Source organism: Oncorhynchus masou, chromosome 24, assembly GCF_036934945.1.
Source record: "Oncorhynchus masou masou isolate Uvic2021 chromosome 24, UVic_Omas_1.1, whole genome shotgun sequence".
Lineage (NCBI taxonomy): Eukaryota > Metazoa > Chordata > Actinopteri > Salmoniformes > Salmonidae > Oncorhynchus > Oncorhynchus masou.
This window is the reverse complement of record NC_088235.1, coordinates 52,043,076-52,187,254: the sequence shown is the minus strand read 5'-3', so window position 1 is coordinate 52,187,254 and position 144,179 is coordinate 52,043,076. Positions and strand designations below refer to the sequence as shown.

At 41.8% G+C, this 144,179-nt stretch overlaps 2 protein-coding genes across 11 annotated transcripts in view; one reads left to right on the top strand and one right to left on the bottom strand.

Annotated features, from left to right (window-relative positions):
- Window positions 1-4,736, bottom strand: part of LOC135512315 (serine/threonine-protein phosphatase 2A 55 kDa regulatory subunit B delta isoform-like) — a 5,527-nt gene extending 791 nt beyond the window's left edge. The window contains exons 1-10 of one of the 3 annotated variants that reach the window (XM_064934229.1): window positions 4,553-4,736; window positions 4,312-4,386; window positions 2,742-2,839; window positions 1,896-2,061; window positions 1,702-1,814; window positions 1,412-1,589; window positions 1,097-1,261; window positions 817-986; window positions 236-327; window positions 1-120 (exon numbers count right to left, since the gene is read on the bottom strand). The exon at window positions 1-120 is cut by the window's left edge and continues 791 nt beyond it. In XM_064934229.1, the coding sequence (XP_064790301.1) occupies window positions 1-120; window positions 236-327; window positions 817-986; window positions 1,097-1,261; window positions 1,412-1,589; window positions 1,702-1,814; window positions 1,896-2,061; window positions 2,742-2,839; window positions 4,312-4,386; window positions 4,553-4,559 (1,184 nt within the window). In that variant the 5' untranslated portion in view covers window positions 4,560-4,736. Of the gene's footprint in view, window positions 121-235; window positions 328-816; window positions 987-1,096; window positions 1,262-1,411; window positions 1,590-1,701; window positions 1,815-1,895; window positions 2,062-2,741; window positions 2,840-3,059; window positions 3,195-4,311; window positions 4,391-4,552 lie in introns of those variants that run through there. The other 2 variants (XM_064934230.1, XM_064934231.1) reach the window with 2 other exon arrangements.
- A 27,845-nt stretch (window positions 4,737-32,581) lies between these two features.
- On the top strand, window positions 32,582-106,565 carry LOC135512314 (transcription factor COE3). 8 transcript variants are annotated; one of them, XM_064934228.1, is made up of 16 exons: window positions 32,582-33,277; window positions 33,542-33,698; window positions 34,070-34,133; window positions 34,521-34,576; window positions 36,392-36,465; window positions 38,244-38,312; window positions 72,411-72,492; window positions 77,124-77,241; window positions 81,629-81,759; window positions 82,199-82,325; window positions 97,560-97,648; window positions 102,370-102,435; window positions 102,710-102,881; window positions 102,986-103,171; window positions 103,408-103,497; window positions 104,814-106,565. In XM_064934228.1, the coding sequence occupies exons 1-16, from the start codon at window positions 33,147-33,149 to the stop codon at window positions 104,843-104,845; spliced, it is 1,644 nt and encodes a 547-aa protein (XP_064790300.1). In that variant the 5' UTR covers window positions 32,582-33,146; the 3' UTR covers window positions 104,846-106,565. The 8 variants fall into 8 exon arrangements, with proteins under 8 accessions (XP_064790300.1, XP_064790295.1, XP_064790299.1 ...); XM_064934223.1 differs by having other exon boundaries at window positions 103,408-103,575; XM_064934227.1 differs by having other exon boundaries at window positions 81,626-81,759.
- The last annotated feature ends 37,614 nt before the right edge of the window (window positions 106,566-144,179 follow it).

The following is a 144,179-nucleotide window of genomic DNA, read 5'->3' as shown; positions in this document are numbered from 1 at the left end:
CGGGGTTTGAGTGTGCCACGTGGTTTGCTGCTCTCCCTGGATGCCTCCAGTGTAATGTCCTTCCTGGTGTTGCGGTCAAACATCCGGAAGAAGTTGTTGTAGGAGCCAGTCATGATTGCACTGAGAAATGAAAGAAACATTAATAATTAAAACTTACATATTGGCAGAAAAGTTGTCCAAAGAACAATGTAGTAGTTGCAGATTGCCTTAAACAGAGAAAGTGCTAGGTTCTCACCTGTCGCTACCGTTCCAGCAGCACTCAAACTTGTCAAAGATGCAGTCATTTTCATACAATGAACAGAGCTTGCTGCGAAGGTATTCGTGAACCTGGACGGGAGAACGTTGATTAGTGTATTTGGAAAAGAATTGCGTCTTTCTAACTATTTTTCTTATAACCAACTCGATAATTGTGGGTAAGCAAACCACACTGAAAATGATGTTAGTTGTAGTGTTATCACTAGGAAGAGCAAGCTAGGTACCTTACAGTGATTGGGGGGAAAAATGGATAGTTACATATCGTGATATAATTAATATTTTTTTTTTTACAATATCGCAATTTTATTTTTGCACTAGTTGGCTGTACCTGCACCAAAACTTCAGTATTTGTCCTTCGTAGCTTGTTCTTCATCTTATTTTTAAATAGGTAATTTATTTTTTATCTCTCATCTCTATGCAGCAGACGTATGGTGAGCAATATGTTTGGAACATCGAATTGCAATACATATAGAATTGTGAGAACTGCAATACATATCGTATTGGCACCTAAGTATAGCGATATTGTATTGTGAGGTCCCTGATAATTCCCAGCCCTAGTACCTGATATGTCTCGACTGGCCTGTTCTCCATGTTGAGGTCCCACACCTTGACGGAGAGGTAGTCCCGTGTCATCATGTAGCGCCCGCTGTGACTGAACTTCACGTCAGAAATGGACGAGATGATCTCAGAGAAGAACGACCTGCTGCTTGGATCCTCAGGCTCCTCAAAGACTACAATCACAAACATGGAGAGATACTCAAAATGACAGACAATCAAAGCTCATTTATCTCTCAATAAACATCATTTAGAATGCAGAGAACAAGGCTCTACGGATACTCACACTTAGTGTGCCTATCGCATAGTGCTGCCGCTCGCATGTCACAGAGGCGTATGGTGCCTTTGCTACTGCTGTACACAAATACATTGCATTGGTTTGGTTGGCACTCAGCAGCTGTGATCACCTCCGTCAGTTCCTCCATGTTGGCAGGCTTGATGTCTACAATGTCTGAGAACACACTGTTAAGGAAATTAACTGAAATGAGTCTAAAAGGCTCATATAGGCTAATACAGCGCAGTTCGGACAAAGCAAACATTTGCATCTAAAAGTCATGATGCTGAAGACTTCAGGACAGATAACTTTTCAGACAAAAGATACTAAAGCTTCTGTCAGTGATTTCCAAGTGCCATAGGTTAATTCTTAGGTCATCAGCGGAGAGGTACGTTTGATGATCGCTATTTACAGAAATGGAATTAATATGATATGTATGAGCGTTGGCAAACACCCTCCGAGGACTTGCTTCTACCATGAGATCCATGGGCATCAGCACTGGTACCTATAAACACAGGACAGATTTATTCAGAGGTGGAAGCGATAAGCATGCTGCGTGTGTTTGTTCTTGTACAGTGTTTGCTGAAATCTTAAAGGTTAAGCAACACTAAACCAACCCGCAGGGAGGTAATTCTAAAGGGATCCCTGAGACGTCCATCTTCGTCTTTCAAGTTGTAACCCTCAGCCCGCTTGTCTCGTTCACTGATCTTCCACAATTTGATAGTTTTATCTGTATGAAACAAAAACGTGTATGTTGAGGCTGAAGACAACCTAACCAAAAGCTTAGTAGGTTCAAGCAAAATGTTCTTACCATTTGTTGAGAGCAGAAAGTGAGCAGAGTTTTGTTGGGGTAACCATCTTATTTTGTTAATTTTTTCCTCAATTTCTAAACTTTTCAAGTAGTCAAATTCAGGTTCGTGACTCTGAAATGTGCTATAGACGTTGTATTCCCCTCGCAGGTGTGGTCTATTTTTACACTGAAAGAGAAAAGTAGATGTGCACTGCGTGTCAAACTTAGATATTAAACATATATGATAATTAGAATTTTCATAATTTCTTTCCATAACAACCTATCATAGCTGACTCCAACATGTATGTCAGTAACCAGATTTCCATCCAACCTTTTTAAGCGAGTAAAGAACGACGGATAAAAAAATTAAAATGCCATTACAGGTCTGATGAAACCAGCAAATTCGGCGGTCAATTTTCCAAACGTCAACAAAACAAAATACGCAAGACAAGGTGGGATCTTTGTGTCGGTAAAATGCAAGAAATGGAGGTGGAATCTTGCTCTTTTGTCAATAATAATCTCATGTAGCCTAGGCTATACCTGCACGGTATCTGCGAGCTGTAGAGTGCACGTGCCAATACCAGAGTGGGTGCATTCGCTATAAACGCAACTTTTTTTGTGACAAAACCATCAGTAGAGTTGAAAATGGGATGCAAACCTGTACATGGGAATTTAACCGCAAAAGTCATTTTTATGTGCACTACGTCATCACGCACAGCCTTTTAGCCGCAACAAGTCAATTTGATGGTATCATCTCTGTTGGGAAAATGCGAATTTAGAATATTTGCATGAAAATCTGTCGCCAATTGGATGGAAACTTAGCTAGTGTTTATGAAAATAAATGTAGTTGGTAATTACAAAATTCACCTCCTGTTCATGTTGAAATATGACAACTCTGCCTCCCTTGTCTCCAGTTGCTAGAAACTCTCCAGAATGGTTGAATTCAACCGTTGAGATGATATCCGCTGAAAGGAGGACATGTACCATTAAATCTGGATTCTGGAGCATGATAAGGGTATAAGGGTTATCCTTATACAATAGACACACATCAGCAAAATGACACCTGGTACAAAAAACAGTAATGGTGAAACTTTCATGGGTGCACACTATGCAATGTAGTCGACAGAGCAGTTTGTGCATTTCTACCTCTACATTGAAAGAATGAAACACACAAATGTGACTCACTCCCTATCAGAATGTATGCCGCGTTCAAAACAACTGGGAACCTGGGATAAAAAGTAGCTCCGACTGGGGAAATCATTCGGTCATCCAACTCAGAATTCCAAGTCGGAAACCTTTTTAGAGCCCCGACTTAAGGACCTGCAGATGACAGACGTAATGATTTGACCTTGTTTTTTCCCCATCTAGTTCACAGTTGTCATAAAAGCACCAGTACTTTATCATACAAATATGTGCTCACAAACAAAGTGAGGGAAACACTCTTTAAAGCAACTCATAGTATCAGTAAATATATTAGAAAATGTTTATGAGAAATTTGTATTTGTATTTCCAATGTGTGTATGTGACTACATTCTGGGTGGATCTTCAGCTGGATTTGGGTAAAATATTTGCTAGAGACATCCATCTGCAAGCTTGTGAGGTTATTTTAGTTTTTTGATAATAACAAAAAGTTAGAGATGTATTTGAATATAATTCTTGCGAAATATTACATCATAACATGTATTTAAAAATATATATATATATTTAAATTCACTATTTGTCAAAGTAGATTTAAATAATTACTTTACAACATTGAATACTATTCTCTGTAACAATATGAAGGCAATGAAATCAATTGATACACTAAGCTATTCAAATTTATTTGAATGTAAAAACCCTGTAAGTGTTTCTGTTCTTGTGTTTATCTGTTTGTGATGTTTTGTGTTAGAATTTTTAAGAAGGACGCATAGATTTTTGTAACACATTTGTATTCTTCAAAATGTATAGAAATGCAATTTAAAAAACGGTATACTTGCCATGTTCGACGCAGACCTTTGACGTCATTGACAAATCGCACCCACACTAGCTAACTTAATAACTACGATAGCAAGATGACTCGTTAGATTACGACAGTATATTTATCTTACTAGCCTACAAAAAATACAATATCTAATACGTACTCTTGACTGCCTATATCGTATTATATAATACATAAATGTGCGGGACCTAAGTTACTGGGGACAGTTGTTTGGGTAGTTATACCGTTAGCTTGCTAATGCTAGCTGAACGTAAGCAAGAGAAGCCAGCTAAGATAACGTTAGTAGTTAGAAAAACAAACTCCGCGTTGCCCAGCAGTGCTCCTTATATACATGCAGTGCCATGACATCTTTGTTCTTGAAAAGACAGTCAGTCAAAGGCGTAGTTGGCGGAAGTTGGCTAACAGTATCACATTTGAGCTCAAAAGCTAACGTTTAGCTAGCTACCATTAGCTACTCACCTTCCGCAACATCCTCATCTATTGCCCCCTTCACTTGTGAGAAACACCACTGAAAGTCATTTCCACCGGTAACTCCTGCATAACAACAATATTGGAATAATTAGCGCCAGTTCACCAACCCATTTAGTCAAATGATGTGTTGTCATTTAACGCTAGCTAGCCAAGTTAAAACTTGCATTCAGGCCACACAGCAACGAGTGAGTGGTATGGGGACCCTTTCCTAGCTACAAAAGTAGCTTACCTGCCATTGTTTCATTTAGCAGAGTTGGCTATTACTGAACACTGCTTATTCAACCAATGTAACTTGCATGGGGTAAAAATAGTCAACATCCACAGGCAAGGTGAAGAGTCGGGATCAGATCACGGAAATCGTCTGTGATTTTTTTCCCCCATCCAAAATGGCGCACATTGCGTGACACAATGACGTTATTTCGACATGCCTCCAAGCATCTTTCAGGTATCTATCCAGACCCCCACCATCCATCAATCCATCTTCTTTGATGAGTTTTAACGGCGGTTGGCATCCAATAAATGTTGCATTACCGCCACCAACTAGACTGGAGTATATCTCCCTTTTACTTTGCTTATAAACCAACAAATACCCAACCATAGCCCTACACGCATTAAAACCCACCACCCTACTCCACTAAATCTATTGAGTCATACCTCAGGCCAACAGCCTGAAAGGATGGGACACCACCACTCAACATACCCTGTAACTCTTCATACTTCAAATCTCTTACACCCAAATACTTCTCTGCAGCTGCCAACACACCCTCAATTTTCTGCGATTTACTGTATGTTCCATCCCTGCAGTACAGTTGATAATCATTGCTATAAAACACAAGAAAAACCCACTCTTACTGAACCATATATCACTTGTTGGCCTATCCCTTTGCACTGGTACAGATCTACTACTCACACAATTCCTCTTAGGATCCCTCCTCCTTGACCCATCTTCCTCAACTTTATTCACTGCCTCAGCATGCCGTAACTTCTGCACTACTCTAACCCTGGTAACCTCAACCTGCCTCTCTTCACTGGACATTTTTGACTCCCAGGCCCATGGGCATCCCTACAATTAAAACATACTGCTTCTTACCCTAATGTTACACATACCTTTGTCTCATACCCTTCTGCATACTTCTCACACCTAGGAACCTCCCTCCTAAACACTGCTGCCACATGCCCATAAGCTTGACACCTTGTAACAACGTAATGTATTCTGTACAAAAGCTTGTACGGGATAACTGATATATCCTAACATCACTTTGTCAAGCAACGACTCAACATCAAACTAAAAAAAAACAGACAACGACTCTTCTGTTTCTTCATTCAGGACACCCTGTCTGCATCGCACCAAACAACGAGCAGCACAAACACAGAGAATCTTCCCCTCCAGTCCACTTTCACATATACCACCACCACCATTATTCTAACAAACCATCTCAATTTTTCCTAATTTTTTAACCAATTCAAGCTCACCCTCTTCCTCCGTCTATCTCTTCGACCTCCTCTGCCTCTCTTTTTCCCTCCATTCCTCCTCCGTAATCCAAATATGCGTCTTCTTATGATAATACTGCACTTCTCCTGATATACATCTCGTTCTTGCTGTCTCAAGGGACTCCATTTCCCACTCACTCAGTTCCATCCTCCCATCCAGCCATCCCTAACTGTAGACAGTTTTGTCTATGTTTGAGTCATTTAGGCTCGGCCCTACTCCTTGCAACTTCATTGAGACAACAGAAAAACTGGATTGATCCTCACCCTTAATAATGTTGATGACTGAATTGAAGTGCAATGTATGGTTGTACATTGAAATGGAACATAGGCCTACCTTTAAAAGTGTTTGTAATGCAATTCAATTTAAAAAGTGTTGGTAAAGGACATCACTGACAACCTGAAACTGTCCATCCGCACAGACAGTATAAAGAAGGCGCCCAGTACCCTGCCCTGAACTTTAGTGTCACTGTTACGAGCCGGCTACCACCCTGTACTTAACCCTGCTTTTTAGAGAATGCTGCCCTACAGTATGTACATAGTCATTGAACATTGGTCACAAGTCGGAAGTTTACATACACTTAGGTTGGAGTCATTAAAACTCATTTTTCAACCACTCCAAAAAATGATTGGAGAATTTTCTGACCTTGCCTTCTGGGTGATAGCGGGTAAAACAGGCAGTGGTTCGGGTGGTTGTGGTCCTTGATGATCTTTATGGCCTTCCTGTGACATCGGGTGGTGTAGGTGTCCTGGAGGGCAGGTAGTTTGCCCCTGGTGATGCGTTGTGCAGACCTCACAACCCTCTGGAGAGCCTTATGGTTGTGGGCGGAGCAGTTGCCGTACCAGGCGGTGATACAGCCCGACAGGATGCTCTCGATTGTGCATCTGTAGAAGTTTGTGAGTGCTTCTGGTGACAAGCCAAATTTCTTCAGCCTCCTGAGGTTGAAGAGGCGCTGCTGCGCCTTCTTCACGACGCTGCCTGTGTGGGTGGACCAATTCAGTTTGTCCGTGATGTGTACCCCGAGGAACTTAAAACTTACGACCCTCTCCACTACTGTCCCATCGATGTGGATAAGGGGGTGCTCCCTCTGCTGTTTCCTGAAGTCCACAATCATCTCCTTTGTTTTGTTGATGTTGAGTGTGAGGTTATTTTCCTGACACCACACTCCGAGGGCCCTCACCTCCTCCCTGTAGGCCGTCTCGTAGTTGTTGGTAATCAAGCCTACCACTGTAGTGTCGTCCGCAAACTTGATGATTGAGTTGGAGGCGTGCATGGCCACGCAGTCATGGGTGAACAGGGAGTACAGGAGAGGGCTCAGAACGCACCCTTGTGGGGACCCAGTGTTGAAGATCAGCGGGGTAGAGATGTTGTTATCTACCCTCACCACCTGGGGGCGGCCCATCAGGAAGTCCAGTACCCAGTTGCACAGGGCGGGGTCGAGACCCAGGGTCTCGAGCTTGATGACGAGTTTGGAGGGTACTATGGTGTTAAATGCTGAGCTGTAGTCGATGAACAGCATTCTCACATAGGTATTCCTCTTATCCAGATGGGTTAGGGCAGTGTGCAGTGTGGTGGAGATTGCGTCGTCTGTGGACCTATTTGGACTGTAAGCAAATTGGAGTGGGTCTAGGGTGTCAGGTAGGGTGGAGGTGATATGGTCCTTGACTAGTCTCTCAAAGCACTTCATGATGACGGAAGTGAGTGCTACGGGGCGGTAGTCATTTAGCTCAGTTACCTTAGCTTTCTTGGGATCAGGGACAATGGTGGCCCTCTTGAAGCATGTGGGAACAGCAGACTGGGATTGATTGAATATGTCCGAAAACACACCAGCCAAATGGTCTGCGCATGCTCTGAGGACGCGGCTGGGGATGACGTCTGGGCCTGCAGATGCTGGAGGAAACAGATGCAAAAGTATCTATAGCCACAGTAAAACAAGTTCTCTATCGACATAACCTGAAAGGCCGCTCAGCAAGGATGAAACCACTGCTCCAAAACTGCCATAGGAAAGCCAGACAATGGTTTGCAACTGCACATGGGGACAAAGATCGCACTTTTTGGAGAAATGTCCTCTGGTCTGATGAAACAAAAATAGAACTGTTTGTCCATAATGACCATCATTATGTTTGGAGGAAAAAGGGGGAGGCTTGCAAGCCGAAGAACACCATCCCAACCGTGAAGCACGGGGGAGGCAGCATCATGTTGTGGGGGTGCTTTGCTGCAGGAGGGACTGGTGCACTTTATAAAATATGTGGCATCATGAGGAAGGAAATTATGTGGATATATTGAAGCAACATATCAAGACATCAGTCAGGAAGTTAAAGCTTGGTCGCAAATGTGTCTTCCAAATGTAAAATGACCCCAAGCATACTTCCAAAGTTGTGGCAAAATGGCTTAAGGACAACAAAGTCAAGGTATTGGAGTGGCCATCACAAAGCCCTGACCTCAATCCTAGAAAAAATTTGACGGCAGAACTGAAAAAGCGTGTGCGTGTGAGCGAGCAAGGAGGCCTACAAACCTGACTCAGTTACACCAGCTCTGTCAGGATGAATGGGCCAAAATTCACCCAACTCATTGTGGGAAGCTTGTGGAAGGCTACTCGAAATGTTTGACCCAAGTTAAACCTTATTTACCTAATTTGGCTAAGGTCCATGTAAATTTCCGACTTCAACTGTATGCCGAGCACTTGTTGGCTGCTTATCCTTCACTCTACGGTCCAACTCATCCCAAACCATTTCAATTGGGTTGAGGTTGGGTGATTGTGGAGGACAGGTCATCTGAATCAGCACTCCATCACTCTTCTTCTTGGTCAAATAGCCCTTACACTGGCTTTAGGTGTGTTGGGTTATTGTCCTGTTGAAAAATGAATGTCCCAGTAAGCGCAGACCAGAGGGGATAGCGTATCGCTGCAGAATGCTGTGGTACCATGCTGGTTAAATGTGCCTTGAATTCTAAATAAATCACTGACAGTGTCACCAGCAAAGCACCCGCACACCATTACACCTCCTACTCCATGCTTCACGGTGGGAATCACATATGCGGAGATGATAAAAATGCACAAATAAAATGGTCAAATGTCTTTGTAAATAAAATTATATCAATGACTGAGCCTATGATTGATTTGAGAAGGCCAGCCAACCCTGGTATATAAAGTGCAGTGGTTCATAAGGGTTTTGTAGTTTAAAATAAATCTCAATGCTCCATGGTAAAAGGTGTCAATTGATCTCAAATGCTGAGCGGAAGCATTCATATATAAAATTCCCCATAGTCTAGTATAGGCATAAATGTCGCTGATACGAGCCTCCTTCTGGCTTCAAAAGAAAAACAGGCCTTATTTCTAAAGTAAAATCCCAACTTCAGCTAATGTTTTTTGTAAGTGTCACTCCTGCTCCCGCTCTCCCTCCCTGGCGCTGGAGAGTGCCAGGCTACCCCTCATCATATGCACCTGTTACCATCATTACGTGCAGCTGCGCTCATTGGACTCACCTGGACTCTCTCACTTTGTTTATTGCCCCTGCATGTATGTCTGCTCCTCTGTGTTGTTCCCTGTAGTAGCATTGTTTGTCGTGTCGTGTTTATGTCCAGATGCTGTCCTTGTTCCTTTGCATGTCCGTCTGTATTAAATGGTTCACTCCCTGTACCTGCTTCTCATCTGCTGCGTTGGGCCTTACAGAAAGCTACTACCATTACAAGAAGCATCAGGGAGTTTTTTAGGGTTTTGTTTTGTTCATGGTGACATCAGACTTGGGGGCCGTCACCGATGGAACCAGGGGTGCCTAAGCTGGCTCGTCGGGCTGTCATGCGCTAGCTGGCTCGAGAGGTTTCCTTGCCCCGATTGGCTCGGCAGTTTCAGACTTTGCCACACTTACAAGGAATTTAGTCTTTACATATATAGCCACACCCCCACCTTAAGTCGATCAGTGCGATACACATTGTAACCATTCATACAAATATCCTTATCAAGAACAGGCTTGCTGAGCCAGGTTTCAGAAAACACAATTACATCAGCATCAGTTGATTTAGCCCAAATCCTAACCCCATCAATTTTGGACAACAGGCTGCGTACATTTAAAATACCAAAACCAGAGTTAGATTTAAATTCAGAGTCGGTTTGGAGACATTGCATATCAGGGCCAGGGTTAGGTTGCATGTTACCTGATATCAACAAAAGAAGAATAACTAGGTACCTCGGTTTAATAACCTTGCACGGCTCTCTTTTTTAGGAGACCTGCTGCAAGCAAATTCTACAAGTGAGTCTCCAGACAATACAAAACAGTCATTTAAAACCATTCGACTTTGGTAGTGACACAGGTTCATACTGTTCACATGCTGCAACTGAGGACAGATGATTTTTACACGCTACGCGCTTCAGCACCTGACGGTCCCATTCTGTGAGCTTGTGTGGCCTACCACTCCGTGGCTGAGCCGTTGTTGCTTCGAGATGTATCCACTGCACAATAACAACAGTTGATCGTGGCAGCTCTAGCAGGGCAGAAATTTGATGAATTGATTTGTTGGAAAGGTGGCATCCTATGACCAACACAACTCAGGATAAAACCCAGATGCAGACACAGGAGGCAGACAGTTCAATTCTCAGATGTTTATTACAAAACAGGAGGCAGGCAAATGGCAGGTCCAGGGCAGGTAGGGGTCAGTAATCCAAGACAGCGTCAATATGGGACAGAACGGCAGGCAGGCTCAGAGCAGGTAGAATGGTCAGAACCGGGAGGACTAGAAAACAGAACCTAGATATACTGGAAAACACGCTGGTAAGACTTGACAAGACAAACTGGGAACAGATCAACAGAAAACACAGGTATAATTACACAGGGGAAAATGGGAGACACCTGGTGGGGTGTGGAGAGAAACACAAGAGACCCAATGGGCTGGACGAATCTCTTCTCACCACTCACCTTGAAAACAAATATGTATAGTACCAGTCAAAGGTTTGGACAGACCTACTCATTCAATGTTTTTTCTTTATTTTTACTATTTTCTACATTGTATAATAATAGTGAATACATCAAAACTATTAATACATATGGAATAATGTAGTAACCAAAAAAGTGTTAAATAAATCAAAATATATTTTATATTTGAGATTCTTCAATGTAGCCAATGTTTACCTTGATGACAGCTTTGCAAACTCTTGGCATTCTCTCAACCAGCTTCATGAGGTCGTCACCTAGAATGCATTTCAATTAACAGGTGTGCCTTGTTAAAAGTTAATTTGTAGAATTTATTTCCTTCTCAATGAGTTTGAGCCAATCAGTTGTGTTGTGACAAGGTAGGGTTGCTATACAGAAGATAGCCCTATTTGATAAAAGACCAAGTCCATATTATGGCAAGAACAGCTCAAATAAGCAAAGAGAGGACTCCTGTGGAGGGCCAGGTGCAGTGCACGCTAACCAGGTCGCCAGGTGCACGGTGTTTCCTCCGACTGGCTTCCGGTTTGGATGCGCGCTGTGTTAAAGAAGTAGTGCGGCTGGGTTGGGTTGTGTATCGGCGGACGCATGGCTTTCGACCTTCGTCTCTCCTGAGCCCGTACGGGAGTTGTAGCGATGAGACAAGATAGTAACTACTAACAATTGGATACCACGAAATTGGGGAGAAAAGGGGGTAAAATTCAAACAAACAAAAATAATAATAATAAATAAATGAAAAATAAGCAAAGAGAAATGACAGTCCATCATGACTTTAAGAAATGAAGGTCAAACAATCCGCAAAAGAACTTTGAATGGTTTGTTCAAGTGCAGTTGCAAGAACCATCAAGCGCTATGATGAAACTTGTTCTCATGAAGAGCGCCACAGGAAAGGATGACCCAGAGTTACCGCTGTTGCAGAGGATAAGTTCATTAGTATTAACTGCTCCTCAGATTACAGCCCAAATAAATGCTTCACAGAGTTCAAGTAACAGACACATCTCAAAATCAACTGTTCAGAGGAGACTGCGTAAATCAGGCTTCCATGTTTGAATTTCTGCAAAGAAACCACTACTAAAGGACACCAATAAGAAGAAGAGTATTGCTTGGGCCAAGAAACACGAGCAATGGACATTAGACTGGTGGAAACCTGTCCTTTGGTCTGATGAGTCCATATTTGAGATTTTTGGTTCCAACCGCCGTGTCTTTGTGAGATGCAGAGTAGCTGAACGGATGATCTCCACACGTGTGGTTCCCACCGTGAAGCTTGGAGGGGAGGTGTGATTTTGTCGAGGTGGTTTGCTGGTGACACTGTTGGGGATTTATTTAGATTTCAAGGCACACTTAACCATCATGGCTACCACAGCATTCTGCAGCGATACGACATCCCATCTTGTTTGCGCTTAGTAGGAATATCATTTCATTTCCAACAGGACAATGACCCAAAACACCTCCAGGGTGTGTAAGTGCTATTTGACCAAGAAGGAGAGTGATGGAGTGCTGCATTAAATGACCTGGCCTCCACAATCACCCCACCTCAACCCAATTGAGATGGTTTGGGATGAGTCAGACTGCAGAGTGAAGGGTAAGCAGCCAAGTGCACAGCATATGTGGGAACTCCTTCAAAACTGTTGGAAAAACATTCCTCATGAAGCTGGTTGAGAGAATGCCAAGATTGTGTATAGCTTATATCAAGGCAAAGGGTGGCTACTTTGAAGAATCTAAAATCTGAAATATATTTTGAATTGTTTAACACCTTTTTGATTACTACATGATTCCATATGTGTTATTTCATAGTTTTGATGTCTTCACTATTATTCTACAATGTAGAAAATAGTAAAAATAAAGAAAACACATTGAATGAGTAGTTGTGTCCACAACTTTTAACTGCTACTGTACATGCTTAGTTGAGGTCAAAAAAGGAATACAAGTCTGTCAGTGGTATAAATACTTGGTAGAACTACAATACAGAAACCAGCTTCCCTCTGAACGAACACATTGTGCTGTATTTATGCTTATTCTCTGAAAAATAGTTATTATAATAATTATAATAAATAGTTATACGGAAAATGTTATTTAAATACCAGATTTCCTATAATATCCTCCGATATTCTATATGTGCAAGTTGATATGGTATTTGGTTTGCTACAACATTTGCTTTGAAGTAACTTTGAAGATTTGCGCATGCATTTTGAAGCCTCCTGACATAGGCCCTACCACTCCCATTGTTTCACTAGCAGCAATGCTAATGTTGGTTTTAGGGTAACTAAATAAAGAAAACAAATCCATATTTTTGGTAATTCTCTTTCAGGATGAATGTCAATAAAATGAAGTATATTTAAAACTTTAGTGTACCGCCCCTTTAAATGACAGTCGTTTGTACCACATAAATAAGATAAAATGAATATTTACTTTAACATTCTAAAAATTAAACGATACTACAATCAAATGATGGTACATTTCACTGCATCTATCCGGTGTATGTGACAATAAAAATAAAACAATAATAATAATTTCCGCTCTTTAGTACTAGTATGGATCCTACTTTGGAAAAAATATGCACATTATTTAAAGAAAGCATTTCTATTTTAGTTTTACAGAATATGCAAGTTAACTCTATATTTGCAAAAACAACATTATGTTTTTGTTCTTTTTTTGATAACATTATTTACATGTCTAATGACGTTTTGATAAGAATTAAGTTTAGATTTGTCAATAATTGTTGCTTTTCCCATAGTTTTTTCTTGGGGTCAAAATGACCACAGTTGGTAATATAAAATAAATTAATAGAATGAGGGTTGACAGATTGATTATAAGCTTTTAAACATAAGATTTTAACTGAACAGTTACTTTAAGCCTATCAAAACAAAACATTTTATTAATTTGAGTCCCACTTTGGAGAGATATAGCCTACAGTGTTACATGGTGCACAAGGGACATTAGTGGACATTTGGATACATTATTCTAAGTTATTTTAATTTATTTCTTCACTCAAAAATCTCCACTCATTTGATGGGTCATAAATTAAACCAATTTCACATCTTCATACAAGGCAGCAATAATGTTTACCATAATAGTCCAGGGTTTCATTTTTCCAAAGCCTATGTGTCTGTGTGTGTTCATGTGCGTGTGTGTGCGTGCATATGTCTGCATGCATATGGGGTTCCTTCACCTCTGTAAGGTATAACGAGAGTTATTGACTTTTTTCCATGCCTCCATTAACTCTTTGATAGTTGACTTCGATAGTTCCCGATGCCTTTGGGAATTAATTATAGGAAAGCTGGAGGCTGCTTGAGGATGGTTACTCTGCTGTCTGTGTGTTAAATTGTTACTATGATGCAAGGCAAACATGTGGCATCGTGGCATTCTCTGGCTGTGGGCAACCTAGAGAGATTGATTGGTGAGCTTTCTGTTTTATCAAGGATCAGGGCCAGATTCAGTAGACATGGCGCCTCAGGAGAAGTTGCCATTTTCCCCTGAACAATATGCCTCATTACTGGCACACTCACAATAAAGGTGAGACATTGTTTTTCTCTTAGAACACAGCTTACTGTGTGTTCCTTAGGCCCCTCAGCAACAACATTGTCTCACTCCATAGCCGTCAGTGGGTATCTTTTCATACTACATGACTGCATACACATATGATTCCCTGAGGTAGATGTTTCTATTATCTATTAATGCAACCATGCCTCATAACATACTTTAATTTATTGACTAAACCATACAGTTGTGCAATTAGAAAAAAGCATGTGATCAGTATCAAGTCAAATTTAACCATCATGTTAAACCACCTTGGTATGCTTTAATGAGCCATTAAAATCTCAAGCTAGATGTGTATGAATGTTTGTCGAGAGAGACTAACGGAATACTTGTGGAGGCTAATGTATACACTATTCAGTGTTTTGTGCCCCAGTGAAGAAGCCTCTGGTCACTTGAGCAGCTAAGTGAAAACACACAATATAGTATCACAGAGATAAATTAAACTTTCTGGATTCACTGTATCCCATTCCTCCATTCCACCAACCCCTCCCCCTTGCTCCTGTTCAGTCTCAGACGCAAACGACTGGACCTGTCTGGTCAGCTCATGGGCATGAGCTCTGTCCAACCCTTGGTCTTCACATATAACAGCAAAGACAAACAGAATCAATTGTTCAGTACTGACTCTTGTTTGGCTTCTGTGCTTTTCATATTATTTCTCTATTGTTGTTTTTTTTGTACTCTCCTCTTGCAAGCAGAGAGGAGAAACTGAGAAATATATGAGGCATGAGGATTTGATATTGGTCTGGCTTGTTAAATTGGCCTTGACGGCAGAGTAAATATGTGTATTTCCTTCAAAACTGTCCTTACTGCAGATCTACTAAAGAGCCCTATGGGTCGCTATAACAGCTTATAAGATAATATTCTGTTTGTTTGTTTATTTATTTATTTGAAATGGTGGTCTTCTGTAGCTCAGTTGGTAGAGAAGGGCACTTGCTACATCAGGATATTGTGTTCAACTCCCATTAAAATTTACACTACAGTTCAAAAGTTTGGGGTCATTTAGAAATGTCCATGTTTTTGAAAGAAAAGCACATTTTTTGTCCATTAAAATAACATTGATCAGAAATACTGTGTAGACATTGTTAATGTTGTCAATGACTATTGCAGCTGGAAACTGTTGATTTTCAATGGAATATCTACATAGGTGTACAGAGGCCCATTATCAGCAACCATCACTCCTGTGTCCCAATGGTACGTTGTGTTAGCTCATCCAAGTTTATTATTTTGAAAGGCTAATTGATCATTTGAAAACACTTTTGCAGTTACGTATGTTAGCACAGCTGAAAACTGTTGTTCTGATTAAAGAAGCAATAGACTAGTTGAGTATCTGTAGCATCAATATTTGTGGGTTCGATTACAGGCTCAAAATGGCTAGAAACAAAGACCTTACTTCTGAAACTCGTCAGTCTATTGTTCTGAGAAATTAAGGCTATTCCATGCGAGAAATTGGCAAGAAACTGAAGATCTCGTACAACGCTGTCTACTACTCCCCTCACAGAACAGCACAAACTGGCTATAACCAGACTAGGAAGAGGAGTGGGAGGCCCTGGTGCACAACTGAGCAAGAGGACAAGTACATTAGAGTGTCTAGTTTGAGAAACCTCACAAGTCCTCACAAGTCCTCAACTGGCTGCTTCATTAAATAGTGCCCGCAAAACACCAGTCTCAATGTCAACAGTGAAGAGACAACTCCGGGATGCTGGCCTACTAGGCAGAGTTCCTCTGTCCAGTGTCTGTGTTCTTTTGCCTTTCTTAATCTTTTATTTTTATTGGCCAGTCTGAGATATGGCTTTTGCTTTGCAACTCTGCCTAGAAGGCCAGCATCCCGGAGTTGCCTCTTCACTGTTGACGTTGAGACTGGTGTTAGTTATTATTTTTTTTGTTTTATATATTACCCCTTTTTATCCCCAATTTTATGGTATCCAATTGGTAGTTACAGTCTTGTCTCATCGCTGCAGCTCCTGTACGGACTCAGTCTTTTCTCATCGCTGCAGCTCCTGTACGGACCCGTGCGTCCTTCGAAACACAACCCAACCAAACCGCACTGCGTCTTGACACAATGCCCACTTAACTTGGAAGCTAGTCACATTAATGTGTCGGAGGAAACACCGTACATCTGACGACCGTGTCAGCGTGCACTGAGCCCGGCCCACCGAAGGAGTCGCTAGGGCGCAATGGGACAAGGACATCCCTGCCGGCCAAACCCTCCCCTAACCCAGACAATGCTGGGCCAATTGCACGCTGCCCCATGGGTCTCCCAGTCGCGGCAGCCGGGACTTCGAACACAGAATCTCTAGTAGCACAGCTAGTGTACTGTAATGTACTTATCCTCTTACTCAGTTGTGCACCGGGGCCTCCCACTCCTCTTTCTATTCTGGTTAGAGCCAGTTTGCTCTGTTCTGTTATGGGAGTAGTACACAGCGTTGTATGAGATCTTCAGTTTCTTGACAATTTCTCGCATGGAATAGCCTTCATTTCTCAGAAAAATAATAGACTGATGAGTTTCTGTAACGGTCGTCGGTGGAAGAAGGTGAGCACCATAGTGCAGCGTGGTACTTGTTCATGTTATTTATTATATATAACTGAACAACATCTAACAAAGAAACAAAAACACAACCGAAACAGCTCTGTCAGGTGCAACACACACTAAACAGAAAGTATAATCACCCACAACTCAAGGGTGAAAACAGGCTGCCTAAGTACAGTTCTCAATCAGGGACAATGATTGACAGCTACCTCTGATGGATTACTTGTTGGTTATTACTGCATTGTCGGAACTAGAAGCACAAGCATTTCGCTACACTTGCATTAACATCTGCTAACCATGTGTATGTGACAAATAAAATTTTATTTGATTTGATTGAGAACCATACCAGGCCAAACACAGAAATACCAAATCATAGAAAAAAATAACAGAGACTGCCCACCCAACTCACGCCCTGACCATACTAAAACAAAGACATCACAAAGGAACTATGGTCAGAATGTGACAGTACCCCCCCCAAAGGTGCAGACTCCGGCCGCAAAACCTGAACCTATAGGGGAGGGTCTGGGAGGGCGTCTGTCCGCGGTGGCGGCTATGGTGCGGGACGTGGACCCCACTCCACCATAGTCTTTGTCCACCTCTTAACCCGTCTCCATGGCGCCTTTCGAGTGGCGACCCTCACTGCCAACCTCGGACTGGGGACCCTAGCAACAGGTCCTGAATGGACGGGAGATTCCGGCAGCACCAGACAGGCGGGAGACTCCGGCAGCTCCGGAGTGAAGAGCGATACCGGTAGCGCCGGAGTGACGGGCGATTCCGGCAGCTCGGGAGTGAAGGGCGATTCCGGCAGCTTCGGAGTAACGGACGGCTCTGGCAGCTCCTGACTGACCGGCGGCTCTGGCAGCTCCTGACTGGCGGGCGGCTCTGGCAGCTCCTGACTGGCGTGCGGCTCTGGCAGCTCCTGACTGGCGTGCGGCTCTGGCAGCTCCTGACTGGCGGGCGACTCTGGCAGCTCAGGACAGACGAGCGACTCTGGCAATTCAGGACAGACGGGCGACTCTGGCAGCTCAGGACAGACATGCGACTCTGGCAGCTCAGGACAGACATGCGACTCTGGCAGCTCAGGACAGACGGGCGACTCTGGCAGCTCAGGACTGACGGGCGACTCTGGCAGCTCAGGATTGACGGGCGACTCTGGCAGCTCAGGTCAGACGGGAGACTCTGGCAGCTCAGGACAGACAGGAGACTGGCAGCTCAGGACAGACGGGAGACTCTGGCAGCTCAGGACAGACGGGAGACTCTGGCAGCGCTGGACAGGCGGGAGCACCTGTAGGGAGGAGACGGAGAGACGGCCTGGTGCGGGGGGCTGCCACCGGAGGCCTGGTGCGTGGAGGAGGCACCGGATAGGCCGGACCGTGGAGGCACACTGGAGGTCTCGAGCACCGAGCCTGCACAACCCTACCTGGCTGGATACTCCCCTTAGCCAGGCCAGTGCTGCGAGGTGGAATAGACCGCACTGGGCTGTGCTGGCGAACCGGGGACACCATGCGTAGGGCTGGTGCCATGTACCCCGGCCCGAGGAGACGCACTGAAGACCAGATGCGCTGAGCCGGCTTCATGGCACCTGGCTCGATGCCCACTATAGCCCAGCCGATACGAGGCGCTGCGATGTAACGCTCCGAGCTATGCCTGTGCACCGGTGCGCCTCATGGCATAACACGGTGCCTGCCCGGTCCACCTCTCTCCACGGCAAGCACGGAGAGTTGGCTCAGGTCTCCTACCTGACTTAGCCGCACTCCCCATGTGCCCCCCCCCAAAGAAATGTTTGGGGCTGCCTCTCGTGCCTGTTGCGCTGCCGTGTACGTGTCGCCAACTCCATTCTCCTGTAACCCTCCTTGCACTGCTCCAGAGAATCCCAGGTGGGCTCCGGCACTCTCCCTGGGTCGACCCACCACCTTTCTATTTCGTCCCATGTTGTCACATAGTCCAGATCTCGCTGCTGCCCGATACCACGCTGCTTGGTCCTTGGTTGGTAGGGGATTCTGTAACGGTCGGTGGAAGAAGGTGAGGACCAAAGCGCAGCGTGGTACTTGTTCATGTTATTTATTTAAACTGAACAACATCTAACAAAGAAACAAAAAGAACAACCGAAACAGCTCCGTCAGGTGTAACACACACTAAACAGAAAGTATAATCACCCACAACTCAAGGGTGAAAACAAGCTGCCTAAGTATGGTTCTCAATCAGGGACAACAATTGACAGCTGCCTCTGATTGAGAACCATTCCAGGCCAAACACAGAAATACCAAATCATAGAAAAAAGAACAGAGACTGCCCACCCAACTCAAGCCCTGACCATACTAAAACAAAGACATCACAAAGGAACTAAGGTCAGAATGTGACAGTTTCAGAAGAAAGGACTTTGTTTCTGGCCATTTTGAGCCTGTAATCGAACCCACAAATGTTGATGCACCAGGTACTAAACTGGTCTAAAGAAGGCCAGTTTTATTGCTTCTTTAATCAGAACAACAGTTTCAGCTGTGCTAACATAATTGCAAAAGTGTTTTCTGATGATCAATTAGCCTTTTAAAATGATAAACTAGCTAACGCAACATGCCATTGGAACACAGGAGTGATGATTGCTGATAATGGGCCTCTGTACGCCGATGTAGATACTCCATTAAAAATCAGTCGTTTCCAGCTACAATAGTCATTTACAACATTAACAATGTCATCACTGTATTTCTGATCAATTTGATGTTATTTTAATGGTCAAAAATGTGCTTTTCTTTCAAAAACATGGACATTTCTAAGGAACCCCAAACTTTTGAACAGGAGTGTATGAACACATGACTTCCCTTTGAATAAAAGTGTCTGCTAAATGGCATATATTAGAATTGTTGGAAAAGGACCCCGTAAGTAAGCATTTCGCTGTTAGTCCATACCTGTTGCATGTGACAAATAACATTTGATTTCATATTACCTAACAAGATCAGTTGGTCACACAAGATGCGTAAGTACTACATAGACTATTGTGTAGGGTATATAATTACATCAACTATTGTGTAGGGTATATAATTACATAGACTATTGTGTAGGGTATATAATTACATAAACTATGTGTAGGGTATATAATTACATAGACTATTGTGTAGGGTATATAATTACATAGACTATTGTGTAGGGTATATAATTACATAGACTATGTGTAGGGTATATAATTACATAGACTATGTGTAGGGTATATAATTACATAGACTATGGGTAGGGTATATAATTACATAGACTATTGTGTAGGGTATATAATTACATAGACTATGTGTAGGGTATATAATTACATAGACTATGTGTAGGGTATATAATTACATAGACTATGTGTAGGGTATAAAATTACATAGACTATGTGTAGGGTATATAATTACATACACTATGTGTAGGGTATATAATTACATAGACTATGTGTAGGGTATATAATTACATAGACTATTGTGTAGGGTATATAATTACATAGACTATTGTGTAGGGTATATAATTACATCGACTATGTGTAGGGTATATAATTACATAGACTATGTGTAGGGTATATAATTACATAGACTATTGTGTAGGGTATATAATTACATAGACTATGTGTAGGGTATATAATTACATAGACTATGTGTATTCTTCTTCTGCTTTATTAAATCACACACAAGACATTGTGAAACTTGTAAAGCTCCATAATGGTACTGTATGTTCATGCTCTACTGTAGTTTCAACAAGATAGAAGAGACTATAATTCCCTTTAGCACATTGTATTCCACTAGATGGCGTTATGTCACTGACTATTCACAGTTATTGCAGCCTTATAGCCCTTTTATAGCATAAATGCCATTTGACAGATCAGTCTAAATCAATGTCAACAACTTACTGCCTTAAATTCATATGGGTCAGTATGTATGGTAAGAATCAACTGCTAGTGTACTTGACTCATTGATAAAACTTTGCAGAAACAGGGAGGACCAAACAAGACACTCTTTAAATACCATAATGTATATGTAATGTTCAGATGAACACCCATGCAATTGAGCAACCAATACATTTAGTTTCATCTCACCTACTTTTAAGACAATTTCTTACACGGAACATTTTAAGATGTTTCTAGTGCTAACAATTAATAAATAGGACTGTGACCTCTTTTTTTGTTTGACAATCAACATAAATGGTCACTATATCAGTGAAGATAAAGCAAATACTCAAGTCCTCAAAATATCTTTGTTTTAATTTTGAATTAACGGCACCCGAAAAAGGTCAATCCATCCCCTGGCCTATTGGAATCCTTCTGTTATAACAACAGATAAGAAAAAAGAGGGGTTAAATTGCACTTGGATCTTTTCTTCCTACCGCCATGACCTCACTCTGGGGAAATGGTGGAAATTGTGTGTACCCTGACTCTCAATAATGCTAGACAATGAAGTATTGGCTCGTAACATGCCACAATATAGGACAAGCATAAAGGGCTTAGTAGTTAATAACGTAGAAAGTCTTCAAATCCATGTCAAAAGATCAGGGGGCCACAGGGACCTTTCATAACACTTATATGTGCAGGTTCAATTGCAGTGAAATGGTTACACTTCCACATTGAACTGGTCCACCCTGATGAGTTCATGTACACCATAGACTTCAAGACCACATTTCTGACAAGATTTCAGGGAACAAGCACTCTTTTTGAATGGTTCTTTATTGAAGAAATGGAGCTTGATAAACCTGTGGCTTATCAGATGGTGTTTGTACTTAGTGTTGTACTCTGTCATTACTGTAATGTGTTTGGCAGCATACTGTAGCTACATGCTTTTCTGATGCTAATATATTTTTAAATGTTGCATAAAGTGCAATAAGTTGCACTGTTATTTTGTCACCAATTTACTTGAATAAATCATTTAAACAACACCAGTGTAAATGATGTCACAAATGTTACACAATGCTAATAATGTTGCTAATTGAATTAAGTAGCTTAAGGAGCACAAACACAGTCTGTCTCGGTAATTAAGTACAGTTTCTCCATCTGCGTTTCACAAACGAAGTCTCTCTTTCTCTCTGGTGAACGTATCCTTTACTCGAACACAGACACTCCTCCAGCATTTCCACCCACTTTGTGAGTCTTTGATCCACATTATTCCAGTTAAAGTTACACCCATGTGCTGCAAGTTGAAACTTTCCTCATTGTTGCTCAGGGAAACCTTATACCCGTGGCGCCTTCTTGCTTTTGTCCTTCCCTTTAGTGACAGAACTCTCTTATGGTGCGGGACAAAAGACTACTCACGACACCATTTTATGATCTCTGTGATGAAACCGTTTCTTCCTTCTTTCATGATACCTAAATATGTCCCTTTAATCCAAGATGTAATGTCACAGCAACAACATTCACATTCTTTGTATTGTGACATGAATTTTGAAAGTGGCATACGTTGGGCTAAAACAACTACAACTAACAGCCTGAGAAGTGCTTCATACAGTATGAATGTTATGATAGAAAAAGTCATCCAAAACCACCTGTCGGTATGTGTGTATGTTTGTGCGTGCGTGCGTGCGTGCTCGCATGTGTGTACGTGGTTTGCGAATGACAGATGCACCTGATAGGAACAGATGCAAAGAATTATTATTATTGTTATTTATTGTTTTACAAAGTTCACTGGATTTTATGGGTCTATTGTGTCTTTGTGTAGCCTTGAACAGGCATTAATGCAGTCTCTGCACCTTCTTGTTAATCAATGTGGACTGTTGACAAAGCTTAACCGCACACAGATTATCTCAAGTCAAACTGCCTGATTCAAACCCCTCATTAGACACTTTGAATGTTTGCATCCAAAGTATCCGAAAACTATAGTTTAGTAAACATTCAAAGTGTCTAATGAGTGGTTTAATGGACTCACATAAATGCACTGTTTCCCTCTAATGTTGCAGTTCCACTGTAAAGTTAGCTTGGTATGTTTACACAGGATTTCTGCATCTGTCTTTCATAGCCCCGTGGGCCAACTAAAATCGAGGGGAACTAAGATTATCATCCCGCTTCTCAAAGGAGCTTTTCCTTATGCACACCCTCACAGATGTCGACATTTGGTTAGACAGTGTACTGGGAGACGCAGATTAACAGAGTTTGGGCAAGTCTGTTTGTGAATTACAAGGATGGTTACTTTAGTGCAAATAGACAGTAGAACGTGTAAGCCTATTTCTGTATTCTGTATCCCAGATTTTTTGCACTTTTTCAGAATTGACCAGCATGAACAAGATGCTTAAGATTGATATCTATTATCAAATTGAAAGGACACTCTTAGTCAAATTCATAGGCTTTCATATGGAATAACAGATGGTGAGAATATGTCATAATACCATAACATCCAACAGGAATGAATCCATCCCACTGTTGGAGTCAGCTTGTTTAAGAATTCACATCATCTTTATGTACAGTACCAGTCAAATGTTTTGACACACTTACTCATTCAAGGGTTTTTCTTTATTTTTACTATTTTCTACATTGTAGAATAATAGTGAAGACATCAAAACTGCGAAATAACACATATGGAATCATGTAGTAACCAAAAAAGTGTTAAACTATTCTAAGTGAATTTTATATTTGAGATTCTTCAAAGTAGCCACTCTTTGCCTTGATGACATCTTCGCATAATCTAGGCATTCTCTCAACCAGCTTCATGAGGTAGTCACCTGGAATGCATTTCAATTAACAGGTAATCTCCACCCGGCACAACCAGGAGAGGACTGGCCACCCCTCAGAGCCTGGTTCCTCTCTAGATTTCTTCCTAGGTTCATGCCTTTCAAGGGAGTTTTTTCCGAGCCACCGTGCTTCTACTTCTTTATTACATGCTGTTTGGGGTTTTAGGCTGGGTTTCTGTGCAGTGCTTTGTGACATTGGCTGATGTAAAAAGGGCTTGATAAATACAGTTCATTGATTGATTGTTAAAAGTTAATTTGTGGAATTTCTTTCCTTCTTATTGCGTTTGAGACAATCAGTTGTGTTGTAACAAGGTAGGGGTGGTATACAGAAGAAAGTCCTATTTGGTAAAAGACCAAGTATATATTATGGCAAGAACAGCTCAAATAAGCAAAGAGAAATGACAGTCCATCGTGACTAAGACATGAAGGTCAGTCAATATGGAACATTTCAAGAACTTTGAAAGTTTCTTCAAGTGCAGTTGCAAAAACCATCAAGCGCTATGATGAAACTGGCTCTCATGAGGACCGCCACAGGAAAGGAAGACCCAGAGTTACCTCTGCTGCAGAGGATAAATTCATTAGCGTTACCAGCCTCAGAAATTTCAGCCCAAATAAATGCTTCACAGAGTTCAAGTAACAGACACATCTCAACATTACCTGTTCAGAGGAGACTGCGTGAATCAGGCCATCATGGTCGAATTGCTGTAAAGAAACCAATACTAAAGAACACCAATAAGAAGAAGAGACTTGCTTGGGCCAAGAAACACGAGCAATGGACATTAGACTGGTGGAAATCTGTCCCTTGGTCTGATAAGTCCAAATTTTAGATTTTGGTTCTAACTGCCATGTCTTTGTGAGACACGGAGTAGGTGAACGAATGATCTCCGCATGTGTGGTTCCCGCCGTGAAGCTTGGAGGAGGAGGTGTGATGGTGTTTGGGTGCTTTGCTAGTGACACTGTCTATGATTTATTTAGATTTCAAGGCACACTGAACCAGCATGGTTACCACAGCATTTTGCAATGATACGCCATCCAATCTGATTTGCGCTTCGTGGGACTATCTTTAATTTTCAACAGGACAATGACCCAACACACCTCCAGGTTGTGTAAGGGCTCCCGAATGGCGCAGCAATCTAAGGCATTGCATCTCAAAATGCGTCACTACAGTGCCCTGTTCGAATCCAGGCTATATCACATCCAGCCGTGATTGGGAGTCCCATATGGCGGCGCACAATTGGTCCAGGTTTGGCCGGGGTAGGCCATCATTGTAAACAAGATTTGTTCTTAACTGACTTGCCTAGTTAAATAAAGGTTAAAAATAAATACACATTTAAAAAGTGCTTTTTGACCAAGAAGAAGAGTGATGGAATGCTGCATCATATGACCTCGACAATCACCCAACCTATTCCAAATTGTGAGGGTTTGGGATGAGTTGTACCACAGTGAAGGAAAAGCAACCAACAAGTTCTCAGCATGTATGGGAAATCCTTCAAGATGGTTTGAAAAGCATTCCAGGTGTAGCAGGTTGAGAGAATACCAAGAGTGTGCAGAGCTGTCATCAAGGCAAAGGGTGGCTACTTTTAATAATTATTTCATAGTTTTGATGTCTTCACTATTATTCTACAATATAGAAAATAGTACAAATAAAGTAAAACCCTTGAATTAGTAGGTGTGTCCAAACTTTTGACTGGTGCTGTTTTTGTGATGTGTATAGACAGTATATACAGTGCCTTCAGAAAGTATTCACACCCCTAGACTTTTGTTGCGTTACAGCCTGATATTAACATTGATTACATTTAGATATTTTTTGGGGTCACTGGCCGACATAATGTCAAATTGGAATGATGTTTTCACATTTTTTACAAATTAATACAAAAAAATGAAAAGGTGAAATGTCTTGTGTCAATAAGTATTCAACCCCATTGTTATGGCAAGCCTAAATAAGTTAATAAGTAAAAATGTGCTTTACAAGTCACATAACAAGGTGCATGGACTGACTCTGTGCAATAATAGTGCTTAACATGATTTTGAATGACTACCTCATCTCTACACCACACATAATAAATAATCTGTAAGATTCAACCACAAAGACCAGGTAGGTTTTCCAATTCCTCGCAAAGAAGGGCACCTATTGGTAGATACAAATAAAAAAAGCTGGCATTGAATATTGCTTAGAGCATTGTGAAGTTAATAATTACAGTTTGGATGGTGTATTAATACACTCATTACTACACAGATACAGGCATCCTTCCTAACCCAGTTGCCAGAGAGGAAGGGAAACACTCAGGGATTTCACCATCAGGCCAATGGTGACTATAAAACAGTTAGAAAGTTTCATGTCTGTGATAGGAGAAAACTGAGTATGGATCAATAACATTGTAGTTACTCCACAGTACTAACCTAAATGACAGAGTGAAAATAAGGAAGCTTGTACAGAATAAAAATATCCCAAACATGCATTTTGTTTGCAACAAGGCACTAAAGTAATTCTTTAAAAAATATGGCAAAGCAATTAACTTTTTGTCCTGTTATTTTTGGGGCAAATACAATACAACACATTACTGAGTATCACTCTCAACATTTTCAAGCATAGTGGTAGCTGCATCATGTTATGGGTATGCTTATAATTGTTATGGGCTGAGTAGCTTTTCAGGATAAAAAAAGAAACGGAATGGAGCTAAGCACAGGAAAATCCTAGAGGAAAACCTGGTTCAGTCTGCTTTTCACCAGACACAGTGAGATGAATTCATGTTTCAGCAGGACAATAACTTAAAACACATGGCCAAATCTACACTGGAGTTGCTTACCAAGAAGCCAATGGTGTTCATGAGTGGCCGAGTTACATTTTTTACTTAAATCTACTTGAAAATGTATGGCAAGACATGAAAATGGATGTCTAGCAATGATGAACAACCAATTTGACAGCGCTTAAAGAATTTTGAAAACAATCATGGGAAAATGTTGCACAATTCAGGTGTTAAAAGCTCTTAGAGCAGTGGTTCTCAATCCTGGTCCTGAGGACCCAAAGGGTGCACATTTTTGTTTTTGCCCTAGCACTACACACCTGATTCAAATCATCAAAGCCTTTTGATGAGCTGATAATTTGAATCAGCTGTGTAGTGCTGGGGCAAAAATAAAAATGTGCACCCCGTTGGGCCCCCGGGACCAGGATTGAGAACCAGTGTCTTAGAGACTTACACAGGAAGACTCTGCAAAGTATTGACTCATGGGTGTGAATGCTTATGTAAATGATATATCTCTGTATTTCATTTTCAATACATTTGCAACAATTTCTAAAAACATGTTTTCACTATGTCATTATGGGGTATTGTGTGTAGATGGTAGATTTTAAAAAATGTCATCCATTTTTAATTCATTCTGTAACACAACAAAATGTGGAATAAGTCAAGGGGTATGCAGGCACTGTAATTTGAAGGCACTTTAATATGGGAAACAATTGTATGGACAGTAGTTGGCACATTAGGATGAGCTATGTTGAGAAAACAGGTATATGCATACACAGTGAGTAAACAATAGTATATAAACAAAATTTGAGGTGGCCAGTGTTCAATGACTATATACACGGGGTATGAAGTATTCTTCCCAGAGAGCTCATGAATGTTTTTCCTTCTCTTCCCACGTCCCTCTGCTGCTGCTGCTACTGCTGCTGCATGCCGTGGAAAGTAGGCCAAGTGAGCACCAGGGCGTTGCTTTTTTAAGATGATCAGTTTGTCAGTGTGTGTTTGTGTGTGTGCTCAGGATGGCTATTCATGTGGCTTGACTCTGTAGAACAAAGAGCAGCATTATACAATTTGCACCACATCCAATAGCAAGGGGAAAGGATAGGTTGGAAAATAGGGACTGAGTTCTTACACATAGATTGAAAAAAACTGGCTTGTGTTGTAATTTCATTTAACCTCCAACGTTTTACCCCTTTGTTGCAGCAGAAAAAGGTTCCTAGCCAGTAACACTCATCTGCACTCTGCAGGAGAATCCTGAAGGTGGGATTATTTTTAGTTTTGCTGTGCTGTTTTCACCTTGACTCCGTCTCTGTCTTCTGACATTATCATTATCATTCCTGCTCATAAAAACACTTCTATTTCAGCTTTCATTTGAGCTTTCTTGCGCTGTAGGTGTTTATCATTTGAGCTGTTTTGAATTGTATTATGGCTCTGATAAGAGTGAGACCTTTCCATTGGGTGTCTTTGTGTTTTTCTATTAAAGCTTTATTGAATTAAAGTTAATCTCACCATTTAACAAAAAGGTACAATCACAGAATTGAGTATCATGTGTGAAACAAACAGCTATTGATTAAATGGTGCTGTCCATGGTTGAGTATGAAAGACAAAGTGAATGCACCATTTGACAGAAGCTTCGATGTAGATTTAAGAAAACATCTAGGATTAATGGTTGAAGTTCTCATACGATTTTACTATTTCCCCCGATTTAATTAATCTAACAAGATGCCCATGACTATAAACTAACTGAAGATCAACCTGTGGATATCAGCTGAAGAACATTTGACTTCTTGCGAGCCATACTGTCACATCCTCTGCACACCCAGTACATTTCAAGTGTGGTTACTTTTTCCCAATTGAAATGACTGTAAGTGTTGTTCGGGTCTGTGTATATCTGTGGTGATAAGTGGTCTGGTGATACAGAGTACCCGAATAGCCTCATGTTATGAGCGTTCATAGAGTGCCTTGTGAATCTTCTCTGAAAACTGAACTCTAAATTCCTTCCTAAAATCTTTGAGAATTTTGCAGACTCCTGTAGGTGGGGCAATATCACCATAGAACAGCTAGTCAATCAAGTGGCTCAATGAGCAAAACAAGGATCTCTAGATTCTAAGAGGGAACCCTACCCAAAACATGGCAGCATCTCTTTGGCAAAAGGACTGTAAATGCGTTGTTGGCATGTACTGTATGTCTGAGTTCTCGATTGGCAATGGAAGTTATTATTTGAGTATGAGTTTTTCATTGTTTATTGCAGATGAGTAAAAACAGGTTTGAAGTTGCCTAGGACCTATACCATCTACACTATTGTTCATAAATACATCGAAATAACTGAAAGGACAACTTTGTTGTGTAACAATTTCAGATGTAGGGCCTACGCCTAATTCTAGTGATGGGAATTTTTCAAAATGGGATTTTAGAGTGGTGTAAATAGGGAATGGTCATGCTGTTTTTTGGGGCTCAATTTCCAATGGATATTTTAGATGTTAACAGCCCTAAAGTGGTCTCGGTTTCTTATTTAATTTCTCTTGCCTTTTTAAAATGTGAATCGCCCGCAGACTGCGCCGCGAGGCTTTAAACCGCACAGCAACTCTCTCATCATTTCCAGCAGAATGGAAATGCAAATCGTGCACGCGGCGAATGACAGAACTCACTATTGCACATAATTAACAAGACCACTCTCAACTAAAGTCGGTGAGGAAGATGTGACCTCGCTGTGTCAATGTAAAATGCTACATATAATAATAATAATAATAATAATAATAATAATAATAATAATAATAATAATAATAATAATAATAATAATAATAAAAATACATTTTACACTCAAATAGTCTCAATACATTTTTCAGATTTGAGATTCAATCGAACTGGCAGTGCACATTTTACGTTTTAACCCATGTTTTCGAGTAACAAAATAAAATTGTCATATGTTTTGGGGTGTTGTGTTGAAATAGACTCCTCTTTATAGATGCAGCCATTTTCTGTACTAAACAGGTGTGTACGAACAATAATTTGTAGGCCTATTCAAAGAAAGACAAACTATTACAATGAATTTAATCGAATCCATTCTCCTTTGCATAAAATTGTCCGGGATGATTCAAACTCTGCTCATTCTGTTGGCGTGAAAAATGAATATTCGATTAATTGCATCACTGAGGAGAACAGCTGCCCCCAATCGACACATGATCTCCACTGTAACCAACGAGGGGCGCTGTCTATTAATTCTGTCCTATGTTGCATCTCCCAGTCTTCCGATATCTTCATCTAATTTCTCTCTAAAATGCTGAACATTTTGTTAGGTTAAACTAATAAAAAAATGCGGGGAACGTGCTCAGAATTTGGTTTCCAGATGTCTGAAATGTGGGCCTAAATGTAGGCCATATGTGTTTTCGTTATGCCATTCAATGCATATTTTCTTATGAATTATTATTTAATTCTCAATCATAATATAGTACTTATGCCCAATGTTTTTATTAGGTTATCTGCATATGTTAGACCTACTCCTTTATGTCATATCATATTGACTTTTAAACAGATGGTCTACATGAAGTCTACAATGTAAGGCAAATAATTATGCTACAAGTGACATGTCTATAAAGAGTTTTCATATGTATTTAACCAATAAAGCAATGAAGGACATGCCGATGTAAATGTGAACTCCTTGCAATTTTGAAACGAATTTTCTATTTCAACTTTATAAACATAAAATTATTCAGTAAAATAAAAGAGCATATTATGCATAGGTTTTATCGGTTAGTCTATATTTCTATTTCTAAAGTAATTCATAGGTGGGATGTTTATTGGGCCTATATTTGACACTTTAGACTGTTTAACACAAACTAATGCATGGATTTTGTACATGTGTATTACAAGCATTTGTTATAATAAAAATGCTGAAAGTTCAGAAAGGTGGCTTATCCTTTAATCAATCAAGTTAAAACATGATGGCTAATCAATGCATGTGATTATAATAGTTGTCCTAAAGTCCATGCCGTTCAGGACAGCTGGGCAGTGGCCGTCTGACTTTGTCTTGACATCTGGGAAGCCCGCTGGCCTGTGGCACGTGCATCGGCTGATGTCGCCATTTACATGTAAATGTTCTGAGATCATGAGGGCCTCGCCCCGTAAATTCGTACCAAAAAAGAAGACGTCACCCTTGACACGGTCTTGGAAGTCAATGGAACAAAAGAGCCACGCGCCAATGATCTGAAGAAATTCAGCTTCATCACCATGTTAGCTTTTGGGGATTCATATCTTGGTCATCACATTGTTATAATGTGATCATTTCAATATGATCAGTTAAATAGGCCATATTCTCAATAATGTACGATGAAGATTTTTTTAAGGATTCTTGTCTTCAAGAATCTTGTCTTCACTTACCTTCAATGTGGTAGGCCTATATGCCACAATAAATGTTGTTCGAATATGCAGGAAATGGTTGTGGCCTATGTGACAAGTTGATTAAGACAAATTGATTGATAGAAATAATAGAGAAATAATACATATCAGATTCTTCATCCATAAACTTTACACATTGTTATAAAATAGGAGATCAAACACAGAACATTATTTTATTTGGAACGTGTGATTGTAATATTTTCCTAATGATGGCGAGCGCATTTTTCACGATTTAAGCCCATAGTGCAGATGATCCCGGAGAATGAGTCGAGACGGATTTAGGCTCCTCGCATGTGTGGAGCAGCTGACTGCCCCTCGCCACGTCCAGATGGCTTTTGAACACAGATTTGCATTCATTTTCCTTTAATGTCTTCTGAAATAGCGGGGCAGCTGCATTTGTTGTCAAATACGGTTTAAAGCCCCCTTTCAGGACATCATCGTTACCTACGTGACGGGTGTGGAGATCCATTTTCCCTCTCCAGTCAACAATATCAGATCTAAGAGGATTTGTCTCAAAGTCTCCTAATTTGATAATCTGATTTAAATCGCATTGGTGCGTGTAATTAGGGGTTAAGTTCTAATAAACGACTTGAAGCCATGTTAAAAAAACACACAGTATGGCTAGGCCATAGTTCTGTAAAGAAAGATAGGTTGACAATCTCAAATGAACAGACAAATTTGTCCCGTTCCGCTCCTCAGCCTGTTTTATATTTGTGTTCATGGAAGTGCCAAGTATTACAGCAAAAAAAACGTATTAATGGGGCATTTACCTTCATGCCTTCTAAAAATATGTGTTGTTTTGACGCACATATAAGGATATATCTTATTATACAGAGTGGCAATAAGGCAATAGATCTTGAAAAGAGGTGAAAGCAACAGATTATTATTCATTTATCTTTGGCAGCAGCCATTAACCCTCAGCACCAGATGGATAGATTGCTGAGGATATAGGCTACACCTCTTCCTCACTCCTCCCCCCATTTCCCCCTTCACCTATTTGCCCTCAATAATGTGAAGGGTTTTCTGAATACAAGGCTCGGACATTGCCTCTCCCCCAATCAATCAAACCATGACACTACATATGACTTCTACTGTCATGAGATGAAAATAAAGATACCTTATGGTCCGAGTATGTTTTATACAAGGCAATCCGGATCTTCATCACATTAGAGTTCAGGGAATATAAATTAAATTAAATTACACTCATTATGATTTCTTGATTAATCTTTTTTGGAACACACGTAAATGACTGGTGGTCAATTTCCAAAAAAAGCTAAAAACTTTTTCTCTGCATGGGAGTGAATGACATCCCGAGGCTTTGTCAGTATTTTAATATCTGCATAGCAGTGAAATACACTCAGTTTACCGATTAGACCTTATTTCTATCGAGATTCTTAGTTGATGTCGCTTTGATTAAACAATATAGGCTAAATGTGAGATTAAACAAAGATAAGACAATAATTTTAACATATTATTTTCTAAAACATGATTTATATAGGCATAACATATGCCTATTAAATGTTTTTTGTTAGCATAGCCCACATTAGTGAATTCACTGCCGGCCATATCAATCTTATGTGTCATAATACTCCCAATTAAATAACCTAATAAAATTATGAAAATGTCTAATTACAAATCTTCTAAAAAATATAGTGTCGGCCTACCATAAGCACGCGTTCACAATAGACAAATGACCATAACAGGAATAGGTTTTTAATGTAGTGAATGAATGTTGTGTGATGGTCACACCTCGTTGAATTCATATCATTGAAGAAAAAAAATCAACTCACCACATTGCAAGAGAAAAGTAGAGCGAGTGTTCTCAGGTTGCTTCTATAGGCTAATACTCGAACAGTCGAGCGCCACTGCTTGAGAGGAATCGTCAGAGCTCCATATATGGTAAAAGCCACGCCCCATGAGCGTCATTTTCTGACTGAGTCTCTCCCGTGGGTTTAGAGTTTTGGCTCCCGGGAAAGATTTCAGTCCTCGGGGAAAGAGGGCTTAGTTTTGCATGTTCCCTTCCATCCTGCAACGACGCGAAAGGCCCCTTATCCACCTCTCCTGTGTACCGGGAACACCTCCACGGTGACCAGCTTCTGCGTGTGCTTGTCTTTTGGAGAAGCAGCAACTTTCAATACCAGGAGTGGTTTATTCAAGTGTCCTGAAGGTTTTGGATGTGGTGCTTCAGGGATGTCGCTACTTTGAGAGCATCATCCACACACAAACAACAGCTATCGAATTTTTCTGTGAATAAGCACAACAAAAAGAAGGAACAATAGCCACTGAAAAAGCCTAGTCTGTTGAACAAGTCACTTTTCCAGTCTGTGGATTCCACACCAACTAAGTAGAGTACTTTGAGAATTGTTCACATCGCTGCAACCCAGGACGGATTGAAAAGGGAGGCGAGACCTGTGGACCTGGTTTTCCCCTTGCAAGGCTCAGACGGCATTTACGACTTATCCCGTAAACCCTCAAGGATAACACGTTTGGACGTTTATTTACCGAATTTCACAGGAGGCTCATTGTACGTAAAATTGTTCTAAATGTTTGGGATTCAGGAAACTATATCGCGGGGTGGGACAACGATGAAGGAGGAACCGCTGGGTGGGCTGAATTCTGTCCGCTCATGGATGCACACAGCTGGGGTGGTGGATGCGAACACAGCCGCCCAAAGGTACGCATGCCAAATCATCTGATTTTCTCACGCATTTCTCATATCGACCCTCAATCCCCTCAATACTCTGTATCAATTACGGTCTCCCAATGTCCCCCTTCGGCTCTCCCCTCTTTCATTACATCAGATTACCCTTATTGTGACAAATCAAGAAATCTCTCGTACTCAAACGTGCTTCCACATCTCCACTGTTTTCATTAGCTACATCATCTGTCTCCCGTGTCTGATACTTAACCGAGGTGGTCTCTTGTTTTCTTCCTGCAGTGGTGTTGGCTTGGCACGGGCACATTATGAAAAGCAGCCACCTTCCAACCTCAGAAAATCCAATTTTTTCCATTTCGTCCTGGCACTGTATGACAGACAGGGTCAACCCGTGGAGATCGAAAGGACAGCTTATGTGGACTTTGTGGAGAAAGATAAAGTAAGCGCTTCATGAGAATATCGTTTATTGAATTTCATAATCTTTACTTTGAATTGAACTTGACGTACTTAGAGATGGCTGTGGGTCAATAAAGCAGGTCACGTGCAATATCGATTTTTATCCCTCATTCGTCGATGATAGGAGCGTGGTTGTAAGTCTTATTTTTGACAAATTATACATTTAAAATGATGAAGTATCAGCTAGATAGATATATAGATATATGGATAGATATATAGATAGATCAATAGATAGATAGATAGATAGATAGATAGATAGATAGATAGATAGATAGATAGATAGATAGATAGATAGATAGATAGATGCTTTATTTTCAGCTGACCATCATCTATCTCAATGTTGGTTATTTTCAGGAACCAAACAGTGAAAAAACTAACAATGGGATACACTACAAACTACAATTGTTGTACAGCAATGGTGAGTGAAACAAATTATTTAGATAAATTCAATATTACCCAAAAGATAAAGCCTATAAATAATAGTAATAATAATAATAATGATGATGATGATGATGATGATGATGATTATTATTTTTGTAATCATCATCACCATCATCGTTATCATCCTTATTATCATTTACAATTAATTTATTTTCTAAATCATTGTTTAAATGTCCAGGTAAAAGAATGTATGATGCAGAATATAGATGTATAAATGTTCTGAGTTACAAAATAATACAATAAATAATATACATATATATATATATATACTTTATATGAATGATTTTTTATTTTATCATCAGCATTCATGTACATCTCACACAGCCCTACACCTTTGCCTAAGCTTGTCATATTCCTTCCCCAGGCGTCAGAACAGAACAGGATCTTTTCATACGGTTAATCGACTCCATGACGAAGCAGGTAAACTACCTTTACTCTTATATTCATACAGCTTGCTTACACGAGAAACATTGCTTCTTTCTATACATCACCTGCATTGTGCAAATCTCCACAACCTGTGCAATTCATTACACATGCGTAGTATAACTTATGAGATGGGTTTTCTTTATGCAATCGTGCATTGACTGAAATGGCTTTATATATAGATTGCGTGTTGGCCTATATCCTGTTTTTGCGCGACACATAAGTAAAATTAATCAAGCATCAAGTTACCATTAATTTAGCCTACAATTGTGTACCTATACAATATAAATTATGGTTGTTGGTTTGTAATGTCGTTACTTTCTTCCGATAATGATATAATGCATTTCTTTTTGCCTATTTATTTTTTTAAATATAAGATATGATAGGCTATTGTAAAATAAAGTAGGCCTGGGCTATTTTATTGATATGGAGTTACAAGTAGTCGTGTTGTCTTGTTGAGTCCCTTATTCTAATCTGTGATTTTTAGGCATGTTGCTAAACTTGACCCATGACCCATATTAAACACATTTTAATGTTTGGGAAGAGTTTTTGAAAAAGCTCACGTAGCTGAAACACTTTCACTCGTATAACAATTCACGAAATTAAACCCCAAATCTCATCACATGATGTTAACTCGGGAAAAAAGAAAAAGTTATTATTTTAGAGTTTTCCACCATGGTGGTTGTTATTACGACTAATTTACCGGGGGTTACAGCAGATCCATTTAAATAGAGCCGTTAAAGCTTCCACCACTCCGAGGGAAAATTCCTCTGCGAATGATCCGAGTCAATGACGCAGAACAAGCAGTTTATGGATTTCTCTGTTTCTGCAGCTGCAAATATCGACATAAATCAAACCAGTATATATAATCGCCCGGTGCTCATCAAACAAAAAACAAAGCCGTCAAAAAGTCAAGTGGGGTTCCATCCCAGAAAGAATAGGACGTCAACATTTCGGAGTGTAATTGTGTATTTTTTCTCCTTATCATATGCCACACATTCAAACTGTCTTCAATTGAATATAGAAGTGCGATAGGCCTACTGAAAACAAGGCAAGTTACAGTGCCGTATAACATGCGTCTTTGCGCTAGGTAGGCTAGTTCAATAAAGGGGAGCAAAGCGACTCTTCAGAATAGAGGGAGGGAGGAACCGAGGGAGGGAGAGCGGCACAACTGATAGCTGCACACCATCTGTTTCAGCCAATGCTCAAAAATTACTCAACCGCACCGCCAGACACCGCTTTTTATCCACAGAAAGATCATTGTTAGCAGCTCAAAAATAAACAACAGATTGCCCATTAACACTTTCCCCCAAATATCTGCAGATTATAACCATATTGATGACACGTCATTGGATCGTCCCTATTGAAAAACACCCCCTAAAAAGTATTCTTAATATAATGCTATAACAACAAAATATATACGTTGTTATATTATAATATTATACTTATTATTATACTTATTATTATTACTATTATTATTATTATTATCATCATCATCATCATCATTATCACCATCATCATCATCTGTTATTATCATTGGACCAACATTGTAACATGTTATTAATTTCGTAGTCTTAGGCCAACATCATGACACTTATTGAAAATGTATCACAGTGTTAGTTTTGCAGCAGTGACGACAATATTGATTTTTCACCAATAACAACAGTAGTTTAATTTTTGGAGGCACTTGTTTTTGACTATTCGGTTTTAAATGCCGTTTACATTTAGGCTACTGTAAAGATGATTATATACAGTTGCTCATTATATGTATTTAATATAGCCTACATATTCGTGTCTTTATTTTTCCCAAAGGCGATTATATACGAGGGTCAAGACAAAAACCCTGAAATGTGCAGAGTTCTTCTTACGCACGAAATTATGTGCAGGTAAGTTTTTTTTCTCTCCACCAACTCATCGTTGTTAAAGAAGTATACAGTGCATTTCTTTATTTTCTCCCCACACTTGTTTATCATATTGGCATATGCGGAGAAGGCCTACAAGTATTGGAGTACAAACAGACTGGTACCCAGGGTAGTTGTAGCCTACAGGGTCTCTTGTTGAATATATGAATATTAGTCTGATACCAGTGAGTCTGCGCCTCAAAACATGGAGTCAGGCCCTGGTTGATCCCACCTGTCATTGGTGATCAGCGAACTTTTTAGCGTCAGTTAACAACGTAAAAATCTCAAGCTCTCATGTTCTGCTGCTATTCAGTGGTGTCGTTGATAATAAAAGGAACACCGTTTTATGTTGTTTATTGTTGCGCTCATTGTGAGATTTGTGAGAATTGAATTCGGATACTGTCGGTTTAACCTTTCTTTTGTTGTACTGTCGCATTGTTCAAGTTGTTTGAGAGCAAGTGCATTAACCTGGAACTGAGAATGATTTGCCTTTTTAACAAGTCTACATAAACTCATCACTCATACAAAATTGTTGACATGCATCCATCACTTATTTGTGACACGTGGAATAGGGTTTGTCCATATATCATTAAATCGAATATGGTGATATTTGACATTGATTATATATCATGAAGAGGATATATCGTGATGTGCAAGACTAGCCCATACTCTATTTGAGTATAACCGGTGCAGTTGTATTAGTTAGGCTGTATCAATATGTTGAAAATTAAGTGTAAATGAATAAACAAAGCCTTATTTTTTTGCCATACTAAGATTATTTATTGACATATCATAAATAAGCACCAAAATTGCACAGTCTTGAATGATCTAGTCATTAAAGGCACAACATGTTGAAGAGGTCTCCCTAAATATTGCCCAAATCTAACATGGAATATGGTGCTTTCTAGAGGTAATCTGTACTGTCAATGTCAAAGAGAAATTTTATTCTGTAGAGGCATAAGAAGACTAACCTACTCACTGAGTGAAAGCTATAATCATTCAAGAAGGCATGAGGTAATGAGTATCCTAGGCCTACTCCATGAGAGTATTCTTCTGTTCTCTTTTGCTCTGGTAAAGCATTAAGTATATTTTTTCACTTCTATGCAGCATTATTGTAAAATCCACTCAAACTATCTCTTGTCTGCATGTTGTGAAAAATGCTTTGTCTTTCTTTCCTTGCCATATGGCATCAAATATCATTTAGACCTGCAGCCATTATACAAATATACATTTTCATTTCAAATGGGAAGCAGCAGTATAGTTGTGTTTAATTTCAGTTTGAATTAAAGCTCCAATCAAAGAACTGGAGGTATAGTGTAGGTTTAGAGAAAAGATGGTGGAAACGTGATGAAGGATAGATTAGTGCTTTTGAGGCCGTAATTGATAAATGCCCCGTAGAAATATTGGTTTGAGGGTGGCCTCTTGCATCTCCCCCAGAAATAGCAGCCTGGCAATTAGAGGTAAACAAAAGCTGAAGCTGTGAAAAGTGACTCCCCTGCCTCCTGGCCCAATCCCCCCTCCCATCCCTTCTACTTCCCTCCTCTCAAGCACTAAGGCAAACACTTTACCACAACATGTTGTGGTTCTATCAGCATCCATGAAAGGATAGATTTAGTGTATGTTATTTCTCTATTAATTTTTGATTCCTAATTGAACACAATGACGTTTTGCCAAAGAAAGCAATATACTTTTTTAAGGGTCTAACTTTCACTCTAAACAGTAACAGCCACTGTTGTGATCTCAAACGTTCTTTCTTCCCCTAGCCGGTGTTGTGACAAGAAGAGCTGCGGGAACAGGAACGAGACTCCGTCAGACCCTGTGATCATCGACAGGTAGGCTCTGCTCCATGTCTTCTCCATGCTGCTGTGATTGTGACCTGTGTTAGATTCAGCCTTATGCTCTGCTGGGAAGTGCGTGAGAACTCCGCAGTGTTGGGGTGCCCAGGTGGGTTGACTCCAACCTCCTGGTCCACTCTGTGGGAACTGTGGCTGATTGTTCTGTAAGCAGGTGAGGGGGGGGGGGGGGGCAGTCACCACCTTTCCCAGCTACCTGTGCTCAGAGGGGCAGTCACCACCTGGAGAGGGGTGTTCAATCACAGGTGCATTGGGCGGGGTATTCATCTAATTATCTAAGGGGTTTATGATGATATTTGTCTCTCATTTTCTCTTTGTCTATCGAAGTGGTCGTTCTCTAGTTTTTACTATTCTCTAAGGTTCGGCAATGCTAAGATTGTGTGTGAAGGTGGTTAGGGCTCTGTTGTGATAAGAGTTTGTGCCAAGGATTTTGCTTTGAACCTTTAGGTTACGGTATGTCACATAGATTACAGGATTTCGATATTCAGAGAACATAAACTGCATATTGGCTATTACATTCCTTCCACACAGTATAACTGTTATTCAGACTCCTCTATCTCACGGCTGAAAAATGAATGTGGGTGTGTTTGTGCGTGCCCACGAGTGTGTAGGAGGGAATATCTTCACCATAGAGCCTAACTAACTCTCACCATGGCATGGGGATAGACAGCAATGCTAATGTTTGACTAGCCAGAATCACTGTTTACTTAGTGGAGAATGCCTGGTATCTGACAGAGGGGACAACTCTCTTATTAGTAATCAAATAGGGCTGAACAGTTGTTGCCGCCACTCCAGCAGCTTCTCATGCATCAGGAAGTAGGGGCTGCCATGGATGCCTGCCTGGCTGGATTACCACAGCTACTGCTTCTCTAGATGCTTCTCTCTCTCTGTCTACTAGGAGAGCTGGTGTTCCTCTATTATGTAGGACTGGATGTAATATTATGTTATGGGTATTATGTATGTGATTTAAATTGAGCGGCCCAAGGAAACACTTTATCATTCAAATGAATGCACAAATGGCTCTCATCATGCCTTCTCATGAAGTTGATTATCTGATTTATTAGGCTAGTGTAGTTTTTGGATACATTGTTCACACTGAAACGAAGTATGAGAGATAAACATCTCACTGATTTCTGTTGCTTTTAAGTTTGATATGTTATGCCTCAGCGCCTTCATTGAGTTATGTTTCACACTCTATTGTTCCTCAATCTGTGGGACAAAACTGGGAACATAAGTACAATAGCCAAAATGAATGCAAAGCAGAAAAAAAGAGAAGCGGATGGATATTGTAAGCTCAACCAGCTCTGAAAAAAAGGCTCAGATTTTTATTGTGACGGGAGTGAATGGGAGTAGAGTATCGCTTTCCTTGCACAATGAGCAGGTCTGTTGAATCACAAAAGCATATGTTCCTCATTAGGCCCTCCCATTGTCTCCATGTCGTAACTATGAGCAGATCAGTTCACCCTCCCAGTCCCACACTACTTCCCATTGACTTCCCACTGACTAGAGGGGGTTGCAACAAGGCTAGTTGTGGAGTTTCGGGATTAACACAAAATAACTGACGTTTACTGTACTGCATACACATGTCACCCAGTTTACCATCCCGATACAGTAATTTTCAGTGAACATATGGGTGAGATTTTGTGAAGCCTCAATATGTTACACACTCTTCTGTCTGTTTCTCATACAAATTGTGAGTGGCACCTGTGCTGCGGTTGCTTCTGGCTAAAAGTGATTATTTTAAATTGAAGAGAGCTGAGCGTTGACTGTGTGAAAAAAATACTGATTGTTGAATCAGTCATGTCTTAGATAGCTGCCTACATTACAGTATAAAACATCTTCAGCTCTGCCACATTTCCTAGAGAAAGAGTAGCATAGCCCAACCTTTAAGAAACAGATTTGGAGTGAATCATTGATGGCATTTCCTCGCTGTAACATTTTCCCAGATGGTACAAGGGGAAAGCATACACAGCTAGCTGGCATCTATCAAGACATTAACTGGCGTTCCCATGGATCTGGCATATCCGACTAAGTTTGGGAAACCTATCATTCCAAATGTGTCCAATTTTCCTGTGGTCAAGCCAGACATCTGTTTACCCTATTTTCTCTCTGAGTTTGATGCAGATTTTCAGGAATTTTTTAAAGGGAAAGAATTCTTTAAAAAAAGTTTGTTAGATACAGTATAAGCCTAACAGCTGTCACAGAGTTTCAGGGCTGGAGGTGCTTTAAATATTTCACAAGTGACTTTTGATGTCATTACATTATTCATATTTGTTTTCTGGGGAAAGAAATTGATTATTTTATGTGTGTTTGTGTGTGTGTGTGTGTGTGTGTGTGTGTGTGTGTGTGTGTGTGTGTGTCTGCATGTGTGTGAGCTTGTGTGTGTGAAGGGACATTCTGTACTGCTGGGGAAAGGCTGACCCTATGTTCTGTGCTGATTGTAAAATTAAAGTCTATTACAGATGTATGATATTAATTTGAGGCAGTTTGCTACAGCAGGAAAATAATCATGCAGCAACAGGACATTTGAATTATTATGTGGATTATAATTAATTGACATTTTCTGTATAGGTTGTTCCATTTCTCCTAAGGGAAATCAAGTCTGAAACATCAGAAGCCTTTTTAAACCCAAAATACATTAAAGGTTTTACATTTCCTGCATTGCAGGAAAGTTTTAGTGCATCAGGGTGATCAAATTAAGATCCTACATCTGTATGTTCTGTCAGTCTTTGCATACATACACACATAACAATGAGGGTTCCTCAAGGTTTTTTTGGGGAAGGTGAGGGTTCTATGTACAACTATACTGACCAAAAGAAACCATTGAGCCCTTCAATTGTTCTTTGCCGTTCAAACAATTGATATTTCTTCTTAAATGGTTCTTTCCTCTTGATAATTCAAATTTAGGGTTGGTGGCTCATTCAACTATTTTGGGGTGTAGTTTGTGAAAACTCTTTTTGTGTTGACTAAGTGGTTGACTAAGTCAGTAGTTCTCACCCCCAGCCATTCCAGAGCTAGCACACCTGATTCAACTTGTTGAATGAACCAGAATAAAAAAACCTGTAATGGATCTACAAAGAACCATTGAGATTCAGAAAGGTTCTTTATAGAACATATAAAGCTTCTTTATAGAACCATCCATAGTGGTTCTATAAAGAATCATAAAAAATACATCTGTATAGACCCCAAAAGGGTTGCAACCATAACCAGAAACTTTTTGTTAATGGTTCTTTATAGAACCAGGTTCCATATGGCACCAAAAAGGGTTCTGCTTTGGTTACAAGCCAAATAACCTTTATTTGGCACTATACAAACTATTTGTTTTTAGTATGTATTTTTTACTCTTCTAATCAGGAATGTTGGAAACTATGTTGGCTCTTGCAGGAACAAAAAGACACTGATTGAATTTGGTCGGTAATTGTATCACTATTGCTATGACTACAGTACTTCACAGTTGGCTTTAATCATATCTTCCCATTATGAAGTCATTGTTGAAAGGGATGTCACGTCTTTAAGCTAGTGGCGCCTTAAAGTTAGTGGGGGTATGGGTATATACAGGCAGTAATTTGAGTCTCTATAGTTATAGAGATGAGGTGCCCAATATCTGATGAGGTGGTTTCCCCATTTACAGTATGTGTAGGGCAGTGTACGCCAAACATAATTCAATTTGTGATGACTCTTCCGCCCTGGTATCTATCTTCACTCTCCTGAATATTGATTTTGTCTTCTCCTGTGTGAAAGATTAGATACATGGTCCAGGCGTACACATTCATTTTGTAATACAAAATAAGAATATCCTGTTGGAAAAAAAAGAAAGAAAGAAAGCGACTCATTCTGGCTGCCAAAGTACAAAGGTTGCTTGTATCACAGAGGAGATGCAGCATATTAGGTGAGGATAGCACATGAGGGAATGTGTATTCAGAGCTCACGCTGCCCATACATGCATTTTGAATCTAATGTATGTTCACATGTCTTAACATCCATGTATATGTACACTCCCATTCAGAAAGGAGGACCGTGGACCAGACCAAAAGATGTCAGCTCCACTTATTCCAGTTTTAACCGCGTTCCCTTTCACTTCCTGTCACAAAGGTCAAAGAGCTTTGACCTCTGGAGGCCGCCCAGCTACTGAATAATTCATAACATTGACTTGTTTTTTTCCTTTAGATTTTTTTCAGTCATCAGCACACATGGCTGTGCTGTGGGAGGGTTTTTATTAATTTAGCTCATTTATAAAGGCCTCTCCGCACCTGTTCATGTGTTAATGCAATTCAGTTTTTGGCCTAATGCAAATTTTGCTTAGCTTTTCGTTATGTTGCTCATTAGTGTGCTGTATTTTCTAAATGACTGTGCGTTATCGTTCATTTGCGGAACATCTACTAGGTCATATCCCAGAGTGCAGTGGCTTGATGTCTGAGATGTTTGTCTGCAACAAAATAACTTTGCGTTGGACCACATATGCTTTCTCTTCCCTCTACGCAACAAATACAAAAATTGGTGTGTTGGTGTGTTCCCATCTGGTTTTTGCAAAAGTGTGATTAACTCCCAAGCTGAACAAATGCCAGTATTTATAAGGTCAGCTTTTTGCGTTGGAAATGCTATGTAAATGAGAATCAGCGAAAAGGGGACATTAAGCAAAATTTAATTCATTGTCTCCTTTAATGTCATTTAAAGCCCTGGACTGTCAAAAAGGATTTCAGACACCATTTTAATTACACACGGAAAAATATGTGTGTTTTGATAAACTGTGAAGAGAGTTCTGGTTTATTAACTACCTACTGTAAATGACATGTTTTCACAAAGGTGACAAAATTACACTGTATATGTCGTGTAATTCACCATCCACCCACAAGTGAGAATGAAACAATGCAGAGGTCAGAGCAATGCACAGGTTGTGCTGTTTTTATTTTTACTTTCACCTTTATTTTACTAGACAAGTCAGTTAAGAACAAATTCTTATTTACAATGATGGCCTACCCGGCCAAACCCGTACGACGCTGGGACAATTGTGTGCAGCCCTATGAGACTCCCAATCACGTCCGGATGTGATACAGCCTGGATTCAAACCAGGGACTGTAGTGATGCCTCTGGCACTGAGATGCAGTGCCTTAGACCGCTGCATCACTCGGGAGCCCTAATCCTGGAGGTGTAGCTCATGGATTCTTGCATCATACAGTACAGAAATTGTATTTGGCTCAGGATGGTGAGCATACAGTTTTGAAGTGCAGTCGATTAAAGTTGCTGCCTTTAGGGAAAAACATGCACGCACACGCACACACACACACACACACACACACACACACACACACACACACACACACACACACACACACACACACACACACACACACACACACACACACACACACACACACACACACACACACACACACACACAGTGCATGAACGCATGCAACCGTACATACATATACGCATGTACACACACATCCACATCCACAAACACTTTAACTTTTCATGTTCATGCCTCAATAATATTATTTCCTTCTTCGCGTTTTATTTATGGCTCTTTTCAATGTAATTCATATGACAGATGTGAGTTTTTGACACCCTGTGAGAAAGGAGAGAAGAAACTGGCCACCCCTGACTGGACTAGAGTGATGTTTGAGTGAAACCTGTCTCCTTTTGAGCCAGGGTAGGAAGAGCAGGAAGTGTTGAGAGCGAAAGCTGTACTTGGCAGCTCTCTGTTGGCTTGCACTTGGTGAAAAATGAAACCCAGACCCTCTCTGCAGCCTTGGAGCCAGAAACTCCTTCCCACTGTTCCAACATCCAGGATTGGGTAATACTGTTCACTAAGCAAAACATTACCTCAAATTATTCTGCTCTGTTTCTTATTCCCTCCTCCCTCATGTTGGTTTTATCGCAGTTTGTAAATGTCAAGACACTTACAAAGACGCACAGTATAAATTATATTTTCCAAATTATGCTCTCATGTTTGGGTTCACATGAGTGGCGTCTGAAGGTAACGTGGTGCCTGGTGTTCCCGCGGGAGACCCACCTCACTGGGATAGGATTCCCCAGGGGCATCAGCTAATGGCAAGACTTGACAACAGCACAGAAGACGAGGGTGTTGTGTTTTACTAGTGCTGAGCAGGGGTGATGACTTTAACATGTGTGCAAAGAGAGAAGGAGGTGTGTATGTGTGTGTGTTAGAGAGAGAGAGAGAGAGAGAGAGAGAGAGAGAGAGAGAGAGAGAGAGAGAGAGAGAGAGAGAGAGAGAGAGAGAGTGTGCTGTACAAGAATCTAGTCTGGACCAACAGAGCGACGGATTCGGCTCCAGCTTGACGGCAGTGAAAGACGAAACATGGTTCCACATGTGTTGAGAAAGAGCAGTCCATCTGTCCGCAGAGACAACCTCTCCCCCCTTTCCACCCCATACCTCTCTCTCCCTCTCCTCTCCCTTTCTCTTCCCTCATTCTACTCCCCTGGTTCGCTGTGCTGACAGAAACAAGGCCAGAGCTGGTGTAATGGAATGAAGGCTGGACAAAGCGCAACACTGGCCCTCACTCACGCGCACGCACGCACGCACGCACGCACGCACGCACGCACGCACACACACACACACACACACACACACACACACACACACACACACACACACACACACACACACACACACACACACACGCACACACACACACACACACACACACACACACACACACACACACACACACACACATTGGTACGCGCACACACACTCACACACACATTTCATTTGTAAAATTTGTGATATTTTTAAATAACAATTTTGATTGTTTGTGTTTTTCTGCTTCGATGAAGTTCCATTGTCTCCTATTACATCCAATAACTCTGTGGAATATCACGGTAACGCTCTACATTAAGCTGCCCTAAAATACCATTACAATCAAACATAAAACTTGAAAAATATTTATAGCGATGAATTCATTTGAAATGAATTTCCATGAAGCACAAGTGTAACACAGTACACAATGAATATTGTACATTATTGAAAACTAAACCTAAATAAAACATGTCGCTCTATCTCAAATATTTAACAGCTTTCCTTTATAATTAAACTCTGTAGCTGTTTAGAAGTCTTTGTTTGGCTTCTTAAAGATTTAATGGTGAAAAAGTTTTTTCAAACATCCCCGCATCCTATGAATCACATTTAGATCGGCCAGTGCACTGTTTTTACATGCTTTTCTTCCTTTTGAAAAAGGGTCTCCTTTCTTTCTTTCTTTCGATTCTTTCTTTCTTTTGGCATGTTCTCACTCCCATTCAACCCTTATTGGGTTCCCCCTAATTGTCAAACAAACTGTTGGGTCAACCTCAGTCGTATCTGGCCCTAAAACAGCACATTAGGCCCTGGTGAGGGATATACTTTATGCTGTATTTCATCGGAGACGGAGTAATGCTGGGGTTTTATGGTTAAGTACCAGTTCACGCCCATGCCATTTGTTCCGCATTAGGCTGGAGGTTTTGTAAATCCGATCAATATGTTCACCGTGATGTGATTCCTTGCCAGGATCTCCCGAGTCGTTCTTTCCTCCAGTACTTTTGTTATGGGATCGGTTGTCGATGCACACTCACGCCACTACCCCCTCCCTTTTCTCCATCCATCCATCCATCCATCCATTCCTCCCTCCCTCCATCTCCACCTCAATCTATTTCCATTTTCTGAATGTAGCAATTTGTAGTGTGACATGGCTGAGATTAAGATGGGAAGCAGTCGGAGGAGGATTGCATCGGACATGGTCTTGTTCCCATGGCGTGGGGTCACAGGACAAAGATGGGGAATTGTGGGATGGGGTCATCAGTTACCTCAAGGAAACGAGCAGGTCTTCTGGCCGCTCCGATGGCCCCAAGGGTTGCCTTGGATGGATCTGAGGGAAAAGCCCCAGAGAAAGAGTCCTGAACCAGTGTCATTTATTAAAAGTGACAAGTTATTTCTAAGTATAGCTCAGTTTTTTTGTTTCTTTACGATGCTGTCATTTGGAACAGTGGCCCGCTGTCCGCGAATCACATAGATATGATACATATAGGGATGACCCCCTCTTCCTACATATCTTCGATACAGTCTGGGAACATTTTGTATTCTGTTTTATGGAGCTATATTTTCTATTGTTTGAAATAAAACAATTCAGGAATTATTTGACCATAACTGTGAAAATATTTCAATATGCTATAAAATATTAATCTTTTAAAATGAAAACCACTTTATTGTATGCATCTGATGTTGTTCTCATCATATAATCTCTCCCAGAAGTCTTAGCAAACAGAACCATGTTGCATTTAAAACAAATGCTTCAACATCTATTTTGGTCGCATAGTCAGATTCTCATTATTTTAATATTTATGTAAACCGTAACATTAGATTGTTCTAACCAATACTATTGTATTCTAATATGAGCCTCCTTTCCATTGTGGATTGGTGGGGTCCTCTTGACCCCTCCCCCTTTATAACCTGTCTCAACTGTGTTAATGATATATGACAGAAATGTCCTTGTGCTGGTTCAGTGGCAAGAAAGGTCCTGGCTAGTCTATATCAATTCATCTGACTTATGTTCCTATGTCTTAAATTACCACTTTATGGAAACCTGTTGCTCGCTCCTCTTGCCAAATGAAATCAGATCTCCTCTACGGCCCAATGTGATATTGATCCATATTCAACACCCAGGCTGCCGATTGATCGCTATTGATTTACAATAAAAACACTCCTCTGCTTGTTCAGCACCACGTTCAATACGGTTGAAGAAAAAAATGATTTTGTCTTTACCATGCAGGGAACAGAGCCATATAAACATGTGAGAAGCTTTTTCATTCCAAGACAGGAAAAATTGTTCTTGTTCTGAACCAGGACAAAATGGTTAGTGTACACCATTGTGCTGCAACAGAAAAATGATCTACTCAAGTCATGTGAAACAAACTAATAGAAATGGGTTAATGGGATGGCACTTCTATTAGGAGGAATGCCTGCCCCGTTTCTGAATTTCTACATTGCAGTGGGGAGGTATAACTGCCATGTGCAGCTTGATTTCTGCACGTTAACACAATAAGACTTCCTGTGGCTTGATATGAATAGGCCTCTCTCTCTCTCTCTCTCTCTCTCTCTCTCTCTCTCTCTCTCTCGTTATCCCACCCTCACATACAGACATGCTCTCTCCCTCCCACTCCCTCACCATTAGAGCCCAGAGTATAGAGCAGCCCTTGCAGCGCCAGATTCTGGCATTACCGCGTCATGTCTTAGTCCTAATCTTTCTGACTTCCTCCCCCCCAGACCCTCTGTAAAACAACTGTTCCCATCCAGCTATTTCAAGTCCTGTTGCCGACCTAAGGACATCTGAAAGAAATGATCCCAAATCTCGGACATCCAGGAGTTTACAGTTATATAATGATAGTGAAAACCACATGAGGGAGCGCACATTTTTGGGATGCCTCCCCATCTGTTTGGAGCGATACTGAGGCCAGACCAACAGGACAGCACGGCACCTTTTACCAGCCCTGGTCCAGCCGGTGTGGAACTCATTACATTGTGTTATAAAGCAAATCCAATAGAGCTCCGTCCACAGTGATTGTGGCACCATCTCTACCCTGGTTGTCCCTGTGTAAGTGCTGGTTGTTTGTTTGTCCTGGAGAAGCTGACGGAGGGCTATGCAGAGACCGGGCCAGCCAGGTCGAAGGCGACGCTAAACCTGAGCTGCCTGGCATTGCTGTGCTCCTTCACCGCTGGCCTTGTTTGGACTGCAGCTCCAGTTTGCTTTCTTAGAGGGAAGCTGAGCCCTCATAATAACGGGCCCTTCCCCCGGGTGGGAAGCTTTGCATAGACAAGGGAGTGATGACATAGCCCGAGAGGCCTTTCCAGTACACCCTTGTGCTCTTAGCATATTTATTTTCTCTGGTCATTGTATGGTTTAAATCACACCGTATTATGTTCGGCCCCTATGCACGTGCCGATCACTCTGATGTGCTGAGGTATATGCTATAGACCTACGGGCTTTGTTTTCACAAATTATTCTGGAAATTACTGACTGGCTGACCCGATTGTAATCTTTATTAGTCTGTTAACCATATCCTCTGCTTTTGGGGCCTTCATAACTGACCTGATAAACCTTGACCATTTTCAGAGGATCCTAAACCTATTCAATATAAGAACAAGTGTTAATTTGTATACATTCATTGCTTCTCAAATCACTCCCACTCTCAAGAAAATATTTGGACAGTTTGAGACCTCCCTATGGTTTTCCCTATGGTTTCAGACTAACGAGAATGTTTTATTCAATGCCACTGTTGTTTTTTGTTATTGAAATGGCTTGTCGATTCGAATAGAGTCAACCTGGTCTGACAATACAATCTCATTGTATCCAGTGGAGAGTGAAAGCCATCTCAGCAGCGTAGCTTCACCAGAACACAGTGAGATTGGAGGAGGGGGGCAGAGTGAGTGGCTCCTCCAGATGGAGATCCAGGATAACAGAGAATGTCCGGGCCCTTTTCCAGAGATTCCATAATAGGAATCTACCATGGCTTGTCTATTAAGTTGTGCACACCACGAGGAATGAGGAGAGAGAGAGAGAGAGAGAGATGGGGAAAAGGAGATTGTTTAGACTGAGATGGACAACACACATGGCTTCACCTTTCTTGTGCAACTGTCAAATCGAGACTACCAGAAGTCTCAGGTCATGCGGTCTACGACAGTCAAAGAACTGCCTCGCTAGTGGGGAACTTCTTTCAGTCACAGAGGCGCATTACAAGATTTGTTTTTGTTTTCTGTTGGGAATGGGAAAGTACGACATGCAGGTCAGGAAGGTCAGCATTGGGGTTAAGAGGTCGCAACCTTTTTGGTACCTGAGCAACCTCATATGGCTAAGTCATTTCTCAGGCTCCCTAAAAAACGGGGTTGAAAGTAGTGTGTGTGTGTGTGAGTGTGTGTATGTGTGTGTGTGTGTGTGTGTGTGTGTGTTTGAGGGGGTTGAAGGGTAGGTTCTCCAGTGATCTATCAGCAACAGAAGCACATAGGATGGAAGCTACTGCAACTTAACAGCGTAAGACAGATTGGCAGGACTTTCTCAGTAAAGACACATAAAGCTGGAGAAGGAGTCAGAAAGACCTAGTACAGTGGATGTTGAACGTTGACCTCTCATCCAAATATAGAGTATGTAGAACAACTGTATACTCTTCCAATTAAAATTATTTTTTATAACCAAAGTGTTCCTTCTTCTCATACTTAAAAATTGGCAATCATTTTCCACGGTGTCAGTTCTAACCAAGCACCACGTAGTCCCCTAATATCTCTGAAGCTGCATTTGTCTCGAAGATAGTCTATTTGTGTACAGATTGGCCTGTCACTTTGTAAAATAACATTCATGATTTTTTATTGTTGCTCTGCCATCACCCTTTCCTCCTCTCTACAAAGTGGCTTTTGTCGTTTGAGGGAAGTAAACTTCATCAGGTCGACACCGAGGTGTGCTTCACATGTCACTCAGTGGAGCTCTCCTCTAATGAAATGCTGCATACAGATTTTTGCCTGCGGGCTCAAGGGGATAAGACTGTGGAAACAGAATGAAAAGAGCTCCTTTCTGCACACACATACGCGTGCGCACACACACACACACACACACACACACACACACACTTGCTCGAGTGCATCCATGTGAAGAGATCCAAATCTGCAATTTATTCAAATATTGATATTTCTACTTGTCAGGAGAAAGGTGCCTTGAAATTTACTCTGAGTACTCCTGTCAGAAAAAGAGCGAGAAATATGTCAGATCATTCATAAATAGAGTTCAGCCCTGTGAAGTCGGTTGGGAACAGCAAAAATATATATGATTGTCAATGAAGAATAGAAGCAATATTACAGACGAGCGCTTAGTCTTCCATCATGTCAAGCAAGCAGCCCTTGCTGGCCCGTAGTGTAAACTTGCATATCAGTGTGTGTTTGTGTGTGTATGTGTATAATTTCCTTATATGTGTACATGTGTATGTATATTTATCGAAATGTGAATGAGTGTGTGCAGGCCATGTTGTGACTCCTGCTTCTATTTGTTTGTCGACTTTTTCCATCGAGACGCAACATTTCTCATCCTGCAGCAGCCCGTGAGAGCGTGGCCCTTCTGGAGAGGTCCGTAACCGGACGCTGCCCTCCATGTGGTTTGAATTAGGGCCCCTGAAGCTGTGAAGGACACCTCAAATGACGTGAGGCACTCACACACAAATTCCAATCTGCTGAACGGTGGAAGAAAAGTGCTCTCCGGGAATCCTCCGAGATATTTTGGCTCAGTCCGGAGCGATTAAAATAGGGCGGAAACTAATAACTCAAGGAATCATGACTAAATATCCCATGAAATCTGCCTCGCTCAGTAACACCCACATGCACGTCCAAATCAGCCCTCTCAGAATAGAGCTTTTCAAACTAAACCAGAGAAAAGTCTTGTTCTGTACTCCCTTGGCTGAATGGAACTCTCAACACTTGGAGCAGATTAGACAGTCTTGTCTTTCGGCGAGCTACCTCAGACCTGACAGGCATAGGATTCAGATGATGCATAGGGCAGCGAGGCTCCATTGTGCCAAGGCGATACAGAAAAGGACCCAGTATCTCCGGTAGTCATGTGACGCTATAGTTCATAGCAGTTGACGAGGAGCGGTTTGGCACAGCTTGGGACCCATCTGGGTGGTGCAGATACCCATACTGAGGAGCTATTTTACAACTAGGCATCTGTGTGGCTGAAGAGCTATTTAGCATATGCTGCTATACGGGACAATATGTTTCAACATTGCCAGCCGTAGACTAGTGCTCATTTTCTAAAGCTCCATGCAGCATCGGATAGATGCAGAACAATCCAAAGTTTATAATAATGTTGTCATTTCTGTTGCTTAAGTAGAAAACACATCCTACTTTTTAATGACTCCACATAATGGCTGATGTTAAGGCTAGGACCATGGCAGCCAGTTGAGACATTGCCTGTCCATCTACCTGCATAACACACTTCATACCGTGTGTCCGTAGTGGGGACATACTCAGACGTTTGGGCTGCAACACAGATCAGTGCTCTGCTGACAGGGTGAGGGTTCATGTTTACCACCTCAATCCTCCAAACTCTGTGAAGGCATTTTGATCCCTTGTTAAAAATTGTGATATTGATTGGGTTTGTTTTAGAAAAGCAATGGCTTGTGTGTGTTTCGGAGTAGATAGTGATAGCGCTGACATCATCCACGTATTCCTGGAAAACCCCAGATGGTGCATGAAGCTGAGAGTATTTGAATTTGAAGCGTGCCACATTTTGAAGCGTGCCACATCGCTGAATGGGGCTAAATGGCGCCGAAAAAATCACAAAGGATCATGGTGAAAGTGGCATCGCTCGTTTGCTACGAGGTAGCCGACCAGCAGAACTTGTGACTTCACTCTCCAGACCGGTTACTGGGGCTGTCCATATGTGTATACAGTACAGGACATTTGTGTTTTTCATAAGACTAAACTCATCTTCCCACTATCAAACAGCGACATTTCCCTCAAACTATTTAAATGACAATATACAAAACTGGTGGTAACAACACTGTCTGATAACAACGTTATATATCCTTTTGGCATCCATATCTCTTTCCCCTTCTTTCCTCTCTCCGCAAGGGCCTCACATAGTTCTCTTCCACAGAGATCAGGAGGTCTTTCCCTATCCGTGGTGCTTTGCACGTAGCAGAGTAGCGTGGAACTCACCCAGAGCTGTTGAACAAACACGAGACCAGCACGTCAATAGCACCTCCGCAAACTAATTGCCTGTCAAATGACCCATCCCCAAAGCTGCCCACATATGCTTTGACTCAAAGCGCACCTTATTAGAAGACAAGAGATACGAGTGACACTCTTCTGCTTGACATCTTGTTTTATTTTTACAATTGTTGTAGCCATGCAAAGTGCAGTGACCGTGAGATTGCTTTTTAGTCATTCATAAAGGAAATGAAGTGTACAATTAGGTTGGTGTAATTTTCCTACACAGAGCAAAGGTTACGGTATGTAACAATTTATTTTTGTTTTTACACTCATTACATGGTCATAGACAGCACACTTTGCACCAACTGCTATTGTTGTGGGTTTTTTTCTGAAGTCATTAGACTGTAGTAGTGTAGTAGCCCATTGGCTTGTCTGTTAGCCTGTAGTAACAGTACAGTGAGATTTACACAGCTGGGGAGAGCAGCTTGAGGCTGCACGCTCAGGAATACACAGGGGGTGTTCAAAGCCCCTCTCTGAATCCTGATCAGAGAACTGCCCCGGCCAACTGATGGCCTATTAAATATACATGGGCAGGGGTCAGATCTGGAGGTCCCCGCTTCCTCCAAGCCATGTGCACTTAAGCGGAAAGGCTGGGCAACAATAAAAACCTCCTCTCGCTCCAGTGAGCTCTCCCCTGACACCTTCACCTCCAGTGTGTACGTCAAGTACAGCGCTCACCTAGCGCTACATTACAACCCTGCCTTTGTGAAAAGGACAAATTATGAATTCTTTACAAATGGTAATTATATATTTATATTCAATAACACCCAAGACCTGGCTGTGTCTCCTTCCTCTAGACGTGGACAGATACAGTTGATACAAAGAGAAAGAGTTTTAACTGTAGTTTTACTGTGGTGTGATGGTTTGACATGTGATTCCGTAGGCTAGGAAGCAGAGACAGAGAGGAATGCTGGAGTGGTCCTTCATGCCCAGGCGTGATTAACATATTCAGAGTGACAGTCACTCTGTGTTTTTCTTTAAGCCTGCTCTGTCGGCCTTAATGAAGTCGAACAGCAGTTGATCAATTAACCCAGTGGTGAGCCACTTGTGTCAGGGATAACCCAGTTACCAGGTGTCACAGTAATCATGTCGGTGCCCTTTCACCTCTAGCGAGTGTCCAATGAGACAGCGACTGTGACAACGAGAGCGGGACACACAAGATTTCATTGGGCGATTCACTAAACAGGATTGGTGTGTGTTGTTGTAATCCAATGAAAAGGCAGATAGATAGAAGAGAAAGGACGTTGACTAACTTGGAAAGAGGATCATGAAAAGGGTATGGACAAACTGGCTATGTGGTTGCTCAACATCTATAGAGCCAGCACAGTACATCATAACATACAACTTAGTGGCGTCTCCATCAACAATTCCCCCCTGCAACTACGTCACGTCCTCCCCCACTCTTCCTTCCCCCATCCCACGTTGCTTGCGTTCATTTAGACTGCGGTGACCTGGCTTACACACACATCAGCCCTTTCTCTCATGAGTAACTGTGATGGTCTCCTGGAGGATAATGTGGTTTAAACTCCACATTGCCTGTCTATTAGGAGAGACATGATGGCAACCACAAATAATAAAATACATGTATTTCTCTATATGTGACGCTAACTAGGCAACATATCAAGCGTGTGCTGCTGCTGCTGCTAATGGTCTCTGTGTCTGATATGGTACCCTCTATTCCATTCCCCAGGGGCCTCGCCTCCACATGTCTTCTGCTTCATTTTCCATGGGAGCCCAGTCAGAAATGCACACACACCTCATATATATTTGATAGTTAATATTTATCCTCGCCAGGGAAGTGCACTTTACATGTGGCAACATACGATTACCTGCGATCCGTATGGCAAAGAAACAAAATCGATATGGATATATAATTCATGACAGAGGGGCTATCAGTTTTTATGGCTCTCTATCCAAGCTCATTAAAGTTTTATCGTAATTGACTGGAAGTAGGAGTTTTTTAAAGCATGTTTCGTTCCCTCACTTTCTACCTTTAATAATTAAGTCAAGTTTAATTGGCTGTATTTTGAAGCACCTAGATGATAGGACTCGTCAAATTCTGAACCATGAATTATAGACGATGATATGATATGCTATGCATTAGTGTGTCAATTTATTTAGTCAGTAAGGCAGAGAAGGTATGCCATTGCCCATAAATCATAAGCCAAAAATCTATTCTCACCCCCTTAAAACCCCTTTTGGCTGTTTTATGTTATGATATGGCACAGTCACTCAAAACCCCCTCACCAACCATGAACCCTGAATCTACTCCACTGATTGGTGGTCAAGTTGCTCTCTTGACGGCTGATTGACAGAAGGAAAATTGCTCTTTCAAATTTCACCCTTCATTCGCTGCAGTTGTTCTTCCACACATCAACCCTCACCTCCGTGTCTGAGACAGACAGAGGCTTTATCCATTAGGCAGTAGCAGCGCGGACGACTGGACAGATTGAGGCGGGATGGAGGAGGCAGGGCTAGAAGACAATCCTACATTTGAAAATCAATCATGTCATCATAAGTGAGAAGTATGGATGCATTTCATCAGCTGGCTCCTGTCCTGTTCGTGCCACTGGCTCCCTGACTGGTCTGTCCTGCTTATTGGCTGCCTCAGCGAACCCTGGATTTGAGAAGGGGAGGATTCTGAGAGCTGTTGCAATAAGAGAGATGGGTCGGTAGTCTCCGTGCAGTTCTCTAGTGTGCTCAGTGAAGTACTGCTGGAAAACTCTGGTGGTTTTCCCTGACAACGTGATAATGGCTTAACCATGAGATTGGGAAAAAAAACAAAAATGGAATGATTTTGTAAGAGGGTGTTTCGCAACAATCCCCAGATATGATGAAGTGTTTTAAAGGGCACCAGAACTTTGTCTCTTGACATCTTTACCCCATCGTTTCACATATGAGCATTAAAAGCACTGTGGGTATAGGGTGTGGAACAATCAAACATTTATGAGAGTGATGACATGGAAAGCAGCGAGGAGAAATCGACAGCTAGTTTACAGCCTTGTTGTTGAATCGAGCGACAGAGAAAGAGAGTGAGAGAGAGATAAAGAGAGAAGGAGAGAGAGGGAGAGAGAGAGAAGGAGAGAGAGAGAGAAAGCGAGAGAGAGGGAGAGAGAGTCAGAGAAATTGAGCGAGCGTGAGAGAAGGGGTGGGTTAGAGTGGTGATAAATTTAATGGAAAAATCAAATACAAAACAAATTCATTCCTCTCCACTTGATGCTTGAGTCGTTCCTTTCTTGGCCTGTGCTAAGCCTTTAAAATAAACTGTCACTCCTCATCGATTGCATCTGAATTGTTACCGAGATTTCTGAAAAGTAGTCTTGACACACACCATGCAAATGGTAATCTTGGGAGATGAGAACATGCAGACTGAACAGCAAACACTTCAGACTTCAAATAAAAATGGCTTTTCTTCTCACCTTTCAAATATAACTTAATGCACTTTGTAGGATTGCACATTTCATTGATCAATGTGTTGTACATTGGTGTATATCAACGCCATTGCTAATAAGGTGTCAAGTTTAACCCTTGCTTGCTGTTAGACGGAAGGAAGCCATGCTCTCTGTCATTGGAATTTGTACTCAACAAAAACATTTAAAAAAGGACGTGCCGTAGTTTGTTTACCATTTGTGCCATATTTGTGATGGAGATGCCATGATGAAATTAACTAATAAGTTGTTTTAAGTGACTAGTTAAATGGACACTGTAAGTGACAGATAGTGAAATCACTATGTCTTGGTATGGTTCATTATGTGTACAGTATGGTGTATAAATTATATATAGAGAGCTCTATATTCAGCAGTGTAGCTGTGTGTCAGTGGGAGCTGGGAGAGAGAGAGAGCTCTGGTTGTTCCCAAGCTGACAGGCTTGCAGCAGTAGAAAAGGATTTCTCCGGATTGAGTGCCATTTTCTCTTCTTTAACAAGGAACTTAGTGTGTAAAGGAGATCTATCAGGATAAAGTGCAGCTTGACTGATGCCACCCTCCCTCCCTGTCTCTCTTGCACCCCTCCTCCTCTCTCTCTCTCTCTCTCTCTCTCTCTCTCGCTCTCTCGCTCTCTCTCTCTCTCTCTCTCTCTCTCTCTCTCTCTCTCTCTCTCTCTCTATAACTCAATAGCTCCCTCAGGGGATCTTCCTTGAGCATTAGCAGAACACATCCAATGTCCCAGCTACCTGATTTCTTGATATGATTTGTACCGGGGATTTACAATAATCCCCAAATAAAGTTGAAAGTGAATGACTCTCAGTAAGACACACAGACAAGCAAAACCAAACGTTTTCTTTATCTTTAAGAGCATGGAAAATGAATTGGCTTTGCGTTAGATCACAGCATTTTAGCAACAGATCGGGCATGTTGTTTTGTGTTTTATTCTCATAATTAATTCCTACACAGGAACCTCACTGAAATACATAATGCATCACACGCTCATTTAAATGTTCAGTACCTCTGTTTTTTGTAGTAACTTCTCATTACTCTTTACCTCTGTGTGTTTGGTAGAGTCTGCAACTCACTTGTAGTCAAAAATATCTGCTGGAGTTGCAGGATGTTATAAAATGACAATGCAATTATAGTTACTTCGCACCCCCCTCTCCACTCTCACCCTCCTTATGTTAATCCTTTACGCTCAGCATTAGAGACAGAGCTTACTTTTTACCTCAAGTGGACAGGGATGAGATTCACCCGCATGTTTTAATCAGTCTGCCAACTTCAGAGGTATGGGATAAAGAAGAAAAACAAATCCCAGGCTAATTTGAAATGTACTCTGCACCCATGATTGAAAACAGCCTCACAGGTAAGGAAGAGAGAGACATTTTGTGAATTTCCGCCAGAGAACGAGCTGTATACTAAAAAAACACTTGTCACTATTTCACCATCTGGCCCCTAGTGTGCAGGGAGCACCAGCTGAGGTCCCGTTTCAGCCGTCAATCACCTCCATCTCACTGTGGGGTATGTATCCCAGTGAAAGGGTCTAGCGCCAGTCATTAGCCAGCCCTGCCGAACTGTACTGAGAACTGCCCTGCGCCGCTCTCACGGCAGTTTAAATATCCCCAGCACTGTGACAGGATCAGTTTAGCGATCTGTTGGATTGATCTCCTCTTTAAAGTTTGGCCTGAGGCGACTCTAATTGGGAACGAGGCTGACTCCCACTTCCCTCTCTCCCTCAACTGTCAGTCAGTGCTTTGTTTACTGAGGACATGCCCAAACCTATTTACTGAATAATGAGGAAATGTGGTGGGGATGCTGCTGATCATCCCATGGCCCACAGCAGGATCTCACCACTCTGGGGAGGGAACTCCGTTTTGGACTTTTTCAGCTACTGACATTTAGCAGCTACAATAATCATTACACAGAGGACTAGTTTGTATTTTTCTCCTCTCTTTATCCTACGCACCCTTCATGGCATGGAGGGCAGACAAGGTGCTTGTATACTTCAGGGGAATTATTCTGGCGCCTTCCAACAGTTTGCAACATATGAGAGGATGTTTTCGAGGCAACAGAGAGGAGAAAATGTTTCACTTCCAGCATCTTACACACACTGCTTGTGGAAAATGAAAAACCCATTTGACAATCCTTCTGAGATAACTGGAGATTTCATGATACACAGCAGATTATTGTATTTGTTCAGCTTGCTGTAGTCCAGAAACCCTGAAATATTTAAGACTCTAAAACCTTATAACCAAACCAAGTGCAGGTGTCTTGCTTAATGCCCTCCAGTGGACCATTCTGGAGGAGAGTGCTTTCGCCTGATAGCCCACTTCCTAGTCTCTTTGAATGAATGCCTCCTCAGATTAATATTCTCATTTACGAGGTTTTCAGTGGCGGTGAATGACAGAGCCTTTGGTTGGTCTGGAGAGGCAGGTCCATTGATGCCCATAGGGATTTATGAATGATGAAGTGCAGGGCCAGCCACTATCAGAGGTACACAACACTGCTCTTAATAGAAAAGCATTTAACAGGGAGAAGGGAGGGGGTCAGTGGGGGGCTTTCTGACACTCTACTGATAAGAGGCAGCTCTTCAGAGGTGATGGTGGTTACAATGAAAGACGCTGATGGGGATACAATGACACACATGTTGCGTCTGACAGCCAGTGATTTAGACGTGGGGGAATAGCTGGACCGGGAACACAGTTTCTGTATGAGCCACCATTTAGCATAGCATAGCCATAGTATCACCGAAGCTTTAATGCAGATTCTACAGATATATTTGGAGGTATTATTAAACTCCGGACACAGACCAAAATGTGTGTTGTACCTACTGTACATTGTAGCTTAAGCATGCTGAGGTGGAGAAGAAGAGGGATAGAGAGGAGTGAGAGCAGAGATAGAGAAAAAAGAGATTTGTCAGTGTAAGGACTGAGCAGAATAAGACGAAGGGAGCTACTTGGCAGATGGGCAGAAGAAACCATGAGCGTACTTCTTAATTAAACATGTGAACAGCGAAAGCAGGCAGAGACAGAGACAAGGACAGTTAAATACACATTACACCACACTGAAATTACAGTACACTGAAAATGCCACAATTTTAAACTATATCTCCTCTCTCTATGCCTTCAAGATGAAGCTATTGGACTTGACCTGATGGCTTGTTTAGTTAACCCTGCCTTAGTTCCCCATCCTTATTTAGAAAGGTAATGAAACAGTTTAGAAAGGTAATTAATCAGGGCAGAAAACACAGTCTCCTACTGTAACAGACTTCTCTCGATGAAAAACTTAAAATCATGAATGAGAATCTCTGTTGACCTTCTAACATCTTTGTTGTTGTTGTTAGGTCTCTGAAACATTATTGATTCATTATGGACTCTCTTTCTATGACAGGTTTAATGCACTCAGAGTTGGAGCTCACTAGGTGATTTGAGATGTATTTGTAGGAGAGGGACATTTCATGAACATTCTGTCTGACTGTCCCTCTTTCTTTCTTTCTTTCTTTCTTTCTTTCTTTCTTTCTTTCTTTCTTTCTTTCTTTCTTTCTTTCTTTCTTTCTTTCTTTCTTTCTTTCTTTCTTTCTTTCTTTCTTTCTTTCTTTCTTATCTCTCTCTCTACGTTGAGTACATTTGTGGTAAAAATGAGGGCGAATATCCCCAGTTTGACATTCAGCGCAGATGCTATCGCATAGCCTTAGTATTTCGGAACACAGAGAAGACAGACATCTGTCAGTTGTTGTGTTTGAAGTGAATGTGAGTAGGCAGCTGAAACACACACTGGACACCAGCCCATTCAGACCACAACGTCTCAGGTGTTTACAAATGGAAGTGGGAGTGACGGCAGAAAACAGAGATGAATGGATGACTGGTGTTGATATCCGTCCTCATCCTGTGTGTTAAGTTATTCCTTAGCTGCTCCCCCAGTGGGGTGCAGGGGAACAGGGGGTTCTATCCCGGCAGCAGACAGGCACAGCCCCTGAACACTACAGTATGCATGGGAAATCTGGGCTTGTCACCCCCTATACATAACTTATGCCTCTCAATAGCAATATGAAGTAATAGGGAGTAAATGGGTGGCAATAATAACAGTAATTGCTAGTAATTGTTTTGCTAGTAATTGTTTTATAGTACAGTAATGGTAGTAGGAGTGACACTGTAGCTATAAAGTAATGGTGGTTATATAACAGTGTATTTTGATATCATTGTTATAGGAGTGGCCATAGTAATTTATCTTCTGTCAGCTCTCCTCAGACCTGTATCTATTTCAGGTGTCGTGTCAAGTGAGAGCAGCTATATCTGGCTGGCAATTAAACTGGCTCTGCCTCCCCTTGATGCTTGATTAGTCCGATTGATGGAGGAGGCCATATGTGGCAGTTTCAAAACTTGGCAGCCATGCTCCATCCTCTCAAATGAGATACTGGCTATAAAGAGGCAGGCTGCCCAGGGATGCTGCACATATGTGGGCCGCGATGTGGACCTCCTCTCTGGGGACTTTCTCTGGGAGTCTAATGGCCCCTGGACTCTCCGGCCAAGTTCCAATAGGGGCGAGAGGTGGCCACTGGCTGGGGGTGTCACTGTCACTAGATGTCGCCTCTGGGTTGCGAGCTGAAGGCTAGAGGGGGGTAGCGGGTTTGGTGGTGGGTGTGTGGAGAGGTGGAGCAAGTCGAAAGCCATGGCCTCCTTCCCAGTCTTACTCAGAGACAACAAAAAGGGAATGGTTGAGAAGGGGGAATCAGCGGGAGAAGAGCACAAAGACAAAGGCGTGGGCAAGGTCAGCCCAGCTAATGGGCCGGAGCTGTAGGCTGCCTGGGGCTAGGCACACTTCTGTTCTCTCTCCCACACCACATCGGGCCTTCAAACACCCCCAAGTCTACTCCTCTCCTCCTCTCCTTTCCTATCTCTCCACATCTTCAGGTGATGCAGTCCAGAGATCGCATGTTGGTTTCTGTTTCCAAAGACACAAAAACATCTAAATGCTATTGCTACAAAGATGTGTGGGTGTATTGACGATCACTACTCCCCTCTCCACAACCCCCAACCCATAGCATATCCTAGTCTCTTCCGTTTTCACCCTTATCTTTCTGTCAATCACCAAGGAGCTGAACTCTTCAGCTTTGTCTGCTATCCCCTATAGGGCCTATACTCTCAGTGAGTGCAGGCAGGCAGAGAGGCAGGCAGCCTGGCAGTGGGTGGAGTTGTTCAAGGAGGCACAGTGTTTTCAGGTTGGCTGCTGTTGCTTGGCTCCACTCACAGGCTGCTTTAATGTGCAGCGGAGTAGAATAAGTGAGTGGTTGTGGGCACCAGCTGAGCTCAGCCTCGTCTCTGCCTGGTCGCAGTGGGGCGAGCTGCTGCCACCTGACACTGGGCACCCCGCTCAGGGCTCCTCTTGGCAACGTGGCACAGCACACATGTCCCCTCATTTGGATGGAGATTCAGACGCACAGCACACAAAAGCTTTGCTCCATCCTCCCCTTGCCCCCTCTACCCCTCACTCCCTTTTTCTCTGTTTTTTCCCCCTTCTTTTGGCTTTGACGGCATCATAATAATCTGGGTATCTTCTTGATCTTGCCCCGTATTTTTCTTTCTTTTTCCCCCTTCTTTTATCCCTCATCTTCTCGGAGACGAGTTTGAAATTGCCAGCGTCAGGACTTTGCTAATTAAAGTCATACTTTCAAAAATACCATAATAACTGTTAATTAGCTTGATGCTATTTTCAGCATAATTTGCTAATTAGTGGAAAACCTGTACAGCGTTTCTCTCTAATTACAGTATGGCTCCGCACGGCGCATCTGTGCCTTGACTCCAAATGATACCATTACAAAGTCCCATATTACGCATTCTCTCAAAACAGATAATTGCCTCCACAGATATTGAGATACTTCAGTCAGCTGATTTGATGGTAATACATGGACAGGCACAGACACACGCCTCCCCTAGTTCATGTTTACTCAATAGGGAAAGGAAAACATCATCTGGAAGAGGTGAGTTGGGAGTAGAATGTATGGAACTGGTTTGAGTGATTTGGATTGGGTTGCTACAGCACATTTGACAGGAAACTACCAAAAGCACGTAATAGTTTCAACATTAATACAATAGTGAAACAAATTGCCTACCCATCAACCATCAGCCTAGTCTAGCAAGTAATGAATCGCTACATGATCGGAGGATGACTCACGAAGTGTAGGGAAGAGCATGATTGGCATGACCTGTGACCCCTCTTAGCTGTGCCCATCCTCCTCCATGCTCTGTGCCTGACAGCCACCAGCAGCCTGACAGGGTAGCATCGGCGTTAGCTAATTAATGCACCACTTCAGAGCCCCTTTCATATATGGCTTCTGAAAGGCATTATTAAATTAATTAAAGCACCAAGAGTTAGTCATTATGAAATCAGGAGGTTTACATGGATGACAGCGTTTATGAATTAAACATCCCAAAGTTCCTCACAGGAGATACCCGGGGATGAGAGTGGGTACCTAACGCGACAGATGTTTGCCCCCCCCCCTCCCTCGAGCTAACCTGTATCGCAGGCAATTTAGGACTCATTTGGGGGTTTCAAAACTGAGAAGGGAAGAGAGGAAGGTTCAGGGTAGCTAATGAGCAGAGAAAGAGAGGGGAAAATGAGGTCACAAGCTCGGTTCATCTGTAGATAGTACTGATGGTACTTTTTCATACAATGCAACAGAACCTCTCATACTATGCAACAATGATACACATTACTTTGTTGATCATGAAATAAATATATGTTCAACACTGACGCAAACAACAGTGGTTTCAGCTAGATCCTTATTAGATCATTATGGTCATGTGAGAAATGAGGTCCTTAAACTCTGTCTTAGCTGAAGTGCACAGAGCAGAGTTGAGTGTCTCATTTAAGAGCTTGGACGATACACTCATTTTCATCTGTCGACTGGTATTCATAGAGAATCTCAAGCGTCTCACTCTCTCTCTCCCTCTCCCTCTCTCTCTCTCTCTCTCTCTCTCCCTCTCTCTCTCTCTCTCCCCCCTCTCTCTCTCTCTCTCTTTCTCCCCCTCTCTCTCTCTCTCTCTCTCTCTCTAGCTCTCTCTCCCCCCCTCTCTCTCTCACTCTCTCATCCTTCTATTCAGGAAGTTTGCCAGCAAGTGTCTTTGTTTACAGTGCCAAGGGAAAATGTCAGAGACGTTGAAAAAATATTCTTACAATCTTTTCTTTTTTCCTTTTTCATCTTCCTAATCTAACAGTTTACTGAACTTGATAAGTGTCCTATCAACATGCTAATCAAATGACTTCGGAACCAAAATTGACAGTTTTCATTAATTATACAAGATTATTCTAATTGCAATTCAAATTTATTCATTCCGAACAGAAGGTATCCAGTAATATTTTAGAAAATTTGCATATTAAATGGAGGGAGTAGTGCATTATGCATGGTAATGTATGCACAGTTTCTTATTTTTAACTTCACGGCCATATGTGGTGTCGTTGTAGAAGCAGGTGAAAAGTGTAAGTGTGTTTAATTTGCTTGACAAACATTGGGCTGGAGCTTGTCAAGGGGAGTATTGTGAATGCCAGTCTTTACTCCCTCTTTATTGATTACCCCAAACTCTAAACATCTGGATGTAAATGTCACTGAGAGAGATGAAGTGAATCTTGGGATTAGTTCCCTTCATCGGCTCAATCACTATCAATTAATCTAATAGCATAATTCAAGTGTGCTGTATAAATAAATCTACCTGGTTTCATCTGGTTTTTTTGGCACATTTAAAATGGTTTGTAGAATTAAAGCAATATTTATTATAAGTAATGTAACATACAATGTAACCTTGATTTAACTAATATACTACTATCTCAAAGAAAATGTTTCCCTAATTTTTACATTATTATTTTAACAGCATTAGTTCAAATCCTCAAAGTGGGAGAAACATTATGTAAGAAAATAATCATTGGTTCCTTGTCAAAAACAACCATATTTATTTGGGACGCAAAACCTCCCAATTTGTTCCTTGTTACTGTTTCCTAGAGCAGACACTAAACTGCAAACAGCTTACTGAGATGGCAGTTTACTATATGAGGAGGGAGGTGTATATGTTATCTCCACAGGCAGAGGCTTGTACAGTAATGTAAGCGTAATAATTATCAAACAGCATTGGGGGCCATGGGTTTGACACTTGGAAAGCATGTTTGATGTGTAAAGGCAGCCTATAGTGCATCCATACAGGGTGACTAAATCTCACGGTTCAGGGAGCACATTAGTATGGCACTACATCCACCCGCGTTCTAAAGGTGATTTCCATTTAGACGCACATTTCCTCATGAAGATAAATATGACTTGAATCGTAATTTCCCTGAAGTAAATATAATACAAATACAACATAATACAGTGTCAGACCAAGCATCCTAATAGATTACTGTCATGTTTTCCATTTGTATGGTAAGTGGTGAACCTTGCGGTGGTCTAGCAAGTAACAAATTGAATGTTTAATCCATCTCAGGGCAGATTGAGAATATCAACAGACTGGTAGGTAGCTGGTGTGAGTTCTCCTGTGACTGCTGGTACATTTCAGGTCTTTAGGCGCTTCTGGAATGTATTGGTATAGCTAGAAGTGCAGCGTGGCAGATAAGTGTAATTTTTGATATTTTTTAAAGGCGTCTGTTATTTCTCAAATCGGCATTTTGATTTGACGTAGTTTCTAGTCACGCGTGACTCGCTGTCTAAATGTTGCTTAACAGCTGTTGGATACATGTTTGGTTGTTTAGTAAATCTTTGCCTTGGCACTCAGTGTAAACAAGATTAACTCCAACCCTCTCAACGTCTCTAATAAAATGTGGCACATTTATATTTTTTACATGGCTTAATCTGTTTACAATGATGTTTATATCACCAATTATCACAAACTAATGAAACAAATCACTTCGATGTAATTAGTCAGATAGGTTTCAGGAAGCTCATTAGTAGTAATTTGTGTGAAGAATAAGGCCTGTAGTGGTTGCTTCTAGACGGAAGCACCAGATCTGCGTTTTAGTTCCACATCAACCCTCATTGTTTGTTGTCTAAGTATGTCTGAAGCGGCCTGAGATGTTTTTAGTCATTGCCCCTAGAAGCAGCAGGTTGTCTGTCAACAGATTCCTCCCCTCAAGCAAGTCAACCTGTATGTGGAAGCAGAATAGCAGACACATGCTCTTGTGTACACAAGCCAGGAGAAGCGAGAGGCAAAACACTGTCTATTTATCTGTCAGTATTCCTGACAAAGAACTGAGCTGACAAGTCAGGGTTTCCCTCTGTGGAGTAGGTGGGAGGGGGGCTTCTGCACACTTACATGCCCACTCTATGCCCAGTTTCTTGTTATTTGCAAATCACACTCTTTGAAACTCACACAAACGGGTTAGACGTGGCACTCTTGGAGTTTGTCAGCTGCCTTCACAACAGCTAGCGATCAGTAACAGTGTGCGGTTCAGTAGGAAGCAGCTTTCTCTTAGCATTTGCTTCGCTGTCACTTTCTCAACACATGCGATGTGTGTTTTCATGCTGGGCTCAGCTAGCCTCCTGCTCTGGAGGGTATCTTTCTTCCCTCAGAGACTTCTCATCCCCCCCTTTGGACTGAAGGAATCAGCATCTTGCAATGACATAAACTCCCCGAAGAAATCATACTCCAAATGAGAGCTAAATTAATAATGAAGAAACATTCATGAAGAGAAATCCACATTTTATGATTAACCCTCTCACCATGCACTGAGGACAAATGGATGGAAAAAAGAAAATAACTGAATAAATGTCTGTTTATGCTCTATACCATTTTCCCACCATGGACAAAAAAATCCTCTCCTAAACATCCTGACAGAGAAGCACTTGTGCAGCGCTGATGTCACAGAGCTAGTTGGCCTCTTTCTCACAAAGGCTAAGGTATCATTAGCTTGCGACATACAATGGCCATTCAAGCAGCTCACTGCACTCTTCAGGACCCCTGAACAATGTTATTATTTGTCTCAGAATTATAAAGACAGAGTTTTGCAGGAAACCCGACAGGCAAACCCTTTAGAGGTAAATGCTTTTGGCGGCTTTTGGGGTTTAATCTTGTTCCATTAGCATTTAGCTTCTTTCTCTTGGACACAAAGACCATAATACAGATTTTGGGTCTCAGGAGCCAATGACTATGTGTATCAGTATAGTCACAAATGATTTTATTTCTTATTCAAGAGTCAATATTGCCCATAGTTGACTCCTCATTTTATTATCTGACATCTACACTAGGAGATGTGAAAAGAGGACTATAAAAAATGCCTACACTACTTTAATGTTGTACTAGGGAAGCTTATATTGTACCGAATGGTAAAAAAGAAACATATTTCAAGCATGACCTGAACCACCCTTAACCAAAGAATATTATAAATCACACATGTAAGCAGGAGCAAACATTTCCCCTTTATTATTTTCTGGGTTTGTACTCATTTTGTCAACAGTATAACAGCTGTGTGAAGGGTTCTTATGTACTACCTTTGTGTGTGTGTGTGTGTGTGTGTGTGTGTGTGTGTGTGTGTGTGTGTGTGTGTGTGTGTGTGTGTGTGTGTGCGTGTACGTGTACGTGTACTTGTGTGTGTGTGTCTGTGTCTGTGTGTGTGTGTGTGTGTGTGTGATTCATTCCAAGGCAGTTTTAGTCCTTATAAAATATTCATTTTGGTTGTGCAGGGCCCTGTAATTGCCATCTCTCACCCTGAATTATTTATACCTCGCACAGACTGACAAAGCTTTGCCATACGGCCCCAGATGAATCAGAAAGCAGCCATCTCTGCTGCCAACAGCACTGGGCTTTCACACAAATATGGCAGCCACGTCTCTCAGACTGGCCCCTGTTAATTTGACATTTTCTTTCCCTCCTGCCTTTGTCCTAGGAGCACATAAAGGTTACCTGTTAGCTTTAAGCACACCAACCTGCTCCTTCTCTCCCTCTCTTCCTCCATCTCTCTCTCTCTCTCTCTCTCTCTCTCTCTCTCTGCCTTGCCTAAATGACAGCCCACTGTGGCTGTGCTTTGAGACAGACTTAATGTGGCAGCAGTAGCAGAGTGGCTGCCTTTTGCTTTATGATGACTGACCAGTCCTGGCAGCCACTTTAGATACATGTATTATACATTAGTAATAAGAACATGTAGAAGTTTACACACACAAACATGCACAGGCACGCATGCACACACACACACACACACACACACACACACACACACACACACACACACACACACACACACACACACACACACACACACACACACACACACACACACACACACACACACACACACACACACACACACACTACCCCCAACAACGACCACCACCACTAGCCTCCTGGAAGCGATGCAGCTCTGCTGTCAGTGAACGGTCAAAGCCCCTACGCTGGGTGCACTGTACAGCTGCTGGGTTCAACTGTGTCTGTCTGCAGCCTGATCACTCCAAGGTGCCTGTGGAGGAGAGGGCATGGGTAGCCGGCTATGCATGGGTATCATTGTAGGCCGGTTCTGGGGCCTTCCAGGCACCCTTACAGTACGCCCAACAACTTAAATACTGCTATTCACTCCAGAATATGCTTATCTTCCATCTCACTAGTGCAGGGAGGTGCTGACTGATATTTCTTCAGGCTGCAAACACCGAATGCTAACCAGTAATGCACCATATTCCCCCTTGCAGAAAGAACCTAGAAATACCCTTTTTCACACTGCGAGACCAGCTGGCTAGCCGTTTACACTGAAATATGAACTGTACTGATGATGGATTGTTGTGCGGGATTATTTTAGAATGTCAGCACCATCATCACCTGTATTGCCGAGAAGCTGTGTAACAATAATGTATTCATAATATTTAAAGATTAGATAAATCAAACTGGAATATATCAACAATTCAGGAAGAGTAGAAATAGTATTGGTTGTTTCACTAAAACTATCTGTAGATTCATTTTCACGGTAAGGCCACACTAGACAAAAAGCAGAAGAATAATTAATGCTTTGTGCCTTATTTTCTTCAAAACCAGGGTACAGAGAACCCAGACTCACTGTAAAACAAAGAGCAGCAGGCCTACTATACAGCTTCAGTAGCTTGTAGTGTGGTAACGGTAGAGAGCTTGGGGCTCAACATGTAGTATGTGCTGGGTTAGACCTCAAGCACAGCCCTAGTCCACTGTTACCCAGTGATGGATAGTTAGCAGGGCCACTGAATCTATATCTAGCCTGCTACAGACCTGGACTGGAGACTAAAGTGAATCAGTTGAAGATGGGTAGGAGTGTGTTTGACGTGGGAGAGCGAGAGAGAATTCTCTGCTGTAATGAGTCCTGCAGCCATGAACTAAATTAAGAGGGATCCTCAAGTGAAATGTTGTCAATGCCACTCTGGCCATTAGAGAACAGTAGGATGGTGGAGGAAAGGGTATAGACTATAGAGGGCTGAATGGGGAGGTTTTTATTGTTTGTATGTCTCAATAGCCCACCTCCCAAGTTATGGGGAATACTAGATGTTGAACACAAAAACAACGATAGTGAAATGTTTTAGCAATAGCATTCTCAGAGGAGGTCACCGGCCCCAAGAGTGGAAATGGTTCATTTCCCCCAACCCAATAACATTGGATAGTAAGGCACTTGTTCCCTGATAAAGAAGTGATAGGATCTGCGGGGCTGGTCCCTGGGTGCTTGTACAGGGCTAGAGCAAATATTGTTAATGCGCTGTGGTTACTACGAGGAAGGGGAAGAAAAACAGCTGTAGTTGATGAGAGAAGACAGCAAGCAACCAGAGTATGACAGCAATGACCCCCTTGCTAAAAATCCCTCTGGAATTTTAGAGGTTCATTTCTTTAATCAGTGTGTAAATTATGATGTGTTAGTACAGAACAACCTACATAGACCAAAAAGCTTGCTCCTTGTTTATAATGGAATGTTATAAGAACAAACCAGTGTATTGGAGCCTGGCCTGTCAGAACAAGGACCTGAGTGATGTACAGTAGATGAAGTACAGTAGAGTACCTTACATCCTGGAGCTGGTGGGATGCAGAAGGCTTGACTTAAGACCCTGGCATTTTGGAAATCCAATATATTATTGACCTGTGTACTACTATCTCAGTGAGGAGATCTACTGTCAGCAGATCGTAGTGGTGTGTTGTGAGACGCTGGTTCCAGGTCTCCTCCAGCCTCACTGAGGCCCATGATGAGGCCCATACTTGGGTCTGATGGGCTATGGCTGGGTGGTGGTCGATACTCGCCGCCCTGCAATGATGACCTCACTGTCATGGCCGCCGGCTATGGACTCTTCATTACTGCTTGGGCAACAATCAGGAGCTAAGGACTGTCAATACCTGACACTCATGGATGTTTCAGTCGTGAACTTCTGAAATGGGTGGTGTACAAAACACAGTGAAATAAATGCAGTATGATACCCTGTTAGTATTGGTAGTACAGTAATAATACAATGGAGTCATTACTTCCCATTTTCCCCTTAATCAAAGGCAGAGATGTCAAGGAGTGGACGACATCTCCCCCTCCCAATTAGCTTAGCTCCTAAAATCAGGAAGCGTCTCCTCACTTCGTCTGTTTGTTTTCTCCGTTTCTATTCTATTTGATGATGGGAGAGGGGCGAGCTAGAATGAGGCTGACGGGTCTCCCTTTGAGTGTCAGCCTAAAATGATCAGAGTGGAGATAAGAGGGTCTAGCAGCCCTCAAATCAGTCAAAGTGCCAAAGTCTGCCTTTTTCTCCTCAATTACCAGGCGTGTGAAGCACACGGAGAGGAAACCGCCGAGCCCGCAGCATTACTAAAGAGAGAATCTATTTCCCCTTTGACCAGAGGGAGAGAAATCATTATTGCATGATTAGTAGCTAGCCTCAGCAGTGTGGCGAGCATGGAGGTACAGGCTACAGGAGAATCCTATTAATTGCTCTCGTCTCCGTTAGAAAGAGATTGTTTTAGCGTTGATTTGTGGGCCTGTAACTCGAGCTGTTGGAAGATAAAAGCTGATGTCAGGTCGTAGTTATACTGGCAGACTTCAGACAGGGAGAGGGTTGCGTCAAAAGGAGCATAGCTCTCCAGTACTGTAAGTCTATCTCTTTAGGCTTTCGCCTGTCTCCCTCTCGCTCTTTAGGCTTTCGCCTGTCTCCCTCTTTTGTCTTTCTTCACACTCCATAGATTCATCCTCCCCTCCCTCTCTCTCTTCTACTCTCACCCTTCTCTCTCTGCTACTCTCTCTCTCTACCACCCCCACTCTCTCTCCCCTCTCTCCCTCTCTCTGGTGAATTGCAGCCCTGCTCCAACTGATAGCTGTCTGGGCCGATTATTTCCTCTATGGCGGTCCACTGAGAGCCTCGCTCGTCTACTGGCTTTGGAGGAGTTGCTTTAATTAGCTATGTTAATATCCCCTTCATTGGCCTTAATATTTCTCTACACCTTCCTCCATCTCCACGGCCACGAGGGTCCTCCTGTCCTGTCACTAGCGCTGATTATTGAGAAGGATAGCTTTAATCAAACCTAATTGCAGTTCATTCTTTCTCTCGATCCCCCCTTTGCCCTCCGTTGCCAACATCTAATGGCGTCGTTGCCTTGATATCCCATTAAAAAACTATCAAACAATCTCGTTTTTGTCTCCAAGCAAAACACCAGCACAAAGTTCTCTAGATATTTAAGAAGTAAAAGAGAGAGGCATGTCTTAATTGCTTGCCTTTTCACCAAGGACCAATTTACAGTGCGCTCATGTAGAATGTTAACCAACTCTAATGTAATGATGCTTTACTGTTGCCGCTAACATGGACTACTGTTGAAACGAAGCTTATCTGTTAGCTGGGAATGTGGTTAATCGTCTTCATAACAGTAAACATAAATGAGTTCACAATAGAACGGCTGCTTTCTATTCCCAAGTTGTCCTTTTCTGTTTATTGCTCACTTTTTTGTTTTACTGCAGTTTTACACGTTGTAATCATATTACAGCGCAACAGAAAAAGGAACAGAAAAGCCCCGTGCTAAAAATAACATGTCGCTTCAGTAACGTTTACGTTTTGGCAACAAAATGATTATTTTTTCTTTTCTTTTCTTTTGCATATATTTCTTTTGTTGCGCAAGGTGAAAACATACAGAGCACATCAATCTTGGACACACACACAGGATCTTACCCCCACACACACACACACTAGTCTAATCCAATCTGTATGAGAGGCGACAGACAAATAAAAGTCGTATTTCAGGTCTGCTTTCCACAGATGTCTACTGCTCTGCCTTACGACTCTTTGGGGAAATAAAAACAAGGTTAGGGAATTAGAGTACATAATGGTCATTCTGATGATCGGCCAACAGCTGCAACCAAAAACACACTGAACACAATCAGTCGAAATGCACTAATGACAAGTCAGGTTTTTTTATGGCCTTGCCGCACACCAACAGGCAATCAGCACTTTGGCTTAAAACCTTTTATTGATTGCAGACCCAAAGCCCCATGGATGAGGAGTGAACATATTTTCTCACCTCTCATATGCTTCTTTGGTCTGGCAGTGGTGCTAAGGGTATTGGAGTCTTATTGGAGAACACTTCTAAATGACCACTGCATGTGTTAATGTGGCCAGGGTAAGAGGGGTCATTTCAAGGCACAGATGTATTGCATTGGCTCAGATCCCACTGTGGAGTAAGAAGTAGGAGGCTAGGTGTTGCGAAAGGGCCTTCTTAGGCAACAAGCTCTATGTTGAGCAAAGCAACATCAATTCAATCCATGGTAATGCAATAAGTTGTAACAGTGCCAATTTAGCTTTTCAATGGAAACCATGAAATTGTGCATTAAACCAATTAATTATGGTAAGTGTTTACATCAAACTTGAAGGGAGCCACAAAACATTAGTCCTAATGAGTCTGTAGCATATTTATACTGTACATGACAAGAAAGTCAATTAAAGTGTCTTGCAGTATGTTCTGCTGATATAATCATTGATCCCACTGTCAGGTTTAGGCCATATTGTTGTCATCACTTGCAGTGCTAATAGGGAAGACATTTGTAGTGGGAGACAGCAAGCCAAGACAGGGACTGTTAAGTCTCCTCCACCTGTCTCCTTTGTAATGTTATCTACTGGATCGCTGAAAGGTTATATTTAAAAGGAGAGCTCATGATAGAAGGCATTTTCAATAAAATCACAGTGATCTGACTTTCATTTGACGCTCACAGGCAAACACTTGTCAGCTGAAGCGAAGTGCAGCAAGAGGGAGACATAGAGAGAGAGAGACAGAAAGTGAGAAGCTCATAGACCAACCAACCACAGATCTGTCTCTCACGTGACATTTTTTTAGAGACGATTAGCCAGGTTGTAATTTGTGGCATAATTGCCTCACCCATCCACCAGTGTGTGTGTGTGTGTGTGTGTGTGTGTGTGTGTGTGTGTGTGTGTGTGTGTGTGTGTGTGTGTGTGTGTGTGTGCGTTTGTGCGTGTGTGTGTGTGTGGCGTGAAGCGAAGGTCCCAGGAGTGGCCGCCTAATTGTTTGACAGGACTATACGTTTTATGGCGCGCTCTCACCTTGTTAGGTCCTTTATCCCTGATGCTCTTCAAACAAGACCTGGTCACAGGTGGGCCTCATTTGCCTTCCTATTGAACAGCACAACTTTAATTGCACAGGGGGTGTTCTGGGATTAAATAGATGGGTGGAATATCAAGTGACTTCCTGCATGCTAGTAGCAGATGGGTCTGGGAACAGGCTGTGAACTCAGGTGAGAGGATGATATGACAAAGGGTTGCTGCTAAGGGGTATATAAAGCAACAGCAGATATCTGCATTATTTTAAACAGTTGATAGCATCTATCCGTTTGATGTTGGTGAAATAGATTTGTTGTTGACATGTTGAGTGGCATGGACCTGTTTTGATTTTATGGAATTCCATTCCATATGAATTCTTGAATGGCTCTATGCTTCAACTGGTGTTTTGTGCTCTCTTTCAGATTCTTCCTGAAGTTCTTCCTGAAGTGCAATCAGAACTGTCTGAAGAATGCAGGGAATCCCAGAGACATGCGCAGGTTCCAGGTAACTGAAAGTTACACAAAACCGCACACACACACACTGGTTTAAACTCACTCAGGTTCACACACACACACACACACACACACACACACACACACACACACACACACACACACACACACACACACACACACACACACACACACACACACACACACACACACACACACACACACACACACACACGTCTTCACTGTGCAGCCATCTGAGAGGTGTTTTCCATAACACTGTAGCCAGCAATGACATTATAGTATTACCAAAGAGACCTCTATCTGGAGGTCCGGAATTCTCCCATGTCTAAGAGGCTGCAGAAGCTAAGATACATTATCTATTAAATGTGGAGGGGTGCCATTGAAGTTAGTGATCTCCTTATCTGCCTACCCCAGACCCATATACCCCAAGTAGGAGGTCAGGCCTGAATAGAGTGGTGGTATCCTATCTGCTTGGCCACAAACTACAGGGGCCATCATTCACTGCCAATCATGGGCTACGACAAACACACCAACCTAGCCTCATCCAGCAAACCCTCAGACATGAAACAGACAGACTCTTTCTGATGTCACCACTAGACCTGCCTCGTCTCCTTTTCCCTGAGGGGGTAACTGGACTTAACAGAGTCAATCCCTTCACAGACAGCTCAGGTGTTCACTCTACCATCACATTACTCCTACAGTAGATTCACAAGAGACTGGAACATACTGCCCCAGCCATGACAGCTACTGAGTTATTTAAAAACACATATCTCCCTCAGGCATATGTAGCAGGAGGTGTATGAGTGAGTGTTGCATAAAACTTCTACCCCATTTGTATCTGTTTATCTTTAATAAAATCTAGATTTACCATATTTATAGGGAATCAACTGGCAGGACTTGACATTGACATTATTGTTGGAGTATTTGAGGGTGGGAGGTATTGTACGCCAAGGCTTGCAATATTGTTGGCTATCTTCTCCGGTCTCCATTCCAATGGCCAGAATTCAGTTTTTTCCAGATAGTTTTACCAGATGCTTCACTGTAGGTGTTACTCAGGCCAATGTTGTGTATTCTGCATGCCTTCCACTCCGCTTATTACCGCCCCCCCCCCCCCTCCCCCCAAACCAGCTGGAGGCCAGAGAGGACCACATCCATCATCCCCAGCTTGGCCCAGCTCTGAACCTGCGAGCAAGAATGGAGCTCTTTCACCTCCCCACTCAGCCCCCCTACCTCCATCCCAACCCCACACCCCCAACTAACAAAAAAAGCACCCCCCAAATTCCACGGCTACACCAAGGTCAATCACCGGCAAACAGAACCTGAGAGGGGCTCTCTCTTTCCGGCTCGGAAACACTTTCTCCATTCTTGGCCTAGTCCACTGTTTGGAGATGTGGTTGAGAGAAAAAACAACAATAAAAACAAGCACTATGATATACAGTGCCTTGCGAAAGTATTCGGCCCCCTTGAACTTTGCGACCTTTTGCCACATTTCAGGCTTCAAACATAAAGATATAAAACTGTATTTATTTGTGAAGAATCAACAACAAGTGGGACACAATCATGAAGTGGAACGACATTTATTGGATATTTCAAGCTTTTTTAACAAATCAAAAACTGAAAAATTGGGCGTGCAAAATTATTCAGCCCCTTTACTTTCAGTGCAGCAAACTCTCTCCAGAAGTTCAGTGAGGATCTCTGAATGATCCAATGTTGACCTAAATGACTAATGATGATAAATACAATCCACCTGTGTGTAATCAAGTCTCCGTATAAATGCACCTGCACTGTGATAGTCTCAGAGGTCCGTTAAAAGCGCAGAGAGCATCATGAAGAACAAGGAACACACCAGGCAGGTCCGAGATACTGTTGTGAAGAAGTTTAAAGCCGGATTTGGATACAAAAAGATTTCCCAAGCTTTAAACATCCCAAGGAGCACTGTGCAAGCGATAATATTGAAATGGAAGGAGTATCAGACCACTGCAAATCTACCAAGACCTGACCGTCCCTCTAAACTTTCAGCTCATACAAGGAGAAGACTGATCAGAGATGCAGCCAAGAGGCCCATGATCACTCTGGATGAACTGCAGAGATCTACAGCTGAGGTGGGAGACTCTGTTCATAGGACAACAATCAGTTGTATATTGCACAAATCTGGCCTTTATGGAAGAGTGGCAAGAAGAAAGCCATTTCTTAAAGATATCCATAAAACGTGTCGTTTAAAGTTTGCCACAAGCCACCTGGGAGACACACCAAACATGTGGAAGAAGGTGCTCTGGTCAGATGAAACCAAAATGTAACTTTTTGGCAACAATGCAAAACGTTATGTTTGGCATAAAAGCAACACAGCTCATCACGCTGAACACACCATCCCCACTGTCAAACATGGTGGTGGCAGCATCATGGTTTGGGCCTGCTTTTCTTCAGCAGGGACAGGGAAGATGGTTAAAACTGATAGAGACATACCCCAAGCGACTTACAGCTGTAATCGCAGCAAAAGGTGGCGCTACAAAGTATTAACTTAAGGGGGCTGAATAATTTTGCACGCCCAATTTTTCAGTTTTTGATTTGTTAAAAAAGTTTGAAATATCCAATAAATGTCGTTCCACTTCATGATTGTGTCCCACTTGTTGTTGATTCTTCACAAAAAAATACAGTTTTATATCTTTATGTTTGAAGCCTGAAATGTGGCAAAAGGTCGCAAAGTTCAAGGGGGCCGAATACTTTCGCAAGGCACTGTATTGAGGCCTGGATTCATTCCGATTGCGGGTTAAAGGCACTGCGGCTTTTAAAGGCAATTTTCGATTGAGACGACATACTGTATGTAGCGTTTACTGTGAATGGGATCTCCACGAACATGGGAACATTGCCTGCAAGAGCCGCTCTGCCTATAAACTGCAATCAGATTGAATCTCAGCCTGAGTGTGACTTGGAATTTGATCCAGGTGAAATGTTTGTTGAACCAAGAAGTGGATTGTTTTAGTTGTTGGTGAGTTTATCCAGTGGCTTCAGAAAGTATTTACACCCCTTGACTTTCTCACATTATGTTGTGTTACGGCTGACATTTGTGTCACTGGCCTACACACAACATCCCACAATGTCAAAGTTGAATGATGTTTGAAGAAATGTTCACAAATGAATTGAGCCAATAAGCATTCAACCCCTTTCTTATGGCAAGCCTATATAAATTCAGGAGTAAGAATGTGCTTAACAAGACACATAATAAGTTCCATGGACTCACTATGTGTGCAATAACAGTGTTTTTACATTATTTTTTAATGACTACCTCATCTTTGTACACCACACAAGCAATTAGCTGTAAGGTCCCTCGGTCGAGCGGTGAATTTCAAACACAGATTCAACCACAAAGACCAGGGAGGTTTTCCAATGCCTAGCAAAGAAGGGTAAAAAAAGCAGACACTGAATATCCCTTTGAGCATTGTGAAGTTACTAAATACACTTCGGATGGTGTATCAATATGCCCAGTCATTACAATGATACAGGCAACCTTCCTAACTCAGTTGCCGGAGAGGAAGGAAACTGGGGATTTCACCATGAGGCCAATGGTGACTTTAAAACAGATACAGAGTATAATAGCTGTGATAGGAGAAAACTGAGGATGGATCAACAACATTGTAGTTACTCCACAACACTAACCTAATTGATAGTGAAAATGCGGAAGCCTGTACAGAATAAAACTGTAAGAAAATTGGCAAAGAAATAAACGTTATGTCCTGAATACGAAGTGTTATGTTTAGGGCAAATCCAACACAATACATAACTGAGTACCGCTCTTTATTTTTTCAAGCATGGTGGTGGCTGCATCATGTTTTGGTTATGCTTGTCATCGGCAAGGACTAAGGAGTTAAAAAAAATAAAAAATAAAAATGGAATAAAACTAAGTACAGGCAATGTCCTAGAGGAAAACCTGTCTCAGTCTGCTTTCCAACAGACACTAGGGGACAAATCCACCTTTCAGCAGGTCAATAAACACAAGGCCAAATCTAAACTGTATATTTCTGAGTGGCCTAGTTATAGTTTTAAATCGGCTTGAAAATCAATGGCAAGACTTGAAAATAGCTGTCTTGCAACAACAACCTACTTGACAGAAATTGAATAGTTTTAAAAATAACAATGGGCAAATTTTGTACAATCCAGGTGTGCAAAGCACATAGAGACTTACCCAGAATGACTCACAGGTTGTAATCACTACCAAAGGTGATTATATCATGTATTGACTCAGGGGTGTGAATACTTATGTAAATGAGATATTTCTGTGCTTCATTTTCAATACATTCGATATCGTTTCTAAAAACCTGTTTTCACTTTGTCATAGAGGGGTTTTGTGTGTAGATGGTTGAGAAACCCCCCTCAATTTTATACATTTTGAATTCAGGCTGTAACACAATAATATATGGAATAAGTCAAGGGGTATGAATACTGTCTGAAGGCACTGTAGACGAGTCAATCAATGTCTTTTGTGAATCAATTACATCAACACAACATTTGTCAGAGTGGGTCAAAACAAGTGATTATAGAGAGAGCGAAAGGTTGTTCTTTAAATCTGAAAACAATAAAGCATGATTAAGCTGATGTTTTGTACATGATTGTGTCCCCTTCCTACAGATTGCTAAATGACACGGTCTACCTTCACTCTTGTTGCAGGTTGTCGTCTCGACGACAGTCAATGTGGACGGCCACGTCCTGGCTGTCTCAGACAACATGTTTGTCCACAACAACTCCAAACATGGGCGTAGGGCTCGCAGACTCGACCCTTCAGAAGGTACGCCTCCTTATCTGGAGAATGGTAGGCACCTTTTACATCATATTATTTGCTTTTCATCTTCCTTTCATTCATACATTTTTTCTCTCTCATTCTGTGTTGTAAATCTAAATATTAATATATATATAATATATCATGTAAATATTTGTAGTGGATTGGAAATAGTATACAATATCATGCATAGCGCGCTAATCATTTGAATAATGCTAGTAATTATTTACATTTTATGATGATGATAAAATGATATACTATTTCCAATCTTGACCAATTGTTAACGGCACATAAACATTTTTTTTACCTATTAGAAACATGATGAAATTGGCAAAGAATTCTGAGTTAGGTCAATTTCCTGTTGCTGGGTGCTGCAGTTTCAGTTGAGAGCAGAAATGAAGGGATGAAGGACAGGGCGGGAGGAGGGTCTAGGAGAAAAACAGAATTGACTGTTTTTCTTCCAACTGATTCTATATGATAGACTGATTGCCTGCATGGCCAACAGAGTGAGAAGCAGGGCCCCCAAACCATGGGAAATCCAAAAAGTAAACTGCACTAAACACAACCTTCTGACCCTTCCTAGCCTCCTCTCGCAGCTGGGAGCATAAACAGCTGAAAGATTATGGAAAAACCAGAGCAGGCCAATTGTGCAAATTGCTTATCTTCAGATTTCAAGGGGCAATTATGGCTCTGCAAACAGTTTATATACACACACACCACTGGTTGAAATGGCCTTCTCTCCAGTTTAATAACCATTAATGGTCATATCACCAAAAGCAAATGTAATGTTTAATACAAAAAGGGTTAAAAAAAATCCAGACAAGACAATTAATATATCTAGTGGAGGGAAAAGCTAATTTGTCTAAAAGCTATTTGTTTTTGTCTTTATTAATGACTCCACTACTGGAGAACAAAATCAAATAATTAAAGTCCTGCCCCGAGCATCGAAGTCATTATGCTCAGTGATGTTCTGTTTGTATCTGTGTCTCACGTTTATGACAGGGTAGGTGTGAATCGCCTAACAACCTTAGTCTTAATGAGGAGAGCAATTAAAGAGGTTGAGCCCTCTCCTCTACGTTCCCCCCATCCCACAGGACAGTGTGTGTGTGTATGTGTGTGTGTGTGTGTGTGTGTGTGTGTGTGTGTGTGTGTGTGCGCGCGCTAGTGTGCGTGTGTGTGTGTGTGTTCCAAGCAAATTTCCACTGCCCACCCCTATCTTCCCCTCCTCATTCTTCTTAGCACGGGAGCAGTAAGCTTGCCTTGTAAAACAAGCTCCTTCAATAACACAATTTAGCGTGGTGTCTGTGTGAGCTACACAGTTATTCATAAGGTGTACACAACAGTCCTGCTTTTGAGTGCCTAAATCACCTGGCAATTGTCAATTTAATTTAACTATAATATACTACATTTTCTTTCCAGTATATCTGCATTTATTTTCCATCCCAACCCAATGTAGCCGAGTGGAGACAACTAACACTTTGTGTATATTACCAATGTACCATAGTTCTTTAGTCAAAACTTTGCTTGTTTGCGTCTCCCACTCCAGACACTCATAGACATAACACATGAGAACAGGATACTCGGTCATAAAATGTAATCCCATCCATGCCGTTCATAGAGTTCTGACACCAGGCAGGCAGACAGAGTGTGCTTTAAATTAGCAACACATTCTTCACTGGGAGTTTGCTGGGTGAGAAGCCTCAGGTATGTGGCTGACTGACTGTCTGTCTGTGTGTCTGCGAAAGCAAGGCACACTCTCAGTTCATTGTCTCAGTGCTGGGGCTACAGTGTCAGCCTGCTCAAGAAGTGCTGCCCCCTATTGGTGAACAGGAATTTCTGTCAATGACACACAACTGAACCATGCAGGTTTGAGCTGTCACAAAAGCATTTAGACATGAATATACAGAAAATCCTTCACTAATACACACACACTTACACACTCGCGGCCTCATAAACACTCACACCTTGCATTCCTAAGCTACGTTTGACCTCCCCTGTAGGTACTTGGAGAGTATGGAAGCCTCAGCAATGAGCCTGCAGCGCCCCAGTCATTTGCACGCCAAGTTGCTGTAATACCGTTAGTGTTATTGCAATAAAGACAAGTGAATCCAGTCTGCTCCATCTGAGAGTCAGAGAGGGAGAGAAAGACAGAGATAGAGAGAGAGCGATAGAGAGAGGGAGAGATAGACAGAGAAAGAGAGAGAGAGAGAGAGAGAGAGAGAGAGAAAAAAGAGAGAGCGAGAAAGAGAGAGGGAGAAAGCCTGAGAGAGAGAAAGAGGGGGAGAGAGAGGGAAAGGGAGAGAGGGAAAGGGAGAGAGAAAGGGGTAACAGATGGCCCAGGGAGAGGTAAAAGGTATAATCCCATCAGCTGCACTATCAGCCGACCATCTGGACATCCCACAGCACAATTACAACACATTTCAGCAGGCAGAACAAAGGACGCCACAGCCACGGACACATCAGACCTGTTTGAGTGGCTCAGTAGGTCTACAAGCGCTTCAGACGGAAGTTGGCCCGAAGCTCAGATCGAGCATCAGTTTTCTCTACTCCAGTGCTAACCTGCCGCATTAGCATGTAAAGGAGCCAAAATTGATGTTGGATATGCGCTTAGGGACGTTTAGAAATAAAGGCTCACAAATAAACTAATATTGGTTTAAACAATTTAAAAGTATGAGTTTTGTGAGGCACAGTCAGGCCCTGTTTCAGCCATCCTCATTCCCTCCCTGCAATGTTTATCATCTGCTGCGGGGCATTGTGCGTGTCTATCCTCAGATCGCCTGCGCTGCCTGTGTAATCCACTTGGCCACGGTTCCCATTCAGCACATGCTCCCCTCTCTGTCTGTGCATTGAGACATATGCAAATTTTCAGGCAGAAGGGTGGACGGCTTAGGGCCCCTGGTCGCTCCCTCTCTATGGGTCCTTTCTGTGTACCGGAGGGGGACGTTGGGATTTCCAAGGCGGTGTGTGTATGTGTGTAGGGTTATGGCTGCAGCTGCCCCCCAATAACCCCCCCCCCTCTCTCTCTCTCTCTCTCTCTCTCTCTCTCTCGCTCTCTCTCCTGGCCCCAAAGTCAATTTGTTTACAGTAATTTTGAAGGGGGAATTATTTGCCGTAATCGGCAGCACTGATGAAGGTCAGCTCCTTTGAGGGGACGCAGCGATCCCACAGAGAGATGCTCTTCTTTCAGATGCTCTGCTTAGCAATTAAGGAAAGCAAATGTCACTCGTCCAGACCTCAGAGATGAAATTCTGTAAGGGCGATTAGCATGAAGTCAACAGCGCCTGTTAAAGCCAGATTTCCCATAGTGTGTGCGTGCGTGTGATTTCCCATAGTGTGTGCGTGCGTGTGATTTCCCTTAGTGTGTGTGTGCGTGCACATGTGCGTGCATGTGCGCTTTATGGGAAGAAAGCAAACATAACCTGAACAGCCCCAACAGCAAAGCAAACAAAGGGAGATGTCTTGTATGTAATGTTCATTACAATATACTGATATGGTGATTTATTGTATTTACTGAACTGGAGTGATAATAGTAGCACAGCAATGTGCTCATATGAAATACTTACAACTGACATAGTACAAAATGTTAAAAGAACAAGTGTGCGCAGTTCGCATTGTATTCACAAAATATTGATGTTAAAAGGCGACATTTAATTTTGCTGTTTTATGGTTAGCTGTCATGCTATGCCTGTTGTAAACATGGTGTCAGGGTGAACATCATATTAAGGCAATGTATCAAATGACAGAGAGAGTTTGGCATGAGCTCGCTCAAATTAGATTATAATAACACCCAGCATTCTGATTAATGGCACAGCTATGGAGCAGAAGTCATGGCTGATGAAAAGCATTGTAAGAAACAATGTGAAATGGATTGAATCGATCACAAAAGGCAAAAATTGAGCCTGAATAATTCATGAATTTATTAATGTTGTAAAACGTGAAACTGCATTCTCAACAACATGCCAGAACACAGGGAACAAAGACAATGGAATGACATGAAACCAACAACACAGCTTTGGCTTGTCATTTTCATTCAACAGCCTTATTCTTGACTCATTTGAGATGTGTTCAACTTTGAAATTCTACTGTACATGCAGGGCTACACCTAATCCATTTTGAGAGTTACATTTGCCCTGACACATAATGTGCTACATCAAATAATTTCCACTCACAAGTCCAGCGCTTAGCCTTTGTGAAGCAAACCATTTGAAGGTTCTGCTTAACTACATCACTCCAAGCTGCTGATGAATGATTTTATTCTCGTGCCTAAAATGACAAATCCATCATTCTTTCTCTCTCCAGGCTTATTTCCATGATATGTCTTTCTATTGGGTTAAAGACATCAGGCTATATAGAAGTGTAGGGACTGAATAGGCTCTTTTCTCTGTGTGTTAAGCAGCCACCCCGTGCATCAAGGCCATCAGCCCCAGTGAGGGATGGACTACAGGAGGGGCCACTGTCATCATCATTGGGGACAACTTCTTTGATGGCCTGCAGGTCGTGTTCGGGACCATGCTTGTCTGGAGTGAGGTACAATATGTTGTCTGACGACGATGCAAAAATGTTTTGTCACACCATTGATTTGATTGAACTTCAGCCTAGGTTTGAAGTGTTTTACTGTTTTTACAAAACATATCATTTTTTAAAACTGTTTCAAGCCTGTTTTTTTTATATTTGTTTTAATTCTTCTTCCCCTTTATTTTACTAGGCAAGTCAGTTAAGAACAAATTCTTATTTTCAATGACAGCCTAGGAACAGTGGGTTAACTGCCTGTTCAGGGGCAGAAGAACAGATTTGTACCTTGTCAGCTCGGGGATTCGAACTTGCAACCTTTAGGTTACCAGTCCAACACTCTAACCACTAGGCTACCCTACCATAACAACTACATAGCAATGATGTCCATTAGCTTGCTTAAGTAGACCTTAGTAGCCATGGTCAGACTCAATGGTTCCTGTGCCCTGTCTTCCAGCTCATCACCCCCCATGCCATCCGTGTCCAGACCCCTCCCAGGCACATCCCTGGTGTAGTGGAGGTCACGCTGTCCTATAAGTCCAAGCAGTTCTGCAAAGGGGCTCCTGGGAGATTTGTCTACACCGGTGAGTCAGGTTTAATGCCCGTTTTAGCCTCTCCTCCCTGGGTTTAGTGCCCTGACTAGCCATCCTCTCTGGATGGAACTCAAAGTCTGGTCATATACTTTGAAAATGTATACTTACTTCCTTTCTTCCTTGAAGTATTCGCTGATCTAATACATTTGGATGAACGACGAGGTTTCCCTGACATACATAGCTTTTACCTATTCAGTCAATTTAATCTGTGGCTAGGTTGGAAATAAGGATGCATTGTCTCAGTACTGGAACAGGGCCCCAGTGTCAAGGTAGTAATGATGGATTAACCAGGACCCTTCTCTTTGGGTCTGGAATATTCAATGTGTGAGAAGTGAGAACTGTATAACTTAAGGTGTTTGGTGGAAGGATTTGTATTATTTGTTTATTTTTGGTACTTTTTACCATTTTTTGATATCCAATTGGTAGTTACAGTCTTTTCCCATTGCTGCAACTTCCGTGCTGACTCGGGAGAGGCAAAAGTCGAGAGCCATGCATCCTCTGAAACGCGACCCCACCAAGCCGCACTGCTTCTTGACACACTGCTCGCTTATCCCGGAAGCCAGCCTTACCAATGTGTCGGAGGAAACACTGTACAGCTGGCGACTGAAGTCAGCGTGCATGTGCCCGGCCGCCACAAGGAGTCGCTAGAGCGCAATGGGACAAGGACATCCCTGCCGACCAAACCCTCCCCTAACCCAGACGACGCTGGGCCAATTGTGCACTGCCTCATAGGTCTCCCGGTACTGCCGCATAGGCCTGCTGTGACACAGCCCGGGATCGAACCCAGATTTGTAGTGACGCCTCTAGCACTGCAGTGCCTTAAACCGCTGCTCAACTCGGGAGGGCCCTGGTGGAAGGATTTATAGAAGTGCAACTTGATCTCACCCTGAACTGCAATTAGAAAGTGATGCTGCCTAGCTTTGTTAAATTCAATTTGTCAGGATAATTCACTCTGACAATTGTATTTTTTACTCACTTGTCAGATATGCATCTGCTAATTTGCAGATTTCTTATATACAGTACATGACAAAAAGTATGTGGATACCTGCTTGTCGAACATCTCATTCCAAAATCATGGGCATCAATATGGAGTTGGTCCCCCCCTTTGCTGCTATAACATCCTCCAAGCTTTTGGGAAGGCTTTCCACATTGCTGCAGACATTACTCATATTCAGCCACAGGAGCATTAGTCTGAGAATTAGGTCGGACACTGATATTGTGCGATTAGGCCTGGCTCGCATTTGACATTCCAATTAATCTCAAAGGTGTTGATGGGGTTGAGATCAGGGTTTTGTGCCGGCCAGTCAAGTTCTTCCACACCGATCTCGAGAAATAATTTATGTATGGGCCTCGCTCTATGCACGGGGGCGTTGTCATGCTGAAACAGGAATGGGCCTTCCCCAAACTGTTGCCACAAAGTTGGAAGCACAGAATTGTTTAACATGTCATGCTGTAGCATTAAGATTTCCCTTCACTTGAACTAAGGGGCCTAGCCCAAACCATGAAAAACAGCCCCGGACCATTATTCCTCCTCCACCAAACTTTACAGTGGGCACTATGCATTTGGGCAGGTAGCGTTCTCCTGGCATCTGCCAAACCCAGATTTGACCATTGGACTGCCAGATGGTGAAGCCTGATTCCTCACTCTAGAGAACACATTTCCAATTTGAGCGAGCTCATGCCAAACTCTCTCAGTCCAATGCCGGTGAGCTTCACAACACTCCAGCCAACGCTTGGCATTGTGCGTGGTGATGTTAGGCTTGTGTGCGGCTTGAATTTTCTTTCTTCCATGAAGCTCCTTACGAACAGTTCTGCTTCCAGAAGCAGTTTGGAACTCAGTAGTGGGTGCCGTAAACCGAGGACATACAATTTTTCATACGCTACGTGCTTCAGGTCCTGTTCTGTGAGCTTGTGTGGCCTACCACTTCACGGCTGAGCAGTTGTTGCTCTTAGATGTTTCCACTTCACAATAACAGCGCTTACAGTTGACCAGGGCAGCTCTAGTAGGGCAGAAATTTGACCAACTGACTTGTTGTAATAGTGGCATCCTATGACGGTATGACGGTGCCACGTTGAAAGTGACTGAGCTCTTCAGTAAGGCCATACTACTGTCATTGTTTGTCTATGGAGATTAGCATGGCTGTGTACTCAATGTTATATACCTGTCAGCAGTGGGTGTGGCTGAAATAGCCAGATCTGCTAATTTGAAGGGGTGTCCACATACTTTTGTATATATCATTTATATTGTCATTTGATTGAAACCTGAACGAGACTGAATTTGACTGAACTAGAGAGAAATTTAAGCATGCAGAGTTCAGGGTATTTGTGAGTGTGTGTAAGTGTCTTGTGTGAGAGTGTCACACCATAAGTAAAGGTGGATTATCTTGGCTAACAGAGGGAAGTGGTGGTATTATCTGTCATCATTGGTGAGAAGGCGGAGGTCATGGGGGTCAAGGCCTGTCTGACCTGGAAGCCTCATTCAGTTCTAAATCTGATGGTTAGAATGAGAAGGACGCGTCAAACCACTCTCACTCCCCTCTCACCCTACCTCAGCCCCTCAACACAGACCTGGCCTTGGGCACACAGCGGAACCACAAAAAAAGTTGAGGGCTGGGGGTGAAGGGTGGGTTGGACCCCTTAACCCCCCCCCCCTAGACCGCTTCCATTCCGGGGCAGCTGTTTCTCATCAACCCCCCTCCAACCATGTAGTCTGGCACTTCTGTGTTAACCTCCCTACCAGCAGAGCAGAGGCCAACAAGGCACCGGGATAATGAAACAAGAGTGCAGTGTGCTGAGTGTGTGAGTGTATGTGTGCATATGTGTGTGTTTGTGTGTGTGAAGCCTGGGAAGGTGTATAAGTTAAGACTTTAATGGCTTCTATAGCACCCTGGTGAAAGTGCCAGGTCCCTTAAGAACGGACCCCATTAGCCACACAGGATAAGCGGATTGGGATGATTACCATCCGGTTTTACTGGGGGAACATGTCCCCTTTCTGGATCTATGCTGATTTTCTTCCTTCTTCCTTCCCTGGTTCCTGCTCTGTTCCAGTTAGTAGAAAGATACAATTACCCTGAGAGGCAATGGCAGTACAATTGATTAGTTTGGTGAATTAAAAGAGAGAGACACCAATCAGACAAGTCTAGCTGCTCAGACTACTGCTATTCCCAGAGTGGATCACCCTGATGGTACCAGGGTTGACATGTGAGGAATGAAACTGTTAGGGGGCTCTGGGCACTTAACAGCAGAAGTAACAGGGACTGCATATGTACAGTAATTGCTAGTTGATAGAAGGACATTACCTTTCGGACAGTTAAGTACTACATGGACGGGCAACAAAAAGAGGACACGTAGTAACATAATTGCTTCATCTAAAGGGTACAGAATGTGCTCATGTCATTTCGGTGGTCGGGCAACATGTGCATTTCAAAGGTTCATTTATCAAAGCTGCAATTCAAGAGTGACTTTGCGGCGTGCCGTTGAGAGAAGAGCTTTTAGACCTTTTCATGTACTCTTCTCGCCCGACCGGCCCTAATTATGAAGATTTAACTCGCTCAATTTAAGAAATTATCACAAATTACCTACAGTCAACATAGAGTAGACTGCAGTCAATTCTAATGGCAGAGGGTGGGGTTTGTTGGGTTAGTATTCTGGACCACCTCCAAAACTAATAATTCACTCAGAGGATGTGAGTACCACGTAGTGTACGTCAATAATCCTGCATGCATCGAGTATGTTCAATCATGGAAACACCAGCTACAGAGACACATACTGCTACAAAACATCAGAGGATGCTTTATTAAGCTATGTAGCTAGCAGTGTGTTTATCACTGTGGCCATCATTGCTGTTTTTATCTCAATATCATTTAATTTCTGGATAACAATTAAGTACCTTACTGTGATTGTTTTAAATTAAAATGGTCAAAAATAAATAAAAATAGCTTCTTAGTGAAGAGTAATTTCTCAAGCAAGAATTTTGCTTGGACTGTCTGAGTGGTCTGAGCGGGGAGGGGGAAACTGAAAATGTGCTTTTATTGGCAGAGAGGTTTGGAACTCTCTTTCTTATTGGTGTATTAACTAATCACCTCACCAGGCAGGCCAAAACTCCATCCCACCAAAACAGGCTGAAATGTCAGGTGGTCCTTTCAAACTGCTCTTACACTAAAAAGGGCATTATCATAATTTTCCCAATTTCACAGTATTATTCCAACCTACATATACATATAAAACACAGAGAAATCAAATGTTTGATTGCAATGGGCCTTTAGTGTATCAAAGTTTACAGCATTACTCTACTTTAGGGTAAGGACATGGTGTATTATTGTCTCATGGAGGTGGTTTGTCCTGTAACCGATCCATGTATTGGTTATCCATTGGTCAGGGTGACCAGAGGATCAAACTGTCAGCAAGGTTGTAGAAAATCAAAGGGAGACAGGTCCAGCTGTCCTTAGGTCAATACTTCACACTTTATTAAGCACTGCATAAAGGATCTGTGTGTTTTCTTAAAGGGCTTTTATAAAGGGTCCTCTTGGTGACTTCAATTTAGTAAATCTATGTGATTGCTTTTTTACTTTAACGTTACAGTAGATGACACCCGTGCAAAAGAGTAAACTATCAGTAAAAACTATCAGTAACTTTGAAACTCTAATTGCATCAGTTTCTATCTTGACTTGATTTCTATGACAGTTAACCTCCCAGGACCCATATGGAGACCCTGAGTGATATGAAGTGGTAGCACTGCTGCTAACACACTCAGCTACTATTTATCCTAATCAGTGACATCCCTATACCCGGGATTGTGTTCAAATGAACCCCTACCTCGCCCCAGAAATCGCACATTTACCAGGACCCCATTTGTCATGGGTAAATTGAGGGTCACTACACTTCGCCTGTATCCTCTAGTGGGGATCCGGGACATGCATCATAATGTTAGGAGAGAATGACTGGCAAAGAGTAGCTGTCATACATTTGTCAGTGGGAAGGGAACATTATTTGCTAATTTCCCAAGCTGGGAAGTGACAGGGTGCTTCATCTTCAGACCTTTGGTGACCAGCTTGGTTTCTGGGCTATTAGTACAAGTCAAGTGTTTTATTTTTTTTCCTCCCTATAAGGCTGACTGTAACGAGAACCATTTATCCGACCTCACAGAGGGCTGCTATTTAACACACTGGGTCTGGGTGAAGGATTTTGGATGATGCTGCTGATGATGCCCCATACAGTGAGCGTCTCTTGCCAGATTTGGGTTGAGGCTAGACATCCTTGGAGGCTGATGAATCACAAAGTTTTCTTGTCAAGGTGACAGTATCGACTCCACTGCACCAGAATCGGACAACATGGGTATAAGGTAGTCATTCATCAACATAAGGACAAAGGGGTCATGGGGGATTCACTCAATACTGTTAGAGACCAAGAAATGTCAGTCTGGTAGTGGATGGAAACAGAAGGTGTTAATACTGTATATATTCTGCAAGTAGTAATGCTATCCTATACCACTTGCAAAACTCACGATTATGAACATTTCTTTTGAGGGTTAATATTTACTGTGAGGATCATCAAGATCCTATGCATTGTAAATGTAATGCTGTGCATATTGATGTGCACCTTGACTGAACACTTTATCCTCACTCAGCTGGGCAGAGATACAAAGAGATCTTCAAATCTCAAATGAAACCCTTTGCCCCACTGCAAGCAGAAATTCTTGGCTCTTGACAACAACAAGAAAATGCAGTTCAGTACAAATGGACTCCTTTATCAAAGCACATCAGTCCAGGCCTTGTGCTGTTCAGTCTGTGTATCGGGCCTAACCCTACAGCTCCCCTCCGCCCTTCAGCCGAGACGCTCTTTGAAGTTCCGGATTTGGCGCAGATCAGATACAGAGCTTCCTCACGATTTCCTCCCCTGCAGGGCAGGGTTTGGTAGCAGCTAGTCAGGGATGGGGTGTGGCCTAGACACACTATAAGATACGCTGTAATCAAGACATTCACAGAGGTATGTAAACAGATCTGTTTAAGAGGGTCTTTCAATGGGATCTCTTTTAGTGTAAGGGCGTAGTGCACCGTAATATAAATGTTCTATGAATAGCGACCTATAGCTCACGTCCCAGTACCTGTCTCCCAGTCTGTCTTTCTCATTACATGCCTGGTATTCAGCTCTAGCTCCTCCGGAGTGACTGAGACACTTGTCACCTACTTAGACAGGCTCAGGCAGAAAGCCTTTGTGAGCGTGTGCAGATAGCGTCAAGGATTGAGGAGGAAGGTCCTTTCGTCCAATTAGAGGGTTGACGTGACACACACTCTACCACTCCCCACTGTCAAGCAGTTTGTCAGGTAGACTTTGAGGAGTGCACCATGACATTATATATTTCACATAGTGGAATAATTAAGAGACCTGGGAAATCCAGCTATGGAAAATTGATTGAAATAAGTGACAGTTTTTTAGCCATTGCACAGTATCAGTGCAGGGGTGTTTCTCTATAAGAATGAAAGGACTATACATTTATTTGTATTTAATTGTATTTAATTGGCACCACTTGATGTTCAACTGTATTATTACGTGTGTTTGGTAATGGTACACCATAAGGGTAGTCCCCACTAAGGCACAGTATTATTCTGTGCAGCAAAAAAGATAGATGGGAAGGAAGGAGGCTCTTGAAAGATGAGGATCTCTCCTCCCTCCCCTCCGTGCCCCATTTTCACTATGTTCCACACCCAACGGCCTTTAAAAGAACTCCCATCCCCCTATTCCCCATCCCCTTTCTCCCCCCAGCCCTACCTCCACCGCCTGTGATTGAAATTCATCGGCAAGTTTATTGAGAAATGAATGAGAGAGGCTGCATGGTATTGACTTTGAGAGGAAAACACAACTCATCTTGAATGAGGGGGAAAATGCGGCCGTAATTTAGCTGTCATCGATTGGGCCCCGTCCATGTATTGATCTTCATTTTACAATATGAATTTGCGCCTGCAATCAGCTGTGAGGTGAGGCCATTTGATTTCAGTTGGACGGTAATGTGTGAAAGTCCCCCTCTACGTCCTTAGAGGAGTGGGACACTCACTTTAGATGTCATTGAAGGGAAGAGAAGAGGTGTTTTCACCCATTTCCAATACAGAGATAAAGTGAATTTCGAAGGTATGATAATTGTGAACTGATACAGTAAACCACTCCCATTTAACCTGTGTTAATTACATGTGATCTGTTGCAGAAGCAATATCTGGTGGAATTGTAACTTGTTTTTTTCCCGTTGTCTGTATCGGATCAAAGTTCATGAAATTTCAATGAACATTGATTTCTCTCTATTGATTAATCTTGTACTGAACTACAGATCTTTTGAAGTTTGAATTTTCTGATCAACCTGAGACTGGAGATGGAATCACTCAGCGATAGCTTGGATTGGATGGAAAGAACATGGTCAGTGGTAAATACACTGCTTTGGTTTGCGTGGGTTTGCCGTGAGTTACAATTGGTTGGTTTGGTCTGATGGTGGGTTCTGCCTGCATGCTTCTTTTAGATCTGTCTCCACAGCGGACATCGATATTGCTGAACATCATGACCTCTATATTGTCTCCCAGATTGCGTTCATGTTGTCCCTGCAGCTTCAATGTTGTCACCTGTTTCCATTCATCCATTTACTTTCAATAACCCCTGAGTGACACTGGCCTTTTTCCCTCCGTGTTTGACGCTATTGACGTCAGTGAGAGGATGTCATTTCCTGTGGTGATAACGATACTATGTGTGACCCATATCGGTGCTGCATTTTTAAGATGATCTCAGGTGCCCATGAGGCTTAAGTTGGACACTCTCACAAGTTCAAAATCACTGACACTTGAATGAACTTCACCCCGTTCTGTTTATCTGCTCCCTTTCCAACTCCCTCTCCACCGCAGTATAATTTGTGTTAGGGGAAAGGAAAAAATGCTCAATGGTGTAGGAGGAGTGGAGATAAGCTCCAAGCAGTTAAGTATAATTAGCGAAAGTAATAGCTGGCAAATGGCAACAAGGCTAGTTTTTATCTCCTGCTTGTTTTTATCTCCTGGAAAGATAGATTTATCATAATAACCAATAATGGCTGGCAGGAATGCTAGCACTCTGTGCACGCTTCCATTCAAGCCTTCAGACTTAAGAAGGAACCATTTCCCTTCACTTTACTGCTTTGCTCAAACATTTCCCTCTGCTACTGCCTGTTACTGCAGGCAAATACAGTACATGACTTCAGTACACTGCCACATACTGAGAGCATGCAGGCGTATTGTCATGTAAGCATTTTCATCTGCCAACGACCGCCATGTTACATTGTTCCTCTAGAGCGGTTACTCATGTCCTATTTCTAGAGGACACGGAGAAGGAGTAGTAGACCGTGCTCTGACGCCTGTTCGGCTGTCCACTCTGCATTTTAAGCAAAGACACTGGGCTTGGAGCCTTCTGGAGTGAATGTGTTAGGAGCATGAACGGATGTGTACATCCCAGGGAGAGGAATTCCATTGAAATCCTGCCGCAGATTGTGTGTGTGTGTGTGTGTGTGTGTGTGGTGCTTGAAATGAGAATTGATATGGCCACAGCTGCACACCAAGTCTAGGCATTCCCTTTTTTTGACCGTTCACTCAGTAGAGTGAGGAAATGACTGAGATATTCATAAAGTTTCCACTCATCTTGCATTCAAAGAATTGACTCTGCTGGTATTTAAAAACATGTTTTATCATGTGCATCCTATTCAAAAAGCAAAAATGCTGCTCCTTCAGCTGTCAGCTATACACCAAATAAAACTGTGAAATGATTGAGATTATTCTATTTGATTTATGTTGTTACATTCCAAACGTTTTATTCTAAATTCCAAACAATGATAGCGTCTCATAAGTGATGAGGAAATTATTAAGTTGGAGTATTTGAACTAAACAAGTCAAGCTGAATTACTTGTTCAGAAGAACAGAGGAGAACATGTTAGTAGTCTATATCATTCACTCTTTATTCCTGGTGAAGTATACAAATTCAATCATATTAAATTACTGAAATAAAGTTTCCAAACAGTTTGATTCCAATGAGTGAACTCTGCTGTGCATCTATTTTTTAATCATGTTCAAAGCTAAAGTGACCATAATTTTGCTCCTTCAGCTGTCAAATTAAAAATGATTAGCATTACTTTGTTTCATTATGTGGATTACATGATAAACATTTTGTTCTAAACAATTTACAAAACAATTATAGCTTCTCATAAGTGAGGAGAAAAATGTTATGTTTAAGTAATTGAGCTGAGCAAGTGAAATGTTTCAAGCTGAACTTCAAGTAGTTTAGAAGAGAAAATGCTGTTAGTCTATCATTCACTCTTTCTCCTCTCACTTTCTTTATTCTCTCTTTTTATTCCTGGCGAAATATTCAAATGCAGCCCCTGCCTTACCTCGCTGTGTCTCTTTCTCTCTAATTATCAATGAGGTCAGTAAGCAAAATGGGTAAGAAGCCAGAAGATCAATACAAATTATCCCTGAGCAAACCAGTGCTGACAGTTTGAATTGCAGCATATGTTTACCCAAAATCAGGCAATTTATCTTCATATCAGCCGAGTAATGCAGCAGGGGTGAGAGGTCAGACAATCTCTCCACCTCATAATTACCCGCCTCTAAAACAGGAAAGTGGTATTGATTGGCCGCGGGCCGGGAAGCGGGCGTGACTGGAACGTGCCAGTGCCTTCCCCCTCCCCAGCCAGACTCCCCACCCAGAACAGGATTTATGGGATGTGTGTGGAGGGTTTCATGTTTCCTCACTGTGGCTGAGAACCTTCACGGGGGGCCAGCTCCCCTTCCTACACTCCTCCCGCCCTTCTCTCCTCCTTAGCTACCTCTCACAACAGTGCACTGCGCTGCTAAAATATGGAGATGAAGCTCATGTTGGCATTTATGTTGACAGTCCAAGGGCATCGTAGAGTTCAGAGCTACAATATGAAAGGGTTAGAACAAGGTGGCGGGGAGAGATGAGGAAGTGAAGGTAGGATATCAAGTTTGGAGGTGTTTGAGGGAGTATAGTGACAAGTGTATGAGTGGTGTATAGTAACACTGTCCTCAAGTTTGATTGTTAAGCAAGGGGTGAGAGGTCAGACAATCTCTCCACCTCATGATTACCCGCCTCTACAGTTGTGTCCAGTTGTCCTTTGGGTGGTGGATTTTTTTTTATACACACAGGTTAACTGTTGAGAGTTAAAACCCCAGAAGCGTTGCAGTTGTTGACACAAACCGATGCGCCTGGCACCTACAACCATACCCTGGTTCAAAGGCACTTAAATCTTTTGTCTTGCCCATTCACCCTCTCAATGGCACACGTACACGATCCATGTCTCAATTGTCTCAAGGCTTAAGAATCCTTCTTTAACCGGTCTCCTTCATCTCCACTGATTGAAGTGGATTTAACAAGTGACAGCTATGATCCCTTATTGATTTCACCTGGATTCCCCTGGTCAGTCTATGTTATAGAAAGAGCAGGCTTTCATAATGTTTTGTACACTCAGTGTGCGTCATCATCAGCCCTTATAGGATTATTGACAGTGTCTGTGTCTGTCTCTGTGTGTACACGGTCCAACTACAGAACTGTCAACTCATCAACTGACAGCACCGTTTAGCACGAACGCAAGTCTCCATCAGCTGTCAACGTCATTTGCATGAAATCGATAGCAGATGGGGGTCTGTGCCACCAATTTCATTATGCAGGGTTGTTGCAAAGATCATCTCCATGATAGATGAGATGGTGACACGTCGACATGCACTTCTCATGGCCCAGAGTTGCACCCAATCACAGTACCATGAGACATGCTTTAATCCTCTTCTTAAAGAGCAAGAGAGAAAGAGACATCTTGTTTGCTATCTTTGGTATTTGATGCTCACTTTCTATGTCCCCTTTCCCCCTTACAAAGTCATTTTGTGTTTTCAACCAGACGTTATAGAGAATTAAAAAAATATGTTTAATGTGTATGCCATATCCAAATGCAAAAAACAAATGTGTGCAGTGCGTTGTTTTTCAAACTATTTCAGGCTGCGCTACTTCAGGATTATTGTAAATGTAAATACTTCCAAAATACACATCACATACTGCTGCTTTATTACCCGGGTCTTGTGGTGTAGCTTCTGTATCTATACCCAGCATGCCCGGCAGCGGTGTTGTGTGTAGTGTGTAGTTTGTAGTGTAGGACAGGAGAACGTGATGTATCACCCTGCGAGAGCCTTCTGACAGCCTGTGATGATGGATGGCCTGATTATGGAGTGCTTTTTACACATACACAATTTACATCACACTGAGCAGCGGGGTCTGGCAGGGCTACAACACACACACCTGAACGTGTCTTGCGGTGTGTAGTGTGTTGTGTATTGTGTGTGTGTTTGTGTAGTGTGTAGTTTGTAGTGTCTTGCGATGTGTACATATTGATGGGGAAAGGAAATAACAAAAGAAAGATGGCAAAATCATGACGTTCCCTCACGAAGAAAATGGCGTTCCCTCATGTTCTGAAGACGACCTTTGGTGTTCCGGGATGCATGATAAGATGTCAAATCAGATTTCCAGGAGTGTATGTTGTGTGTCATGTGGTGCGTTTGATTGTTGGAACTTCACTTTATGTCGATCAGCCTGAAAACGTCACCCTGGCATGTTTTTGCAAAACAATTAAATGTCACAGTAGCTGACGTTTTTCTCAATACATTGCAGTCAAAGGGAATATATGAGTGTCACAGTAGTTGACGTTTTTCCCAATACATTACAGTCAATGGGAAAAGATGAGTGTCACAGTGTTGACATTTTTCTCAGTACATTGCCGTCAATGTGAAATGATGAGTGTCACAGGGTTGACATTTTTTCGCAATACATTGCAGTCAATGGGAAAAGCTGAGTGTCACATGGTTGACATATTTCTCTGTACATTGCAGTCAATGGGAAAAGATGAGTGTCACAGGGGTGATGTTCATGTCAATACATAGAAACCAATGGGGAAAATTAAGCATCAACCAAGTGAATCTTATGCCAATAAATTGTAGTCGATGCAAAAGGATGAGTATCACAGGGTAGACGTTTATATCGATACAGTGCAGTCAATGGGAAAAGATGAGTGTCACAGGGGTGATGCCCAAGAGAATAAATTGCATTCAATGGGGGAAGATTAACATCACAATATGGACACATAGAGAAAGGCATCACAGACACTCCCTCCCTCCTTCTGTATCTTCTATCTCTTTCTCTGCACTCTCTACATATTATCTTTCTCTCGTTCCCCCTACCTCCATTCTATCTCATTCCTTCTTTCCCTCCTCCCTCTAATCGATTTCTCTCCCTCTACCTTCTGTCTCTCCCTCCTGTCTCTCCCACCTCCACTTTCCCAATTCCATAGACAGGATATTGAAGTATAGATATGTATTGGGGCATAACTCTGTACATCACATTCAAAACAAAACAGTTGGTGAAAGAGCTGCAATGGGAGAATTGGTGACAGACAGACAGACAGAGACAGACAGACAGACAGACAGACAGACAGACAGACAGACAGACAGACAGACAGACAGACAGACAGACAGACAGACAGACAGACAGATATCCACTCACAGACAGACGGACACAAACAGAGAGAGAGATATGTAAACTCCCAGACAGGCAGAGAAGGAGGCAGGCAGGCAGGCAGGCAAACTCTAAACTCAACCCTAAACTTAACCATAACCATAGCTTCATGACCACATCCCAGCTCAACCCTAACCATAGCCATAACTCCAACCCTAGACCTCTACATCTTGGCTCAGCTCTTGGAGTTGGGGTTGATTGACTTTGACAGAAGGGTTAGGTTTGAGGCTAGGTTTCAGGTTGAGCCAGGATATGGACCTGAAGCTAGAGTTAGAGTTACGGTTAGGGTTGGGGTTGACCTGGGAGTGAATATGAAGCTAGGGTTAGGGCCTAGACATAACCCTAACGTTAACTGGCAAGTGGGGGGGGGGGGGGTTACTCCTGATCTTATATCTCGCAGATATAGGACAGACACTTCAGAAAAAAGTTTTTCTGGGGGGGAATATCTGTTGTTCAATTGAATTAATCTGTTATTCAATGCCTTTGTATGGGCTAATAGCAGTGAAGCCTTTTCTTTTAATATATTTTGGGGGGAATACTTCAAGGTGTCTTCAAATTCTAAATCAAATAGCTAAATGATACTTGGTATGACCTTAAAACAATTCCATATATCTTAGGTAAATCCATCCCCCAAAAATGTTTTGATTGATTTGAAAGTTGAAACTGTCTATGCCTGTCTGTCTGTCTGTGTCTGCCTGTTTGTGGGAGAAAAGAGGGAGAGAGGAGGAAGAGGCAGAGAGAGAGGAGAGAGAGGAGGCGGATGTAGGGAAAGAAGGATTGAAAGAGATTGGAAGGGGGAGGAGAGAGAGTGAAGGGAGAGATTGAGGGAGGGGAGAGAGGGGAAGGGTGAAGGAGGGAGGGGGAGAACAAGGAAGGAGGGGAGAGAGAGTCAACAGACTGACAGAGGTGGGAGAGAGAGGTGGAGAAAGTGTGGAGAAGAGGGAGAAGCAGGGAAAGAGGAGGGAGAGAGAATGGAGGGGGGAGGGAAAGAGAGATGGGGAGAGTGAGGGAATGGGAGAGAGAGAGAAAGAGAAAGAGAAGGTGAAGGTGAAGGAAGGATAGGGAGAAAAATTTGAGAGAGAGATCCTGAAGAGCCATATCTCCTGAAGAGCCATATCTCCTGAAGAGCCATATCTCCTGAAGAGCCATATCTCCTGAAGAGCCATATCTCCTGAAGAGCCATATCTCCTGAAGAGCCATATCTCCTGAAGGGCCATATCTCCTGAAGAGCCATATCTCCTGAAGAGCCATATCTCCTGAAGAGCCATATCTCCTGAAGAGCCATATCTCCTGAAGAGCCATATCTCCTGAAGAGCCATATGGCTGAAGTGCCATAAGGGAAAGAAGGAGGCAGAGGTAATGGAAGGGGGAGAGGGAGAGGGAGGTGGGGGTGAAAGAAGGGGGAGGGAGAGATAAGAGAAATGGGGGGTAAATAGGAGGTGGAGAGTGAGAGAGAGACAAACATTAGATAAACAAGAAAAATTAAAATCCTGTGACACTCATCTTTTCCCATTGACTGCAATGTACTGAGAAAAACATCAACCCTGTGACACTCATTTTTTCCCATGGACGGCAATGTATTGAGAAAAACATCAGCTACTGTGACATTTGACCTTTTTGCAAAAACGTGCCAGAATGACATTTTCCTATGATATCATGTTGGTAGTGGACACTGCACAGCCCTGTACCATTGATCAGTAGCCTGTACTAGTGTGTGTGTGTGTGTCTGTCGGCGCCAGTGCCTTCCTGGTCTGTGTGTCAGTGGTGCTGGCTGTACGTGTGGCGTTAGCCTTCATGTTCTCTCGTGTTCAGCAGGTTGAGCAAGCCTTGCTGCGTTAATGCCAAAATTACATGCTGAGTAATGAGTGATGGGCCAAATTACTGGCTGAACAATGAATAGAGGCAGGCAGCTCTTATTAGTCTCCACAGAAAGCCATTGATTTATGAGGCACTGCCACGCTCGTCTGAGTTACTCTGCTGAAAATGATATCTACATTGAGAAGTGATGTTCTCTATTAAGTCGTTCCTTCTTCTCCCCTCCCTCCTACCTTCCCATTGGCCTACGGGTGTACATGATTGTTTAGAATCAGCCAGAGCTGTAAGGAAGCCTTAAATTACCCATTATGACTGTCAGACATAAAACGGCTTAGTCTTACCAAAGTCTGACTTATGATTCATTTACTTTGTGCCTCTGATTCATAGCCCAATATGGCTCGCTGCTCCAGATGACTATTTGAGGGGTGGGTGAGATTGATCGCTCTGTGTGATCCGCTGCAGTATTTCAGCAGAGCAGCGGGGTGGTACAGTAGGTGCAGTGCTGGAGTGACAGCAACTCATGCTAGATCAATTTCTGGACTTTCACAGATTATTAAAGCTTGGTTAGATTAACACACCCCACCATGTCATTTGCTCTCAATATTCCCATGAAGATAAAAGAGCTGGGCCCTGTGAGAGATATGCAACCTGCTCTAGACTGATGTACTGCATCATGTCATCATGGCTATTTTGCTAACTGAGAACTTGACTGGATTCAGGGGGTTTGTGACACTTGTGATAGAGTTTTCATGCTAGCTGTTGTCATTGGTTTACATGCTAGCTGTTATCTCACTTCACTTCACATTGTCTAACAATTGGGATTTTTTTTTTGGTCAGCCCTCAATGAGCCAACCATCGACTATGGGTTCCAGAGGCTGCAGAAGGTCATCCCCAGGCACCCGGGTGACCCTGAGAGGTTACCAAAGGTCAGTGTTACGTCTCATCTTCACAGAAATTGACATTACAACACCTTGTAGACACAACAAACAACACCATACACACACCACAGCTGCTAACCCAACAACATCATCAAAGACCAAGAATCAAAACAACATTAAAAGAAGATCAAACTTTTTAACCAAACAGAAATACAGTACACACACACACTGGTGCGTCCATGTAGCATTGGTTTGGGAATGTAGTTGTTTAGTGAGAGGAGAGAGAGGGAGGCAGGCGTGTGGTAAACTTTCTGTGTGGCAAAATAGCTCAATCAGACTTCTTTCCTCTCCAGTAGTCTGTGGAGATGGTAATCTCCTGGTTGTCTGGGCCGTCATTACCCCACTCATGTTTTCCTTTCATTCTCCACAGCTCCATTTGGTTTAATCTGTTGTTTACATGACTCTACGCTCGTAAAAACCCCCCAGTCTTAGTGTGGCTAATAAGGCCAGAACGACACGTTATTATGCGTTAGGTCTCACTGTTTTCTTTAGAACTCAGTAAAGGAGTTGAAAGGCTCTTGATTCCCACATGCTTGTGACACATATCCGGTAGCCTGCCATTTTGGCATTTTTCAACATGAAAACAAAGCCACATATTTCAGCCATTCTTTAATTCCTTAGTATTTCTATTTCCTCTGATAAGATCTATTACTGGGCTCGTCTGATTGCGACCCTGCTAATTTCCATTTGGTATAACTGGCATTCCATATGCGTCAAATGTAATATTATGACTGTTTAGTTTGCACAGACTCCCTTGGCACGCAGTAAATTGGTGACCACCTCAGAGTTTTAATAATACCATAAAGCCTTTTAAGACCTTATCTATTAAAGCCCAGCATGCAACACTGCAATATCATTAACGTCCAACGGACAATTTAATAAAGACCAGGCTCTGTGGTGTAGTATGGACGACTGGGCCAAGTCAATAGGAAGATATACGACATCGCAGCCAGCAGTCTCTGGTGCACTATATGAAGTGTTTCAATTAGAGTTTGGTCCCCTTGGAGACTCAAAACAACACCTGGACATGAAATGTAACTCTAATTTCAACAGTACATTTGTAAGACCAAAGGAAGGGTTCACTTAGCTTTTATGGCTGCAAGTCTCCCTGCCCTGGGTCTCTCTGTCTTCACACACTCAATTTAGTCAGTACATCTCCATAGAATTTGCAATTTGAACATAACAAGGACTATTGTGATCCATACTTTTATTACAGCATCCTTTTTTCTTCTTGGAGAACAAAATACGTTTTGATGATAAAACACATTTTGACTCAATCTGAGATGAGTTTCCTCAGTGTGCTTACTTAATATAGCAGGGTCTCCCCCCAGCCCTCACATGGCCCAATCTCAGAGTGAGATGAAACCCTGCACTTCCAATAAATAATATAAATATTTGATTTGCTCTCTAATGGACCCAAATATGGGGTTCAGGGGGCCATGTAAATGATTCTACAGAGTGATTCATCATTGTTAAGCTTGCCATCTGAGGATCGCCTCGAGGGGTCAACAGCACACTCCCAATATACAAGCCTCAGGGTGGATGGCATGCACATTTGGAACAAGAAGGGAGACGGCGTGAAGAGAACAGCCATTACGGGCTGCAGGTGAGGCGGAAAGACTCTATAAAAAGGAGATAAACCTGGAGGAGGCGAAGTGTGCATTAGCAGAAAGGCAAATCGACACCGGGCCCCCCTCCCTCAATGACTTCACCCTCCAGTTGATAATATTACGGCGCTATTGATTTCCACCATCCTTTTCCCCAGGACCAGTGAGACACGTGGTAATTGTGAGGAGACAGAAAGCCAATATGGGCGTGCTCATGGATTGCAAGGGATGCACGCTAATATTGTTGCTACACTGAGAAAAAGGGGGGAAGCGTGCTCTGATTGAAGATTACCTCGTAATTTTAAGACAACATTGCAGATGACAAACTGACCCTATGGGAGGAGCAGCGATATAAAAATCCAATGCAGAGTCCAGAGTGAATATGAAAGTAATAAGTGTGAGCAGTCAAGTGATGCGAAAGGAGATTGCTTTGCGGGCATGGCGTTAAGTGAACAGAGACTTCGGAATTCACCCTCCTTTTTAAGATCTTGTTATAAAACAATTTTCGATTCATCATATGATGAAGACAATTTATAATACCATTTTGTGCCCTGTGGCAGTAATGGACAAATAGACTGGATGTCACAGTATACCACACTCAATTTCTCCTTTCTTCTGTAACAAATTAGATGAATTACTAAATTAAAAGCAGAAAAGCAATATTGTCTTATTATTAAGTTGATTGCATTCGCTTCTCTCTCTGTTTTCCAAAGTAAACACAAACCTATTCTTTTCCAATTCTTTGTGTAATCCACAAGCAGAAAACAAATATTACATATGTGTTCCTGCCAAGCAATTACCAATGTTTTTAAATGAATGTCTATTCTACATCTAATGGCCCTATCCTTCTGAATGTATTCAGGCTAGAGCTAGAACGCTAATTGCCTTACATTTTTATAATGATATTAACAATCAAAGCTACATAACCTGGGCCCCATTTTATTAACTGTGAAAACATCAATAGAAATACACAATCCTTGCTAATCTAGCACGTGTTTTACACAAGTTTTAAGCTACCATGTAAAACAAGGAATACCAGAAAAGCTGTTATGCCTTGGTCACAAAACAACGAAGATCATCTATGGGCTTTAATTGTTTTCAATTTAACATGGTGCTCTGATATGTCTGTCTCCATGACAAGAATGGCAATTACATTATATGTCCAGATTTACATGGAAATGCCCCCAGAACACCATTCGGTGCTAATCGTATTCACAGCGTGAGCCGATATGCGTGAAAGTGTCTCGTCGGAAACAAAACAAACTCTGTGGTTGATTGGGTACCACACTTCCCATCATCCTGGGATGTGACTAGGCCACCACTTAAGCATAGCCCTGCGAGTGAGCTTGGTTAGTTAAGACGCCACGCGGTAAACGACAGATTAAGGATGAGAGGCAATATCGTTTTCTCTCTCTTTTTTCCAAGCTGTCCTTATGTCGCTGCTGCAAAGTACCATATGGGCAAGGATGGAGAGGAGGTTTTCAGAGAATGAAACATGCCGCTTGCGAACATGACAGTCTTAATTGCTTGAATTGTTGTTTGAAATTGAGAGGCATGTAGAAGATCTTGAAATATGATAGAATAGATTATTGGTAATTATTAACTGCAGGAAGAAGAAAAGAAAATACACTTTGTCTCACTCAGTGAGCGAGAGAGGAATCTGTTCGGCCTGATGAGAACACATAAAGACAGCTGGTCCTCTCATTTAGTGTACCTGCCTCACGACAACCATAATTCTTTATTTCTATGCAAACTAGATGCATGCACCGTTGAGCATACACACCAATTTCAGAGGTAAATGCCCATTTTAAAGAGAGCCACCCATGCGTTAACTTGGTGGATTATGCTATATGTTTCTATAAGAGCATGGCACATGCTAGAAGTGGCTTCTACAGCGATTCATCTTGATAAATCAAGGACTTCAGGAAGCTATGAAAGGAGGCTCACACACGCTCCATACACGCTCCATACACGCTCCATACACGCTCCATACACGCTCCATACACGCTGCCTTGGAAACACAGGCCAAGTCTTGGAGGCCGCTGTTTGAAGGCGCGATGGCTGTGTTTACATTCATTTACGGCAGCTGCCGTCTTAATCCCGGATTGCTATTGCCAAGTGATGGAACACTTCACACAAATTACTGAGGCCTGCGAAGGAAAACACGCAATGTGGGAAGAAAACAAGCTCAATCTGAGATGTTTCTAGTGACAGATTTCCATCACTTTTAACCTGGGTTCTGACGGAAAGTCAACAAATTGCTGCAATACAGCAGGTGCCAGTAAGCACACATTTAAATAAAACCCCACATCAATATCTCAAGCTTTTTTCTTGTGAGAATAAAGGCTTCTAAATAGAGTAGGTGGTTTTCCAAACATATTGCTTGGAGCATCACACTAAACAAAGCACTGTGGTGCTCCATGAAGGATTTCATTAAGTGCTCAATTCAAAGAGCAGATAAAAGCACACTAACAAGCCAACCTATTCTGAAGTAGAGCAGGGAACAGAATCCAAGGCCAACTCCTTCTCAGTGTTAAGAGCCAAAGCAACATGGCTAATCCTTACTGTGAAGCAGGGGCAAGCATGCAAACATGGATAAGACTACATCCCATGCATTCATGTCCCAGAGGCACAAGCACCCAGCTCTCGCTGAATGGGAAGTCATTTGTGAAGTCCTTTACAACAGCCAGTCAAAGAGGTTAATTGAAAAATTCCTTAATGTCATTACGGCAGAACTAGATTAACCCAAGCTAATTCACTTAATTGTTCTGAAGAAAGGAGACTCCAGTGCTGAACTCTTCTGCAAATGTGAGCCCAGAATTAGAGGGTGAGGTGTTGTTTTTAAGGCCTAGGGTGGTTTAATTAAGAGATGGGACATTATTCTTGTTCCCAGTGGTTCTGAGGAGAGAGGAATTGGTGGCCTAATGCAATGTTGGTGCCTCTCAATACAGGGCCACGTTTACTTGCCCTCCTAATATAGACCTCTTGTTGTTACATTACATGTCACGGTGCTCGTTGAACCGTGTCATGAAGTGTCATAATAATCTTTGACCTGTCCTCAGCATTTCAATAATGTATGTCTTTCCTCATTTTTTTTATCAGGAGGTGTTGCTGAAGAGAGCAGCTGACCTTGTTGAAGCACTGTATGGAATGCCCCACAATAACCAGGTATGCAGACCGACACACACACACACACACACACACACACACACACACACACACACACACACACACACACACACACACACACACACACACACACACACACACACACACACACACACACACACACACACACACACACACACACACACACACACACACACACACACACACACACACACACACATCTTACAGAACATATCAAACGAAGCCATCATAATGGATGACTGAGGACGAAAGAGTAGCTCAGTAACTGGAACTTCTACCTCCGTATTCACAGGAGATCATTCTGAAGAGGGCAGCGGACATAGCGGAGGCCCTGTACAGCGTTCCCCGTAACCACAACCAGATCCCCTCCCTCGCCAACACAGCCTCCCACGGCATGATGGGAGTCAACTCCTTCAGCAGCCAGCTAGCCGTCAACGTGTCCGAGTCACAGGGAAACGACCAGGGTAGGTGGAAATAATGCTTAGGGGTCAAGAGTCATTCACCGTCATTGAAAGAATGAATGAATCCTATAGAATCACCCTGTCCTCCTCTTATTCCTATTCGGTAGGCTACAGTCGGAACACCAGCAGTGCGTCTCCACGAGGGTACATCACCAGCAGCACTCCACAGCAGTCCAGCTACAACTCCGTCAGTAACAGTATGAATGGCTACGGGAACTCTGGCATGTCCAACCTGGGAGTGCCCAGCTCCCCTGGGTTCCTCAATGGATCCTCTGCCAACTCTCCATATGGAAGTGAGTAGAGCTGCCATTCAGGAGGGAGCAAAGTTACACAAGGTTCAGATAGAACTGTATTGTGTAGGGCAGATATACTTGTCTGTCAGGTAGAGAATTGAAATCATGTTAGCTCTATTCTTTACATTTCCATCGGCAATGTTCTGAGTGTTTCACCTCACTGAATACAGCCCAGTTTAGTCCGATAGCATGTTCTTACCCCCCACCCCCCACCCCCTCCCATATCTTGTCTGCAGTTAAACAAAAGAGCGCCTTCGCCCCTGTGGTCCGACCCCAGGCCTCCCCACCCCCTTCCTGCACCAGCGCAAATGGCAACGGACTGCAAGGTGAGCCCCCCTCACCCCCTCATCCCTTCCCTTCGGACTACTGGGCAGATACCGCGGCTCATGCCTCTGTCCGGTTTGGTGAGGGACTAATCATTACAAATATGCATTTTAACAGGCTACAATTTATTATTTACACCTTTGAGTTTACATTCAAATACACAAGCAAGCATGAGGGCGCACACATGTACTGTACACACACACACACTCACACAAGCAAACACTCACACGCACATGAAGAAATGCATCCACGCAAGCAGGCATGCAAACACACTGCACACAACCCATCCAGTACAGCAAATTACATAGTCTGAGGCCTAAGAAAACCGCCTTCCCAGAATTGTTTTAGTAATTATGTTTATTAGGTTTTGTGCGTGTGTCATGACCAACATGATTGCTTTGAAAACAAGCTTAGCTGTAGCCTGTGCCCCAAGATTAATAACATTGAGCTTAATGAAGTGGGAAATTAAAGTTCATCTTGCTACACGATCATACTTATTAATACATGTTGTGCAGAAATTAATGAGCAATGCCTTGCCATCATCTGTGCTGGCAAACTTAAAAGCATTCCAACCATGACACTACAAATACACTGAGAGCAGTGCAATGATTTTTCATCCTGGCACTTCACTAGCCACATAATTGTTCAGAATGTGTGAAATACTGAGTATATCAAGTCTCTGTATAAGGTAGAGTTGCTAATGATATCCTAGCAGATTGTCTGGGTAAAATAATCGAAACTACCTTTGATCTCTGTCTAATCTCATGGATAATGATTTTGAAATGGGACTAGTGTAGTGCATGTGGAAATAGAAGTGTAATGTAGTGGCTCCATCCTCAGTATGGAGGATAGTTTGAGTGTGAGGGGAGTCAGTCTGAGGAGAGTCTTTGAGTGACGAGGGAGGGGGGGTTGTAGCACAGCATTCTGGGTAGTGGCCATGTTGTTGTTCCACGGTCGGCAGGGCCGTCTCTCCTGGGAGTCTGGTTCACTGTTTGCCATTACCTCAACACCAGGAGGAATATCACACGTAGCCCCGCTGGCCTGCTGGGGCCTGAAATGTCAGAGCAAGAGGGAGGCTTTTGAAACTGTCCTGTTAGAGATGTGTGCACTCACACATGCACAGACACACCACACATACACACAAACGCATCACACAGGCACCCATCCACACACTCATACACACAGTCTCACAATATTGTAACATCACATCTTTTTAAAGCTCTTTGTTGTAAATAGCTGAATGTTTTGCTTATCCAATTGAATGCGTTAGGTAAGATTAACGTGCTTAATGCAATTTCTCCTTCGCTATTTTTTCCAGCTATGTCCGGTCTGGTCGTACCTCCAATGTAAATGCACTTTCATCATCTCAAGCACCAGTCTACTCACCACTCTACAGGACACCCCTTTATCACACAGCAAAGACACTGGTGTAGTCTATAATACTGAGGATATAGTCAACAACTTATTCTGTTTTTAATGAAGATAAAAACATGATTTTCTTTGAAAAGACTATTTCAAGAGTTAAGATTTGGACAATGTGGACAAAGCATTTCATTAAGAACTGAATGATTTGAGCTTTTTTTTTGCTTATATTTTTCCATTTGATCAACCTCGAAGAAGACAAAAGACGATGGGGTGTTTATTTTGTATGCCTATCTGGTGGAACTTTGGCTATGGCTATGTCCAGTGAACCATATGAAAAGGATCTCTGTGGACTCACCATTTGGTTTTAATGTAAACACTGATGTACATTTACCTATGAACTTGTTTGCCTCAGAATATTTGTTTTGTTTTTGTTTTAACTCTCTTTCAATAGATTCACATTTGTGTGTCTTTATAATGTGTCCTTTTGTATTTTTATGTGTGTGAAAATACAGTGGGGCCAAGAAGGTTTAAGATTTTCAACTGGAAAATATATGAGATATATAATGTAGAAATCAATCTTAAAATACATCAAATGCAAGTAAATGGGTGGGGCTGGGTAAGATTGTATCATGTTTCAATCATACATCTTAAATGAAATTTGTAATTTATTGTAGCTAGAAGTTTATCTTTCGAGAGTGAAAATGATCTTGGATTCTACAAGTACTCTGGCGTACGTAGAACACCTAGCTCTGTTCCATGTTTAGAGCTTCCTTTTTAAGCAAGTGTGTTTTGCCATGTTTTTCTTTAATACTTTTTTGCTAGCACTGTATATTAATGCATTCTTAGGCTACTGTGAAGTCTGTTTCTTGTTGACAAGCGCCATCCTCTTCCTTCTAGCTCCAAATCCCGTTATGTGTTTTATATGTGGTTATAAACTTGTAGACTATTGTGATATTGCCAAAATTGTGCTAAATATTTATACATCTGTCTTTTTTCCATGTTCTTTTAGATCAACAACAACATTTAAAGCAAAATTTAACTCCATCTAAAGTCGAAAGTAGTTCATTGTCATATTTCCATTCCAATACACACTTGCGCTCACTTGAGGGAAATTTTGTAACATATCAACTATAAATATTGTATTTATCTCTGAAATTTTGTATATTGCTTTTCATTATGTATGTATTAATCGTCATGCCCTTAATAGTGATGCAGCACAGAGAATTTCAGCCAAGAACTGTTGCATTCATGTTTTTTTTGTATTTGATAAAATGCGATGTCCATATATTTCACATATCTTCAAAGTTTTGTTACTCTGTCAAGACTCTCTGTCCATTTTTTTTAAAGGGAAGTCAAACTTCATTGTTTATTTTTATATTGATTTTAAATTATCTATACAGAGAAAACTTTGTTGGTTGTATTGTCAAATAAATAGTTTGTGACCCATATGATAGTTGTTAAGATACAATAGAAACAATGTGCATGAGGGACAACCTTGGAGGAAGGAACTCCATTTGTGGTTGTATTTTCTTTCTGTTTTGTAGAATGTATACAAGTCATTTTTACTCAGAACTTATGACTCTGCCACATAGCTTAAATGTGTTTACAGGGAACAAAAATTCAAAATATACAAATTTGGAATGAAAACAGAAATTAATAAGTGATGTTTTATAAAAAATTTGGAGTAAAAAACTACAAAAACGTGCTGATGCCTGTGGATTTCTTCAATTGTTATTGATAAATTACACAGAACACTTTTGTTCATGATTGCCCCTGTAAGAGCCAGGGCTGCCATACTCTCCATGGGGGTTTCTAGCCTTTTAGATTCAGAAACAGGTTGCAACATTTTAATAAGTATTTATTTTTAAACGTAATTCCACGCTCTCATAAATAGTCAAAACAAATCTCTGTGCAGTTCCGTTCTGTGATATTGGCCCAGCAATCTGACTTTGAAGCACATTCATATTGATCTTTATATCTGCATCTCTCACTACAGCCGTGCTTTAAAATGACCTGTTAAATGCATTGTAGCCTTTCATGTGAGAGCTTTTTATTCAAAGCAACCTATAGAGGCCTCATTCAAATCCCTCATTTCATTGCATTAGGCCGCCTAGTTAATAAAGAATCAATGCATTGAAAGAGCAAGGTTATCCGCTGTCTATAAGGGGTTGGTATTGTTTTGAAACTCATAGTTTGAGCACTGAAAGGGGGCCCTGTGAAATCTATACTCATCAAGTGGGTCAAACGGAGAGATAGAGAAGCGACGGGGAAGAATAGCACCTCTCCTTTAAAACAACTAAACATCTTATCTGGCTTTCTGAGTGGTCCTGGAGACCAGGTCACAAAATGTCAATTTCTCATCAAGGTATCAGTGCCCATGGCCATCCCTCCCTATAATGCACAATTAAGTGAATGCAAGATGATCAGGAATCAGCAAATCACAGCTTATTATGCCAGCGACATGCATAGATCTCATGGCACATAAGATAATGCAGGTGATGCTGATAGTGTGAGGTCAGATACACCAGAGAACAATTACATTTTCAACTACGATCGCTGTGCGCATCGAAACATTCCCTCAATAATATGTAGTGTCTGATAACAATAGTTGCATGCCTGCTTGCTTTAGATCAACACAGTTTTAGATCTATTTTCTTGCTCAGTGTTTTTTCCCCCAAAATTCAAAACCTTGTGAAAGGAAAACCTGAATCCATGTACTCTGTGTAAACACTTCTAATAATTTATAATCTGAGCATAAATCAAATGTTATGCATTGTCTATCAGTGAACAATGATTTAATGTGCATCTGAGACCTTTAATAGCAGGATAACAAACATAGTAGGCAAGTCTTTTGGATCATGCCAAGTAATGCCAGGCAGGAATATATGAGTGCTAGGAAATCACACCATGCTCTCCCTGTACCAAAAGCCACCCTATAGCTAAAGCACTCAATCGTGGTTAGAGCCTGTTTACTGCAGAACTCTAATGGCTGCCCTCCACCATGATTTTAATGTGTGCAATTAAATATTTATAAATCCTGAGTCAATAACGCCCCATAACCAGAGCCTGATAGACACCCGGTCCATGTGGCCGCCACGCTCTCCAACACAGGCTGGGGTCAAGAGGTCATGCAATCAAAGGAGGCCAAGGCTCAACACATCCATATGTTGCTGCTCTTATCAAGACTTTCCTCAGTAGTGGTCATCTGTCAAAGGAGAGAAATATTGAAAGCAATATCGATCTTAACTAGCCTTTTGTTGCCAAGGGGCCCGAGCCTCAAACATCTGCTTGCATATTGTTATGTTATAAAAATACTGCCACTTTATCACACGCATAAGAAGGTAATGTTGAATATCTCTAGTCAATGTTTACAGACTGACAATTTTATTTGCTATTACTAAAATAGGTCCTGTTTTTTGATATATTTTCCCTCTACCATTGCTTTATTCCTCTCGGACGTGGGTGCCTCAGTTGCTATACCTGGCCGTATCACTGTGATGTTCCTACGGTGTTCAGGTGAAAGATGGTGCTCTGGTGATAGCGCCACACAAAAGCCTGGCTGCACAATGAGCCAGTCAATGGAGAGCTCCAGTTGAAAGAGTCACAATGGCTGTGCATGCTGGGAATTGGGCTGGATGACATAAAGGAATGAAACCCTCATTGAGGCCATGGAGGACAAGCATTCAGAAAAGGGGTTTTGTTTGGTCTTTATCAATACAAAGTTTCCCATGAGGAAAAACAATTCAAATTGACCTTAAAAGATAATATTACCTTACGAATCCACTCCCTATGTAAGACTTATTCAGGTGTTTATGTGTTCATTTTCAGGGGTGCTGATGTAATGGCTTTGTTGCCTTGTGTACAATATCAAGATAGTGCAAACCATGGATTTAAAAGGTGGACAATTGTTTCTTATGCTTCTCTCTTGTTAGACTGACCATTAGTCCATCTATCTGCAATCCACAGTCTTCTAGGAAATATATACTGAACAAAAATATAAATGCAACATGCAACAATTTCAAAGATTTTACTGAGTTCATATAAGGAAATCAGTCAATTGAAATAAATTAGGCCCTAATCTATGGATTTTACTCGACTGGGCAGGGGTGCAGTCATGGGTGGGCCTGGGAGGGCATAGGCCCACCGGCTTGGCAACTGAGGAGCCAGGCCCAGCCTATCAGCCTGAGTTTTCCCCCACAGAAGGGCTTTATTAAAGACTGAAATACTCCTCAGCACCCCCCACCCCCTCAGAAGATTCCACAAGTGAAGGAGCCAGATGTGGAGGTCCTGGGCTGCTGTGTTTACATGTGGTCTGCAGTTTTGAGGCCAGATGGACATACTGCCAAATTCTCAAAAACTACTTTGTAGGTGGCTTATGGTAGAGAAATGAACATTCAATTCTCTGGCAAAAGCTCTGGTGGAAATTCCTGCAGTCAGCGTGCCAATTGCACGCTCCCTCAAAACTTTAGACATCTGTGGCATTGTGTAGTTTGACTAAACGGCACATTTTAAAGTGGCCTTTTATTGTCCCCAGCACAAGGTGCACTTGTGAAATGATCATGCTGTTCAATCAGCTTCTTGATATACCATGCCTGTCAGGTAGATGGATTATTTTTGCAAAGGAGAAATACTCACTTACGAGGACACAAAAAATATATGCTCCACATTTTTGTAGAACAATTCTGTGATTTCTTTTTATTGCAGCTCATGAAACACGAGGGCAACATTTTACATGTTGCATTTACATTTTAGTTCAGTGTGGATAAAGTTAGGTCTGTGTTAAGAGCTCTACTTATTTTACTGTGGAATAGAAGAATGAGAAAAGTATCCTAAAGCAAAAAAACATTCAACTTGTACTTGGGTATCATTTGATACTATATGAATGATTGAATGCATTTCAGATCCACGGATGCAGAATTTACTCTGGCAGAGTTATTACTATATTTGTCTTCCCATAGGCACACTCCACCAGGAGCTACAGAAACCCCTGGTCAGAAAGTGTTAGACTACAGCGATTAAGTAATGTCACTACAACTGCATTTTTATGCCACACTCTGACACATAGTGCACCTTTCATAGTTCCTCTCAGTAGTGCTTTATCCACTAGTTCTGGATATGATATCATCTATTAATAATGTATTGGCAATGGATTACATAAAAAAAGAGAGCAGAAATAACATCCAATATTCATGTCCCCTGAGCTTGACTGTGTCCAATCCGTTTGGCCCATAAAACCTTACCCCCATTTCCATATCCGTTGAGGGTCGCAACAGGTCTGCCACACAAAGACTCACAGAACAGCTCAACTCAGGAAAATGGCTGTTAAAATCATGTGGATTCTTTAACCCTTATGAAACAGCCCCCCTACAAAAAAAGATAATATACTGTATATATATAATGACTGTTGGAGCTGGAAACGGCAGATTTTTTTAATGGAGTATCTACATAGGTGCACAGAGGCCCATTATCAGCAACCATCACTCCTGTGTTCCAATGGCACATAGTTGAGTATCTGGAGAATATTTGTGGATTCGATTACAGGCTCAAAATGGCCAGAAACAAAAAACTTTCTTCTGAAGCTCGTCTGTCTATTCTTGTTCTGAGAAATGAAGGATATTCCATGTGAGAAATTGCCAAGAAACTGAATATCTCGTACTACGCTGTGTAGTACTACTCCCTTCACAGAACAGAGAAAACTGGCTCTAACTAGAATAGAAAGAGGAGTGGAAGGCCCAGGTGCACAACTGAGCAAGAGGACAAGTATATTAGAGTGTCTAGTTTGAGAAACAGACGCCTCACAAGTCCTCAAATGGCAGCTTCATTAAATAGTACCCGCAAAACACCCGTCTCAATGTCAACAGTGAAGAGGTGACTCTGGGATGCTGGCCTTCAAGAATAGACTGAGCTTCAGAAGAAAGTTTTTAGTTTCTGGACATTTTGAGCCTGTAATCGAACCCTCAAATACTGATGCTCCAGATACTCAACTAGTCTGAAGAAGGCCAGTATTATTGCTTCTTCAATCAGGACAACAGTTTTCAGCTGTTCTAACATAATTGCAAATGGTTTTCTAATGATCAATTAGCCTTTTAAAATGATCAACTTGGATTAGCTAACACAATGTGCCATTGGAACACAGGAGTGATGGTTTCTGATAATGGGCCTCTGTTCGCCTATGAAGATATTCCATAAAAAATCTGTCGTTTCCAGCTACAATATTCATTTACAACATTAACAGTGTCTACACTGTATTTCTGATCAATTTTATGCTACCTTAATGGACAAAAATGGGTTTTTCCTTCAAAAACATGGACATTTCTAAGTGACCCCAAACTTTTGAACGGCAGTGTATATATATATATATATATATATATATATATATATATATATATATATATATATATATATATATATTGACACATATTTAAGCCCCTGTGGAAAACCTGGTACTGTATTTCTCCCTTTAATTGTGCCACTTGACATGCCTGTGAAACATGGCATGAATCTCACAGTTATTGCAGTCCCCTTGGCGGGGAATGTTGATAGAACATCTGCATGCTATAGAAAGTAATGGAAGTAGCAGAGGTGGCAGCTGCAAAGCAACAGGAAGCATGCCATTTGAGTCAGCACCGCTGTGCAAACCACTAACTGTCTGCCAGCCATGGTCTTACAGTCGACACTGAGTGGGGGACACTGTGACAAACAGGCATGGTCTGAGAGCTTTGCATCCTCGGGGGGTGACAGCGGCAGTTTGATTGTCAATGAGGTTCATTAACAATGTATTTTAAAGAAACCTGAAGAGAGAGCTAGCAGCTTGAGACAGGGTCCTCTGTCAAACAACATGAAGTTTCACAAACGTTAAGCTACTCTCACCCCATATTCCTGAACTCCCCAAAGAGGATGTGCCTTGGCCCTTACCTCATCTTGTACCCTACAGAAATATATTATTCTTTTCAGCCTGAAAACTTTTCTCAGCACTCAGCACGTAATTTTCCCCCAATACCAAAGAAAAGAGCACTAAATGTATTTTTAAAAATGTACATCCTCTAAAGAACATGTGCCATAAATTGTCTACATGCTATAGAAAATACTATAATCTATAAACTCCCTGAGAAATGACCTGAGGAAGACGTCTCCCTCTAGCCTCTACCTAATGAAGCGATGGCCAACCAAAGCCAGCTTGTAAGCGCTTTTCCCTGAAGAGTCCTTGTCACACTGCACCAAACCTCTGTGATTATCGTTGCTTTTGCAGTGTCCACGCCTGCCAATACCACTGTTCCATAAATGAATTTGGCCCCTTGTCAACGAATTACCTCACACGCAGAACCGTGTATGTGTCAGATCCAATTGCAACACACAGGCTTTTGTAGTGCGATGGCAAGTGGACTTAATTGTAAATCATCAATCATGGTACATGAATCACATTGATACTATTTTACACACAATATCTCAAACATTTTAAACGTAGTGAGCTGTTACATTTTGTCATGTTTGATTGGGGCTAGGTGTATTTGGAATCAATTCATATGAATTCATCATGGCAAGTCAGTGAAAGCTTTCATGTAAGATGATGCTCCAGCTCCACCAGTCAAACACATATAACTAACTAAGGATGAGTCCATATCGGTTTGACACATATATGATTATTTGTATGAACATTGAATCCTATCTGTAACACACTTCACAATGCAGTATAAATAAATACTGTACGTTATACTGCTATTGACTACTACTGGGCCATTGAGACAGACGTTTTACATGTCCCCACTTCAATTTAGAATAGAATTAAACTAATATAATTACTGACAAACAAGATACTAGACATTGGCCAATATCTACAGTATGTCTTCTGTAGTCATACAGAACTGCTAATAGGTAAAGAGTATTTTGCACAAGGTTGCAGACAGTACTTGGCACCAAGGCTCTTATTTTCCCTCTCCCTGATCCAGTCCACTCCTCTTTCCTGGACTCGTCATATAGATCATAGTCTGCGGGGGCCAGAGGTGCTGACGGAGGCCAGATGCGCCCAGTCTGTCTGGAGGACTGGGGAGACTGGTGCCAGGGGGTCCTGGAGCCTCTGAAGTGCCGCTGCTTCATCAACAGAACAAGGCTAGACCTGCACTTTCTCCAGCCTGAGACACTCTGGTTCCCGCTCTCTGACAACTAAGCTGTAGTCATAGGTTAATACGTGAAGTAATACATACACTCAGTCTCAGAACATCACTCACCGCGATGCATGCAGCATCACATACGTTCACAATTTCACACGGACACACACACACACACAAGGCTGAGTGTTCTGGACTATATGTTACCTATTGGAGATGAACATTAACAGTGTGAGATTGCAGATGATACACTGTATCCACTGCCAAACTCCACATCTGCATGGCCTTGCCCCTACCTAGCTGCATCCAGTTATGCCTCCACAGCATGGTATAACTACAACGGTCATAAAATCTAAACTTTTGGCCAACAGGGCAGAGAAGATACAGGCTTCCCTCCAGAGGTCTGGTTCCTCTCAAGGTTTCTTCCTTGCTCTCATTTAAAGCAGAGTTTCCCCTTGCCGTTATCTTCCTCAGCCGGCTCTTTTTGGGGAGTTTATTTTCTCAAACTAGACAAAAGCAACATTCGACCCCCCCCTCTCTCAATAGCATCAAAGAATGCCATGTTTGAAATGATGTTAGTTTTTATAGTGCTGGGCTGTGGCGGTGTGTGTTGGTATTAGAGTGCTGCAGCTACTGTAGCAGCTGTGGAGGCTGGTCTAGCTGCATGGTGCTTAGGTGTCAGGGCCTCAGAGAGCCGTCCAGACAGAGAGGGAGGGAACCTGATAGGGTAGCGCAGTCTCAGCCCAGTCTAATATCTGTCTGTTTGACAATGCTTATCTGCATGTGCAATAGTCTGGAATCGCCAAGGCATTACCATCTCTTGCTGGGTGCTGTTTTGTTTAAAGTTGAACTAACATTTTTGGGGCAGTTCAAGGCAGGGCTCTTCTACTGGTGGCCCGTTTATTTATTTAGACTGGCCCTTTGATAAATTCTGAACATGAATAAAAGGTTTTCAAAAAAATCACATCCAAAATCCGATGCTCACTTCCAAAATGACAAGTTGTGTGGTTTCTTCTTTATCGGTTATTATTTTTTCTTCATATGAATTTGGCTCTAGTGTTTGAACATGATTTGAATATGATTAACCTATTCCTGAAAGCTACGGCTCTCTGATGCTCACAAGGACTCGTTATAAGGGGTGTGACAAAAAGAAAACGCACCTAATGACTGAGGGAAATGAATTCAAAGCATAATTTCTTCAGAGTAGAATTTGTCATTACCTGATTTGGCTTATCTTTGTTTTATTTATTGAGATGCTTAGTTTTTAGATGCTTTTAAAATTACATAATTACTTTTAAGAAGCTTTAAATAGTTGAATATCCCTGCCTTAAGGCACATAATTTACATCCAAACGGCCTACAGTACAGTGTAAAATGAGGCTGCTGGACTAATGTACATATTGTATGATAGGTACTCTAGGCAGAGAATTGTATAAAAATTGCCAATGTGAGTTGTGACTACACTGGTACGTGATGAAGTGCAATAGGTAGTAACTATGTTTAAGTGGAGGGACCAACTTGACTGTGTGAGGTGGGAGCACAGAATGTCTATATTTCATGTGGAGGCAGACAATTACTATTTTTATGAGGAGGGATGGCAGGATATTAGATGGGAAATAGGGAGTTACATTAGAGACAGGATATAACTTATGAGATGGAAATGGTGGGAAATAGTTATAGAAGCCAAAATACATTTTAACACTATCAGCAATGATTAATTCAGCCTGACTTGGTCACAGCCTTGTAATAATGATGTGAATGCCACCGACCCTTTCCTCGGTCCTTCAGAAGCTAACTTGAGTGTATTTGTGTGTGTGTGAGGGGGTTAATAAATGTTGAATCAAACGCAGCACGAGACACTCACACTCCTTAAGGGTTGCCCATTAGCGGTGTGTGGGTGTGTGGGGAGTTTATCAGTGTCTGGGTGATTTATGAAGTCAGACTCAATATCATCCACTTTACCACCCCCCCCCCCCACACACACACACACACACACACACACACACACACACACACACACACACACACACACACACACACACACACACACACACACACACACACACACACACACACACACACACACACACACACACACACACACACACAGAAGCAAATATTACGGCAAAATGTGAGGTTTCACAGAGATTAACAGAGCGGATGATAACATAGTAGTAATTTAATGGTGTCCATAATTCCATTGAATCACATGGCCCGGGAGATACTGATACAGGGTACTAGTGTATGCATTCTCTCTGATCCCTGAACCGCAATGGCCAAACTGCTCACACATGCTGTATGCTACTCCAGGCCTACTCTTTTGTCCTGTATCATTGACTAAACACCTTGAGCATGCAACTCTTACCTTCTACGCCTCTCTGTTGCATGGTGTAGGATATTACATAGACTTGACTTGGCCACAATCAAAGAGGGTGCTTACAGTGCACTTCAGAGTGTGCTCCTTTTAAATAGGACCCCTTGTTGCTCTGTCACAGCAGCCTTGGTTATAGGTCAACTGTAGCCTGTAGTCGCCACAGGCATCATTAGCCCTGTGTGAAACCACACACTGAAGCTCATTCTTCATCTGCCGGTCGGCAGTCTGCTGCCTGCTGCAACATCCAGGCTGGAATTGTGCTCTGATGATGGCAGAGTGCTGTAAGTGAGTCCAGCAGTATTCAAATATGCTTCAAAATGTACTACTGTTCAGTAGAAATGTATTAATCAGTGTGAGTCAGTGAAATACTGCTTTGCAAAAATAGAACAGCAGAAATCATGTAATATTGCCTAGGTTAAATGACTGTCAATCTAATCATCACAGTAAAATATCCATGCAATCTTTACCTGGCTGCCTTCATTGCCATTGCTCTCAGATAATTATTATTATTATTTCTCTTAATGGGATCAATTTGGATATTGATAAAATAAAATAAACTAAATACATGATTGCTTAAATGACAGATGAAATGTCCCAGGAAGAATTGAAGCTGAATGTTGATGCTTCCCATTCTGCACTGCCCTCTATTGGAAAGCATAATTTTCAATAAGAAAGAAGCACTAATATTATTTTTTGAATGGCGCTTCAACATTCAGCCATACTTGAGATGGGTAACTGAACGCAATAATACATCTATTACAAACTATTTCTACAGTATGTGCATACCTAACTACAACATTTTAAATAATGAAGTGACTGGTTAGGGAAGATGAGGCTTTTGAAACTTCTTGAAATGTATTTACAATTTTTTAAAATTAAAGATAGTGTTGAAAATTGACATTGCAGGTAAATCTTAATGAAGAAAAACAAATTACCCACAAACAAAATTCAGAGCCTTTTTCCTGGATGTTGAACAAAGCATTAACTTGGCAGGAAATAAAACAACCAATGAAAGGTACAAAGAGTGATTTAACATGGGAAGGAGAACAATTCAAGAGACATATTTTTGGGAAATAATTATTTAGAAATACCATTCCAACAATAGCTGGCAACCCAAACTGGCACCCATGGGAACATATATTTGTAATTCCTACTGTTCGCTGGAAAAGTTATTTTAGTGCCTTCTAATTTCGGACCAATTCACATTAACTATACAGTATGATTAGTAAAACAACGGAAGATCAGTAGTATTAGCATTGACGTAGTTGTTTTTATGGGTGTGTCTACTGGTGTTTCATTGTCTTGTCTTGTGCCACCACAGTATAGTTAGTACCTATTTCCCCATACCCCCGGAATATAGAGTGAGTTGTTACCCCCTTCTAAAACTGAGGGCCCACTAGGGGGGTAGAAGGAGCCCTTTACAGTTACACTCCCAACACCCCCACCACTTTATCCTACACTCTCTATTCCTTACAGGAATTAAATTAGAACACAGACTGGACAGTAGGACAAAGCAGAACAGAAGCAAATAGAAAAACAAAAACATGAAAGCTCCCCCTTGGGTTATAGACAGCATTTTTTCAATAAGGCACAGCTGACACACATTTCACTTGTGAAGCAGTCCCATGTGCACGTCTCACAACTATGTACAGGTTTCCTCAGCTGTGGTTCATTGTTGACATCGCATCTTGCTTACTGTTGTATTTCACAAAGAAGGATAAACAGTCAGAAATAATAGTTTGTGCTCAATCACATAGCACACAGAACACTATTTATTTATTTAACTTGGCAAGTCAGTTAAGAACAAATTCTTATTTACAATGACAGCCTACCTCGGCCAAACCACCCTGTGGGAATCCCAATCACGGCCAGTTGTGCTACAGCCGGGAATCAAACCAGGGTCTGTAGTGACGCCTCTAACACTGAGATGTAGTGCCTTAGACCGCTGCACCACTCAGGAGCTCCTGTTAAGATTATTTAGTAAAAGTCCCTTTCAAGTTTAACTGAACTGTTTCAGGAAGTACAGTGGTTTCAGAATGGTTAAAAACATTTTCTGGATAACACTTCAGCCGTTATTGTTAAATATAATACCACCCTGGTCTTACTATACCACTCCATTGTGCTTCTTTGACCATATCGTGGGTGAGCAGCCATTGTTTCAGAAGGTTACCTTTGCCGCCCAATGTACATCCCACTCTGACCACTGCTGGTAAATAAAATAGTATCTTTTGGCAATATTGGGGACAGCACAATTCGTTAACCAGCCTCTCTTTGGGTTTCACACCACTAGTTATGAAAAGAATACACCTGCATTCTCTTGGGGTTTTAGGCTGGGTTTCTGTACAGCACTTTGAGATATCAGCTGATGTAAGAAGGGCTTTATAAATACATTTGATTGATTGATTGACGTCCATGTCATAACAACGATTAGTCAAGTGAGATGACTATTCAGAGACGACATTCTCATGTTGACATGGACAGACACTGTGAATGCAGCACAGTGATTGATGCTTTGATAACATAGAACCACTGAGGCATCACTGATTTTCCATATATGAAAACATGAATCTACAAAATTGTCCCTTCGTTTAACATGTAAAAAAAAGCCACATCAAAAGTGTCTGGTTTGATCCTGAATGGATCCACATTGAACGTGAACGCTCAGTCTTTGGTTCTAAATTATTTTTGGCTCTTTAATAGTATAAAGCAAAGCAGCAATCAGAAAGTAATGGGCAAAAACACCAGCAGGATGAATATTCAATGGAGAAGGTGTCAACATTAAGATCTGATAACCCTGTGATCATTAAAAAGAGGAAGTCGATGGTGCGTTTATTCTGTTGCAGACGACTGCCAGGGGGTCTGGAGTTCTTTGTAAACTAAATGACTGGAGAAAGATTAAACAAACAAGCTTACATAAATTCATTCAAAGTCGATTCACAACAGGAATAGTGGCAATTGGTCTGGCACTTTATAAGAGTTGGTGTATTTTCCAACATAAGCTTGCATGAATTTGCTCTTATACTCGCCCTGTATATTGCCTGCATATTGCTGTCATGATCAAATATTAAAAGTATGTTATTAGTAATTACCTATTAGCTGTCATAGCCCTGTAATTGAACTAGTTCACTGGTTCAAGGTTGGTTGTCAGGGCTTCATGGTAGTACCTTTAGCCCTTCTGTGACTGTACAACAGCAGGAAATCCTATGTGGTTTGAATTCATCATTAGAACCACTCCCATGTCAACAGCAATAAAACTTTCAGACCCCAGATTAACCTTACTGTCAGAGGGATGCTGCAACACTGTGTGGATCGATACTGGTTTCCCCAGGTTTGAAGAGCAGTCAGGGTAGGGTACTCTCAAGGCTTTTAGATCAGCCTCTTCACTTGGGGAAAGAACACTAAAGCTTATCAATACTCAAATCCTGGTAAAGAAGTGCCACAGAAAGTCAAAAATCAATACTTTGCAGAGATTTTCACAGCTGATGCCCAAGTGCATCAACAGTTCTGACAAGTAATTGACATTGAGAAGATCTGGATCTAGATCTGTATCATGAGCCAAAAGGCCAGACTCCTCATTGTTAAACTTCAACTGGAAGGTATTACTCTAGAATGTAAACATGAGTCAAGATATGTTTTATGCATATTACAGCGCAACGGTGTAACATAATACATAATATTGTATTTACAGTATATTGCATACATTTAGACTTTAAAAAAACTCAACATACCTTCTTACTTTCCGACATACAGTTGAAGTTGGAATTTATGTACACGTAGGTTGGAATCATTAAACTCATTTTTCAACCATTCCATAAATTTATTGTTAACAAACTATAGTTTTGACATCTACTTTGTGCATGACACAAGTAATTTTTCCAGACAGATTATTTCATTTATAATTCACTGTATCACAAGTCCAGTGGGTCAGAAGATTACATACACTAAGTAGACTGTGCCTTCAAAAAGCTTGGGAAATTCCAGAAAATGATGTCATGGCTTTAGGAGCTTCTGGTAGGCTAATTGACATTATTTGAGTCAAACGGAAGTGTACCTGTGGATGTATTTCAAGGCCTACCTTCAAACTAAGTGCCTCTTTGCTTGACATCATGGGAAAATCAAAAGAAATCAGCCAAGACCACAGAAACAAATTGTAGACCTCCACAAGTCTGTTTCATGTTTGCGAGCAATTTCCAAATGCCTGAAGGGTTCATCTGTACAAACAGTAGTACGCAAGTATAAACACCTGTCACGCCCTGGCCTTAGTATTTTGTGTTTTCTTTATTATTTTGGTCAGGCCAGGGTGTGACATGGGTATTTATGTGGTGTGTTTTGTCTATGGTTTATTTGTAGGTTATGGGATTGTGGTTTAGTAAAGTAGTTTAGGTAAGTCTATGGTTGCCTAGAGTGGTTCTCAATCAGAGGCAGGTGTTTATCGTTGTCTCTGATTGGGAACCATATTTAGGCAGCAATATTCTTTAGGTATTTCGTTGGTGATTGTTCCTGTCTCTGTGTTTGTTGCACCAGATAGGGCTGTTTTGGTTTTTCACGGTTCTTGTTTTTGTATATTGTTCATTTATCATCTTCATTAAAGATGTAGTTTTTATTTATTTTACCTTTATTTAACTAGGCAAGTCAGTTAAGAACAAATTCTTATTTTCAATGACGACCTAGGAACAGTGGGCTAACTGCCTGTTCAGGGGGAGAATGACAGATTTGTACTTTGTCAGCTCGGGGGTTTGAACTTGCAACCTTCCGGTTACTAGTCCAACGCTCTAACCACTAGGCTACCCTGCCACCCTGTTTTGTGTTTTGGTCCGCCTCCCTTTCGACAGAAGAAAACCGTAACAACACCATGGGACACGCAGCCGTCATACCGCTCAGGAAGGAGATGCGTTCTGTCTCCTAGAGATGAACGTACTTTGATGTGAAAAGTGCAAATCAATCCCAGAACAACAGCAAAGAACATTGTGAAGATGCTGGAGGAAACAGGTACAAAAGTATCTATATCCACAGTAAAACAAGTCCTATATCGACATAACCTGAAAGGCCGCTCAGCAAGGAAGAACCCACTGCTCCAAAACCGCCATAAAAAACCCAGACGACAGTTTGCAACTGCACATGGGGACAAAGATCATACTTTTTTTGCGAAATGTCCTCTGGTCTGATGAAACAAAAATAGAACTGTTTGGCCATAATGACCATCATTATGTTTGGAGGAAAAAGGGGAGGGGCTTGCAAGCTGAAGAACACCATCCCAACCGTGAACCACGGGGGTGGCAGCATCATGTTGTGGGTGTGATTTGCTGCAGGAGGGACTGGTACACTTCCCAAAATAGATGGCATCATGAGGTAGGAAAATGTGTGGATATGTGGATATATTGAAGTAACATCTAAAGGCATCAGTTAGGAAGTTAACGCTTAGTCGCAAATGGTCTTCCAAATAGACATTGACCCCAAGCATACTTCCAAAATTGTGGCAAAATGGCTTTAGGACAACAAAGTCAAGGTATCGGAGTGGCCACAAAGCCCTGTCCTCAATCATATAAAAAATTTGTGGTAGAACTGAAAAAGTGCGTACGAGCAAGGAGGCCTACAAACCTGACTCAGTTACATCAGCTCTGTCAGGAAGAATGGGCCGAAATTCACCCAACCTATTTTGGGAAGCTTGTGGAAGGATACCCGAAACGTTTGAACCAAGTTTAACAATTTAAAGGCAATGCTACCAAATACTAATTGACTGTATTTAAACTTCTGACCCACTGGGAATGTTAATAAATAAATAAAAGCTGAAATAAATCATTCTCTCTACTATTATTCTGACATTTCACATTCTTAAAATAAAGTGGTGATCCTAAGTGACCTAAGACAGGGACTTTTTACTTGGATTAAATGTCAGGAATTGTGAAAAACTGAGTTTAAATGTATTTGGCTAAGGTGTATGTAAACTTCCAACTTCAGCTGTACCTTTTGGTGAGTCTGACCTACACTAGATTTGTTGTTTTTATGGAAAACATGTATCTGAAGTACTTTCTTTATCAAAGTTGAAGTTCTTATAGCTAAGGATTTCAAAATGCGGTTAGTTTTTTTTTGGCTGGTACTGCAAATTTGCGTTCTGGATTTCTTCTAAAAAGCACAACAGTTAGCAGTTAGCTATCATGCTAATAGAGAAAGATAACGCTAGCAGTGCTAGAGTGAAAACACCAGTGGTATGTGTGTCTACATCTGGGTTCAAATGTGCTTGGTGTGAGAGGATGTCTACGCAAGAGGAGAAAAATAAGGTGGAACTGATAAATGAACGTACATTTTTTGTCTGTTTTAACTGTTTCATCATCAAGCAGCTTAGGGAAGAGATTATAAGACTCTTAGCTCAGCTGCAGAAAAAACAAGATGCGCTTTCTAAGTACTTTGATGCAGCTCAGGCACACATCATTTCAGTTCTGAATGCCTACTACAGCCAAGAGGTTGATGAGTCAGGCTATACTGATCAGATCCAGCTATTAACCCCATAGAGTTGATTGACAAACTGGCACATCAATCTAAGTAACATAATAAAAAATCCCTATCAAAATGTGTCAGTTTAAGCTGGAGATCCACCACATCGGCCTATGTTGCACTTACACATCTGAATTGGAAGTGGCAGAGCTAGAGCAATGTTTGCTAGACCATAAGACATCCCGAAAATCAGTCTTCTCACAAAAACGTCTGTAGCGTCCAAACTATAATTTCAACTCCATGGATAAGGGAGACTCTCACAAATGCGATGGTGTTCTCTGTTTTTACTAGTTTCTACATATTTGAATAATGCTGAAGACATCACACTATGAAATAACACATACGGAATAATTATGTAACCAAAAAAGTGTTACATAAATCAAAATATATTTTATATTTGAGATACTTCAAAGTAGCCACCCTTTGCCTTGATGACAGCTTTGCCATATACAGTGCATTCGGGAAGTATTTCGAACCCTTCCCCTTTTTCACATTTTGTTAAGTTGCATCCTTATTCTAAAATGGATGAAATTGAAAAAAGTCCTCATCAATCTACACACAATACCCTCAAAAATTTAAATACCTTATATACTTAAGTATTTAGACCATTTGCTATGAGACTCGAAATTGAGCTTAGGTGCATCCTAGAAAGGCACACACCTGTCTATATAAGGACCCACAGTTGACAGTGCATGTGAGAGCAAAAACCAAGCCATGAGGTCAAAGGAATTGTCCGTCGAGCTCCAAAACAGAATTGTGTCGAGGCACAGATCTGGGGAAGGGCACTCAACATGCTCGGCACTGACACAAATGCCTGATGCTTTGCTGAAAGACATTGATAGTAAAAAGATTGTGGGAGCTGTTTTGTTAGAATTCAATGCTGCTTTTGATGTAATTGATGAAAACCCATTGCCGAAATGTAGGTGTTATGGATTTGCACCCTCTGCCTAATTATGAATTGAGAGTTACCTTTCTAATAGAACACAGAGGGTTTATGAAAAGCCTCTCTCATGCAAATTCAGTTGAGTGTGGTGTATTGCAGGACAGCCGGCTAGGGCCATTACTGTTTTCTGTTTTGACTAATGACCATCCACAGACCTTGAAAAAAGCCTGTGTATCTATGTACGCTCAAGAGTTTACACGTCAGCTGCAACAGTAAAATAAATGATTGACACCCTTAACATAGAGCTCCAGTTAGTTCTAGAGTGGGTAACTAGCAATAGGCTGGTGCTAAATATTTCAAAAATGAAAAGCCAAATTTTGGGGAAAAATCACTTGCTCAATGTGAAACCTCATTTACATCTATTATTGAATGATGTGGCAATTGAGCAAGTTGAGGTGTCGCGTTCTGACCTTAGTTCTTTGGTTATGTCTTTGTTTAGTATGGTCAGCGCGTGAGTTGGGTAGGTTGTCTATGTTCCTTTTTCTATGATTTGGGATTTCTGTGTCTGGCCTGGTGGTTCTCAATCAGAGGCAGCTGTATATCGTTGTCCCTGATTGAGAACCATACTTAAGTAGCCTGGTTTCACTTTTGAGTTGTGGGTGATTATTTTCCGTGTCAGTGATTGTAACACACGGGACTGTTTCGTTTGTTTCGGTATTTCACGTTGTTATTTTGCAGTGTAGTGTTCATGTAAATAAAGTATCGTTATGGACACTTACCACGCTGCGCATTGGTCCGATCTCTCCTTCTCCTCCTCAGAGGAGGAAGACGAGCGTTACATGAGGAGACAAAACTGTTGGGTGTAACCCTAGATAGCAAGCTGTCATGGTCAAAATATAGAGAGTCTATGGTTGCTAAATTAATTTGTGGAATTGCTTTTCTTCTTAATGCGTTTGAGCCAATCAGCTGTGTTGTGACAAGGTAGGGGTAGTATACAGAAGATAGCCCTATTTGGTAAAGAACTGCTCAAATAAACAACGAGAAACGACAGTCCGTGATTACTTTAAGACGTGAAGGTCAATAAGGTTTCAAGAACTTTGAAAGTTGTTTCAAGTGCAGTCACAAAAACCATCAAATGCTATGATGAAATTGGCTCTCATGAGGACCGCCACAGGAAAGGAAGACCCAAAGCCCAAAGTTACCTCTGCTGCACAGGATAAATTCATTAGAGTTAACTGCACCTCAGATTGCAGCCCAAATAAATGCTTCACAGAGTTCAAGTAACAGACACATCTCAACATCAACTGTTCAGAGGAGACCATGTGAATCAGACCGTCATGGTCGAAGTGCTGCAAATAAACCACTAAGAAAGGACAATAATTAAAAGAAGAGACTTGCTTGGGCCAAGACACACGAGCAATGGACATTAGACCGTTGGAAATCTGTCCTTTGGTCTGATGAGTCCAAATTTGAGATTTTCAGTTCCAACAGCAATGTCTTTGTGAGACGCAGAGTAGGATGACATCTGCATGTGTGGTTCCTACCGTGAAGCATGGAGGAGGAGGTGTGATTTTGTCGGGGTGCTTTGCTGGTGATACTGTCTGTGATTTATTTTGAATTTCAAGGCACACTTAACCAGCAAGGAAACAACAGCATTCTGCAATGATACGCCATCCCATTAACATGTTTCAGGGGAGACCCAGATTTAGACAGCGTGGAAGTAACAAAAGTTTATTACTAGAACAGGTGGCAGGCAAAATGACAGGTCAAGGGCAGGCAGAGGTCAGCAATCCAGATCAAAACTGTGAAAACTGGAAATCAGGAACTACTGTAGAAGCAGACAGCGAGCGAGGGGAAAAATGCTGTTAGGCTTGACGAACAAAACTAACTTGCAACAGGAGCAAAGGGCTGTGAGGCATGGGTTTGATTCTAGACACGTGAAAATGGTGATGTATATGGAGGGTATGGGGCAACACGAAGATGAACAGCAGAGGGGCTAATGATGGGTAAAGGGCCGATAAACCGGGGGGAAAGTTGGTGGGTCTCCACCTGGAGGGGCAGATCCCGGGTGGACAGTCATACCTTCTGCCCGAGACGATACCGGGAAGCTGGGGTCCGGTGGTGGTCCCCTTGTTGTCAATACCTGGAGGCGGTCTTGAGAATGTAGGTCCCATAGCCTTGATCTCCAAACATGACATAGAGTACAGTCGTCTCAGGGGCGGAGTGATGCCTGGGAGAAGGTCAATCCAGCAGTCATAGGGTCGGTGAGGTGGAAGTGAAGTTGCCCGGGCCTTACTGAACACCTCCCAGAGGTCCTGGTACTCCGTGGAAATGGAGGAGAGGTCCGGTGGCAACTTCAGAGCCCCCAGGAAGACATCCCGGGGAAGGCTGCGCTGACTTCAGCCAATGAGAGTGGCAGAACAGGCTCCAGCCCATGTTGGCACCAGCAGACCAGTCAATAAGGGCATTGTGTCGCTGGAGCCAAGAGAATCCCAATAACAGGTGAACCTGAGGAGACTTAATGAGCAGGAATCGGATCATCTCACTGTGGTTTCCTGACACGTAGGTTGATGGGGGTGGTATTATGGGTGACCCGGCCAATAGAGCGCCCTTCCAGCACTCTAATGTTCATGGGAATGGAAAGGGGCTAAGTGGGGATGCCCAGCTCAGATGCCAGGGTAGCGTCCATAAAGCTTTCATCGGCCACAGAGTCGATGAGTGCCCGGAGAGATTTCGACTTGTTCCCCCACAGCAAAATGGAATGAAAAGGGATGCGAGTAAGGGGATATGAATAGTTCTCCATATGGCCCAACAGAGTACCTGCTACTACCGGTGAGCCTGGTCTTTTAGTGGACAGGTGTAGACGAAATGACCAGCAATCCCGCAATAAGGTCAACTCTTAGTGTGAAATCTGATTCTGTCAAATCAAATCAAATGTTATTAGTCACATGCACTGAATACAACAGGTGAAATGCTTACTTATAAGCCCTCAACCTACAACACAGTTTAAAAAAATATGAAAAAGAATAAGAAATAATAGGAACTAGTAATTAAAGAGCAGCAGTAAAATAACAATAGCGAGACAATATACAGGGGGTACTGGTACAGGGTCAATGTGTGGGGCACCGGTTAGTCGAGGTAATATGTACATGTAGGTAGAGTTATTAAAGTGACTATGCATAAATAACAACACAGAGTAGCTGCGGCGTAAAAGAGGGGGGAATGCAAATAGTCTGGGTAGCCATTTGATTAAATGTTCAGGAGTCTTATTGCTTGGGGGTAGAAGCCTCTTGGACCTAGACTTGGCACTCCGGTACCGCTTGCCGTGTGGTAGCATAGAGAACAGTCTATGACTAGGGTGGCTGGAGTCTTTGACAATTTTTAGGGCCTTCCTTTGACACCTGGTATAGAGATTCTGGATGGCAGGAAGCTTGGCCCCAGTGATGTATTGGGCCGTACACACTACTCTCTGTAGTGCCTTGCGGTCGGAGGCCGAGCAGTTGCCATGCCAGGCATTGATGCAACCAGTCAGGAAGCTCTCGATGGTGCAGCTGTAAAACGTTTTGAGGATCTGAGGACCCATGTCAAATCCTTTCAGTCTCCTGAGGGGGAATAGGTTTTGTCGACCCTCTTCCAGACTTTCTTGGTGTGCTTGGACAATGTTAATTTGTTGGTGATATGGACACCAAGAAACTTGAAGCTCTCAACCTGCTCCACTACAGCCCCGTTGATGAGAATGGGGGTGTGCTTGGTCCCCCTTTTCCTGTAGTCCATAATCATCTCCTTTGTCTTGATTACGTTGAGGGATAGGTTGATATTCTGGCACCACCCGGCCAGGTCTCTGACCTCCTCCCTATAGGCTGTCTCGTCATTGTCTGTGATCGTTGTCGACACTGTTGTGTTGTCTGCAAACTTAATGATGGCGTTGGAGTCATGCCTGGCTGTGCAGTCATGTGTGAACAGGGAGTACATGAGGGGACTGAGTATGCACCCCCAAGGGGCTCCAGGGTTGAGGGCACTATGTTTTTGAACACTGAACTGTAGTCAGTGAAAAGCATTCTCACGTAGATGTTCATTTTGTCCAGGTGGGAAAGGACAGTGTGGAGTGCAATAGAGATTGCATAATCTGTTGATCTGTTTGGGCAGTATAATGTGAGCCATTACCAGCCTTTCAAAGCACTTCATGGCTTCGGACGTGAGTGCTATGTGTCTGTATGTCACACCCTGACCATAGTTTGCTTTGTATGTTTCTATGTTTTGTTTGGTCAGGGTGTGATCTGAGTGGGCATTCTATGTTGTGTGTCTAGTTTGTCTGTTTCTGTGTTTGGCCTGATATGGTTTTCAATCAGAGGCAGGTGTTAGTCATTGTCTCTGATTGGGAACCATATTTAGGTAGCCTGTTTGGTGTTGGGTTTTGTGGGTGATTTTCTCCTGTGTCAGTGTTTGTTCCTGTCTTTGTGTTTGTTACACCAGATAGGGCTGTTTTCGGTCTTTCACGTTTCTTGTTTTTGTATATTGTTCTATTGTCATCTTTATTAAAGATGTATCAAAATAACCACGCTGCGTTTTGGTCCGCCTCTCCTTCAACAGAAGAGAGCCGTGACACTGTAGTCAGTTAGGCAGGTTACCTTAGTGTTCTTCTGGCACAGTGACTATGGTGGTCTGCTTGAAACATGTTGGTATTACCGACTCAATCAGGTAGAGGTTGAAAATGTCAGTGAAGACCCCTGTCAGTTCATCAGCACATGTCCAGAGCACACATACTGATAATCCGTCTGGCCCTGCGGCCTTGTGAAGGTTGACCTGTTTAACCTCTTGGATTTAGGGGGCGCTATTTTAATTTTTGGATGAAAACCGTTCCTGTTTTAAACAAGATATTATGTCACGAAAAGATGCTCGACTATGCATATAATTGACAGCTTTGGAAAGAAGACACTCTGAGGTTTCCATAACTGCAAAGATATTGTCTGTGAGTGCCACAGAACTGATGTTACAGGTGGAACCCAGATAAAAATCCAACCAGGAAGTGCTGCATTTTTTGAAACCGCCTCATGCCAATGACTCCGCCCTGTGCAACTGGGTACTGGACTTCCTGACGGGCCGCCCCCAGGTGGTGAGGGTAGGTAACAACATCTCCACCCCGCTGATCCTCAACACTGGGGCCCCACAAGGGTGCGTTCTGAGCCCTCTCCTGTACTCCCTGTTCACCCACGACTGCGTGGCCACGCACGCCTCCAACTCAATCATCAAGTTTGCGGACGACACAACAGTGGTAGGCTTGATTACCAACAACGACGAGACGGCCTACAGGGAGGAGCTGAGGGCCCTCGGAGTGTGGTGTCAGGAAAATAACCTCACACTCAACGTCAACAAAACTAAAGAGATGAATGTGGACTTCAGGAAACAGCCGAGGGAACACCCCCCTATCCACATCGATGGAACAGTAGTGGAGAGGGTAGTAAGTTTTAAATTCCTCGGCGTACACATCACAGACAAACTGAATTGGTCCACCCACACAGACAGCATCGTGAAGAAGGCGCAGCAGCGCCTCTTCAACCTCAGGAGGCTGAAGAAATTCGGCTTGTCACCAAAAGCACTCACAAACTTCTACAGATGCACAATCGAGAGCATCCTGTCGGGCTGTATCACCGCCTGGTATGGCAACTGCTCCGCCCACAGCCGTAAGGCTCTCCAGAGGGTAGTGAGGTCTGCACAACGCATCACCGGGGGCAAACTACCTGCCCTCCAGGACATCTACACCACCCGATGTCACAGGAAGGCCATAAAGATCATCAAGGACAACAACCACCCAAGCCACTGCCTGTTCACCCCACTATCATACAGAAGGCGAGGTCAGTACAGGTGCATCAAAGCTGGGACCGAGAGACTGAAAAACAGCTTCTATCTCAAGGCCATCAGACTGTTAAACAGCCACCACTAACATTGAGTGGCTGCTGCCAACACACTGACTCAACTCCAGCCACTTTAATAATGGGAATTGATGGGAATTGATGTAAAATATATCACTAGCCACTTTAAACAATGCTACTTAATATAATTATTTATCTCATATGCATACGTATATGCTGTACTCTATATCATCTACTGCATCTTTATGTAATACATGTATCACTAGCCACTTTAAACTATGCCACTTTGTTTACATACTCATCTCATATCTATATACTGTACTCGATACCATCTACTGCATCTTGCCTATGCCGCTCTGTACCATCACTCATTGATATATCTTTATGTACATATTCTTTATCCCTTTACACTTGTGTGTATAAGGTAGTAGTTTTGGAATTGTTAGCTAGATTACTCGTTGGTTATTACTGCATTGTCGGAAATAGAAGCACAAGCATTTCGCTACACTCGCATTAACATCTGCTAACCATGTGTATGTGACAAATAAAATTTGATTTGATTTGATTTCCTTATATGGCTGTGAATGAGCTACGAATGAGCTTACGTTCTCCACGTTTTCCCCATGGTGTCTATAGCATTGTGATGTCTTTTTAGGCATTTCCATTGAAGAATGGCTGTAAGGGACCAAATACAGCATGTGGTCACATGGTGTCTCCCGCAGAAAATCTCGCATAAAATACTTTTCCAATCGCTTCTTGTGAGAAACCAATTGCCTCAACGGATATATTATCGAATATATATGTTAAAAACACCTTGAGGATGGATCCTAAACAACGTTTGCCGTGTTTCTGTCGATATTGTGGAGCAAATTTTGAAAAAAGTTTGGCGTTATAGTTGCAGCATTTTCTAGTCGATTTCTCTGCCAAGCATGATGAAGAAACGGAAGCTTTTTCGCCTACAAAAATAATATTTTTGGAAAAAAGGAACATTTGCTATCTAACTGGGAGTCTCCTGAGTGAAAGCATCTGAAGTTCTTCAAAGGTAAATTATTTAATTTGGTTGCTTTTCTTATTTTCGTGAAAATGTTGCCTGCTGCCAGCAGAGCCTAGCATAGCATTATGCCATGATAAACTTACACAAATGCTTGTCTGGCGTTGGCTGTAACGCATATTTTAAAAATCTGAGATGACAGCGTTGTTAACAAAAGGCTAAGCTTGTGTTTGAATATATTTATTTCATTTAATTTGCGATTTTCATGAATAGGAAAAGTTTCTAGGGGTATTTATGTCCGTTGCGTTATGCTAATGCATTTGAGACTATGATTACGCTCCTGGATACGGGTTTGCTCGTTGCAAGAGGTTATTAAAGGTCTTACTCACATCAGCTATGGAAAGCGTGATCACACAGTCATCCAGAACAGCTGATGCTCTCATTCATGCCTCAGTGCTGCTTGCCTCGAAGTGAGCATAGAAATAATTTAACTCGTCTGGTAGGCTTGTGTCACTGGGCAGCTCGCGGCTGTGCTTCCCTTTGTAGTCTGTAATAGTTTGCAAGCCCTGCCACATAAGATGAGCTTCGGAGCCGGTGTAGTACGATTCAATCTTAGCCCTGTATTGGCCTTTGCCTATTTGATGGTTCATTGGAGGGCATAGCAGGATTTCTTATAAGCTTCTGGGTTAGAGTCCCGCTCCTTGAAAGTGGCATCTCTAGCCTATAGCTCAGTGCGGATGTTGCCTGTAATCTATGGCTTCTGGTTGGGGTATGTACATACAGTCACTGTGGGAACAACGTCATCGATGCACTTATTGATGAAGCCAATGACAGATGTGGTGTACTCCTCAATACCATTGGAGGAATCCTGGAACATATTCCAGTCCGTGCTAGCAAAACATTCCTGTAGCTTGGCATCTGACAACTTTTTAATGACTGAATCACTGGTGTTTCCGTCTTCCATTGTTGCTTGTAAGCAGGAATCAGGAGGATAGAATTATGTTCAGATTTTCCAAAATGAGGGCTACGGAGAGCTTTGTATGCATTTTTCCCTCTGTTTGCACATTGCACATGCTGATAGAAATTTGGTAAAACAGATTAAAGTTTCCTTGCATTAAAGTCCCCGGCAACTAGGAGCGCAGCCTCTGGGTGAGCGTTTTTCTGTTTGCTTATGGCGGAATACAGCTCATTAAGTTCGGTCTTAGTGCCAGCATATGTCTCTACAGATGAAAACTCTCTAGGTAGACTGTGGTCTACAATTTATCATGAGATACTCTACCTCTGGTGAGCAAAACCTTAAGACTTCCTTAGATATCGTGCACCAGCTATACACAGTCCACCACCCATTGTCTTACCAGACGCCACTGTTCTATCCTGACGATACAGCGTATAACCTGCCAGTTGTATGTTGATAATGTTGTCGTTCAGCCACAACTCTGTGAAGCATAAGATATCACAGTTTTTTATATCCCGTTGGTAGTTTAATCTTCCTCGTAGGTTGTAGATTTTGTTTTCCAATATTTGCAGGTTAACTACTAGAATGGAAGGTAGTTGGGGTTTATATGACCTCAACCCTCTTTTTCTCCATCAGATTTCCTCTTCGTCTGAAGAGGAGTAAGGATCGGACCAAGATGCAGCAATGTTCATGACGATTTATTAAAAACGAACGGAACACTGAAATACAAAACAATAAACGATGTGATGAAAACGAAAACCCGAAACAGTACCGTGTGGCGACAAACACTCACATGGAAACAAACACCCACAAACCAATAGTGAAACCCAGGCTACCTAAGTATGATTCTCAATCAGAGACAACTAACGATTGAGAACCATACTAGGCTGAACATAAAAACCAACATAGAAAAACAAACAGACTGCCCACCCCAACTCACGCCCTGACCTTACTAAATAAAGACAAAACAAAGGAAATTAAGTTCAGAACGTGACACTCGTCCCGCATATTACGGGGATTTGGGCCTGTTCCTGGGAAAGCAGTATTTCCTTCACGTTGGGCTCGTTGGGCTCGTTAAAGGAGAAAAAAGCATCTGCCAATTCGTGGTGAGTAATCGCTGTTCTGATGTCCAGAAGTTATTTTCGGCCATAAGAGACGGTAGCAGCAACATCATGCACAAAATAAGTTAAAAAAATAAGTTACAAACAACGCAAAAAAAAGAAATACAGTTGGTTAGGAGCATGTAAAACATCCGCCATCTTCTCCGGCGTCATGATACTATAGCCGTTCAGCTGGAGACAGCCTAGCTCTGCCTAGTTGCATTGGCTCGGCAAGAGGTGAAATGGCAGACTTCGGATTCTCTCGGGGGAACTCGGGTACCCTTCACAACGGAGCCATCGGGGAATTCCCAGGATGCGAAGGTGGAATCCTTAGTTTTCACTATTATTCTACAACGTAGAAAATAGTACAAATACAGAAAACCCCTTGAATGGGTAGGTTTGTCTAAACTTTTGATGATACTGTAGGTAAATTGCAGTTGGTCCAGAACAAAGCAGCACGTATCCGCACTTAGATGTACAGAGAGGGCAAGTGTCAGTAACATGTATGTCAGTCTATCGTGGCTCAAAGTTGAGGAGAGATTGATTGCGTCACTATTGGTCTTTCTACAATGTATTGACGTGTTGAAGTACCGAACTGTCTGTTCAAGCAGTTGGCACACAGTTTGTACACTTACCGTTAAACACAAGACATCAACCAGAGGTCTTGTCACAGTCCCCAGGTCGAGAACAGAGGCAGGGAAATGCATAGTATTAAATAGATCCATGACTACATGGAACTCTCTGCCTCCCTAGGTAACTCAAGCTCGCAATAAAACCAAACTAAAACCACATGAAAGAACACCTTACTGCACGAAGGGGACTGTGAAGAGACAGCAGTTTCATATATCTTGTATTGTAATTTGCATTGTATTATGTATTATACCTAAAAATTGTATGTACTGATATGTAGGCTATGTGTGACATTTTAAATTGATGTAGTTCAGTCCTTGCTCTGTGATTTGTATTATGTCATGTTTTATGTGGACCCCAGAAAGAGTAGCGTCTGATTTTGCAGCTGCAAATGGGGATCCTAATAAATACCAAACACCAAAACAAACATTGGTTACCTTGAAAAAGCACATTGTGTGTATTTTCACAGAACTACTACTACTACTACTGCTACTACTGTGCCTCTAACACAGGCCTACAGCACTACATGGGGAGAGCTAAACAGGCTTTGATCAAAGGTTCTAATAAAAAGGAGACACATCATTTGCCCTCTAGCTTTCATTTTCTACAGACTGAATAACATCGCCAGCAAAAAAGAAAGCGTGTAGGGCGTGTTTCCTACAAGAGCCATACAATTGAACATAGACTTTACAGTAATGCAGAAACTGGAGCCCACATTTGTATTGTTTGTGGTTAGTATAACATAATTAATAATTTAGTACCATTTTACAGAGCAAATTAAAGGAGCAATTAGGGTTAGATGCCTTGCTCAAGAGAGCATCGACAGATTTTTCCCCCGAGACTGCTCGGGGACTCAAACCAGTTACCTTTCGGTCACTGGCCCCAAAGCAGTGACTTTCAAATGTGTAATTACAAACATTAGTTACACAGTGGAACAAGGGAAAGTGTAATAACATCAGCAATTACACATTCCTTGTTCCAATGGTGTAATAACTGATTCCGCAACAACCCTATTACCATCTAATTGTATAATAACACCTGTGTAACTACTATGTTAGTTACATAGTAATAGCGGCAACTTCAAGTAAAGTGTTAGCACATTTTAAAAATATTTCTTATATGACCGCGTTTTCATGAATTTGATTCTATAATCCTAAATCCATTCAAAAGACCAGGGACATAAACACGGAAGTGTAACGTAGCAATGCGCCACTGGCAAGGGTATTGACTATGTTAGATAGTTTACCAATCTCTTTGTCTAATGCATTGTGCATGCAAATACATGCTCGTCGTATATTGCAAGGTATAACTAAATGCATACTGAATATTTTGCACCAAATTCATAAAATGTCTATTAGGCTTAATCGGCGTATCAAACAGCTCAACATATTCTCTATAATTTTCACTTTCTTGTTTATGGTAACTTAGTATAGCTTTCTTATTATTCAAATGTTGTTATTCATATGTGTAGGCCTACTGTACCTCAGTGTCAAACCTGTTTCATTGCTTGGTTTGTCATCGTGGGCGCTGCACTGCAACATTGCATCTTGATTGTCTAAGTTCACTCATAGAACACAACCTGGGAGTTGCTGGAAGTTATTAGTGTGGTTACTGTAGATAGAGAGAAATGGAATTGAGCAATATGACCAATTAAACATATCAAAAATAATAAAGTGTGACAGAAACAATCGATTGTATCATGTTTTTTTCTCTGTGCCTCCTGTTTACTTTAAAAAGCGCATTAGGATATTGGGGAGATTTTAACCCATTGTAATATCTAGACTATATAACTGATGTGCAGGCCTGTATGGAAAATAGTGATTTCTCTGACTATAATACCTTTATCTATTATAACCTTATACTTCAAAAAGTCACAATATAACATAGTCAATCATCTCTCCTTCCCTCACAGTAAAAATAAAAAGTGAAATTGCTGTCTGGTTATTGCCTAAATCCATCTCAGTCGTCAGAAAAGCTGCACGTTTTCACTGTTGTTAAGGGCTGGAAACCCGGAATCCCCTTGGAGTTGCACCCTAAGGAACAAATTTAATGCAAGGAAAACATCCCAGCCATCAACCAAAAATGACGGATTGAAAATAATGTGTAGCTATCTAGGGAATCCCTCACCAGACAAGAGAACAGACTGCATTGTTTTTCTCATTTATTTGATATATAGAACAGAAAAGAGGGGGAAAATATGAGCGATGTTCTGGTAAGATAGGCACATATATTTTTTCCATAAACAAAGAAATACAATACTTTAATGTAAGGATCATGTCAAATCCATAAAACAAAGACATACAAGACTTTAATGTAAGGATCATGTCAAATCATGACATTGTTTCAAAGGTAGGTGTACAAATCATTAACATTTGACTCTTCCATTGCTTGCATGCTTTTCAACAAATGCTTCAATATCAAATGTATAAAAAATTATGACAGTTAGCATACTACAGCTGTACATAAATACATAAATGAAAGTTTCCCTACCAGGGCAATGAAATTAAGAGCAAAAGCCAGAGTCAGTCAGTGCACTCAGAGGACCATCTCATCGCAAAGTCCCCTGGGAAAGTCAACGGATGTGAAAATGGTGTGCACACCATCTAGATCCTAATGGGTTTGCCACCTGCAGAAAGGGACTGCAGTGTAGAGCCACTGATGCTCTAAACAAAGGTGTGAAATTTACAGGCAGACAGAATCCACTCGTGTGATCGAGTGCCCCATTCCTCAACGGATGCTGGGGCATTTTTTGTTGATCCCCTAAGAAATATCCTGAAGAAAGTTGGGCAAAATATGAGTGGCACTAGAAATATGAGGGGCACTAAAATACAGTTGAGCTTGAAATGAGATTTCAGATGGTAGATGTTTGTGATTCTTCCTGCAGTACATTTGATGGGGTGATTATTAGAGTGGAAGGGCTCGGGTCATTGGGAACATGGCCTATTTGGTACTGTATACCGGTATGTATATTGCTTCCTAGTTGTAACTGATATATATATATTCTTTATATTGATAACCCTTTTCCACTCCTCAATAATATTGACTATTTACAAATGTTGAATGATTGGAACTGATTCAAATCTGCATAAGTATACTGTTACATTTTCAATTTTCAACAATAACATTAGTTTTGATTAGATGGAAATTAAATATCCCTGTATCACATTCACATTTGATCAACTTGATTGGTTTGGGGGGGAATAAATATTCACATTTACAAAAAAAGAAGATAGTCTTTTAGTAATGTATGGCCAACTGTAATTTATGGAATCATATTAATGCCCTTGTATATTAGAAATCAACATGTGTCGGCTTCCTATTTGTGTCTCGTATCCCCTTAAAATTCATCAAGCAGTAAAAACATTATACTTGTTAATGAGCAGAAGTGAAGAAATGAATAATATGGAATGTGATTATTGAAGATGTCCTGTAACCATGCACAAGCACCTTTTTCTTCCCTTCATTTTTGATGTGGTTTAATTTGTGTGTTCAGGTTCAGTAAGAATATGCAAATGGATTTAATGATTCGCATCAGTAGATCATTTCTCAGTTTAATATAATTTGCTATGTCGGTCATGAGTCTAGTTTCTATTAGACTGCAATGTATCTTTCCAAATATAAGAACTAGTAAGAATTTCACTTGGATAATGTTTGAACGCTATCAAGACCAGTTGAATCATACTGGTATTGATTAATATTTTTTTTGTATGTCAGTAATACCTTAATTGTTAAGTAGCCTATATGTTTAGCATTAACATTAAGCAACAAGAATCCAATTGCCTAAGTTACTGTACGTTATTCATAATGAGGGATACCTGTAGGAAATCGGACCTCTGAAATGAAAATGGATGGCTCTCCCTTCAGTAAAACCCCTTGAAAAAAATGGACCCTCCCCTATCCCCAAAATAATAATTACAACATAAAGTGGATAGCAAAGAGCAATTTACCTTTACTCCTAGGACAGACCAGAGCCTTAGTTTCAGAAACGGTTCTTAATTTTGTCAGCATTATTTGGCAAAGTAACCAGAAGGTTGTGGATTTGCAGACGACCGAGGATAATGGTAGGGGTGAAAAGATCTCCATTATAATAAAAGCACTGCATAAATCTATCCTATTTGCAGTCTGAGAAAAAAAATGTCCTTTTAAAAATGCATATCATGCCATTCTATATCATTTTACATGACTGGAGACAAGTAGAATCTCTTTTAATACCACAATAGAGCATGACAACGAATGAGCACATGCACCAGAGATGTTTTGCCTTCTATACAGACTATTGATAAAAAAGAGGATATTCTAAGTTTGAAACAGTGATCAAGTACCTGATCCTCAATGAATTTGGGTTAGGGTTAGGGTTAATAAAAGGCCACTCTAAAATGTGCAGTTTTGTCATGCAACACAATGCCACAGATGTCACAAGTTTGAGGTGTGCAATTGGCATGCTGACTGCAGGAATACATTCAAACATTGGCAGATGTTTGAATGTTCTTTTCTCTACCATAATCTGCCGTTTTAGAGAATTTGACAGTACGTCCAATTGATCTCACAACCACAGACCACATGTAACCATGCCAGCCCAGGACCAAACTAGGCATGCATAGATTACCGTACGATCCTCAAACCAAAGCCTGGCCAAACTCGTTTTACTAAAATTGAATTCAAAGGCATTGTAGAATCACTCAATAGTCTAATACGGCATTGTTCATTTCATTATTACTTAATTCTAAGTAATATTATTTATTTTATTTCATGTTGTACAGCCTATATGCGAAATGTATATTTATGTTGTTGAAATGCTGTTGTTGCTGTTGAAATGCTGAGCATTCCTTCCAGCCTGTAGCGTGTCATAAATACGCCACAATTTGTTTCTTAAATGACAGGCTATAGCCTTGAAATATTAATATTTTAGCCAAAATAATTAATTGTCATTCTTTCTCAGGCTACCTGGCTTGCTCTTGACTGATTTATAGTTATTATATTGTTTATGTCATGCATAGGTGTATAGGTGGCAGGGAAGTCAGGCGCAGGAGAGTCAAACGGAGTGTAAAATGGAGTCTTTTAATAAAGTTCACGGAGTATGCTCCATAACACTAAAATGTACATAAACAAACAAACATGGGTACGAGGACCCGACGCGCACCTATACACCATCAAACTATACTGACAATAAAATAATCTCTGACAAAGACATGAGGGGAAACAGAGGGTTAAATACACAACAGGTAATGAATGGGATTGAAAACAGGTGTGTGGGAAGACAAGACAAAACCAATGGAAAATGAAAAAAGGATCAATGATGGCTAGAAGACCGGTGACGTCAAACGCCGAGCACCGCCCGAACAAGGAGAGGCAACGACTTTGGCAGAAGTCGTGACAGTTTAATAGCCTGTTGAAATGTTAAACGTCAATTGATAGCGACAGAATCACACATTATACTTCCCAAGCAAAGTCCATTTTTTGTCTCTCTGGCTATAGAAGCTTGTTGCGCAGCCTCTGAATGTCATAGAGAGAAACCAAAGATATCCCATGTGCACCGGAGTCAAGTCATTTTACAGCTTGTTTCTAGCATAAAACATTGTGGACTAAAGGGTTGTTATAGATCGTTTTATATAATCAGGTCCATCATTTTTTATTTTTTTTTAATCTTAAACTAACAAGGGTTAGACCTATGTTTTCAGTCATTTTCTTTAACAAAAGCCACAACACCCCCTCAATTTTGAGCCCTGGTTTTAACTTAACACACCAAGGCCTTCATTGACACTGAGATATTTAAGGAGTGCATCGTGTCTGAAGGAATTGGCTGACAAAATCTTTGTATAGTAGACTATAATTTTGTCTGTCAAACAGGTAGGGCTACCTCTTATTTCTTGAATAGGATTAAATAGTCCACAAACAAAAAGCCCTTTTGTCATTAGTAGACTTAAGTCAAATTAAAATAAAGAATGTTTAAATGAATTAGGCATTCTCAAATTAGCCTTTCCTATCCATCTCCATAGCTGTTGCTTCATAGTAATGTAAGTTATGTAAATTACTCAAATATGGCTTATTGTGAGGTCAATAACTCTGATTTATACAAAGGGTGGGTCTAATCCTGAATGCTGATAGGTTAAAAACACATTCCAGCTGGTCTCTTTTCCACAAGTTACGGGCTAAATCTAGGATGTTAAAATGCCTTTTTACTCTGTTCCATCTGCCTGACCAATCCACTGTCTCATCAGCCCAGCCAAGCAATTTATAAACATGATCTCCACTATAAAAAGCATCTAGACATTATTTCACATTTCTTTTAGACCAACATTTAGTTTTCAAACCTTGCTGTCTGTTTATCCGACATTTGCAAATTTGTTTCAATATTCAAATGTCGGGAGTCTGGACGAGACGGACAGACATGTAGCGTTTCTCAGCTAGTTGAAATCATGAATCAGCAGGCATAATTTTTATGGATTTAAACAAAGAAATGTCAATTGAAAAATGGTAAACGAAGTGTAGCTAGTTTACTGTCTTTTCAGGTTCAGTTTGAAGTGACTGTGTTAGTTGTGTTGTTGGCTAGCTCCTCTGAACAGCAATGTCCTGACAAGTGAGCAAATTTTATATGCCAGGTGAAATAGCGCCTCATTATAGTAGCTCATTGTTATGGATGTATCCAAATAAATATCACTAGAAAATAGCTTAAACAAATTCAAATGTAGCTACTTGGCTGTTTTTCTGGCTGCACTTTTTGACGTGACTGTAAGTTGGCCATAGTTTGCTAGCTAGCAAGCAAGGGATAAGAAAGTTGCCAGCCAGTATGACATTGGAACATTTAGAACGAATGACTGGGTTACATCCATAGTTACAGAATAAAAAGACTGAACGACTGGGCCCCTGGCAAGCAAATCATTGGAATGAACGACCAGCCGGCTTGGCAATCAACCCTAGATTTGTTTCGGGACTGTATCTTGTGGAAGGATGAAATAGTATGAATAAATTTATAAAAATAATTGCTTTAATCAGATCAAATCAAAAGTTATTTGTCACATGTGCCAATCAACCTTAACTTGAAATGCTTAATTACAAGAGCCCTTAACCAACAACGCAGTTTTAAGAACAATAGGAATTAAGAAAAATATTGACTAAATATACTAAAGTAAAAAATAAAAGAGCAACAACAAAATAACAATAGCGAATCCATATACAGGGGTACCAGTACAGAGGTAATATGCGAGGGTACAGGTTAGTCGAGGTAATTGAGGTATTATGTACAGTACCAGTCAGAAGTTTGGACACACCTACTCATTCAAGGGTTTTTCTTTCTTTTTACTATTTTCTACATTGTAGAAAATGAAATAACACATATGGAAATCATGTAGTAACCAATTGTTTTTGAAAAAATCAAAATATATTTTAGATCTTAAATAATTCAAAGTAGCCACCCTTTGCCTTCATGACAGCTTTTCACAATCTTGGCATTCTCTCAACCAGCTTCATGAGGTAGTCACCTGGAATGTATTTCTTGTTCAAAGTTAATTTGTGGAATTTCTTTCCCTTCCTAAAATGCGTTTGAGCCAATCAGCTGTGTTGTGAAAAGGTAGGGGTGGTATACAGTAGATAGCCCTATTTGGTAAAATACCAAGTCCATATTATGGCAAGAACAGCTCAAATAAGCAAAGATAAATTACAGTCCATCATGACTTTAAGACATGAAGGTCAGTCAATACGGAATATTTCAAGAACTTTGAAAGTTTCTTCAAGTGTAGTCGCATAAACCATCAAGCTCTATGATGAAATTGGCTCTCATGAGGACTGCCACAGGAAAGGAAAACCCAGAGTTACCTCTGCTGCAGAGGATAAGTTCATTAGAGTTACCAGCCTCAGAAATTTCTGCCCAAATAAATGCTTCACAGAGTTCAAGTAACAGACACATCTCAACATCAACTGTTCAGAGGAGAGTGTGTGTATCAGGCCTTCATGGTCAAATTGCTGCGAAGAAACCACTTCTAAAGGACACGAATAATAAGAAGAGACTTGCTTGGGCCAATAAACACTGGCAATGGACATTAGGCTGGTGGAAATATATCCTTTGGTCTGATGAGTCCAAATTTGAGATTTAAGGTTCTAATTGCTCTTCTCTTTGTGAGACGCAGAGTAGGTGAACAGATGATCTCAGCAAATGGGGTTCCCACCGTGAAGCATGGAAGAGGTGTTGTTATGGAATGGGGGTGCTTTGCTGGTGACATTGTCAGTGATTTATTTATAATTCAAGGCACAATTAACCAGCATGGTTACCACAGCATTCTGCAGCGATACACCATCCCATCTGGTTTATGCTTAGTGGGACAATCTTTTTTTCAACAGGACAATGACCCAACACACCTCCAGGCTGCTTAAGGGCTATTTGAGAAGGAAGGAGAGCGAAGAAGTGTTGCATCAGATGACCTGGCCTCCACAATCACTCGACCTCAGCCCAATTGTGATGGTTTGGGATGAGTTGGATTGCAGAGCGAAGGAAAAGCAGGCAACAAGTGCTCAGCATATGTGGGAATTCCTTCAAGACTGTTGTAAAAGCATTCCAGGTTAAGCTGGCTTAAGGAATGCCAAGAGTGTGCAAAGCTGTCATCAAGGCATAGGGTGGCAACTTTGAAGAATCTCAAATATAAAATATATTTTGATTTGGATACTATGTGGTTCCATGTGTGTTATTTCACAGTTCTGATGTCTTCATTACTGTTAAACTTTGTAGAAAAAGTAAAAATGATGAAAAACCCTGGAATGAGTAGGTGTGTCCAAACTTTTGACTGGTACTGTACATGCATATATGTGTAAAGTGACTATGCACAGATAATAAACAGCAAGAAGCAGCAAAAAAAATTGCTGGTGATATTTGAGACTCGGCCAGGGACAGGTTGAAAATGTCAGTGAAGAAACTTGCTAGATGGTCAGTGCATGCTCGGAGGACACGTCCTGGTAATCCATCTGGCCCTTTGTCCTTGTGAATGTTGATGTGTTTAAAGGTCTTACTCACATCGGCTACGGCGAGCGTGATCACACAGTCATCCAGAACAGCTTGTGCTCTCATACATGCTTCAGTGTTGCTTGGCTCGAAGCTCGCATTGATGTCGTTTAGCTTCTCTGGTAGACTCGTGTCACTGGGTAGCTTGTGGCTGTGCCTCCCTTTGTAGTCCGTAATAGTTTGGAAGCCCTGCCACATCCAACGAGCGTTAATCCTGTATTTACACTTTGCCTGTTTGATGGTTCGTCTTGAGGGCATGGCAGGATTTCTTATAAGCATCTGGGTTAGAGTCCTGCTCTTTGAAAGCGGCAGCTGTACCCTTTAGCTCAGTTCGGATTTTACCTGTAATCCATGGCTTCTGGTTGAGGTATCTATGTATGGTCACTGTGGAGACAATGTCATCGATGCACTTATTGATGAAGCCAGGGACTGATTTTGTATACTACTCAATGCCATCGAATGAGTCCCAGAACACATTCCAGTCTATGCTAGCAAAACAGTCCTGTAGTTTAGCATCTGGGTCATCTGACCACTTCCATATTGAGCGAGTCAATGGTACTTCCTGCTTTAGTTTGTAAACAGGAATCAGTAGGAATGAATTATGGTCAGATTTGCGAAATGGAGAGTTTTTAATGTCCCTTTGGTAGGATAGTCTTGAATGGAGCTCATCCAGTTTATTCTCCAATGATTGCACGTTGGCCAATAGGACGGATGGTAGAGGCGGTTTACCCACTTGCTGAATAATTCTAACAAGGCACCCGGACCTGGTCTGGTATCTGGAGTAAATTCTTCAGTTCCAACTCATTAAAGAAAAAAATCTTTGTCCAGTTCGAGCTGAGTAATCACTGTTCTGATATCCAGAAGCTCTTTTCGGTCATAAGAGACAGTGGCAGAAACATTATGTAGAAAATAAGTTACAAACAACGTGAAAAAAATACAGAAAATTGCACAATTGGTTCGGAGCCCATAAAACGGAAGCCGTCTCATCCGATGCCCTATTCACTATATTTTAATTAAATATGGCAATCAATATTTTAATATTTTGGTAACCCGTTGTATAAAAGTGATAATGCCCTCGAAGCAGGTGTTTGAAGGATTTACTGGCACAGTTTGCCTAATAATACCTGTGTTACGAAATATTGTACCAATGCCCAGTGTGGTAAGTGTCCATGTTGTTAATTATAACCGGAACACTGAAACAAAAACAAAAGTAGAACAAAACGCAACAGTTCTGTCAGGTACTCACACAAAACAGAATACAATCACCCACAACTCAAAATGGGAAAACAGGCTACCTAAGTATGGTTCTCAATCAGAGACAACGATTGCCAGCTGCCTCTGATTGGGAACCATACCAGGCCAAACACATAGAGATATAGATCATAGAACACAAAACATAGAATGCCCACCCCAACTCACGCCCTGACCAAACTAAAATAGAGACATAAAAAAGGAACTAAGATCACGACGTGACAACCTGTGCCAATATCCTCCAAACACTGGCTTCTCAGGCAATATCACTTTAAAATAGCTTCATTACGGACAAGGAAGCATATTGTTTTTATTCAAATCATGTATAGCAGCAGCAAGCTTACCTCAGGTCCTCCTTGTCATATTTGCTCTGTCCCTCTCAAACTGAACAGTGCATCAGTAGGCCTAGTCTGCACGAACAGATATTTCATTTTGGGAACAAGCCTTTGACTCACCTCCTGAAGTGCCACCATACACAGCACATCCATTGGTTAATCAGCACAAAAGTATTTAGGCCTAGATCAGCAAGAGTGGGCAGGCCAGGGCTCATGATTGGGGTAGCCCATCTATTGCAGTGTGTAATTCTATATAGCCTAGTTTAACACCATCCCAGCAGTGCAAAAACTTGGGAAGGAAGTGCATTTTCTTAGAAACATAACTTTGCCCTGTGCTTCCACGAGCATGCTCTTCATAAGAGATGAATACCCCTGGCCTATAGCCAGGTATTCATCTCTTACTCTATGTGGTCCGGAGCCTGCTATGGATCATTTCACTGAGTCCACATTAGGTGCACTAGATATTGCGTGCCCAGCAGAGAATCAGGGATGAGCATCAGGGATGAGCATCATTTGCGACCAAAGAATTGTTCTTGGTTAAAGCCTAAGGTTAGTGTAGTTCAGTGCTAAACAACAGCAGTATCAAAGCACTTGCCACATTGGTGATTGATAAATGACATTATAGCTACACAAATGCACTTGAAGCATTGCTTACACACCATGACCATCAGCTTTTCTAATAGAAACGTCTCAAGGCTCTTTTGCTTCCTAACTGATATTGCTAGGCAACATTTGCTGAAATAAACCTCCACCAGTCTAACGACAGCCCTGAAGGCAACGTCAGATGAACAAATTCATTATATCTCAACAACCCTTGTTGGGGCCCAAGCCACCTAACACACTGTTAACCAGCTTTCCCCGTTTAACATGGCCAGACTGTTCACTGAAAAATGATTTTCATTTTTTTTTTAAAGATTACTATTATCTGAAATATGATGCTTCTCACCCCTTCGCACAAAATAGAGACACGTTATACGGAGGAAAAACACAGACTACTTTTTTATTAGGGTGAAAAATGGAAAGGGCTGGACTTTGCCTCCAAGACATTTTGTGAGCATATTATTTTACAGTGGTTTGATCAATTTGTCTGTCAACCTTGCTGAGATGTGGGCGGGCTGGAAAAAGCAATTTAGCTTGTGAGGTCCTCAATAGAAATGTACTACAGAAGCCAGTGTGTGACACGTTGCATTAGAACTTGAGTAGTCTGTATTGCCTGATAATGTTGCAAGGCGATACTGAAATCATTCATTCTTTAACAGCTACCAGTATTCTGCAATTTTGTAACACAAATAATGCATACAATATTTGAAAGAAATAATGTATTTAATTCAAAAGCAAAGTATTA

Coding starts and splice junctions, on each gene's coding strand:
- LOC135512314 (XM_064934220.1), top strand. CDS start 33,147: ATGTTTGGGATTCAGGAAACTATATCGCGGGGTGGGACAACGATGAAG. Junction 97,649..102,369: donor ACCCTGAGAGGTTACCAAAG/GTCAGTGTTACG, acceptor TTTTTTTATCAG/GAGGTGTTGCTGAAGAGAGC. Junction 102,882..102,985: donor GTCACAGGGAAACGACCAGG/GTAGGTGGAAAT, acceptor CCTATTCGGTAG/GCTACAGTCGGAACACCAGC.